Here is a 140165-nt window from a genome sequence, read left to right on the forward strand (position 1 = left end):
CTTATTTCTTTCCTTCTATTCACAGCCAAGTTTCTCCAAAGTGGGGTCTACACCCTCTGTCTCCTCTTTCCTGCCTCTAATTCATTTTTGTGGTTCCTTTTATTTATCAATATATTTCTTTTTTTTTTTTTTTGTCTTTTTCATGACCGGCACTCAGCCAGTGAGTGCACTGGCCAGTCCTATATAGGATCTGAACCCGCGGCAGGAGCGTCGCTGCACTCCCAGCGCCACACTCTCCTGAGTGCGCCATGCGGTTGGCCCCCTAAAATATATTTCTAACAACAAAAAACCCCCCAAAAACCAAAAAAAAAAAAAAAAAAAGAAAGAAAAGAAAGAAAGAAAGAAAAAAGAAAAAGAAAAAAACTGGAAAAAAAATAAAAATAAATTTATTATAAAGTAATCAAAATATGCAGAAAACAAGAAAATATGTATTTGTCACCCATTTTTATCAAATACTGACATGTCATATTTTCCTTAGATCTTCTTTCCACAAGCAATAAAATATCACAGATAGTGATGCTCTTTGTTCTTCCTTCTTTCTCCCTTTCCATTCCTTTCCCTCCTGCTTCTCCAGAAAAAAACAATCATGAGCATAATTCCTGTTGCTTTGTGTTGCTTCATCTCCCTTGGATTTGTCACCCCACTTCCCCTGGGTGACGAAGATGCAAAGGATTACTCAAAGCCCGTCTCTTCTGAGCAGTGAGAAGCCCCAAAGTGGTTAACTTCCCTGGGACCTTCCAGCAAGAGGCAACCCTTCCTCAGGAAATTAACACCAAATTGAGGTTCTCTTCCTGCATTTATTTTCCAGACCAGGAAGTTACAGGAAGAGACATAGGTGGGGTTATAGTTTAACAGTATAGGCTGGTAACTTACAGTGAAACAAGCCAGATGACATTCCAGTAAGGCTATCAACAAAAGCTTTGATCTTGGCAAACATTCCTTCTTACAGCAATTTCTCAGTATCTTTACATAACAATCAGTAACTAGTCTGTCTTTGAGCCAGCAAACTGCTGTGCCACAAATCTTTACCTTACACCAGAGACTTATAGCCTGAGGAAAATTTCCTGTCCTTGCAAGGTCAATATTTGAAACTGCAAGGTTTTGGAAAACCAGGCCCTGTGAAGTACATATGCTTTATAGTTAATTCCACAATTCCCATTCATGTACTCACACTTTTACTACCCATTGAATATTATTTTAAATACATTAAATGTTATTTCAGATGTTTGTAAACTTAGCAAATCATCAAAAATGTTGCTTTTTTAAAAACTCAACTTTACGTTTATGTTTTTCATATCTACCCATATTCAAACACGGAATTCTGGTTATTTTCACCACTGCATACTGTTCCACTGTCTGACAAATTCATATATGATATATCCATTCTTCTTTTGATGAATATTTGGGTCATATTCAGTATTTTTCTATTTCAAACAATGCATCCTATGAACACTCTCATGGACACTTTGCCTCTGTCTTTCCCCCAGGAGTCCTCTCCAATAAGGGTCTTCACTGGCCCATCACATCCTCTGTTGTCAACAAGAAATGTGTCTGTGCCCAGCACTGGATTCTGTCTCCTGTCCACGCAACTTGGTTACACAGGTGATTCACCTTCCATGTTAATTCTGCCTTATGATGAGTCCACTTCTGAAAATTCAGAACCATAGTAAGATGACTTTTTCTGTCTCAAGCGAAGTAATTCTGATTTCTTCTACTCTTAGTTTTATTGCTATTAAGTGATGATATAATAGTTCAAATAGAAGCTTGTTATGATTATAAATTTTAGGATCATATTTTATAATTTTAGATTATTTAATTGCCAATCTTATGATGACTTCCATGTTGTTCAGTTTGTAAGCAGAGTATTTTTATTGTTAACAAGTCTAATAAATTACTCCAGAAATGCTAGTTATTTTTTTATCATTGCCAAGAAATGTGAACATTTTTAGGATGATATGTTATAAAACTATAATATTGTGATATTCTAAAATATATATTTGGTCTTTGTCCCACTTTCCTAACATACATCTCTTAAAACCATTGGAATTTCCAGAACAATGAGTGTTATGCTAATGAGATGACTGAAGGCTGGGGCTCCAAGATATCTTCAGGCTGGGGACTGCCAAGGCACAATTAGAGGGGTGGGGCTGTGTGGAGCTAGAGCTGGGTCTAGAGCTCACAAGCCCCTCAAGCCCATTCACAAACCCTTCACACACAGGTCTGTATGCTAGGTAACTGGCAAAAAGGTCCTTGGAGCCTTGGTTGAAGAAGGAATAGTCTTTATTCAGCACACCCATGTCTAGGAGCTAGGCAGTACAAAGAGAAACTCCGAAACTCAACTGCTACCGGCAAAGTCCAAAGACAAACTGAAACTGAGCAGCTGCCAGCAGAGTAAACATGCTCTACTTTTAGACACGAGCTCTCTGCCAGCCAGCCTGCTTCACAAACTCAAGAACACACAATAGCAACAAAACTAAAAAGAGACATTGGTGCACATGCATGCTAACTCAACCCCCACACAACTTGTTTACAAGGAAATGTGCTGCATGACCCCCAAACAGACCTGAGCTAAGGGAGCCTGACTAAATTATCCTATTTTCCCCATAGGCCAAAATGTGCCAAACTCCAGGGAAAGGAGAAGGCCTGAAGGTTGAGTTAATCACCAATGGCCAATGATTTAATCAATTGTGCTTATGTAATGAAGCCTCGATAAAAAGCCACAAGGACTGGGGATTCAGGAGGTTTCCAGATACCTGAACATGTGGAGATTCCTGGATAGTGATGTGCCTGGAGAGGGAGAAGCTTCTTCTCACATACCTTGCCCTGTCTCTTCACCTGGTGGGTTCATCTATATCCTTTGTAATATCCTTTATAATAAACTGGTAAACATAAGTAAGTGTTTCCCTGGGTTCTGTAAACAACTCACCAAATTAGTCAAACCCAAGGAAGGAGGTGTAGGAACCCTGATTTATAGTTGGCCAGTCAGAAGCACAGGTCACAACCAGGCTTGTGACTGGCATCTGAAGTGCAGGTAGTCTTGTGGAACTGAGCCCTCAGCCTGTGGGTTCTGACGCTATCTCCAGGTATAGATAGTATCAGAATTGAGTCAAATTAGAGGACACCCAGTTGGTGTCTGCTGGAGAATTACTTGGTTGGTGTATGGGGAAAACACCTCACATCTACTCAGAAGTGTTAAGTGAATATGTGAGTAGAGAGTAGGAAAACACACTTTGGTTTTTTCCTGTATGAATCCACACAAATATACAAGTGCAAATCATCTTCCTAGTAAATTGTTTCCATCTTACATGATTTCAAGATATTTCAAAAATGTTGTTATTGCTCTTTAAGAAGTCTCTTACATTATAATCCAGAAAACAGCATTTTTTGGTCTCTCTTCTAAAGCAATTTTGAATTTTCTCTCATTTAGTTTCAAGTGGAAGCTGATAGAACTGAAATTGCAAGGACAAGGTTTTATAATTTAGTCTATTTAGAAGTGAATTTCTTGAGTCAATTGTTTCCTTCCCCTTTTAGGCAGTGCTGAACTTCAGTTGTTGCTGTTAACCCTGTCCCCATAACATGAAAGGTTATGGGAATGTTATGTGAACAATCTTAACACTGGGGACATTGGAAACTCAAGTTCCATTTCTATAGACCAAGGCCTGAATCACATTAGTGATAAGACAAATATGTTTACAAAAATAAATTTTGGTTTAAACAAACAAACCAGAAAAAGCCCTTTGATTGCTCTAATTGTTTAGGTAAAATCCAAACCCATTCCTGTGGCCCCCAAGGTCCCAAGGGGGCCAGGCCGGAAGTGCTTCCCCCACTCTGTGTCTACCTCCCACTCATCACAGGTCTTAAACGACATGGCCCTAGAGAAACCTTCACTAACTTCCCACTCAAAATCATCCCCCCCTTTCTTCTTTCTTGTCCCTCCTTTCACCTTGTCATTAATTGCACTTCTTTCAGCATTTCATCATGTCATTTTTGATGTGGTTATTTGCTGACTGTGCATGTGCACAGCTCCATTTTCTGTATCTGGTGTTTTGTAGGCACAGGGTTGGGGGTGCTTATGGCATTTGGGGGGTCGATTCTTCCTTAGGCAGTGTATTAGGTTTTGCTGTGATAATGATGCTTAACAACCATCCTTCAAATTTCAACTCTCACAACAAACACTGCTGTCCCTTGCACAGGTCTGGGGCTGGGCTGGGCTGGGCTCCCTTCTCTCATGTCTGTTTCTCATTCAGAGGTCCAGGTGACGGGAGCAGTGGCTGCCTGCATATTTTCTGATGGATGGTGCCAGTGTAAGCGTGAGGAAACACAGAACGGTTCTTAACACCTCACCCAGAACTGGCACAATCTCATATCTGCCCACACTTTTGCTCTGGGCAAAGAAATTCTTATGACCCAAAGTCAATGCAGGAAGTTTGATATCTATAACAGCCGGATTTTAAATACTGGTAATACATCTGCTATGGTCTGAATGTTTGTGTCGGCTCCCCCGTGGCCACCCCCAATTCATATGTTGAAATCCTAACCCCTAAGGTGATGGTATTAGGAGGTGGGAGACTTTGGGAGATGATTAGGGCTCTGCCCTTATGAATGGGATTAGTGCCCTTATAAAAGAGGACTTGAGAGAGGTCCCTTACACCTTCCACCATGTGAGGATGTGAGAAGCTGGCCATCTTTGAGGAAGCCAGGCCTCACCAGACACTAAATCTGCCAGTGCCTTGATCTTGCACTTCCCAGCCTCCAGAACTGTGAAAAAATAAATTTCTGTAGTTTATAAGCCACTCGTGTTATTGTGTTTTGTTATAGCAGCCAGAACAGACTAAGACAACCTCCCAGTCACTATGAAAACCCCAAATACCCTTAGGTGCTGAATCGCTGCACCCACCCTCATTGAGAACACTTCTCAGTGCCTGGCACACAGTAGGCACACATGGATGTTGGCTGAAAAATTAACTGCCAAATTGCCCTCCAGAACTGTTGCAAAACTTACTCAATGTCAAGGGGGTGTTATTGGTATTAGTTTAGTGTCCTTAAGACATTATTTCTTGGAAGGCAGCTATGCTCACCACTATACCACCAACGCCGCCCCCAAGACATTATTTCTTCCATGCAAGAAGATACCTCATTTTAATTTTTTAAAAGGAGGCTGAGAATTTTTTTCATATGTGTAGTGACAATTTCTTTTAGAAATTCTCTATTCAAGTCTTGTACTCATTTTTCTACTAAATTTTCCTTTCTCGTTTGTAAGAATGCTTGTCACAGGTAATGATTTTATGACAGGCAGAAATTGTTAATATTTATATAGCCTAATCTCTCATCCTTTTCTTTCATGGCCTGCTGAAATGCACGTTTTTACTGGGAACACGATGTTGCACCAAATGGACATAATATAATATATTTAACCAGTCCCTTATTATGGGCTATTTATATGGTTTCTCGGTTTTTCTCGCATAAGTAACATTGGGATGAAGATTTTTGTACAAAAGCACTAGAAGTGGGAGTATCATATCCAAGTATATTTTTTAAGTTCTTGATAAAGTTTGCAAAATTACTACTGAAACCCTCCTCCCTAGGCCTTACAACTCAGATCCCCAAGCCCAGGACCCACACCCCAGGCCCTGCTGATGAAACCCTTACTGGTCAGCCTTGTTTGGCAGCAAGCAAGGAGAGAGGCGGACAGCCAGTCTAGAAGGGCAAAGGGGAATTTTCCAGAACACCTCAGATGTTCGTTCTGCAGGAATTGCATTTCCCTTAGGTCTTTGTGGGACTTAGTTCTCCCTCAAATGGTTCTCCCTTTGCTGGCCCCTTCATCTAAAAGAGACTTTGACCCCAGCTATTCCCTATCTCATTATACTATATTTTATTTTGGTTTTTTGCCTTAATATCATGTATTTCTATTCAATATTATCTCATTAATTTATGTGTTTAAGTTCTGTCAGAAGTTATCTTGTTTGGTTTGTTGACTGCAGTATTTCCAGCACCAAGAACAGTTTCTGGCACAGAGAAACTTCTCAAATTGGCTGCTCATTAGAATCATTTGTGAAGGTTTAAAATCCACTCCCCTCCTCCCCACCATAAGAAATGTTTAATTATTAAATCACTTTACCAAGAAAATGTTAAATATTTTCTCTGGGAGACAGAGAATGTAGTAGATATTCTCAAGCATGTTTATTCATTGCTGTGTAATTAGGTTCTTGACAAGCCCTTTTTAATGTAGCTAAGACTGTGGTTGTGAAAACTATAAAAATTATTGTAATTATTTAATAAAGCTATCATTTGTTTGGAGAAGCAACTAGAAGAATTCATCCAAGTGTGTGTGCGGGCGTGTATGCTGGGTTGTTTTTACTTTCAGCCCAGAAGTAGAGGAGCTTAAGTTAGCTTGCACTACCTGTGCCTACATTTTTTTACTGTAGAAATGTGATATGCTAAATATAGGATGGTACATTATAAAATTTTACTGCTTGAGGGTAGAACAGAATACAATTAAGAATTTTCAGGAAGAACTCATTTAACCTAAAGACACTTAGTTTCTTTATGGATTTTGAATTTTGTATGTCACTGTGCCTGTAAAGAAATGTACTCATAGTGAAGTCACTATTCACTATCTGTTGTATATAAAACAATATATTCCGGGCCGAGCCTGTGGCGCACTCGGGAGAGTGTGGCGCTGGGAGCGCGGCGACGCTCCCGCCGCGGGTTCGGATCCTATATAGGAATGGCCGGTGCACTCACTGGCTGAGTGCCGGTCACGGAAAAGACAAAAATAAATAAATAAATAAAATTCTAAAATAAATAAATAAATAAATAAATAAATAAAAACAATATATTCCAAGGCAAAATAATCCAATGTTCATGCCTTTCCCCAGATCAATTAAAACAGAATCTCTGAGGGTGGAACCCAGGTGATTCCAATGTTTAGCCAAGTTTGAGAGCCACTGACATAGAAGGAACTCAGTAAGATTTGTTGGATGGATGGGTGGATGGGTAAATAAAAGGACACTGTGAATCTGTGAATCATAAAGGGGCTCTGGCTCCAGCACTGCCACAAATGTGTTGTGTGACCTAAGCTGTGTCACTCTACTTTTCTGAACACCCATTTTTGCACTAGATGCATTTTAATGTCCCTTCCTGCTTTAGGACCTCACAATTTCCCTTCTGGGTGATAGCAAGAGTCCAGAGTAGAAAGACTGGGAGAAGCCTGGGACAGAATGATTGAGGCTTTATAGAAAACTTCATTCAAGATAAAGGTGATAATAACAGGAAGCTCTTTACTATGGCACCCTTTTATGCAGGAATTGGAAAGTATTTGTGAGGCTCCAAAGAATCTTGCAATCAGAAGACCATCACATAGCTCTGTACTGAATGTGCAGAGGAGGGACAGAATGACAGATTCCTAATCCTCAAATATCCCACTAGGGAGACAGAATGTGTATGGGTGTACTTGGGGCAGAGGGCAGGGGAGACAGATGCATTTATCTGAAAGATTCCTCACATACCTCCCTCTCTGTCATTGTCTATTCAAGGTCTGCTCCAAGGCTGTGCAGGGGTTGCCCTCTCAAACATGGGTTGCTCAAACTTTCTTGACTGCTGCCATGGATGCTTTGCTGAGATCTTTAAAAAAAAAAGCGTGCTATCCAACTCTGCTACTGTCATACTACACAGATAGTAAAATAGAAAAGTTTCTTACTAGGAAAGTTATTCCCTCATGTTTTTAAAACATTATAAAAGCATTTACAACAGGGGACACGTGGTGTGGCCTACCTGAGTCATATCATTCCCTGAGCCTTCATCCCAGGGATGCTTTATATACAGCTACTTAGGCAGGTAAGCTGTCCCTAGGCGTCAGTACTTGTCAGGTCACCCTACAGGGGCCACAAATGATTATCACCCTCTATTCCTCCTCAACCTATACCATTTCAGTGAAGGACAGTTTGAAGGCTACAAAAATAACACATTTGAGAAGTTATGGGAGTGGGCACTTTAGACATTGAGTTTTAGGGCCAGGCCCGTGGCGCACTCGGGAGAGTGCGGCGCTGGGAGCGCAGCGACGCTCCCACCACGGGTTCGGATCCCATATAGGAATGGCCGGTGCACTCACTCGCTGAGTGCCGGTCACGAACAAGACTAAAAAATTAAAAAATAAAAAATAAATTAAAAAAAAGAAATTGAGTTTTATTTTGACTTCACACTAGGTGACAGCAAGATGTCATGTAACACAGACAGAAGGGTTCTTATCTCAACACCTTAACTTACATATTCAGATTTTTCAAATTTTTGGGACCAGAGGTGGGGAGGTAGCACACAGCTTTGTGTAATATTTGCTGCTTATATTTAAGAAGGAAACGGCGTTCTTAGGGCCCCTACTTGTGTGCTTTGATTCCTGACAAAACTCTGTTCTGTCAGGATAAACTCCAGGAGTACAAACGGAACAAATAATTTCTTCAACAGTAAGTACTTACTGAATACCTGCTTTTTAAAATGCTAGGCATGCAAAGAGGGGGAAAAAGCAAACATAAAACATCATTGATTTCAAGGAGCTCGTAGTCTCACACTTTCCCCATTCCCTTACACACAGAGGGAAGGGTCTCTTCTCTAACACAAGTTTTCACATAAGTCACCTCGTTCTAAGTGGCTTAAAAAAGAAAAGAAAGGAAAAAAGCTGGGAGGCCATTATGGAGCGAGTGCGGGGCGTATGGCCAGGCAGACCCTTCTATATAGCTGACATCCTCTGGGACAGACAAGGTGTACATCATGTAAGTGATGTGGCAGCTAAAATGACGTAAACACAGGAGTCCGCATTCTCGGAGATGTCCCTCTTCAGGAAGATCCAGAAACCAGGGATGTGGCGGGGTGGGGATCATTATTCCAAGCGAGGTTTCCTGGGATCAGGATGCCACCGGCCAGGGAGCTAGGGAGGACAGCGGGCGTGAAAAATCCTTTCTCGCAGGCTCCGTTCCTGGTCCATACATCGAGAAGTTTGCCTAAGTGTGCGTTAATCAGGGCTAGAATCAGGCCTGGGTCTGGAACCTCAAGCTCATTTGTGCTCGGAGTCTAAGTTGGGAGCGAGTGGGCGCCCGAAGAGCTCGCGGAGAGGACCGGACTCAGTTGGGGCACAGATGCCCCTGAGAAGCAGGAAAGGGAAACGGAATGCAAAATGTCCCTAAGATGCAGGAATAACCCTTCTCATGAAGCACCTCGGAGACAAATCAGTAGCCTTGGCACCAAACTCCCTCACAACGCCGGATCCTATCGCCGGGCCCAGCCTCTCCCGGGCTGCCGTCGCGCAGGCGCAGTTGCGCCGCGCTCCCGCCCCAGCACGCATGCTCCGCCGGGCGGCGGCGCTCGGGGCTGGCGGCGGCGGCGGCGGCGGCGGCGGCGTAGGAAGTTTCCGCTTTGCACTCCACCCCGGTAGCAGCTTGGCGGCAGGAACAGCTTCCGACGCTTTGCAGGCTTCACCGCTGCAGCTCGTCAGCCCGGCTGGATCATGGGGCTGCCCAAAGGGCCGGAGGGCCAGGGTCTCGCGGAGGTAAGGACCCGTTTCTCCCTGACACGTCTAGGTTCCTGAGGAGAGGGCCGAGCTCGCGGGGTGGCGGGCAGAGAGGGGCCCCAGGTGCGCTTGGGGAGCCCCGCCCCCTTCCTCAGGTGTGCCCACCGCGGGGAAGCACCGGCCCTGTCCGCGGAGGGAGGAGAGCAGGTCGTCCCCTTGCTTGGGCGAGGGGGTAGCGGGTAGGTGGAGACGAACTTCAACCGCTCCCGGGTCCCCTGGGGCAGAGGTGGCCTTCTGAGCCCGACGCCTGCCCTTACTCAGCCCCACGCGTCGCGGGACCCCGGGCTCCCACCTCTCCCGCTGTGCCCAGCAGAACCCCCATCCCTTGGCGCCGCAGGGCTAGCCCGGAGGGCCGAGGCTGCTGCGCGCACGAGTCACGAGACGCGCGCTCCTGGACGGTCCGGGCTTGGGTTGTGCACGGGGCGGTGACCTTGGGGCGCCTGTCGTCGCCTCGCGGGGCCCGCGGGGTCCCCACGAACAGCCCCACCCGCCCTGGTGTCCGGAGGGAATGCTGCCCTCCCTGCATTTACCCGGGACCGAGCGGCAGGAGGAAGTTTTGGAGCCAAGCGTGCGCTGGGGTTGTGACCGGCTGGGTCAGCCGCCGCGGTGTTCGGGTGGGGAGGCACTCTCCAGTGGTGCTGTGTGGCTGGGACGGAGCCCTGGGAGGAAACGTTGCTGCTGCTTCAGAAGAATAGTGGGTGCTTTTCCAGAGGTGTTATTAAGTACTCATTGGTGCTAGGGACAGGCTGGTCCGTGGTTTCTGGATTTCCATGTTTGATGGGAATAAGGGGGAAGTGCATTCATTTTCTTTTGGCTGCAAATACCACTTAGCTAGTTTGCATCTGTCTTCCCTTGTAGTTGATTTACTCAAAACCTAGAAAAGTTTACTAGACTAGATTCTGGAAAGGAATGGAGTCTACGCTTAAGGTTCTAAAGCAGGCATTTGGCTAGGGGACTGACTCCTTGACATGGTCAGTGGGCCCTTCATACTTAACCGCCTGTGGCCACTCTTGCCTCTCTGTGCCCCTGCCAAATCCGCAGTCCCTTCACCCCACCACTACCCACTAATTAAGGGATTACTGTGTTTTGTGCCCAGAAGCTGGGGATATAGTGATGGGAAGACACTTCAGTGTGTGCTCCCACAATGTAAGTCTGTTTTGTTGTCTTAAGAAAATGTAACAAGCATGATGGTGTCAGAACCCTTGTGTTAGGTAAAACCTCACATGCATGTTGCTTTTTTGGGACCCAGTATTGTGAAGAGTAGGATCTATATTTTGATATTTGAAGGGTTCTATATGTTTGGTTTTGCCTTTTTGTTGTTGTTGTTGTTGTTGCTGTTTTTTTGGTTACTTCGTTATTCTAGGCTCCCATCAAGTTTTTGCCAGGCCTTTCACTGTAGACTCCTGTCCGGTCTACCTTAAATTCCTCCAACCCAATGTCTCACAGTACTACTGATGGTGGTCTTTCTAAAGTAAAAAGCAACCTGCTCCGGTCCTTTGTTTAACCATTCATGGACAGCTAGGAGGCTGGGTCTGATTTGTCATTGTTTTCCAAGAGCCTCAGGCAGTTCCTGGCAATTAGGAGGCAGTCAGGGTGAATATTATCAAATTATTATCATTTAGTTCAAAGACCAGTACATATGAATATAGATAGTCTGTGTCATCTGGCTGTCACTAGTGCAGTTAATTCCTTAAATTAAAATTTTTTTTTCACCCTTTACATATGTGAGGACCAGAAAGATATCTAGATTTGGCCCTGCCTTTCAGCTTACATGAACTGCAGTGCAAGGCAATTGAAAGTTTATTGTGCCTGGTTTAAGAGCTCACAGTCATTCATCTTTATCAGAATTTTAGTTTTAACAACTGGATGTATTAACCGCCTTGGTGGCTTTTGATGTCTTCAAAGAGGATATTCTTTCATTCCTTGAGTATTAGCCAGTGGCCCTTTTCCATTTTGCTTCAGTGTTAATCTACAAAGTGAATTTGGAGTCACATATTCCCATTCAGTGTCTTGTTCTAAAAAGTTATTTTACAGGTTATATTGCAAAAGTAAACTTCTCCATTCTAGGAGTGAGTGGATGAGAAGCTTGGGCCACGCCTCTGCAAAGGGGTGGCCTGTGGGTGCTCATTAGAGAGGAGTTGAGGCAGGGATTATCCTTCCATATTGTATTGCCCTCTTCTTGGAAGTGTTTTCATGATAAGTGATGTTTTCATGGTAATTGATTATTGAACAAATGAAGGGTTCCTGTTTTATAGCACAAGACTTTTAAGAAAATATCATCCCATTTTCTTTTCTCCTTTATCCTTGTGAACCATAACTGCTCTTCAGCTTCTCTTTTCTTTGAGTCTCTTCACTTGTAGATCTTTTTCATCCCTACTAGATACTTGCAGAAGGAAGAGGTGTGAGTAATTAATATTACTTTATTTTTTATGTCCACTAGGAACTAGTGAATGCTAATCTTCAGAATCTTCGATAGGCTGAACCATAATGATTTGGGAGAGAGAGAAGTAAAATGAGCAGTGGCTCAAGGCTGTCGCCTCTCCCACTCTACTGCTACCCCATCTCAAGAGATTCAGTCACTTTAGTAATTCCACGTTCAACTATATGTTAGTATGTATACTCCCTTTCCTGGCAGTTTGTATTTCAAAATAAACTTGACTTTCCATTATCAACGTCATGACTGTGAAAACATTTTGTTAATGCGTGACTGGTTTAGGTCATATACTTTATGAAATGATTGAATGCCATTCATATTTAATAAGTGTGTCTTTTGAGCCTAATGCTGTTTTGGTACAGAGGAGCAAACTAAGTGTATAATATATAGGCCCTCACCTAATATCAGCCAATAGTCAGTTGGAAAGACAGACATTTACATAACACCAGACATGTCACTCAGAAGTGGTTGATACTCAATTGTAAGAATGGCATGGATTATAAATAAAATAGAAATGCAGAGGAATAGCCATTTTAGACTGGATTTGTAAGGGATGACATCAAATAGGAGCTAGAATTTGAAGGTGATTTCTGGATTGTTGGAGAATATCAAGAGATGGGGGATGGTATAAACAGTGAAGAAATGGGAACAAGCAATACCTGTCTAGGCTGGTCATAGCTGTGTCCAGATTGTTTTGGGGGGAGACAAAGGATGAAGCTGAAAAGATAAATTGCCAAAAGATTAGCCAAAGATCTGAATGCCAAACCAAGAAATTTGGAGTGTATCATATAGACAGCGTATGATGTAATAGACAGTATATGATGCATTGATGATGAGGGCTGGGGGATAAGTTGAAGAGGGATAATGTGAAAGCAGCGATTTAGGAAGGAGTGAGCAAGACAAACTTATCAGTGAAGAAAGATTGAGGGGCAATTGCAATAGTCCTGGCATGAAATGTGGATAAAAGGGAAGGGAGGATAAATGTGAGATGCGTAGTAAAGAAATATTTAGCAGACATTGTTGGGTAATCAGAGATGAGTACAAGAATTTGAACCAGGATACTTTGGTGTTATTTTGTATAGAAAAGTGGTTTTTGATTTTCTGCTATAATAGAAAAGAGGAAAGGCAATTCATAAAAGTAAATGAATGCAAAAGTACTAGAATATTAGACAGATCTAGGTAAAAAGTAAACATCTGGGTGAAGAGAAGATATAAATTAAAAATTTTAAATCAAATCCCAATTCACATATATTAGATGAATTCATTATTTTTAAAGCAATCCTATTTGTGGCAGTAATCACCCTTTAATATACTTGGGTTGAAAGCTTTCCTTATATTTGCTTTAGAGGTCAAAAAGGGAAGTGCAGAGAGGGATACATTTTTGAATTCCCTTCTTCGTTCTTACCCCTCTTGTCAGTAACTTCCAGGACTTGGATGAGTATAAGTTTTAAAAACAAAACAAAACAAAACAAAAACCTTGTTTCTGTCCGTAAGGAGCTTATAATCTAGTCGAGAAGCCTGTCAAGTAAACCATGTGTTAGAGAAAAGGGAGGTAATGTGCTCTAATCTTCCTTTTCCCTGGATTCTTTCAGCATGTGATGAATAGTCTTCTCCCCCAGCTATGACGATTAACAACTCATTGGGGACCTTGTTCTTTGTGCCTCCAGCAGCACTGTCCATGTACATCTGTGTGATGCTTGCTGAATTTTTGCAGAGAATCTAGTGCAGTGATAAAGCCAATGTTACCTGCTCCTTGTCAGTGAGATTGTGGCATCAGCAGATATACCTGGCCTTCCTTCATTCAAGATAGCTTTTAACAGCCATACTTTTACCTTTTGTTTTAGGTGGAAACAAGAGAAGATGAAGAACAAAATGTCAAATTGACTGAAATTCTGGAACTCTTGGTTGCAGCTGGGTATTTCAGGGCAAGAATTAAAGGCTTGTCACCTTTTGACAAGGTAAGAGGAAACCTTTCTAACCATTAGTTAGTTTTTGTCAGGATGGCATGGTTTAACTGTGGTAGAGAAAGGAGGAAGAGATTGTGTTTCTACTTTCTCCATTTCCATGTTTTCATTTTTACCTAATTCAGATTCATTATGTAAGTATTCAAATTTCCTGCTCAAAGCAAGTAATGGTATTTCAGTAGATATGGTTGAATTCTCTTTCTGTGCACAAAGCTTTAGTAAAGGCAAAGAAGCAAAAGAAATAGTTCTTCCTTTCAAGGAACTTACAGTTTGGGTGGGGATTATAAGGTTTATGTAAAGTAAAATAATCAGAGTTAATAATTAGCTGTCCCAAGTCAATGGGCTCACAGACCACTGACAGATATTCTATGTATAGTAAACGCTCTGAGTTTGGAGAAGTGAGGAATCACTATGGAACGGTGTCTTTCAGTTTAGCAGAACCTTGAACAATTATTATGCATAAGACATAGTAAATAGGTGTTGAGGGTACAGAGATAAAGAGAGGGTACAGAGGGTAGCCCTGCACTCAAAGAACATGACTTCTATTGAGTAGGGAAGAGAGACAAGTGAACCAACATGCATAGAATAAATGGTGTGGTGCAGTAAGTACTACACTGGACTATGCACAGAAAAGAAGCATCCAAATCTTGACAGGGCAGGTCAGGAAAACTCTGGGAAGCCAGAGCTGAGTGCTGCAGTCAGTATAGTCCTGGCTGCACATAACAGAATCACCCTGGGTTGTTTTATAATACAGATATCCAGGCCTCCCCCATTGAAGTTCTGGTTTGTTAAATCTGGGCTGGGGCACTGGAATCTGTATTTTATCAGGCATCTCACATGAGTCTAAAACACAGCCAGGGGTAAGATTCACTGTTGTTTTTTCTAGTATCCAGCTGTGTCTGAAAAGGCTTTTGTTTCAAAAGGGGTTTTTAGCCTTAGTCTCTTTTGCATCTCAGAGAAATGCTGTAAGAAAAGTAGAGCAGGGATCCTCAACTCCATTAGGTAGGTGAGAAAAATAAGATGTATGGAAATTAAGTACTGAGCCACAAAATGTCAGCCTTGCTGCCTACATCTGGTCTGTAAGATATGTAATTCCTTTGGAATCTGACACCTTCCTGAAACTGGGTTAAAACTTCTCTCAGCTGAGAATTAACATCTGTTCTCTTCACTGTGAAGAGGCTCTATGTATGATATGTCCATTTAGTAATAAAAGTCAGTTTTTCAGTCGTTGCACTAGCCATACTTCAAGTGCTTCGTAGCCACATGTGGCTAGTAGCTACTGTATTGGACAGTACAGATACAAAACATTTCCACCACTGCAGAAAATTTTAACAGTCTACTTTAGATGAAATATAGGTAAGGAGGACACATTCTCTTTCTCTCTCTCTCTCTCTCCAAAGGTATATAATTTTGTATGTTTACAGAGTTTTTAAGAACTATGTAAGATTTATCTACCTTTTACTTCTTCTCTTCTCCCCAAATTAGAGAAAACAAGTATTTTGTTTGTGTCTTGCAGGTAGTAGGAGGAATGACTTGGTGCATCACCACTTGCAACTTTGATGTTGATGTTGATTTGCTCTTTCAGGAAAACTCTACAATAGGTCAAAAAATGTAAGTTACTAGGGTTTGCCATGTAAGAGCCCAAAGTGAGGGAGAAGGGAACTAACTTTTGAGTGTCTACTTTGTGTGGGACACTTTACGTATTTTTTTTAAAATTTTCATTTCAACAGGTATTACACCTATTTTACGAAACTGAGGCTGAAAGAAGCCAATGTTCCACACACAGCTTGCATATAACAGTTGTTTAATGTTAAGGCTATTTCTAATACTTTTTTTAAAAAATCAGGTTTCTAGTGACTACTTAGTTTCTATCTCTTTTCAAAGACAGCTAATTTGGGTGGAGGTTGATTAGGAGGAGGAAAGGAGAATCTTTCTCTTCCTGTTACCTCTGTGTAAGGCAGAGCCTCACTTTACCTGCCATCCAGAAAAGGTAGCATGGGCTCATTTGCCAGAGATTTCTCCTGAGGGTACCCTGCCTAGTCTTTCATAGCTCACCAGGGGCTTGACTGTTTATTAGGTTATTTGAGCTAACCCAGTTTGCTCCCAGCCTTGCCAGTAGGTAGCTGTGTGTCCTCAGGCAAGCCACTCCTTCTCTGGACCTCAGTTCCCTTATGTGTAAGAAGAGAGATTTGTGAACTCACACCTGTATGATTCTGTTACTTACTCTATTCATTTTTCTGAAGTGTTACCATCTCCCAAGAAAAAAAGGACTAAACATTGCTTAAATTATGCATATGAAGCAGTCATGGTGGAAAAATGAAGCAAAGGAAAAGGAAAAAAGTGGGGACAAAGGGCAGAGTTGGGGATAAGGCTACCACATGAGTGATGGGCCACAAAATGCTTTGTTTTCCTAGGGTGTGCCAAAGATTTGGCTCTAAGCTTTCTGGCAGTTAACAAAAAGAGAAAAAATGATAAATTAACCATTTCACAATTTCTACATAGTCAAAGCAAAATTGGTGTCCCTCAGAATTGCAGGGACAATTTTACTTGCTGGCCAGTATGGGAAATTGTTAATACTAAGACCAAAGGACATTTCTCAAGGCTCCTTATTAAAGAGAACATTGTTTAGCACAGTGATACTGTGCTCATCAGTAACCCACCATGAATAGCAAGGCTTTACATCCCCACCATCTGTCATTCTTGGATTGTGGTGTCTCATCAAGCATCCTGAATGGGAACGTCTTCCCTAGGAGGCAATGCAATGGAGCCCAGGTGTGTGGCTCTCTTCTCCCCTACTGGGCTAAATCTAGAGGTAGATTTTTTATTCTTGTTTATTTTTATTATGTAGGTGTTATATCTATGAAGTTAAAAAAAATTCAAATAGTACCAAAGGGAACAAAACATAAAGTTGATGTATCTTCCCCTTCCCATTCTACACCCCAGTTTTATTCCCTGGAAAGAATCATCTTCAACTGTTTAGGTTGCAGATGCTTCACGGTGGTGACTTCCACATCTCCAACTATGTATGTGTCTCTTTTTTATTAAAGTCTAATGACAATAGGAAATTAGCTTACCTATGCTATTCAGTACATCCCCTTTTTCTTCAATCTTTCAGTCTTTTAATTATTATCCATTTTTTATGGTCACCTGTATAATTTTAACCTACTTAAGCTGCTATTTTTTCATCCATTAATGTCAATATTTCTATTTTTCTTTCTACCTTCAGCCTCCATCTTTCATAGTATCATTTTTATAATGGTAAGGGCTTAATATTTAAATTGTCCATACTTTATCTACAGGTAAATTCTAAAAGTAAATCTATAAGCAGTATTTACAATAAGAACTAATAATTGTGATGGAATCAGAAAAAAGGAAATGTAATTTTCTGAACCATAATACTGATGTTTAAAGGAGAATATTCAAAATATCACAGACAAAGGAGTCCATCAACAGATATTGAGCCTCTACTACAGATCAGGCCTTGTTCTGGGTACTTTGCATACATTAATGAAAAACATGCTGCTCTCCTAGACTTACAGTCTAGTTGGGAGAGATAGACCATAAACAATAATTAATAAATAAGTAAATTATAATAGAAAAGTAATACGCGTAATGAAAAAATGAGAGCTGGAGATGAGTATGGGGAGAGACGTAGGACAGGAGGTAGTTGTAGTTTTCATAAGGACAATCAGTGTAGGCCTCATTGAGAAGGTGATATGAGAGCTAAGACTTGATGGAGGAGGGTCTGGGCAAAGGGATGTGCCAGTGGGAAGGCCTCAAGGCAGGAGTTTGCCTGGAGGTCATGGGGGCCAGTTCATATAGGGCCTTGTAGGTCAGAGTAAGTACTTTGGTTTTACTCTGAATGAGATGGGAAATCATTGGAGGATTTTGATCAAGGAGGAACATAATCTGTTCTTTGTTTTAATAGGATCCCTCTGATTACTGAATTAAGGGGACAAAGTTGGAAGTGGGGAGACTCTCTAGCCTGTTGTAATATCCTTGCAGGAGATGATGGTAGCCTGGACAGTGGGCTGGCAGTTGTGGGATTCTGGATCTGTTTTATAGGTAGAGCTAACAGGATGTCTGACAGATTGGATTTGGGATGAGATTAAGAGGGGACTCAAGGATGATTCCAAAGTATTTGGCTTAAGCAAGTGGAGGTGGTCTCTAAGAGTTACTGTGAATCAGGCAAGGTGTAATTTGCTTTGAATTTATTTATACAGCTTTTTATCCTTGAATTTCTAATTGCCTTTATTTCTTGTCGACAAAAGAAGCATATGCCTTTACCTGTAGCTCAGATCAGCCAGTTTCTTGATCAGAATATTTACTGGCTTGAATTCACTGTTTTCTTGAGGATACTCTTTGAGGCCTCTGACTTTCTGTTCCAATATGAGCTGATTGTTTCCCATACCTGTGGCACCTTTGAGATGCTGGGATTTCTTTCCACTGCATTCTGTCTGGGCTAGTTTTATCATTTCTTGGATTCTGCATGTGCCTCCTTCCTAAATTCCTTTTGAGTTTTACAGTGGTTCTTAGGCCCCTTTTCCACCTTGGTATCCTTGGGGGATATGATACAGTCCCATCAGTGACAGTGTCTCATGAACTTTTAATAGATATTGGAGCATAGTGTTTTCTATATGGATTCTGAATCTCTCATCTATATTTCTGAAAAGTAAAAAACACTGACAACTGTTTTATTTTGTTTTTTTTTAAGTTTGGATACAAAACTTATTTAAAAGCAAAACATGACCTGACCTCATTTAAGGCTATATATAATTTTTATTGATTCCACTTATGTAAATATTCATAAATTTTGCTGAAGAAATATTAATTTCTTTAATTGTAGGGTGCTACTCTAGATTTCCTGGGGTCCTCATATAGTACATGCTCCTTAGATATACTAAAGTATTAACAGCTCAAAAATTCTGAATTCTGAAACACATCTAGCTCCAAAGGTTTTGAATAAGGGATTCAGGATAAGTGCTTGATGTTTGTCTGTTAAGTGCAGAGCCATGCACCATAATTGTGGACAAAGCTGGGAACAGTGGTTTGCAAGTCTAAGGACCCACCAGACTCAGTAGTGCATCAGACAATTATCTGTAGGAGAAATGTTAAAGCCACAGGGCACTGCATTATCCAAAAATCTGTTCTGTTTGGTTTTGTAATGTGTTGTGTGTTTGGGTTTCCTACCCACAGAGATTCCAGTTTGGTGAATTTAGGCTAAACCTGCCTTATGATTGAGTTTCTCAGTATATCCTAGTCTACGTAATAGGTGGGCTGGGCAGTACGTCTGAGGAGTGCACTTGCCTATTGAGGGCATCATTATCTCGTAGGCTGTCTTCTGTATGTGCCCAGTTGTGTCACCTCTCCCCCAGGGTGATGGAGACGCAAAGGATTACTCAAAGCCCATTTCTTCTGAGCAGTGAGAAGCCCTGAAGGGTTTAATTTCCCGGAACCCTCAAGAGAGAGGCATTCTTCCTTGGAAAATAACACTGAACTAGGGTCTTCTCTTAGTATTTATTCTCTGGCCCATAAAGTTACAGAAAATGAACATAGGTGGTTACAAAAGGAACAGTAAGATAATTGTCATGGCAGTAGTCATTAGGTTTAGCTGCACCAAGGACATCTGCCCTTGGAGCCAGCAATTTTGGTGTTACAATTCTTTATCTACAACAGAGACTTTAGCTTGGGGAAAATTTCTCTTTATCTACAACAGAGACTTTAGCTTGGGGAAAATTTCCTGTCTTTCACAAGCTTAACATTTCTATGTGTAATTCTAAAAAGTTAGGCTATACCTGAAATTACAGGGCTTTGGAAGCTAGGCCCTGTAAAATACATTTGCTTTATTAATGTTAGTGTACACCACATTTCCCCCGTTTTTATTTTTTTTAAAAGAAAAAGCAAACGCTATAATCAAGGTTTCACAGTTAAGACAAAGACATTTTGTTAAAGTAAAGTTAATATCATTTTAGCATGGCAAGTCCTTTTAATTTATCCCAGGTGGGGACTGATGATGTCGTTGGTCTCTCAGGGCCGTTGCATTGGCATCATTCCTGGCGGTGTGAATTAGGATGCTATTGCCAGTTGTTGAAACTCCGGAATAGGGTTCTCAAAGAGTTTGTTGGTGTTCACCCATCCAGGACATCACTGCTTCCAAAGCATCTAATCTTTGTAAAATTTTTTGATCAATTATAAATCTTTTGTTTAGGAACAGGATGTCTCATCCAAGTCATGAGTATCCTCTTTAAGGCCGTGAAACTTTAAAGAACTGCTTTTGTAGACAAGATATTATTTCCCCCTTTACGATCAAAGCATTCCTTATAAAAGCATTGATGATCAGTTTTTAGATTGAAAAGGTTTTACTTTTCTTTGTATAGATCCCTTGGTACTGGGAAGGCTCATTCCCAGGTTGTCATGTCCCATGTCAGAGGGAAAGATGAAGCAGCAGTTAGGCCAAATTAGGGCAACATGGAGAGGGGTCAGGAACTTAGAAGAGACATGCTATTTTATAACCAAAGTTTTAAATTATATCCTGTTATAAAGAGAGAGTTAATTTATATTGAACTTATGTAAATAGCCACATTGCCATAATAATCATTAAGGACTCAAAAGTTTTTAAATTTTGGGGGGGATCAAATAGGGAGAAAACAAATGCTTTTATCTCTGTTTTAAATTATATTTTACCAGACTGTTGTTAGTTATAGATAGCTTAAGGGAGAGAGTTTTCTTAAATCTGGAAAACAAGACATTAATGAGCGATGTTTCAAAATAAAAACTGTAAAAACCTATAATTCCTTTTATTCAGTTCATTAGTTTTATGTAATTAACTTTTGTTGTTTTGACCTTGGTGAGTAATTTCACAAACCCATCAGTTTCTTCATTAGAATTTTGGAAATTCAGTTCAAAGGTATGAACTCAAAGTTTGTCAGGAAACTGTACCTGTCAGAGTTTTTTTATGAAATATTGACATAACATTTTAAAATTATACTTGAACCAAAATTATGACCGGTAGCATTTATATTAAGACACAGATTGCCAAGAACCTTACAAGATTTTGGAACACACATTAATAATATCTTAGTAAAACCAAAGAAGGTCAAATATTATTTCTTGTTTTGATAATGTTTTTATATAGTCTAATTTTAAGCCAGCTGGTTTTAATATATCTATTATATCTATCTGTCTGTCTGTCTGTCTGTCAGTCTGTCAGTCTGTCATCTAATCTATCTGTGATTAGCTCCAGGGTCCTTGGAACCTCCCAAAGTTAGTTTAAGTCAAAAGGTTGAGCTTTCAGAATTTAGTTTTGGAAAGTTTGTCAAATAACAAAGACTTAAAACACTTAGTTAAATAAGATCACAAATCACTACAAAAATAAAACCAAAGTGACAAAGGATTTCAAAGGCAGAGAGCACAAGAAATTATAATAAAAGATGAAATATTTCCTAGCCAGATATCTTAAAAGATAAATAGAATTTCTTCCAATTTTCTATTAAGATCAGTTCAGTGCTTTTAGAAAATCTGCTTGTTCCAACATAGGAGAACAAACTCTAAACTTGTATCAGAATACTTTTGATATTGATGTTTAATTTTTAGAAAAACTTATACAAAATTTGTTTTTAATTTTCGCCAATTTTTAAAAAAAAATTTATAAATTAACCTGTACAAACCATTAACACGACTTACACAGACTTTTTGTTTTTGTCCTATACTTCCTACTTCCTAAATAGTCAGTCATGTTACTTTAGGACAAAAATACACTGTACCAGATGCTTTCTTACATAAATAAATATATATATATATGTATATTTTTTTTAGCCTTTCTAACCACAGCCACATTCTCATATCCATAGCTTTCTATCACCTCTTTTTTACATACTTGTTTTTTTTCTATCAATGTTAAATTGGCCTCAATTGTCTAAAAATTATAGAAAGGTTTTTCTGGTTTTGGCTGGGTTCACAACTTAAGAGCCTCTAGCAAAGACAAATGTAATCCTGTTTGATTAGTAAACCCAGGCAAAGATGTGTGCTGATAAGAACATTTTTATACATTCAGGTTAGTAAATGGGAGTCCATTTGTCAGAGCAGATTATACAAAGCCCAGTTTGAGCCTCAGCTATTTTTACCAAATAAATATTTATGATTTCCCAGCCAAAAACTTGGTGCATTAAATCTATACCCTTATCAGATAATGTTAACTAGGGCCTATGAGATATTGGGCATAGGTCTCCTTTCACCAGCCATCCTGGGTCCCAAGTACACAGATGGCATTTAGGGCCATGTGGAATCCAGAGAGGACATGTGGAGCTTAAGGCAGAGGGCAGCATTCACAAAGATAATGTCTAATAGATATTGTTTCTCCCAGCATGGCCAGGAGCCAGAGCTGAGATAAGGAGGAGGCATATTGACCTAAAGACAAATTAGGCAAAAGATTTAAATCAAATTTTGAAAATATTTTTTTTTTTATCAAAACTTTAGAAAATTAAAGTCATGTGAACTTGAAAAGTACACTTATTTATTTAATGAGCACACGTTAAATATAAGCCAATTTGGTACCATGCAGACAATACAAACACACATATAGACATGAACATATGAACATGTAGACATAGCATACATTTATGTACATGAACATGTAGACATAAAGAGAAACAATAAGGATTTTATAGGTTTTGTTTAAAATATAATAAGGAAATAGATAAAATAGAAAACTCACTCATTTAAAAGGACAGTCAGATTTAAATTGTGTTTCTAAAGAATGTTAAAGCTTATCTGTGAGGCTTCACCCTGTTTTAGAGAAAGTAAGGTAACAAAAACAGGTAGATTTTAGTCTAGTTTTCGTTTCTCAAATAGGTTACTGAGCTTAAGGAGTGAGCTGTTAAACAGAGATGAAGCCATTTGACTTTTGGGGTTTCCAGAGAAAGGCAGCAGACCCCAAAGGAGGTCTGGTTGGTGCCAGGGCTGCGTTTCTCATAAGGCCTCAGAGTCTTTGGCGAAGAAGAGAAGCACATGCAGTTAAAAGAAAACATACTCAAACAAAACTGACATTGCAAAGAAATATTAACTTCTTTTACTTAGTTTGTCCAATTAAAAGTTTTTTGAGTTACTGGCAAAGATTAAGTTTTAACCTTTTTCAGTGACATAAACGTTTCTTTTTTTTTTTTTTGTTAAGGTCTTGAATAGATCTCAAAGCGACTTGACACAGATTCCAAGTTGTTAGATGGGACACCTTGACGAGACCCATTGTATAAATTAACCAGTGATCAATTTGTTCCCCAAATTTTTGTGTCAAGGCTCCCTTCCTTGGGGTACCAAGGATATAGTTGTCTAATAACCACTAACAGTTTTACAAGCTGCCGTTCAGTTACTTTACAGCCGGCTGCTTTAAGGAGACATGGGAGTTTTAATTTATGTTGAGTCTCCCCTTTTGTTAAAGAATTTTTCATATTTTAAAAGTAAAAAAAAAAAGGGAAAAAAACTTTGGGTTGAAAGCTAGCTTGACCTGCTGCAGGCGTGTGGTCGCTAATGGAAAGCCACCCGTGATTCCCTTACTGGGATGAGGATTCCCTTACTGGGATGTGCAAATATAAATGTTGGACATTCATTATTTTACAAGGCTTGGCAGGTCAGTCTCTGATCCATGGAATTCCTCACACAGGGCATCATTTGTCACCTCTCCCCCAGGGTGATGGAGACACAAAGGATTATTCAAATCTCATTTCTTCTGAGCAGTGAGAAGCCCCGAAGGGGTTAATTTCCAGGAACCCTCAAGAGAGTAGCATTCCTTGGAAAATAACGCTGAACTAGGGTCTTCTCTCAGTATTTATTCTCTGGCCCAGAAAGTTACCGAAAAGGAACATAGGTGGTTACAAAAAGAACAGTAAGGTAATTGTCATGGCAATAATCATTAGGATTAGCTGCACCAAGGACATCTGCCCTTGGAGCCAGCAATTTTGGTGTTACAATTCTTTATCTACAACAGAGACTTTAGCCTGGGGAAAGTTTTCTGTCTTTCACAAGCTTAACATTTCTATGTGTAATTTTAAAAAGTTAGGCTGTACCTGAAACTACAGGGCTTTGAAAGCTAGGCCCTATGAAATACATTTGCTTTATTAATATTAGTATATTCCACACAGTTGGGGCCTTTTCTCCTTCTTGTTTCTTTCCTGAGGGTTCCATAAGCTTCTATCCTTCTCCCCCACCTTGTCCTAAAGCCTTATTACCAGAGATCCCTATGCTCAGAAGCTCATAAATAAGATCTTAGGCTTTTACCTTGAAATGAATTCATTTTGGTTATAACTGAGTTCATTTCAACAACATTTATTAGGCATCCATGTTCCAAGCACTTGCACATGCATTTTATTATTTTACCTTCACAGCAACTTTTGAAGAGGCAGGACAGGGATTATTTCGTGTCTTATGATGGGAGTATTGGACCAGAGGGACTGGGTGATGGCCAAAAGTCCTAGAGTGAGTGTTGGAGCTGGAATTTAGACCCAGGTTTAATTCACTCTCTTTCACACTGTTTGCAGTGGAGTAGGGAACAGAACACTGTTAAAAGGTGTGTGAACACTCTTAAAAGGCATCAAACTAATCAGCTGTAATGACAAATGAGTGTATTAAAAATCTTAGACTAGGAAACCTGCCTGGTGACCTCTGCAGTTTCCCAGTTTTTAGAAAGTCAGGTGGATCTACCCTGAGCTCCAGGGAGAAGCCAAATTGGGGCTGGTAGATTCTGTAAGAAATCTTCCTGACTTTCCTCCCCTGCCTCCAGCCTGCCTGTGCTTCCTTCCACATCCCCACCTCCTTGCAGTGTTGGTGCCTTCAGCGCTCCTGTGTCTGCTGAGACTGTCCAGACTTGGCAGTAATTTCTTCGAGACGGGTTTAAGAGGGTTGTAAACCCCAAGATGACCCACAATATCCTTTCCTCAGGGCCTTTGTGAACTGAGTGAGTAGGCTGGCTCAGAGGAGTGTCCAGGGAGAACTGTGTCTAACTGCAGGGGGTTGGGCTGGATGGCGTTAGGGGTCTCAGCCTCAAGGGATTGTAGGCAATGGGTGACCCTATGCAAACACATAGATCTGCAGCCTCTAGAGGGGGCTCTCTTGCTGAAATTAAAATCTTCCAAGAGGAAAGGCTATATTGATCTGGGTTCCACATGTATAAATAGTCAAGACCTGCATTGAGCAAGGGTGCAAAACCAGCGTTGATGCTCATCTTTATTGGCTAAGTTTGGAGTCTGGGGAGCAGTGACAGATAAACACTCATCTGTACCCCTTACAAGTTTCAAAGAAATTAAGAAACAAGGCGTAGGAGTCAAAATAAAAAATAAAGCTTTTCAAAGAGAGCACCTTAGATATGTTGCTAAATGAGTTTGTTAGTACTTGTCTTATCACACTGTGCCATTGAAGCCCCAAGCAGACCTGTACACCACAGGCTTCTCCACCAGGAAACACATCTCCACACATTGCATGGCAGAAAAGATGCATATGTCCTAAAGACAGGCTGCTCAGAAAGGAGGGGCCCGAAGAGGGGCTGAGAGCCACATAGTTCCTTCATCCTCTCAGACCTTTTGGATAAATCACTCCTCACTCACCCTTCTGTTAGGGAGCAGGGGAAAGAGGCAGAAAATGTTCTCTTATATACTTCCCTCCTGGGAGGTAGAGGTTCCGTCCTTTCTGTGCATGTGTGCAGTGGGGTATCCATCTTTCTTTCCTTGTATATTTTCCTCTTAAAATACTGGACTTGACATTTGATCTGATGATGAGTGGGAGGTAACTATTGTCCTCAGCAGTTTTAACCTTGGTTCCACCTTGTGAAGCTACTTTCCAGATACCAAACGCTGTTTCTTAGTGTGTTCTCTGAGGACCATTCCCTGGGGAGCTGCTTAGATTTGCCTTTAGGTCACTTAGTTCCTACTAGGACTGAGAGGATGAAACCTACTTATGGGAACATGGGTAAGACAATAATAGCTCTCACCCAGGCTTGACTTAGATGTTGGTCTTAAGGGTGTCTGTCTCCTGGGAATGATTACTGAACCGCAGAAAAATAAAGGTGGACAAGATTTGTTTGAACAGGGAACACTTTTGGTAGACCCAAAACTTGTTGAATTTAAAGCAACTAGTAAGACCTAAAGTGACCCTTTGTTCACCAGGATCTTCATGTATTAGAACATAGTCCTGCATTTTGTAAACAAGGCCACATTAGCTGCTGTGATGATAAGATTTTTTTTTGAAAGGCTCTTAGGTGGGGGTATGACCTAAACTGTCCATGTAGGCTGAGCCAGAAGTTTCCATTTCTCCATATGGCCCCAAGGCCATGCCTGGTGACTTTCTCGAGGTTTCCCGTCTGTGTACCATGATTTTGAGGTTTAGCAGACTCTCTAAATATCCTCTTTTCTCTACTCCAAATCTGATACAATTAAGATATAAGAAACTGGAATCACAGCTAGAGAGCAAATACCAGCTGTTTAGAGAAGGAGACTTAAAGCTGCAATGAAATGGACTTGCACACAAGTCCTTCTGTCACTCCTACCATAAAACTGTACTGTCCAGGCCAGGCTGAGAAACCTCCCCAACAGGGTGCTGATGACTTAGAAGAATACTGAGATGTCAGGAAGACTTCCCTATGGGGAAGGGTACTTCCCTTCCCAATTCCGGCCATTCCATAGGAGGAGGACTTAGGCAAGGTATTAGAGAGAAGTCAGCGTGTCTTTCATGAGAAGCAGAAAATATCTCCTGTCTATAGAAATAACAGTGAGAATACAAAGTTCCCCCAAATCTAGGATTAATTTTAGAGTACTGAAAAAATTAAAGGCTACTATTTATTTTAAAAATATTTTTGTTCCAGAGTAGAGAACTTTGAACTTCTTTTGGAAATGAGGCCCCATGTTTGTGTTAATATTCTGAATACCTGGCATAGGGTCTGATAATTGTTGCCTGAAAGATATTGAGAATTTTTTTTTTTTTTTTTTTTTTTTTTTTTTTTTTACTGTTTAACCTAGTGGTTCCCAGACTTTTGGATAAAATAGGTCAGTAAAATGAAATGTAAAAAAATATGAAGCACTGGTAACTTTTTATCTTACCATAGAAAGATGTTTAAAAATTAATAACTATTTCTAACATCATCATTTCATAAAGAAAATATTTTAACATCAAAAAAAGTAGAAAGGACAAAATCTTACAATAAAGGATGAAGGCAGTTTTGTGACCTTATGTGCATACACATCCATCTAAATTGTGCTTATTTTTCTCATTTTGCAGTCAACCAGGAGAAACTTTGTCCTGTTCTGGCAATGGCCTGGCATTGAGAAGCCCCCAGATTCTTGTGGATGCTGCTCAGACTTTAGAGGTGCCTTAAGGGCCACTTAGTGTGTCTCACTTTTTGCTTGTTTTTTCCAAACAGAGCTCTGTCAGAAAAAATTGTCTCAGTCCTGCCAAGGATGAAATGTCCACACCAGCTGGAGCCCCACCAGATCCAGGGGATGGATTTTATTCACATATTTCCAGTTGTTCAGGTGAGAGCTTGTGTATGGTTTCTTGTCCTCTGAACATCAGAATTCCTGTAACAGATCTGGCTTTAGGGCCATCTGGCTTGGGTCCTGAATAAGTGCTGTGGTACAGATTTGGTGCAGCAGAACATGATGGTGTTTCTTGTCATCATCCTCAAAATGTTGCCAATGTTCTGTATACTCTAGTTTTGCACTGTCACCTGTTAAGCTCTTTGAATGTTCTCATCAGTGGCTTTTCACTGCCTTTTGGTTAAGATAGAAATTCTTAGCCCTGTATTCTCCGGTCCCTTCCAGCTATGTGGCTTGATTTCATTCCTTGGTTTTCTTTGTTTTTTCTGTTCTAGCCCCGCTGACTTTCTTTCAGATTTCACCATACCTGTTATAATTTCTCCTGTGACAGGGCCTTTGCACTGCTGGTTTCTTGGGGTGGAATGCTCTTCCCTTTTCTCCTTACCTGCTTAACTTGTTCATCCTTCAGATTTCAGTTCCACCAAACCTCTTTAAGAAAGTTTTTCTTCACCCCCTAATCCAGAACAGGTTCCTTTGTTGTATGTACTCATACTGTCACATTCCCTTCCTTCATAGGAATTATCCTTATTGCAGTTTGTAACCACGTACATTCGTGTGTTTGATTATTTATCTGTCTCCCACCAGACTGTAAGCTTCATGAAGGCAGGCACCACAGCTGTCTTGCTCACTGTTTTGTCTTCAGCACCTACCAGAGTGTCTAGCAATTTGTAGGTTCATTCCTTATTTGATGGCTAAATGCGTATTGGGAGACTTCTCTCCCTCTGGTTGCTTCTTGAGGCTCTGTGATTCAGTGACTTATGCTGTACAGCTCCCTGTATTCTGTTTGGTTCTTGTGTCTGAGCTTCCTCTCCAGGGACCTTGAAATGAGGAGGAGCACATACTCAGGTTTGTTGCCTGCTTTGTGAACTATACTTTTCATCAGACCCTAATTGAGTTCTTTGAAGCATGTATTATAATCCCTTATGTTGAGGAAGTGAGACTCCGAGAGGCTAATTGATCTGTTTAAGGGCAGGGAACTAGTGTGTGGATCAGCGTAGATTCCAGTCTGAACTCTCTCCCCAAGCCTTGTGATTTTTCCACTTCACCATGCAGCCACCGAGAAGGAAGCTGCACAGCCCTTGCTAGAGAAATATTCTAGCTCTGTGTTAAGATTATGTAGTGTAGGGGATAAGAGTATGGATTCTGGAGACTTCCTGGGTTCAGATGTCTGCTCTGCCACTTTCTAGCCATGTTCCTTGGGCAAATGACTTAACTCTGATTTATGAAGTAAGTGCTTTATAAGTGTTATATAGTTGTTTCTGTTGTTATATGTTAAATCTTTCCTGTACTAGAATTAAAATTGAATGCCTTGAAATTCATAAATGTATAAATGAAATTTGTAAATCTAAGGCCAAGACTTTAACTTAGAATTTGATTTGTATGTTTGTTAGACTTTTTTTCTCTCTGATGCATAGGGATGGTACCTGATCCTTTTTGTGAAAATGGGAAGTTGGGATCTCTGTGTTTATTATAACTGAAACCTCTGACCCATCATACTGTGAGGTTGTTACTTTTTCCCCCAAAGCTGTGATCTCTAGGGATTAGACCTTATTTAACCCTATGCTAGAACTTTGGGGGCAAAAAATGTAGTCTAGATATGAGAAGATGATGAATGGGAAGTGATTTTCTATGGTCAGTTTGGGCATTTTGAGGGCCTGCAAATGTTCCACGTTGTAAGTGGAATGCTGGAGAGAGGTGCCTGTCTAGGAGAGCCTCTGCTAATGACTATCAGATTTCTTAATTTCATAGACTTGTAAAATTTTAAAGCAAAAGTGTGGGTGGACCTAGGGCTACCATCTGTAGTTTGCAAGGCGAGGACATTTTTAAAAGTAACTACTATGTTGCTTTCACTGTCATTGCCTAAAAGAAATAATTCCCATTCTTAGAAAAAAAGGACAGTCCTTCAAATCGAATACATTTAGCATTATGAAAATCTCACCATGTGCCTGTAGTTTTTTCCTGTTTTTCTGGGGACCAGTGAAAGAACAGTCATGGACCAGCAGTTGGGAACCATTGTCCTAATTATCTGTGCAACTCTGGAGACTCACGATCCATGTCCACACCATTTAAGCAAAGCTATAATAATGCTTTCTGAATCCCAGCCAGGAAAAAAAAAAACAGATGTAACTTCCAGCCACTGGTATTTCTAGGTCTTATCTTTTTCTCCCATTCTGGACATGCGAATCCCACAAAGAGGTATTTTTCTTGAGTACTAGGGGACCTTTGGCAGAGTTTGACTGTCCAAGAGGTTCCTTCTGCAACCATTCACTCTGGGAACTCCAAAACAGAGCTTTCAGTTCTCTAAGGGAATGCTAAGACTCAGCAGGCTTTCCCTTCCTTATCTGACCACACGTTCCAGGATCCAGCCAAGTAGTAACTCAGAGTAGACCTGGGATTAATGGAGGCAGATCTGAAGAGGAAACAGATATGAACGATCACAAACTGCGTCTCCTGATTCAAAGGAAAGCAGAGCTAAATTGAGTTGAGTAATGAGTCAATCTCCCTAGTTGTCCTGGGCTGGTATACTGTGGTAGGAGTGTGAGTGAGGGTCTACAAAAGTTCTGAATGCTATCTGATCTTCTGCCTCTGCTTCTAGATTTTGGTCAGTGCTTGAAGGTCATCGTTTGGAGGTGGGATGTGATGGGGTGGAGTGGTGACAATAAATGAAAGATACTTACAACAAAGGAATTTTCCCTTTTTTAGTTATTTGCAGCCACCCCTATCATGGTCAGCTACTTCCTGAACATGTACTTTACTTGAGCTGACTGCCCTCTGTGAACAAGCATCTCTTCCCACCCCTGTGGGAGCACCATGAAGCTCCATGCCATGTGCCATATGTCTACTTTCTTAGGTAGCTAAACCTCGCCAAGGGTGCTGTGCTCTTGGGCAAACACAACTACTATCCAAAAACTGCTTTTGAGATGTAGTAGCCCTTGCTGGAGAGGGTGTGGCAACCCTAGCAGATGGCATCCCCTATGTAATGTTCTTCAGTAATAAAGGGAGTGAATGAAGAGCCAGGGAGGAGAAGCAAAGGCTGGTTTTGCATTTTACACTCTTACCCTCAGAGCGCCTGATCTTTAGGTTTTGGGGTGGGGTGTGTGTGTGTTTTAATTAACTGGGAGTTTTAAATTGAGAGAAATGCAGAACAGCTGCTACCAGGTATCAGTGCAATAGAGCTGGGAGACATTTAATAAAACCCATTTGTCTAGTCTTCTGGTGTGGAAGAGCCTCCAACTTGTGACTCCCAGCTTGGCAGCTTGCTAGCTATGGATCAATGAGCAAATTATGTAGTCTTTCTGCACTTCAAGTTCTGTAAAACTCAGCCAGTACCATCTACCTTATAGTGTGAGGATTAAGAGAGAGAGTGTCGTGAATATCAATACCGACGTGTCAGGCTTTGTATTTAGTATGCACTGTTATCAAATCTGAATGTTTTGGACTTTCTTTGATCTGTCAAATGAGGAGTTAATACTAGTGTTCTCTGTGGTTCTCTTCCCTTTCCCTGGTTTGTGGTGCAAGCAGCACAGGAAAGAGATTTATATTAGGATCTGCTACTGGGACCAGGTGGTTGGGGGGAACAGCTGTATTTGTCTTGTGCCTCAGGTATTTACAAAGCATTCTAGTACTTGCGATTTCATTTGCTCCCACAGTAGTTTTGTGAGGTGAAAGGAACTGATATTCTTACCTTTACAGAGAGGCAAATCAAGGCCTGAGGTATGAAGTAAGGCCTTAAAGCTCCTGCACTCGGCTCCACTGCATCTCAGCATCTCGGATGCCCAACCATCTGCTTTTCCTGTAGGACAGTGTGTGTTGATAGTTTCTTATCGCCTAATCAGTTCAACCATGCTGACTTGGGTTCACACTCTGTGCTATCTCTGAGGTGGCCTTCACTGCAGTGAGGTTTCATCCCTATCAACTCATGTTTCCTCACTTCTTCCCCAGTGGCTGGTGAAACGAGCCATAGAAACAAAAGAAGAGATGGGTGACTACATCCGCTCCTACTCTATATCTCAGTTCCAGAAAACCTACAGTCTCCCTGAGGTCAGTATTGTCCTTTTCTTTTCTTGTCCAACTAAGACCATGAGTGCACACTTAGAGACTACCCAGGAAGGAACAGAGTAAGCTTAGGCTTCCCATGCCCCACCCCCCTGCTTGGCATCTTTGCCCCTACTTGGTTTTATCCCAGCGTTGTAACGGGACCTCCTATCTCTTCAAATGACCACACTTTTTGTTAATGGCTGTAGGGATCTGTGTTGGAGCCACTGCAGAAGTCCTAGCTAGTCTTTTCCCATGGAGAATGCATTCCAATTTGTTAGAAAATTGAGACTTCTTTTCAGGCAAAGTATGATAAAAAGTCAATTTATAAAGGCAGATTTTTTGAGAGGTACAGTTGAATTGTAATCATCACACGAGATTTGTTTAATCTCTGTGTTTTGTCTTGCAGGACGAGGACTTCATGAAGAGAAAAGAAAAGGCCGTCAAGACAGTTATTGACCTCTCTGTAAGTTCCCTTTCCCGTGTTCCTCTGTCAGAGTACTGCACAGCCTTCCAGTAGCCCTTTGATTTAAATCACAGAAATGCTGCTTTCTAAGGTTTTTATTTGTTGGGATTGCCCAGAAGCTGGCCTCAGGTGGGTGTGTGAGGGAAGCCATGACTGCTTTCCTGCTCAGTGCCAGGACGCTGGCACTCACAGGTAGAGCCTGCCACAACCACTGCCTGGTGTCCTCAGTTCCAGTTTTAAGAGAGAAGTATCCAAACGCAAAGCCCTTCCTCATTTATCCCAATGGCAGTTGTAAACTTTGTGTAGTTCCAAAGAGCAGATGATGAACTGGACATGATAAATTGAGATTACCACCCCCATGCCCATGACGGCTTTGAAGAGGCAGAGTGGTTTGGGACGGCCTCTGTCACCATATACAGTGCATCTTAATGAATGGGAGTCTGCACATGTGCACCCACTTCTCCAGCACAAGGGGTAGTGGAGAGCTTTGGTCCTTTTCAAGACACTCTGGGCCAGCACCAGTGGAACCTTGTAAGCGGCCCTCTGCTCCCCATCCTTCCTACCTGAGCTGAGAGGAATGAAGCCTCAGTGCCTGGGTATGATTCTCTCTCTTCTGAAAATAATGTACAGTGTCATTTTGCATCTTTTTTACTTTATCTAAATCGTATCATACTAAACATTTTACTCAGCCTTATTTGTGAGATTCAGCCATACTTACATATGTAGCTTTAGTTGATTTTTACAGCTATGTAGTCTATTCTATTAATATGCCACCCAGCTGAAATATCAAATGCATTTTTTATGCAGGTGACTTGGGTTACATTGTATAAATATAAAGATTGAGGTTCTCTGGCTTGTATGGCTTTGTAAACTGGCTATGGAGTGTTTCCAGAAAAAGAATTCTAAACTGGCTTGCCTTAAGAATAAGTGTGTGGTTTCCTGAGGTGATTACCCTGAAAAGAGCAATTGTTTGATGATGAAAGACATGAAGTGCTTATGTAAGACAAAAAAGTCTTTGTCACCTTTTAATTGTAATTTGTATCTTTTCTTCAATTCCATTTTGGAAATGGGAGGGTGGGAAATTTTTAAGATAGTGATACTCCAAAGCCAAATATTAGGTTCAGATTTGGTGGCAGTATTAAACAATAATAATGAGAAGAAATTATATGACATCAGAGTGATTTTCTTTCCTGGCTATGAAATAGGTGTTCAGTTTAGAACATCCTTAAATAAGTTCTTTTTAAAACGGATGATAGATGCAGGGAAAGAGACCCTTAATCTCACAACACAGAAGCAGCCACTTTTAGTGCTTGGGCATATTTCTTCCATGTTTTTAATGAGCATTTTTAAACTGAATTGGAATCATACTTTAAATATAACGTTGTATTTTTTTCACTTACTGGTGTAGGGTCTTCAGTATGCTATTAAAGATTTCTTCTAACAATATTTCTCATAGCAAATAATAACCAATTGTCTAGACATGCTATTGTTTTCTCCTGTTTTAAATGATACTTCATTTTTTGAAATGAAAACTAAGTAATAGCATTACCTCTGAGGTAGAGAATTGGGAAGCCGGTATAGGAGAGGTAGGGAAATTTTCCTTTCCCTATAAACTTTGTTCTCTTTGAATTTTATACTAAGTCTGTGTATCACCTATTAAAAACAATAAGTACAAGTTTAAAAAAAATTTAATGGTTAATTGAATATCTTCACATGTAAATCTCACTCTTAGCCCTGGATAGAGAGTGAGAAAATAACAGTTTTTGCCTGTACAACCCAAAATAAAAGGCCAGCATAGCTGTCAATCATCCTATCAATGAAATTGGGCCTGGACTATTTCAGGAATAGACCCATGGAATAATAGTTCACGCTTTCAGAGACAATTATGTTTTCTTCATTTTTAAGAGTTTTTTTTTTTTTTTTAAATCAACTTCTCTGTTCCCAGTGAAGGTATAAAGAGAGAGAGAAAAAAAAAATCCACTTCTGCTTTATAATGTAACTGCATTAGAATTTAATGAGATAGTGATAATGACAAATATTTACATAATGCCTAGACATTGTTCTGAGTGTTTATCTATAACTCATCTAGTCCTCACAACAACCCTATGAAGTAGTAGTATTTTTTGCACGTGAGGAAACTGAAGCCAGATAGATTATGTAAATTGCCCAAGGTCATATTGTTGGTGATTCAGTCAGGACTCAAACCCAGTCTTATAGAGCCTCTAGATAATTAGAAAGTAATTTCAAAATAAAGTGAAGTAGAAAAGAATTTGTGAGTCTCTTTCATTATAATTTGTATTGCTTAGTTTATTTCCTTTTTTATGTGTGAACTTAATCCTCAATTGACTAGCAATGCATTTTCAGCAGGAATTATAAAGAATTTTTATAGATGGCTAGAGGTTGCTTTTGGGTTTTGTTTGATTGTTTTCTCCTTTCCTTATCTTCTGAAAATGCTTCTAACTTCCAGAAACTGTCTTCTTAGATTTCATAGCTGAGCTCCAATACCATTAACTCATCTCTCCCTCCTACCACTTCTTCAAGCACTTCCTTAGCTGGCTTGAAATGAGTGTCCCAAAAGCTCTCAAGAGACTCCAGGGCTGTAGTGCATATCCCTGGCTTATTCTTGTGAATCAGAATAAAAAACTGAAAAGCTTGCAGTTTTTTATTTGTTGTCATGCTCCCCAAGGAAAATCCCTCCCTTACTAAAAGGACGGAAATCTTTCTTAGACCAGGTGTTGTGGCTCTTTGCAAGTCTCAGGTTCTGGAGGGTATTTTGTTCTCCTCCCAGCCTTTTCCTAGCTCTGCCTTTCAGATGGCTTATCAGTGTTTCTTGCCTGCTCCTTATTGATGAATATAGAATCCCAAATTTAAATTATGAATGGAAAATTAAGGAATAAAATAAGGTCAGATATAAACATACAGGTGCCTAGTTTCTAGACCCAGACTTTTATAAAATATGTATGTATCTGCCATGTATTTATCAAGTGCCTTTTATGTGTCTGGCACCTAATTAGGCATTTTACAAGCATTGTTTTATTTATCCCCATCAATACTCAGGGAGTTATATGTTTGTATTTCTCTTTTATGAATCAGGAAATTGAAGCTCAGAAAGGTTAATAAATTTTCTGTGTATCTGCAGAGCTAGGAAGAGGCAGCCAGATTTTGATTTTACATCTGATTCCAACACAACAGATATTGGTGCTTCTCCAGTTTGCTTTCTCTCTACCTCGTCTCTGATTTCCCACATATTCCTAACACTAATTTTGTAGGAATGTTACTGACTTATTTTTACACTTTGAGCTGTTATTAATCTGGATCTCAGAGACTCCAGTGCATCCAGAGTGGCTGAGTGCTTTCTCACCACCTCTTCGGAGCCTTATGGAGATATTTATTGTGACTTTATCCATTCGAAGACTCTGTCCAGCTGGAGAATGGATGCCAAGTGGAGGTTGTCCTGTTGTCTTCTTTTTTCATCTGTTAATGTGATACTATTGTGACTCAACCAACAAGCTTTTACTTATTTTTGCTTAGACATAATGTAAAAGTATTAAACATTTAAATATTTAGATTATTTTTGTCTTTAGCCATCCTTAGAAGACTGTTCCAATCTTTTACATTCATCTTTGGTTAAGTAGCTCATCCATTTTTTTGGTGCACGATTTTTGTTTTAAAAAGTATTTTTCTTTTATACAAGTACTATAGTAATAATAATGAGAAATTAGGAAAGGGAGAAAAAGTGCAAAGACTAAATCAGCCAGGGATAACTTTTGATATTCCAAGTAGGAAATATAGAGTTATGAATATCAATGTAAAGAATTAGAGATCACAGAAAAATGACGTAAAACTGTATATTCTGTTTTGTTGTTTGCTTGTTTTGTCCAACAATGTATTAAGGCTATCTTTCTATGCCAATAAATACTTGTATATATCCAGTAGCGTTTTTAGTGGTTGTCAATTTTTCATTATGTACAGTTAATTTAGCTTAGCTTGTATCTTTTTTTTTTTTTTTTTCCTCTTGGCCATTAAGTAGGACATCTTCATAGCTGATTTTTCTTTTTTTCTTTTTGTCTCTATTTACTTAGGATACATTCCTTGAAGTGGTATTGGGTCAAAGGTTATACCTAAGGCTTCTATACTCTCTCCAGATCACCAGGTAGAAAGGCTGTTGTGAACTTTAACATCTGAGCTCATCACTTTTGGAGTGTTCTCTCTTTTTCTTGGCCTTCCTTACTTTTTTTTCTCCTGGGCATTATTCCAGTACCTCTGCTTTCTTATTTGAAATGTGTTACTTTCTTACTTCTCCCTACCTCCTCTTCACAGAATAGCTAGCTGCTTTGTAGAAGGCCTGCCTGATAGGAGGTAGCATTTTCAGAGGACATCAGAAATGGAATCTTTTGCCACTCTAGGACAAGACTTTCCTTACCGCTTTTGCATCATAATCATAATGGGCTCATCTGTCTGACTTTGTGTGCTGTTCTCAGCTTATTTCCTCCTTTCCTGAATCATACACCCTTCATGTTCATGAAGTAGCTGTCCTTTGCACTGAGGTCTTCTATTCCCTCTTAACCTTGAATAAAGGGTGCCCACAGAATTTTACCCAAAACCCCAAAATATATATTCGTTCAGTATTAATGAGCGTTTTTTTTGCTATGTTTAGAATTGTGTATGAGAATAGAGGGAACTGGGGAAAAAAGGCTTCTTAGAGCTTCCACTCTACTTGGAAAGAAATGCTTTGTTGAACTGATTGGATTACCTAAGAGACCATGTCATTTAAAATTACTACTCCAGAGTATTCGTCCATAGGGATTGCTGTGGGGAAGGCCTTTTGAACCAGCATGTAAAATGCAAATGTGGTTACACAAGTAAAACAATATAGTATGTTTTATTAATAATAATATACATCCATATGTATGTAGAATGTATGTATCTTAACCCTCTTTGTGTGTTAGGCACTGTTAAATATATTGACTGATTAATCCTTACATCAGCTCTGCTTATACCTATTTTATAAATAGAAAACCACAAAGGTTAAATAACTTGCCCCACATCAGAGAGGTGGTAAGTAAGGGAGCGAAGACTAAAACCTTGGTCTGTCTGACTCCTTGTATTCATTCAGTAATATTAATTGAGTACTTACTGTGTGCCAGACCATGTTGTATGAGCTGGGGCAACAGCAGTGACATTCCGGGTATGAGGGATTTCGGGGCTTATCAAGAAGAAGGCTCTGATCACGAGGTGGCTATAACGTACACAAACTTTATTTGGGCGACGCTTTGTCAGGTTTGCTTGCAGGATGGGGTGGTTCCTCACACCATAAAATCATCCGGAGGCTTAGGTGTGGGAGCCATCATCCAGATGGGGAGGAGAGCAAGGGAACTCCCCCAGGATCAGAGCGGAGGCTCACACGTCCAAGAGATGTTGCTCAGCAGCACACAGGGAGTCTCTGGGTCAGAGATCTCTTGAGGGGCAGCAGTGAGTGGCTTGGGCCCATATAGCCCCGGGGCTTATCTTGTGTATAGTTTGCAAATGCTAACAGGTTTGAAGGGTGTAGTTTGAAGTGTATGCAAACGGAGCAGGCTCTAAAGGGCTAAAAGTCTGCTTATTGGGGCTATGTTTAAAACAATTTGGTGTGTAAAAATTTGAGTTTGGTGCTGGCCAGCATTTGAGCTAATGGGGCTGTGAAGTAAACCACCTAGGGGCCAAGACACAGAGGCTGTCTTTAGCTCATTGGTATAACACAGTGACCATATTCTTACCTACCAAGTTATACTGTTTAGTACAGACTCAAGAAGACTTGAGGTACAACTTGTGCTGGACCTCAAAGAGCAGAAGGTACTTTTGCATAGCAGAGCTTATGTAAAAGAATAGAAAAGGAACAAGGTTTGGGGGTGTCTCTACAGAAAACTCTACAGATATGATTGCCATCTGTCCATCTCTTGTTATTTCCTTTACTCACTATCCAGGGGCTTTGTTTTGTTTGTTTGTTGTTTTATTAATGAGAAAATTAAAAAAAAACAAAAAACTATCTCAGTTACAGTAACTTTTTAAAATGGGATCTTTCAGGACTTGCTCTTGGTGGTGAAAACATCTTTGGAGCCCCTATAGGTGGAAGGTAGAGTTTATTTATGGGGCTCATAGGCTGAGATGTGTTTATTAGAGTTGGGTTTGGGCTGTGAGAATGAGCTGTTAAGGTCAGTGGATGCAACTCAGCTGGCTGGTATTTTGTATACCTTTTTAAGAGCACAGTCATATGTAAAGCATGGTATATTTTTTATTACTCTTAGACTTTAAATTATTGACAGAATTATGTTACCAAGTCAGTATCTTTGCAGGATTAAAAGAATACAAAGAATGAGAGACTGGGGATATCTTTCAAGATCTGTAGTCCAACATCATTTTATAAGGAAAGTAAAGTGAATTGAGGAGAACTGCCTTTCCCAAAGTCATTCTATGACTTTGACATAGAATTAGACACCAGTGTTCCTGAGTTCTATTGCTTTAAAGGACTACTTAGTAATAGTTCTTTATAGGTGGCCTGGAAACATCTGACGTTTAGGTCCTATTTCTTAAGCAAACCATTGTAATGATCCATGCGGCAGCTTGAGATTGTACAATGAGTCTTGTGAGAGGGCTAGCTGAAATGGGTGGTGGATGGCTAGAGTGCCCATTAGGGACAAATTAGAATATGGAAAAGCCTTGGGAAGAATATAGAAGAATATAGAATATAGAAGCCAGGGTGGGCAGAGCCCGTGGCGCACTCGGGAGAGTGCAGCGCTGGGAGCGCAGCAACACTCCCGCCGCGGGTTGGGATCCTATATAGGAATGGCTGGTGCACTCACTGGCTGAGTGCTGGTCACGAAAAAGACAAAAAAAAAAAAATGAAGCCAGGGTACCTAGGGCCAGGCCTAATACTATCCTAAGGATCTTGGACAAATTAATGTCTGCTTCCTCAGTAGAAAACCGAAGATAATATGTGCCCTTCCTCTGCCTTATAGCCTGGTTATAAAATGTCAAAAGCAAAATGTATATGAAGGTGTATACTTTAAAGCGTAAGGAATAATTCACAAAAACCAACATTGTCATTGTTTGGTAGGATAAAAGATTCTTTTAGCTGTTGGTTTCAGTGTGCTATTGTTTTGGAGTCAGTTCTTTTTTTAGAAGGATCCAGTTTTCTGTGTTGGGTCATTGACTTTTCAGTGGTAACTAAGGAAGATAGCAGTTAAGCTCAATTATATAATACTGCTATAATAATAGTAGAGCTCAGTAGAAATTAAATCATATGCAGTAACTGATGTCATGTAGGTTCATTATATTTTTCATTTCCATTTAAATCTGTTTTATGTTATTTAAGCTTCCTATTCATGTAGATACCAACAGCAAACTAGGGATTATTTGTAGCAGCAATTTGTAATAACAACCCTCCAGCACCATCCCAGACCCTGTTCCATTCCCTTTTCCACAGAATTGTTGAGATTATATAATTTGTGTTATAGTTTGTTTAAAACTTTTCATAATAAAAAGTAAAATGATAATAAATCTAACCAGAATTATCAAGGGGGAACAATTGTAATTAGAATGAAATGTCACTATCTGTAGCAACCTGATAGTAATGCTTGTTATGGTGATGTCCAGGTAGAGATTAGATGCAGTGAACTCTGGTAGTGGAGGAAAAAAGACCCAGGGACAAACAACTAGAATATGATGCTGGTACGACAGCTTCCTACTTGCACTGAGAGCCCTGAGCAAATATCACTAAGGTATTATTTGATGGCCAGCTGAGCAGTCAAGGACATTTATTTGAGGTAGAGTGATAAACCAGGTTGTCTGAAGGTAAAGACCTACGTTTATTGAGCACCTGCTACATGTCATATATTTTGCACACACACTCACATATATATAAAATTTTAGAATGTGTTCTACACAAAATAGGTCTATATTTGCTTTTACATTTATAACTAAATCACACTCTAATAATTTAAAAACTTAGTGAAAGTTTATAGTGCATTTTATGTTTTCATAAAATTTTTTGAGGATAAACTTCAAAACACTATAGTTGAAAAGATATGTATGTCTGAGGGTTTATGTCCACTCTCCTTTTCTAGTACTATAGCCTAAAATAATTGGAGTCTCTTCTGCCATTTAAGTTTTTTTTTTTTTTAAGTATTCTGGGTTAACATATGTATCTTTGCTTCGTGAATTGATTTGTGGTTCTAGGTGGTGGAACAGTGTGGATACAAGTAACTATAGAAAACTTGAACTTTTTCTGGGAAAGTTTAGTAAAGAATAAAAAGACAAATATGCTTCTCAAGGCAAGATTCAATATTATAAAGAAGCCAGTTCTTCCTAAAATAATCTATAAATTTGCAGTGATTCTAATCAAACCCAAGAGTTCTTCATAATGAAAAACTTGACGCTGATAGGAGAATTCATTTGGGAAAGAAAATGTGTTAAGAATAACCAGGAAATTTGAAAAAAGAACAGTGGACACAATATGGAGACTCATAAGCAAAAGGAATTGGAGAGGGTTATATTGGCGAATGTTATATGGAGATTTATAACATGTATAGATGACATTTCAAATCAAGAGAAGGGTGGCCTATCGAACTGATAATGTTGAGATTTTTAATTTTCCGTTCAGAAAAAAATTGGTAGATTCCTACATTTCACTATACAACAAAATCTGAATGGATTAAAGGCTAAATATGAACTGTATGCTAAATATAACTACAAAAGTAACATACGAGAATTTTTTTTTTTTTACAATCTCTGGGATAAGAAGTAAGACATAAAATCTGGGAAGTATGAGGAAAATGATTGATAAATTTGACTACCTAAAAAATTAAAATGTTGTAGGACCTAAAAAACACCAAGTTGAAACAAAATTGGCAAACAGTAGATTGAGTGAAAATATTTGCTAAGTAAATAAAAGTCAAGGGATTAATACTCGAATTATATATCATGCTTACAAATCAGTAAGAAAATAACAAATTAATCAGCAGGAAAACAGTCAAAGGATTTAAAAAAGAAAAATGGCAAATAAACAAGAAGATTCCCAGCCTCACTCATAATTTGGGGACAGCAATCAGAACAATGAAATATTTTCACCCATAAGATATATAAAAAATTAAAACTTGTATTTGCTGTTGCCAAAGGTGTTGTTAACAAGTTGGTGAGCACATAAATTAGTACAGTTTTTTTTTTTTTGCCTCTGCTTGGCTGTGTAAACACCCTTCAAACAGTAATTTCACTTCTAAGTTTCTTTCCTACCAACCTACTTACATAAGTGTAAGCACTGTTTATAAAATGAACTTGAAAATAACCTAAATGTGCCATAGTAGAAGGTTAAATGAACCTGGAAACATCTGTGTTAAGGAATATTATGTGTTGTTAAAAAGGTAGATTTGTGGGTAAGTTTATTTAATGGAAATAGCTTCAATATATACTGTTAAGCAAAAAAAAGTTGTAGAGCAATGTGTACAATATACTCTAATTTATGTAGAAAATCTCTTTAAACCATCTATTTAGAAATGTGTGTATATTATATACATGTAATATATGTAAATACACAGACAAAGGTTTGGAAGAATGCACACCTGTCAAACTGATAGTGGTAGCTCTGGGGAGAGGTTAGATTTAGGAAAAGAGTGGGTGAGGCAAGACTTTTTTTTTTTTTTTTTTTAATTCTGCATCCTTTGTAATGTTTGAAACTTTTTATAGGAATATATCCCTGCATTATTTGTAACATTCTATAATTTAAAGCAAATAAATAGATTCATAGATTGTGGAGAGGTTTCAAGATGGCGGCGGCTGCGGCGGCTGGCGCGGAGTAGCTGAGGTGGAAAAGGTGGCCACTGGGCCTCAGGCAGCTGGGAAACTTGTGGACCTTCCTCTGGCCATCTCTTAAGGGAGGACTGCTGCTGCTGGCCGGTCGTGGGGGCTCAACGCCACTTTGCCCCCGGCAGGAGAGGCTGCCTCATTTACAGGCAACAGCTTTGAAGTGTGGAGCAGGAAAAGAACGGATTCTTAGCTGCAAAAGCGAGTCTTGAAACAGGGAACACGGCGCCAGGGCTGCTGTGGATGCAGCCAGGATCCCGGAGACCGGGGCCGCGCTGAAGAAGGCGGCCAGCTGCCCTATTCAGGATTCGAGGTTTCAGGCCGGCATTAAAGAAGATTCCTGGGAGCGCCCGAGCGGCGCCGCGACTGAACAGCCCGAGGCGGCAGCGCCGAGAACACGGAAGGCAACAAACCAGAGACAGAGCGAGCGCCCGACCTGGCACAGCACTGTGAGTGATCCCTGGCACAGCTCTGTTCGGGGGGGTGGATGCCCACGCGGCTTCCGCCTGCACCACCAGGCCACTCATTGCCCCGGTGCTGCCTCCATTTTCCCAGGTGCGGGCAGCTCCGCCCTGCTCGGCCATCACTGAGCCCATTTGCTTGGCCTGGCGCGGGGCTTTCCGGACCCTGCGGGCCGGCCTCCTCTCCCACTCCCTCCGCGGTTCTCTGGCAGGGCTGTGGGTGTGGGGCGTCCCGACCAGTTTTGGGAGGGCTAGGAAGTACGGGCGGGCCGACTGTCACTCCACCACACCCTGGACTCAAGCCCCGGTAAACTTCCTGTTACTGGGAGGCAGATACCATCTCTGCGACCACCAGTTTGGAAAAAAGCCTAACGAATTTCTGGTTGGGAATAGTGTGGTAGGAGAGTTCCCAGGTCCGCTTGAACCTGCCGGAGAGCAGGCTGCAGGCGGGCACTAGACTCGGTTTATACCGGGGGGATACAAAGGTGAACAAGACCCGAAAAAGATCTACACAGTGCTACAAAGGCACCCAGAGAGACTGGTCGTCTGTGCCTAGCAGAAACCTGGTAGACTTCCTGGGCGAGGCGGTGCTGAGCAGGGTCTTGAAGGCCCAGCTGATAGAGGAGGGGTGCAGAAGACACGCCCCAGCCCAGCACAGTGTGCACAGAGGGGGGAGACGTGCGGCCAGGGAGGCGGAGACTCGACAGGAACCACACACCCGGTGGGGTCGCCACTGCACGATCTAACAGCCTGGGCCAGAGCACACGGAACGGGGAGAAGTCCTGTACAGAAAGTGAAAGCTCAACAGAGATCACACACCCTGTGGTACGTGATCCACCAGCCCAGCAGAGTCCAAGCTGACCAGAAAGGTGGATCCCCGGAGAAGCCCAAGACCCGAGGCAACCACACACACAAGACACTAGAGGCCAACTGAGCAGTCACGGCGGGAGCCATACCAAATTGGCAACCACAGCAACATCCTAGTTAGTCATTAGTCTTAAACTGGTGGACTGTGAAACCCCCTGCCACAATGAATAAACACCAAAAAAAAGACACCAGAAATACAAAAAATCAAGAAAGTACACCACCAAAAGTTAATAAATCTCATACTCTAGATCCTATAGAACAAGAAGCCCTTGAAATAACTGACAAGGAATTTCGAGTGATAATTCTAAGGAAACTGAATGAGATACAAGAAAACTCAGCTAGACATCATGATGAAATGAGGAAAAGTATACAGGATCTGAAAGAGGAAATATACAAGGAAATCAATTTCCTGAAAAAAAATGTAGCAGAACTTGCTGAACTGAAGAAATTATTCAGCGAAATAAAAAACACAACGGAGAGTTTAACCAGCAGGCTTGTCGAAGTTGAAGAGAGAACCTCTGAACTTGAAGATGGGCTGTTTGAAATAACACAAGCAGACAAAAAGAAAGAGAAAAGAATCAAGGACATGGAAGAAAATCTGAGAGAGATATCAGACAACCTCAAGCGCTCAAATATCCGAGTCATGGGTATTCCAGAAGGGGAGGAAAATGGAGATTCCATTGAAAACATATTCAACAAAATAGTGGCAGAAAACTTCCCAGGTATAGGAAAAATCACCGATCTTCAGATCCAGGAAGCTCAACGATCTCCAAACGTATTCAACCCAAAAAGGCCTTCTCCAAGACATGTCATAGTCAAATTGGCAAAACTCAGAGACAAAGAGAGAATCTTAAAAGCTGCAAGAGAGAAGCGTCAAATCACCTATAAGGGAGCCCCAATCAGGTTAACATCAGACTTTTCATCACAAACCCTAAAAGCTAGAAAGGAATGGGATGATATTTTCAAAATACTAAAAGACAAAGATTGCCAGCCAAGAATACTCTACCCTGCAAGGCTATCCTTCCGAAATGAGGGGCAAATAGTATATTTCTCAGACAAACAAAAACTGCGGGAGTTCACTACCACAAGACCACCCTTACAAGAAATCCTCAAGGGAGTACTGGGTTTGGTTCCTGAAAAATAACTACCACTGCCATAAAAACCCAAGAAAAATCAAAACCCGCTAGTACAATAAAAATGGCATTCATGAAGAGAAAACAAGCTAACAAAAACACTATCTACAACCTAAGGAACCAACAAACAAAGAAACCAAACAGTAAATCAGAAAGCAAGGAACAAAAGACACCTAAGACAACCAAACAACCAATAAAATGCTAGGAATAAATCAACACCTTTCAATAACAACTCTTAATGTTAAAGGCTTAAATTCCCCAATTAAAAGACACAGACTGGCTGACTGGATCAAAAAGCAGGACCCAACTATATGCTGCCTACAAGAGACCCACCTCACCCATAAAGATTCACACAGACTAAGAGTGAAAGGATGGAAAAAGATTTACCATGCAAACAGAAAAGAAAAACGAGCTGGAGTGGCTATTCTTATATCTGACAAAATAGACTTTAAACTAAAAACCATAAAAAGAGACAATGAGGGACACTACTTAATGCTAAAAGGACTGATCCATCAAGAAGACATAACAATCATAAATATGTACGCACCCAATGTTGGAGCAGCCAGATTTATAAAACAAACTCTATTAGACCTAAAGAAGGAAATAGACACTAATACCATAATAGCAGGGGACCTGAACACTCCACTGTCAATATTAGACAGATCATCTAGGCAAAGAATCAGTAGAGAAACACAAGATCTAAACAAGACTCTAGACCAATTGGAATTGGCAGATATCTACAGAACATTCCACCCAACAACCTCAGAATATTCATTCTTCTCATCAGCACATGGATCATTCTCCAGGATAGATCACATATTAGGTCACAAATCAAGTCTCAATAAATTCAAAAAAATTGGAATTATCCCATGTATCTTCTCAGACCACAATGGATTAAAACTAGAAATTAATAACAAACAAAACTCTGGAAACTATACAAACACATGGAAATTAAACAGCATTCTACTTAATGACATATGGGTCCAAGAAGAAATCAAGCAGGAAATCAAAAAGTTTATTGAAACTAATGAAAACAATGATACATCATACCAAAACCTGTGGGATACTGCAAAAGCAGTATTGAGGGGAAAATTTATTGCATTAAATGCTCACTTCAGAAGAATGGAAAGATGGCAAGTGAACAACCTAACACTTCACCTTAAAGAACTAGAAAAACAAGAACAATCCAATCCTAAAGTTAGCAGACGGAAAGAAATCATTAAGATCAGAGCAGAACTGAATGAAATTGAAAACCAAAAAACAATTCAAAAGATCAACGAATCAAAAAGTTGGTTTTTTGAAAAGATAAATAAAATTGACAAACCATTAGCTTGGCTAACAAAAAAAAGAAGAGAGAAGACTCAAATAACAAAAATTAGAAATGAAAAAGGCGATATTACAACTGATTCATCTGAAATACAAGGAATCATTCGAGACTACTATAAACAACTATACGCCAACAAATTTGAAAATCTGGAGGAAATGGATAAATTTCTGGACACACACAAGCTCCCAAAACTGAACCGTGAAGACGTAGAAAATTTGAACAGACCAATAACAATAAAGGAGATTGAAGCTGTTATCAGAAGGCTCCCAACAAAGAAAAGCCCAGGACCAGATGGATTCACAGCAGAATTTTACCAAACATTCAAAGAGGAATTGACACCGATTCTTTACAAACTATTCCAAAAGATTGAAACGGACGCAAATCTCCCAAACTCATTCTATGAAGCAAACATCATCCTGATACCAAAACCAGGTAAAGATATAACCAAAAAAGAAAACTACAGGCCGATATCCTTGATGAATATAGATGCAAAAATCCTCACTAAAATACTAGCAAACAGAATACAGCAACACATACGAAAAATTATTCATCACGATCAAGTGGGATTCATCCCAGGGATGCAAGGTTGGTTCAACATACGCAAATCAATAAATGTGATACACCATATTAATAAACTCAAACACAAGGACCATATGATCATCTCTATAGACGCTGAAAAAGCATTTGATAAAGTTCAGCACTCATTCATGACAAAGACCCTCTATAAGTTAGGTATAGAGGGAAAGTATCTCAACATAATTAAAGCCATATATGCCAAACCCACTGCCAATATCATCCTGAATGGGGAAAAGCTGAAAGCTTTTCCTTTAAGAACAGGCACTAGACAAGGATGCCCACTCTCACCACTCCTATTCAACATAGTGTTGGAAGTACTAGCCAGAGCAATCAGAGAAGAGAAGGAAATAAAGGGCATCCAGATTGGAAAAGATGAAGTCAAACTGTCCCTGTTTGCAGATGACATGATCCTATATATCGAACAGCCTAAAACCTCTACAAAAAAACTGTTGGAATTGATAAATGATTTCAGCACAGTAGCAGGATACAAAATCAACACACAAAAATCAGTAGCATTTATTTTCTCCAATAGTGAACATGCAGAAGGAGAAATCAAGAAAGCCTGCCCATTTACAATAGCCACCAAAAAAATAAAATACTTAGGAATTGAGTTAACCAAGGAGGTGAAAAATCTCTATAATGAGAACTACAAACCACTGCTGAGAGAAATTAGAGAGGATACAAGAAGATGGAAAGATATTCCATGCTCTTGGATTGGAAGAATCAACATAGTGAAAATGTCCATACTACCCAAAGTGATATACAAATTCAATGCAATCCCCATCAAAATTCCAAAGACATTTTTCTCAGAAATGGAAAAAACTATTCAGACATTTATATGGAACAATAAAAGACCACGAATAGCCAAAGCAATGCTCAGCAAAAAAAATAAAGCTGGAGGCATAACACTACCTGACTTTAAGCTATACTACAAAGCTATAATAACCAAAACAGTATGGTACTGGCATAAAAACAGACACACTGACCAATGGAATAGAATAGAGAATCCAGAAATCAACCCACACACTTACTGCCATCTGATCTTTGACAAAGGCACCAAGCCTATTCACTGGGGAAGGGACTGCCTCTTCAGCAAGTGGTGCTGGGAAAACTGGATATCGATATGCAGGAGAATGAAACTAGATCCATACCTCTCACCATATACTAAAATCAACTCAAAATGGATTAAGGATTTAAATATACACCCTGAGACAATAAAACTTCTTAAAGAAAACATAGGGGAAACACTTCAGGAAATAGGACTGGGCACAGACTTCATGAATACGACCCCAAAAGCACGGGCAACCAAAGGAAAAATAAACAAATGGGATTATATCAAACTAAAAAGCTTCTGCACAGCAAAAGAAACAATTAAAAGAGTTAAAAGACAACCAACAGAGTGGGAGAAAATATTTGCAAAATATACATCTGACAAAGGATTAATATCCAGAATATATAAGGAACTCAAACAACTTTACAAGAAGAAAACAAGCAACCCAATTAAAAAATGGGCAAAAGAGCTAAGTAGGCATTTCTCTAAGGAAGATATCCAAATGGCCAACAGACATATGAAAAGATGCTCAACATCACTCAGCATCCGGGAAATGCAAATCAAAACCACATTGAGATACCATCTAACCCCAGTTAGGATGGCTAAAATCCAAAAGACTATGAACGATAAATGCTGGCGAGGCTGCGGAGAAAAAGGAACTCTCATACATTGTTGGTGGGACTGCAAAATGGTGCAGCCTCTATGGAAAATGGTATGGAGGTTCCTTAAACAATTGCAAATAGATCTACCATACGACCCAGCCATCCCACTGCTGGGAATATACCCAGAGGAATGGAAATCATCAAGTCGAAGGTATACCTGTTCCCCAATGTTCATCGCAGCACTCTTTACAATAGCCAAGAGTTGGAACCAGCCCAAATGCCCATCATCAGATGAGTGGATACGGAAAATGTGGTACATCTACACAATGGAATACTACTCAGCTATAAAAACGAATGAAATACTGCCATTTGCAACAACATGGATGGACCTTGAGAGAATTATATTAAGTGAAACAAGTCAGGCACAGAAAGAGAAATACCACATGTTCTCACTTATTGGAGGGAGCTAAAAATTAATATATAAATTCACACACACACACATACACACACACACACACAAACCGGGGGGGGGGGGGGAAGAAGATATAACAACAACAATTATTTGAAGTTGATACAACAAGCAAACAGAAAGGACATTGTTGGGGGGGAGGGGGGAGGGAGAAGGGAGGGAGGTTTTGGTGATGGGGAGCATTAATCAGCTACAATGTATATCGACAAAATAAAATTTAAAAAAAAAAAAAAAAAAAAAAATTATTAAAAAAAAAAAAAAAAAAAAAAAATAAAGCAAATAAATACAAAACAAAATAAGCCGAGGGTACCAAATTACTTTCTGAAGTTTTTGTTTAAAGTGTCCATTGTGTTTTCTCATGCACTATAGAAAGACAGTGGCTGTGTTTACAAATAATAGAGAAGGGTACACAGCAGACACTTGACAGTGTTACTTTGTTGGGTGGGGTGGGTACTCCGTACATTGATGTATTATTTGAACTTTTTTCAGTGAGCACATATCATTTTCATAACTTAAAAAATTAAGAGCAAAGACCCTGTTTTATTATTGACCTTTCCCCTCTTATGGTAGGACCTTTTCTATTTCTCAGCAAAGGAGAGTGTATAAGCATAAATAGATTATCTAAGGTAACCAGAGGTTCATTTTATCGTCTCTCACCCCAAGCTTTCATAAATCTTGTCTCTCTGTCTTTAGTAGAGGCAGAATCCCTGAAGGCAGCCCCTCTAAGTGCCTCTGTCCTCCTACAGCAGAGCTGTGGACACTTAGGCTGTGATGGGGAAAGACCATTTTCCCTGACTGGCCAGACACCCAGCAGCCAGTTCAAGAGGAGAGCCATTTCACACTCAGTAATTTGGCTGTCTTGTCCACTTAGGATGTTTACAAGCCCCGTCGGAAATACAAACGCCACCAGGGAGCAGGGGAGCCGCTCGATGAAGAATCACGAGTCCGTGCTACACTTTTGGAATATGGCAGGTAATGAGTGGGTCCCAGCCTAGGTGTCTGTTTTATAAAACCATTCAAAAGAAAAGCCTATTTAAATTGCTTCATTTAGATTAACTTGATTGGCTTCCAGCTGATTGAGTTTCCTGTTTTCAGCCATGACATTTCCAACATCAGGGACTTTTTTCTCTCTGGCATTGAATTACCTAAATTTCTGTGGGTAACCTGTGCAATTCCTCTCTGGAAATGTGTGTGTAACTGTGTACCTGGCTCTGCCCTCTTTGGGGAGTTGGAGTGTTTGGTGCATTTGCAGAGGCTGGGAGTGGTTTGCTTTTCATGCCCCTGTTATTTTTTAAAATCTTCAGGTAAATGAGTGAAATGCAAGCAGGTTCAGCAGTTTTACTTTAAGTGTTAGAGTAATAATTTTGGTATCCTGTGATGATTGTCCTGACTAGGAAAATTAAGAATTTAAAAGTAGTAGTTTTTTTAACTTCTTAAAAACATCTCTAGTTTTTAAAAAAAAAAAAAAAAATTCTTATTTTATATTCTTAGTTTTTACTTAAAAAAAACACAAGGACATGCTTCTCTTTGTTGAGTTTTTTGGTTGACACTAGCATTAACCTTTATTTATGTCCTGCATTCTTTACTTAAGGTAACTGATCCCTTGATGTGAGTATGTTTCCTTATACTTCCTTCCCTTGTTCTGGGAGAGGTTCCTATGTGCTGCTGTGTCTTACAGTCCAGGCCTTGATGGGTGTGTGGAACTAACAGCACTACCACTAGCTTCTTCCTGAGTGAGCATCTGATGGCTTCACCCTCTAGGGTACTGGAAAGAACCAGAAGGAAATTAGGCTTAGTTATTCTAGCTTTCAAAGGAAAGGCAATCGTATGGGGCCTGGTCTTTCTAAGAATAAAAACTAGTCTGTCTCAAAGTAAGTTGAGTTAGTTCTGGCCCTAAGCCAGGTAGGATAACTGTCCCTACAGCTCACCAGTTGCTGCTGTTAATTGAATGCCTCCTCTGAGTCAGGTACCACCAGCACTAGCTACATAATTTGTGGGGCCCAATACAAATGACAATGCAAGCCCCTTTGTTAAGGATTATTAATGATGATTATTTTTAAGACAACAGCAGCCACCAAGTGTAGGACCCTTCTAAGCATGGGACCCTGTGTAATTGGACAGGTTGTATGCTCATGAAGCTGGCACCAGGCACCATGATGAAGTCTCTCCAGCCAAACGCAAGCTGCGGCAAGTTGGCAGGTGAGGCTGCACAGCCCTGGGAGAGCCAGACTGTAGAGATAATCTTGTGGGTGCCACATGCCCCATAACTGAGGAGTACTTAGGAGAATGTAGTGGGTTTGGTTAAGTTTGCATTGTTCATGCCTCAAGTTTTTTCATTATGTTGGAAAATCAGATGTGCCTAGTGAAAATGAGTCAGAGATTTAGTACATTTCCCACCTCACTGAGACCACGTTGACAGTATATCAATATTTTGTTCTGAAATTCTTAGTTTCAAATGGGATCTTTTGCACCAGTGACATGGATGGAAGTTATTATCACCATGTGAAGGCTAAGTAAATTCAGAACATTTCTGCCCATCCTAAGGAGTGGTTGGTGCATTTTGAGGCTGGAATATGGCTTGCCTCTCTTTAAGGAAGGGAGCAAGGCACAGGTTTTGTTTGTTGCTTCTCTCAGATTCTGAATGTGAAAAAGAGCAAAGTGTCTTCATACCAAACTTAGCTCTTGTTAGTGGGGCCGTGCTGACTTCTAAGCCTAGGGTAGGTATTTGATGAAGGTTTTAAGTTTTTGTTTTTAAGGAGAGGTCTTAATTTGTTTTCTCTTTAGCTTTTTAGCAGGGAGAGAGTGGGTTTGTAGGAGGTGGGGTAGTGGATAATTAGGACATTCTGATAGTTTATTATCTCATTTTCCCCTTTGAGAATAATAATGACAACATTCAGACATGTTAAAAAAAATAACTTGCCCAATGTCGCAAACTATTTAGAGGCTTAAACTGGGACTTGAACTTAGGTCTCTTGAACTCCAAAAGCATGTCACTATCATTATCTGCAAATATTGTTTGAGCTTTCAGTGAAAGTATATTTTTACTCTCTGGTTTTAGAAAGACAGGCCTAGTTTTGGTTATCTGGTCTGAGACTGAACAAGAAGAGAGTGGTTATTAAAAATGACAAAAGAAATTGGATAATACTTAAAGCCCCAACAAGTGCATGTTTTATTCCCCCACCCTGTGGTGGCCCCTCCCCTCCTTTTTGGCCATCTGACTCTTTCCCATAAGTTTTATTCGGTGCTCTGCACTGCGTGGAGCTCTTCCCATTAAATGAGTATTATATAACAATATATGTGTAAAGAATTTGAATAGGTTTTTCTATGGAGAAAACACTCTGTAAATGTTAACTATGCACTACTCTCATTGTTGTCCTTGTCATCATCATTATTAGCAGCAGCCTCTTTCAGTTCTCAAATACCCTTACATATAATCTTTAGGGTCAAATTAGGGTTCTATCCTGAGCCTCCCCTTCCAGTTCTCCTTGTCCCTTTATACTCATTGCCCCAGCACTAGCCCTCACTTTAGCACATGTATGGGAAGTCTCATCCCTCTTCCCTTCCTCCCCCAATCAAGCATGTCTGGCCCTCTGCTGGCCCTGGCACTCACTTTGTTCTATCTTCCCTCACCTTTGTGGCACTCCTGAATTCCTCATCCCCACCTACCTAGTACCATAACTTTAGGAATTCAAATCATCCATCTTCTGTCAGTGTTTCTGTTTTCCACCTCATTTCTTGAACTCTTGACAAAGGAGAAAGTATTTTGACTCCTAGAGCAAGAGGTCTGAAAACTGTTTCTTCTGTGGGGTCAAAAGTCACTCATCAGCTTGAAGCCCATGGTGTCCTCTGACTTTGAGGTCAGCAGTCTAGCCTTTTCCCTCTTTTTTGACTCTCGGTTGCTCAAGTAAAGCTGAGCTTTGAGCCTGGTCAGCCATGCTGGAGGACTTAAGGACTGTATATTAGTTAAAAACGTGTTTAAGCATATTTTTCTAAATGGTATGGTGTTGGAAAAACAAGACTCATAGTTTTGATTTTAGACTTAAACAAAATTACAACTCTATAATATTTCAATTTTATTATGGAACCAATCAACTTTTGGAAGCTATCTTAAACACCTAACCATGCTATTAAACTACTACTATTGGGAAATGCATTTTATATGCTGTATATTTGATTTGCAAGTGGAATTTTGAGCACAACCACTGGAAAACTGGAGTTAGCCTATTCTAAAGTATTAGAGGCTTAATTTTGAGTTGACTTGAAGTCATTCTGTAGTTGGTAAATGAAATATGACATGTCTCCCAACTTGTCTGTGTCCCCTATGATGGAAGTCCTATGACATGCTCATAGGATGTATTTAGTAAATTCCTGTTGAATGAACAAAGAACAGTTTACAGTTATTACTATTTAACACTTTTTTATGCCCCTGTTTTGTTCTGGATTCCAGATAGTTAGACAGCTTTCTGAATTTGACCTGAGGCAATTCTTCTTGAAGGTTAGTGTGTTTCCTGGAATTGTGATGTCCAGTAATGGTCGCCACTGGCCATATGAGGCCATTGGGCAATTAAAATGTGACTCGTGTGGCTCAGAAACAGAATTTTAGCTTTAACTAAGTTAAATTGAAATTCAAAAACTCTTGCTTGATTAAGTTATTGGAAAATGTTTAAGTATGTTTGGGATAACTTGGAGATGTGAATCTACAAATTTAAAATTTATATGTGTGGCTGTCACTATATTTCTTTTGGACTATGCTGTTCTAGAAGATATACATCCTTGATTTAAAGACCACGTGCTAGGATATGAAGAAGTGAACTAGTTGATAAGAGGGCCAGAGCTCTGTTGGTGTTGACAACATAGGACAGCAACAGAGTTGATGAGTCACAGTGAAGAAGGGGAAGCAGGAGCACAGCATGTCAGAGCTGGCACTTGGGAGGAAAGGGCAGGGCTGACAGGACAAGAAGAAAGGGAGGTTGTAGGAAGGATCAAGGGAAAGTAAATGCTTTTGTAGTAGGAAAAGTTGAATCATCCACTTGCTCTTTTTGAGAGTTGATAGGTGTAAAGGGATATCATGGTCCTTGTGAAGATCCAGCAACATGGAGGAGTCTCAGAGACACCAGGACCAGGGAATACAATGAGGCAGGCATTAATGGGCACTGGAAGACAGCTCTTCTTTGTCATACAAGCATTGCTACCATGATAAATGGAGAAGGAATCCTTTAGAAAAGTCAGCTGGATTCTATCTGTTCAGCAAACATTTATCGAGTACCTATTATGTGCCAGTCACTGAAATAGGCAGTGGAGATACAAAAGTGAATGAAGCTGTCTGTGAGTGTTTATAGCAACTCTATTCATAATTGCCAAAAAGTGGAAGCAGCTCTAATGTCTATCAATTGATGAAACAAAATGTGGTTTACCCAGATACTGGGATGTTATTTAGCCATAAAAAGGAGTGAAGTACTGATTCATGCTAAAACATGGATGAACTATGGATAAAATATGATGCTAAGTGAAAGAAGCCAGACGCTAAAGGAGGCATATTGAATGGTTTTATTTATGTGAAGTGTCCAGAGTAGGCAAATCCATAAAAATAGGAAGTAGGTTAGTTGTAGCTTGGAGTTAGGGAGAGGGAAGAATTGGGACTAATTACTGATAGGTATGGAGTTTCTTTTTTGGGGTGATGTAACTGTTCTAGATTTAGGTAGTGGTTGCACAATAGTAAATACACTAAAAACTACTGAAGTATACACTTTAAAATGGTGAATTTTATATTATATGAATTGTACCTCAATTTTTAAAACGTAGGGGAAAAAAAAAGTGAATGAAGCAAAATTCCCTCCACTGCAGAAGCGCAACACACAGGCTTAAAGGATTACACATGACATAATTATTGTACATAGTGCAGTGAGTGCACTGGAGGTATAAACACAGAACAACATATCTGGGGGTAACAGTCTGGGGTCATCAGAAAAGTTTTTCCATAGCCTCTGTCTTTAAGGAGGAGTAGATGGGACCTGGGAGTCAGTCACTCAAATTTAGTTGTTTACTGCTTTATTTGGAAAACCCATAAAGTTCCTGGGCCTTAGATAAGGGCTATCTGCCTGAAGGTATGTCTTCTCTCCTAAGGGTCTCCACAGACTAAAAGAAAACAAGGAATACTCAAAACACTTTTAGGAATAGGAAACTTTGGTGAGACCCTGTATTGGTCAGAATAACTCAGTACCCTTCCACTAGTCTCTGCAAATGGGATTGATTACAGGGATTGATGGGAACTAGGCAGGGTCATCTCCCCAGCTTCACATTAGAACTGGAGCTCTAAGGATGTTGCCTCTTCCTCCACAATCCAGAAGCAGCCTGTAGAATTGGGAAGCTGGTGCTGTGGCTGCTGAGGAGGGAAACACACTGCTTCTGTCAAAATCAGGAAGCTCTTGCTTCAAAACCAGGAACCCACTGTGACAGCTGCTGGCCCCAGAGCCAGGTTGTTTCTACTCCAGTCCGTACCACTACAATGGATCCTTTATGCCCCTTACCCGCCCCTACCCCCCATTTAACTGTTCCACATTCAAAACTCCAGCAAGTATATGTGATTAGTGGAACCTAAATAGCACTCAGAACCCTTGGTGCAAGGGAGTATGGAAAATAGAGTCTTTTGTTTTCCATCCTCTGTAGAATAGGAAGATGCGGTAGATACTCATCAAGCCAGCTCACAGAATCTGTCATAAGGCTATTTGTGTGGATACCCAGAATTTAACTTTGATCTGCTGCTGTGCTTTGGGCCTGTAGATTTATGCCTAGATGCCCAGTAGTGACTTTTTGGTCTTTCCAATTATATGACAGTCTATGACAATCTATTGTAGGGTTAGGTGATACTTGTGGTTTCTTGATTTCTGCACTTTTTTCCCTACTTAGGTTTAGTTTATTCATTCAACAAACATTAGAAATTCAAAATGTAAAAGCAGAATCATTACCCTCAAGGAGAAGGATATAGACACGCCATCAGGCAGCTGGACATAATTGCCATCCAAGGAGCATGTGCAGACTCAGAGCTGGATAGGCCAGGGCCAAGCATGTGCACATGGGGGGTGCTTCAGAGGGGAAGATGCTTTAGAGCTGAGGGGTAAGGGGCCAACAGGGAAGTAGGGGGAAAGAGGAGAAAAGCTCAGGGTATACACAGCTCTCTGTTCAGGCAGTAGATGGAAAGAGAGAGTGTAAGGTGAGCTGCTGGAGGTGAGGATCAATAGTTGTTAGGCAGAGTCATAGAAGAGAAGCCTTGATGAGATTGCTGCAGAGAACCTGTTTTCCCCTGAGGGAAGAAGTCTGCCTTTGATTAATGCAGATCAGGTCAATGCAAAGTTGGATAAGGAATGGGCAGGAAGAGTGGGAGGGGAGTGAGGCTGGAGGCCCCAGACCAGGTAAGAGGCCAACACACTGACCCAGCAAGTGAGACGAGGCGCAAGCAAAGGCAGAGAAAAGCCCTTAGTTTTTCTTAAATGGTTGCATGTAACTTTATTTCCTTACAAATTACGTAGAGGTGTATGAAGCTGGGTGTTTTGCATTATGCTTTTTGTTGTAGGTTGAATGGTTTTTGTGTTGTTATACTTGCTTTTTTTTTAAGCATAGATTAACTAGAACCAGAAAATAAACTAATTTAAACTGAAGTGTGTTTGTGTGTTTCTTTGAATTTCAGGTTGCGTGAAGTGAATATGCAACATTATCAGCATCGTGCTTGGGTTATGTTTGAGAATAAAAAATATACTGGACTTGAAGTTATTGAAGTAGCATTAGAGAACATGTTCAGCTTGAGCAAACACATTCACATTTGTTTATACAGATATTTTTAAGGCTTTTAGGTTTAACTGTGGCTCTGAAATGCAGTTCCTTGTTCAAAGAGTGAGGATTGCACTTGAGAAAAATGTTACACTCTGTATTTTCCAAGAGTTCCCAAAACATTTTCTCCAGTCACCAAATAACCTAAATTCTCTTTGGTGCTTCTTATATAAAAATCCAGCCAAAATGCGTTTGACCAAATTTATTGTGATTTTGCAGTAATAATTGAATTCCCCTTTTTTGTGGCCTGCAGGAGATATGGATTTAGCCGCCAGAGCAATACAGAGAAGGTAAGAAAGGCATAGATAATGGTTGAGAATACTTAAGAGATGAAAGTGACACTGTTGGGCCGGGCAGCTGCTCTCTGAGAAGCCTGGGAGGGGTGGGATGGTAGGGCTGCTGCTGACCAGGCTGTGGTCCCTGGGCAAGCCGGGGTGGCAGGGATGTGCAGCTGCCATTGGTCTCTGCATCTCCATCCTGGCATTTTCCAGCCTGCAGCCCCTGCAGACTGGCAAAACAAAGCAGCAATCTAATCCTGGCACTGGCAGTGAAGGGTTATTAAAAGTCGTGGCCTCAGGGTCAGTCAAATGGGATCTAATAGCTGTAAAAGTGTGACGATGAAGTCCACACCCAAGACTCCCAGGGTACTCCTAATCTGATGAGAGAGACTCTAGACAGGTGGTGTGAACATGATGCTACAGTGAGATAGAACGCAACCATAAATTACAGATCTGCCCTCTCCTAAGACAGCTAAGTATGGTGGAACCAGGTAAGTCAGGATGGGTTTTTCTGAATTCACAAAGGAGTCCCAAAGATTTCTGTTAGTTTATGTATTTATTAATGATCCTTAATGGTCACCAGCAGCATAAATCTTACAGCACCAAATTCTTACTGTGTTCCAGGCTCTTTATTAAGGGCTCTGAATGTCCACCCACCCTCACCCCCCACTTATTCCTGTGAACAACTCTTTGAGGAGGGTACTTACTCCATCTTTTAAGGTCAGAAAGCTGATGCTCACAGAGGCTTAGTGGTTTGTCCAAGGCCACACAGCCCTAAAGTTTCATAATAAGAATCTGAACCCAGGTCTGTTTGACATTAAAGCCTATGCTCATAACCACTGCCTTCTAAATAATAAAGTGTCAGCTAAAATGGTCAATGGCTTCTTAAAAAGTGGAGTTCTGCAGCTTGAGATCTGTTAATAACCTCTTTTCTCATTCTGCACCCAATTCCTAGATTTTCTTGAATAGGACACACTCTTCCTGCTGTTCTCCCACCACCCTCCACTCGTCCAGCTCCTCCAGCCTCCCTCTGCTCCCACCTCTCCTGTGGTGATTGTTATCTCAGTCTTTGGAGGGCACCAACAGTGACTAGGAGCATATGTTCTAAAGTCAGACTGTCTGGCTTCAAGTGCTAGCTCCTCCCTTTCACTGTGTGACTTTGGATTATTTACTTAATTGTTCCTTAATTCACAGCATTTGTAAAGTGGGGGTAGTCATTGTACCTACCTTACAGCATTGTTGTGAAGATTAACACGTAAAGGACTTAGAATGGTCCAGTGCATAGTAAATATTCTGTAAATGCTATTCTCCTTATTAGTATTGTTATTGTCAATTAGTCATGCACTGATTATATTCTCTTTATTTTGGTTTTCTCATTATTCCATTTTGTGTTTTTATTCAACTAATACTAAATAAACATTCTCTCCAGAACAGGATGTTTTTTGGATTTGAGTATGTCATATGTCATGTGTTATGTAATAAAGGTTTGAGGTGTATATTTAATTTGATATATAATTTAAGTCTGAAAAGAATGTCTGTGTATTTGACTGTATTCTGAAATAAAGCAATTTGGTTATGACTGGAAAAATCATGAGATACCCATGAAATAGTGTTCAAATTGGGCTTGTCTTGTCATTCTTACGTCAGATGGCACATTTGGATTAGAAGTCTTGTCCCCTATAGATATGTAGGAGGATAAGCAGTTAGGGTGTTCCTCTGAGCAATGGTAGACTTGTTATAGATAGGTGTCCTAGAGTTGGGATGGTCCAAGAAGGGCATCTGAGACCAATCCTAGTCCTCTCTTTCAGCCCTAGAAGATGCTAATATGCAGAGATTGGAGGCAAGCCTGCAGTCATCCAGCTGGTGGAAGGCAGAGATAGAATTAATACTATAGACTTCTAGCCCATGTTTGAGGAAGAGCAGTTAATCCAGGGCATCTTGAGTGTGATGTGATACATTTCAAGCCTGAGGCTTGATCCAAGGTGTGCAGCGTGATATTCAGATGAAGCAGTTTAGACTTTTATTCTTCAGACCAGTGGTTTTCAAACTTTTTCCGTCACTCTCAGCAGTAAAAATTGTATTTATTTTTTAATCATAATTCAGTAAACACACACACACACCCCAAAAACAGAAGTTTCACTGCTATCTACAAAGCACTCTGATATATTCTATTCTATTATTTTTATTTAATTTATATAGATGCTAGTCATACCTGCTAATCATGTCCCATTAAAGGATCTCAACTGGTAGTTTGAAAAAACTCTCCTTTAGCTGTGATCTGCTCTTGGAGGTGTTTAAATAGAGAGAAGACCCAATAAAAGGGTAAGAATAAGTCTGGCAGATGTTTGTGACCTGATGTTAATTTAATGAGCAAGCAGTTTGGAAATGGAGATAGGTATTTTCCAGACCCTGAAGTTCAACCTGCCTGCTCTGTAGCTTGAACAGAGGCTCAGGTCTCTGGATTGTCCATTCTCTCTCAAGGGCTTGTTCCGCTCTTCTTTCACAGACTCATGCCTCTTTGCAATATTGTCCTTTCTCTACTGAGTCTCCACCTTCAACACTCAGCTCTTTTCACATCTTTCCTTCCAGGCTGAGGACAAGAAAACAGCAGTTCCTGCAGGGCTGTCAGCTACAGAAAAAGCTGATGCTCATGAGGAAGATGATCTTCAAGCAGCTGAAGAGGTGTGTGGTCCACGTAAGCCCCCTGAGGTTTCTGTTCAAGTCATTTGGGAAGAAATTTTACTCTCATCCCCAGCTTTCCCAAATGGCCAGCGCCTCCCACAGCCAGCTGCTATGAGCGGGCCTTTTGCACCTTCCGGTTTCCTTTTATCACCTATCACGATGCATACCATAAAGCAAGATTAAGGAAAACAATCCTTGATTTCACTACAGAGACCCATGTGGGTACATTGCTTCCATCTTACATGGTTAGAACTGCTCACTACTGCTTCTCCGCATTCCTCTCTCAGCAGCGTATCCAGTCACTGATGACCAAGATGACCGCCATGGCCAATGGGGAGGTGAGATGGAAGTGGTTGAAGGGTAGGTGTGGATGGGGACTTGGCACAACCCTGCCCTGCTTTGGGCTGGGGAGCCTCCTTCCAGGGGGACCACCTTCTACAGAGCCCTCCCTCTTCAGCACTCAGTTTCTCCTGTTCCACAGTGCATTACTTTTGAGTAGCTTTTGGTAAATGCCTAGTGTTGCTGTCAGGGGAACCTCTAGAGAGAGACTTGAAGGACCGTTGTGTGAGCAGGAGACCCCTGCTGGGACAGCCCACAAGGGCCTCTGCAGAAGAGCTGGGGTCAGCTCTACCTCTCCTTAACAACAAGTTAAGTTCCCATGCCGAAGGAGCCCTTGTCTTCTGTTTCCTTCTTCACCATCTTGATAGGAAATGGAACACTGAGTTTATAGTTGGTCCTCCAAGAGCTCAAAGTCTGTACAAAAGATTTAGCCAAGTGCTTTGAAATGATCATTTCTTTTGATGCTGGAAAAGGCCTATGGAAGTAAATGGATATTTTAGAGATTCTGAGATTACTTGTCCACTCCCATTTGCTCCTCTTTGTTCCCTGAGTCCTAAGCCCATCAAGTCCCCTGCAGGCTCTGTTTAGTAACCCTCAGGGAGGAACCTGGGGATGGGGCATAGAAGTAAAGAATCATTGTCCAGGGGTAGCCAGAGTCTGAGGAGGATCTAGCAGTCAGCCAAGTGACTCAGGAGGTACAAATGTTTGGCTTAACATTTGTCCTCAGGCTTGTTTTCTCCTTTCCTTGTTAATACATGTGTGGGCAAAGCCAAATTATTTTTTCCCCTGGTAATATTATCTATTTTACAGTAGTACTTGGAGTGTTCAGGTTTTCCAGTTCTGTGGCCTTGAGAATGTACCCTCTGTGTGATTGCAGAGCCATCTCACCGCGAGCTCCGTGGGCCAGATCGTGGGACTCTGCTCTGCCGAGATCAAGCAGATTGTGTCTGAGTACACAGAGAAGGTAGGTGGGGGCCCATCTGGAGTCTCTGCCTCAGATACTGCCCCAAAGCTTTGTTCTCCCACTTCCCTACCCCACTCCCCCAGCAGTGATGGGGTCTGGTTTTGATTCTTTAGCCACGTTTGCAAAAACATATTCACAAGGCCTTACCATGCACAGCCATCAGCATTTGCCCATCAGCTAAATTAATTTTCTTCTGCAGTGCCCCCATTTTTCTAAAAAGATAAAGAGAAAACCTGTTTCACAGAGCAATTATCACATTTGATAAATTGATGCCTGAGGTACAGCACAAATATTTTTCCTTCTCTATCAGGCTTCTTATAGCTTGGGCTCAGTTTGGTGATTGGGCTGAGGAATGAAGCTTTGCCACTTAGGAGATAAGCTCCATAACTCAGCCAAACCCAAGGCAAAATTTTTTGTTTTACTTTATTAAAAGGGTATAGAATGAAAAAAAGACTGAAAGTCATATTTCAGCATCGGATTTTTTTTTTTTTCCATCGGAAGAGTAGGCAGGAGGACCTTGAATATTTCAAGGAGACGGTGATTAATCATTTTGCACATAACTGATTCTAGTCTGGTTGAGATGTAGTATCAGTAAAATCAGATTTACAGGGCATTGTTTCACATTTCTCCTCCCCCAGCCATACTCAGTCTGCACTCTTAAAATGTTGATGTCTGTTGAAGCATCCAGCCTTTCTTCCCTTGTCTCAAAAGCCTTGACCACAAATTAGCGTTGCCCTGACCCTCTGTGCAGTATTCTTCTGAAGTGATTGCACAGGTGGTGTAGTAAGAGAAAGAGTATCACCTATAATCTGGGGGTATTATCTGCTGCAAATACAGCAGGCAGTCATCTCCCACCAAGTGAGGCGCTTTCTGAGCAAAACGATAAAACAGCTTGCAGTGTCTGGGAGTGGGATTCTCTTGTTTTCCCCACACCCCAAGTAAGTGCTTCTTAACACGGGCTTGGCTTTCTAATTCAACTCTCATAGAATCTAAAGTGCTCTGTCTTTCTGTTTAACACCCAGGAAAGATGACACTGGTCAAAACGTCATCCAGGATTTGACTAGAAAAGGATTTTGGTTATCCTAAAAGTACAAATAAACTCAAAAGACTTGAAAATGTAGATGTGGAAAAATGATTAAGTCACTGCCCTAAGGAAAGTATCTTGGTTTACTGCCAGCACACACACCTGAATGGCAAGAGTATGAGTCTACACCCGCCCTTATGTGGCCACATAGCATTGCCGAATTCAGTTTTTTAGAAAAAAGACTACTGGTTAGGTCTCCACTGCTATTTTTATAGGGAATCTAGTTTTTATTTTTATCTTCAGTCTTGTCCACTGTGAGTAGATAGAAATTCCGATTATTACAAGAGGGAAAGCAAGCAGGCAGACCCTCCTTTGGTTGGGAGTACATTAGTCCCTTGCAGTTTCCCTTTCTGTGGTTTCAGTTACCTGAGGTCAACTGCAGTCTGAAAATATTAAATGGAAAATTCCAGAAGTAAATAATTCCTAAGTTGTAAATTACTCTCTTACTGTGCCTAATTTATAAATTAAACTTTATCATAAGTATAGAAAGTATCATATGTATAGAAAAAAACATAGTATATAAAACATAGTATATAAAGGGTTTGGTACTCTGAGGTTTCAGGCATCCACTGGGGTACTGCTATACATTTCTCCTCCTAAGCCCTCTCTCTGCCTAGGAGTCCTGAAGCTGCCCCAGTCAGGCTTGCATTTTGCATGTCTCCTTCAGGGTCTCTTTATCTCCTGAGTTTTCTCCTCCTCACCCCTGACCAGTGATCTCTACCCAACTCCAGTGGCTGCATTCTGGTATTTATCATGGTCTATTCTCTACCTCCATTTCATTCTTCTAGAAAAGAGTGAAATTGGAAGTAATTTTGGACAGGAATCAACAGGTCTTTTTGCAAGGGCATATATAATTAAACTCATAAAGAATTGGAGAAGATTAAGGGCTCATTGCCAGTTGTTTAATCTTTCTTTGCTATGGTATCTACAAAATGGGAATACTATTACTTTCCTAGCAGGATGTTGTGAAGATTAAATGAGATGTGACCAAAATGCCTCAAACGGTGCCTGGCACATTATAGCTCTTCAGCTAATGGTAACCTTTGTTTGCATTTTTATATAGTTTGCATTTTGTTGTTGTTGTTGTATCACATTCTAAACATTTTCCATGTTTCTAGCCTTCATGTTTATTTTAATAATTATATAATCTATGTATTAATGCAGCACAATTCATTAAACAGTTCCCTATTTTAAGAATTTTAAATTGCTTCTGTTTGTCATTGTAGATAATATTGTTGTGAAATCTGAGCAGATAGTTTATGCTGAAATGTTTCCTAGGAGTTGGATGATTGAGTTATTACTCCTCTTCTGTGTTGCAAAGTTGTAACAATGTAAAATACTGTCAGTGATGAAGGGGCTTTCTGCCATACCCCCAGCATTTCCAGCCTTGATTGTTCATTTGTCTAACTTGCTACTGTAGTAGCTGTGAAATGGCACCTCCTTGGACCACTGAGAGGATTGGAGATGGTTCCATGTTTTTTTTTACTCTGTTTTCTCCTTTGAATTGTCTGTTACAGATTTTATTTATTTATCTTTTGGACATGTGATATTTTCCTTGTAAATCTGAATAAAGTCTGAGTTCTAGATTTAAATATTTTGAAACTGTGTTGCAAGCATTTTTGGAGCACTATTTTATTTTTGTATTGTTTTTCATTACATGCAAGGAATTTGTATGTAAATTGGTCAATCTTTTTTCTCTATTACTGTCTCCAAATGAGAGGTTCATTGTTTTCACATGAATCTGATAAAGTAGTCCATTACATTTAAGCTAATCTTTTATTAATTATGTTTAATTCTTTAACCTACATAGAGATCATTTTTATTTAGCCTGAAGTGTGCATCTGTCCTAGTTTTCTTATACTTATCCACTTATCCTAATATCTTTTATTAAATAATTTCTTTATACTCATTTTGAGACACTTCATTCTATTTTTGTGTTTTATATCTAATTTAAACTGTATATATACACTTTCTTGTTTTATTGGTTTGTCAGTGCTTTCCAGCTGGAGACCTAGTTGTGTTCAACAAGGAACACACATATAGTTCAACAAGGTGGGCTTATTGCTGGTTGTAGAGAGGGAGAACACATACCAATGGGAATTGTGGGGCATCTCCATGAGAGGGTGTTAGAAAAGATTTAGGATAGGATTTGGGCTTGTGTTAGGTGATTTTGTGGAGCATTAACGGAAGTGGGGCTTTGCTCTGAGTTGAATGCTATAAGGAGGAGTGAGTCTATGAGTGAGCATGTTAATAAAACTTATCTATAAAACACCAGGAGTGAATCAAAGTCAAAGCTGTATATGTATAACAGCCATTTCAGGAGATGTTTGGTCAGTCTGTGATCTGGATAATGTTTGTGATTTTTGTCTGTGTTCAGACATAATTACAGAGTGGTAATGTTTTTGCCTTGATCCTTGCTCACCATCACGAGGTGGCCATGTCTGGTGTTGGTGTTCTTGGAAATTGTTTATGTTTGACACCGGGGCCAGGTCCCAGCAACATCAAAGCCTGGCTGATAGTACCAGGCTAGCTCTCAGATGTCAGGGGCTGCTTTTCTCAACCTCAGGTTGTGTAGTTATCTATTGGTGCGTAGCAATATTACCACAAATGTGCTGACTTAAACCAACACACATTTATTATCTTACAATTTCTGTGGGTCAGCAGTTGGGCACAGCTTGGCAGTGTCCTCTACTTCAGACTCTCAGAAGGCTGCAGTCTCATCTAAGGCTCTAAGGGGAAAGGGTTGCTTCCAAGCTTACGTGGTTGTTGGCAGCATTCAGTTCCTTGCAACCTGTTGACTTAGGTCACCAGTTCTTGCTGGATATTAGCTGGAGGCTACCCTTAGTTCCTTGCACATGAGCCTCCCCAACATTGCCACACTTATTTCATCAAAGCCACCAGGGTAGGGCATTTCCTTGCAGGATGGATATTACAGTCTTATATACCATAATTATGTACATATAATCACATATATCCCATCACCTTTGCTGTATTCTGTGGGTTAGAAGCATCACAGCTCCCACCCACATTCAAGGAGAAAGGATTACACAAAAGCAGGTGTGAACATGAGGAGGTGGGATCATGAGGCCACTGTAGGGTTGTCCATCACAGTTTGCTTATTTATTTTTTATCTTACTGCCTAGATTAGGCTGAAACTGGGCACTGGCAATTCATCTAAAATCGGTATTGCTGCTGCCATCAGGGTCTTAGTAATAAAACCCTTGGAAGTAGAGATGGGTTTGAGGAACACCTAAGAAGAAAACTATCAGTAGTACTTGAGAAAAATCCAAGTTAGGCTGAGATCAGGATGTATTTTTGCTTAGTGAAGAAAAGGGACAAAATAATTTTAGAGTATAAAGTATGAAAATGATTTTGTGACCAAGGAATAAATTCAGTAGTCTGCCTGGTGCAAGTGTTCGGAAAGTTGACAGGCACCGAGATACAAAAATGAGGTCAAAAACATGTGCAGAATTCTCTTTCATTTGTAAAGTTCACAAGTTCTTCTAACAGTGTAACATGATAAATAATCCGTGTGTTTCAAAGCAAGTCTCTGAAATATATAACTCAATTTAATGTGGTTCCTATAAAGCAGCAGGGAAGAGGAATGTGAAGAGGCTTCCAGATGTAAAATTCATGAGTATCTGTAGGCTCTGGGCCAGGTAGCTCCATCTCCTTTTGTTTCCAAAGGGTAGTACCCTTCCCAGAATGTGTTAATGAGGCATCAACACTCTGCATTTTGGTGTTGATGTTTAATGTTCTTACTGCATCATAACATTCATTTTTACAGGGAGGAACAGTCTATTACTGTGATATGCAGAAAACCAAAAAGTCTGACTGTCCAAAAAATACTTCCGTCCCACTAAAAAATACTTTTATACTCCCTGAGCCTTTTTGGAAACCAGAAGAATGGAAAGGAAGCTGGACCAGGGTGAATGCAAGGTTTTTAGAAGGGCAGGAGTGGACTGTCCCTAATGGCACATATTAACTAACCATATACCATTTTGACCACTTTAGTCCTTAGTATGCCACCTACATCATTCCTTGGCCAACATCTCCCTAAGGTGGGATATTAGAACAGTTTGTAAATAGAGGCACAGATCTGTGTTGGAGAATCAGAATCTAACTTGAGTGTCTTCTCTGTGCAGGTACTTTCTATAATCTCATTTAATTCTTTTAAGCTTCCTCCTTGGTCATAATCCTCTGCCCCCCTCCATCATTATACTTATTCATACGCAGGGGAAATTGTGTGTATGTGGACCACGTTTTACTCATCTCTGTAACCTCAGAGCCTCATCGAGTGCCCACCAATGTTGGAGCTTAGTAAATGACTGTGTGATACCACATCCATTTTGCAGATGAAGAAACTAAAGGTTAAAGAGGTTAAGTAACTTTTCCAATACCATATAGTTAATAAGTTCCAGGCTTAACTGTAGGACTGTCTGACTTTGAAACCTGCCTCCTTGGCTAGGTGGAGCTTCCTTAGGGAGAAGCAGAAATTACTTTCTTGGCCGTCCCCAGTGTTTGCCTTCTAGGCTTTTCAGTGCCTGTGCCTCCTTAGACTCTTCCACCATCCGACTGCTTACCTTGGGCCAGCTGGAGTGAGGAGGCTGGAGCATAATGGGAACTAACCACAAAAACAAGTGACAATGAAAATGGTACAGCCCAGGCACTCACACAGTCACACCTATGAAGTTTCTATTTGGGGTGTCCAGTGACTTCACATCACAGGAGAATACCACATTATAATATCCATATCCAGCTCTTTAAAGTGTAGCATCCTATCCAGAAGACTGTCAACATCTTGATCTTATTTTCATAGTGAGATGTATTTTAGATCATCGAGGGACTTATTTGTGAAAGAAATTTTTTCTCTTAATAGGTTTTGGAAATTTTCCTGTCCAGCAATTAAGAAATTCTGGCACCATTGCTTCTGACCTTTTGATTCTGAGGACCATTCTCTGGCAGTAAGCCAGAAGCCTTTGCTCTGTCTTGAAGTTAAATCTTTCAAGAGCACCTGGGGAATCTCATCAGGTAATTAGAGCCTGGGTATTGGTCAAGGATGCATGCATAAAAACACAAAGGAAAGGAATTCTCCAGAGAATGCAGACAATTACATTTGATCAGAACAGGTTTTGTCCCCTTCTACTACGATCATTTTTATTCTGTTTTATGATGCAACCAGCAAAGTGCCTCTTCAGTTCCGTCACTCACTAACTGGACAGTGTGCCTTAACACCTTTTGGTTGCAAGTGAGAGGAGCTCTGCCCAGCATGGTGGTATAAGCAGAAGGGGACCTTTATCAGCTCCCAGAACTGGGAGCCATAGGGACTCAAACAGCCTTGTTGTATCCCTTCTCCCTTGCTTCACTGTGTGTCTCTCTCTTTCTCTTATCACCTTGGAAGCCTGGCCACAGACCGTTTCAGTCTTTCTGTACCCTCCCCATATCTGTATACAAAATCCTAAGAAGGGACTCTCCTTTGTTTGGTATGGTTTGCTCACATATTCCTCTCCGAGCCAGTTGTTGTAGTCAAGAATTGGGGTCTGTGATAGGCAGCCCCTCTGAACAAGAGTAAGTAGGAGATGGTGATTCCCCAAAGGAAGGGATTGTTGTTACTAAACCAAAGGATACTGGGTACACATGTAGGTAGCACCTCCATAAGACCTTTGTTCTTACTAGGCTCTCAGGAAATTTATTTGGCTAAATCAAATGGAATTGACCCAAAAGAATCAATTGTTAATATATCATCTGTCTTCTTGAAGTGGCTGCCTTCATGATGTTATTTCTCTACATGATGTTATTTCTCTACCCTGGTTTTGTAACCCTTTTAGTCTTTCCAGTTAGTGTATAAAGGCTTCTTAAAACATTTAAAAAGAAAATCGATATAATTTTTGAGATATTTTAAATCTGTTTGGTTTCTTTTCTGCCAGAGAACTGACTGAATTGACTGCCTACATGAGAATGAGTCCTTTTTTCAGCAGACACCTATTGAGCATGTACTGTGTCCAGGCAGTGTCAGGTGTAGGGGTCAGTGGTAGAGTTACACGAAAGTCAGGGATGCTGCCCTGAGGAGCTCCAATGAGGAGGCAGTCAACCTGTAAATTACAGAATAACAAAATTTGTGTGTTTTCAAAGTGGATGCCAGTTGCTCCTTGGTTTGAAATGTTAGTATCTGCTCAAAGAAAAGTGGTTGACATAAATGATACTGAAATTTTTTTCCTGTTAAAAATTAGGCAGAATGGATGACTTTTTAAATTGTGCTTAGTTGAAGTGAAATGAAAAAGCAGAGGGTTTGGGATACAACACCCCAGGGGCCCTTGCCTGCGTCAGGTGGTCCCAGGAAACTTAGCAACCAGGAGACCCTGATGGTTTTGTTAGAGAATTAGTCCTGAGCGGGACCCTATCTGATTTCTAATAAGCTTAGATCTGAATGTTTCCAATGCCATCATCTTGCCTCACTTTTTTTTTTTTAACCACTTGCTAGCAGCATTGGCATGTGGAGTTGGGGAAGTGTAGTAGAGGGAGGGGTTGCCCTCTTGGCAACCTCCTGCTTGTGGCCACAGATAGGAAAATCTAGGTTTGGATCAGGAGAGGTGGGGGATCAGGGCCTGGGGTGGATTTTTAAACCCTTTCATTCTAGTCTCCCATTTCTTCACAAAATGTCATAGGTGTTACACAAGTCACATCCTAAAATTAAAATTAAATTTAAATTTCTGGAGGGTCAAGATTTCATCTTGGTACTCCTGTTGCCTAATGCATAATAAATACTCAGTAGAGGCTAATGTATAACTTGAAGACTCTGTGGAGACTCTTCTTTTTTATTGCCATTAAGTGTGACTCCCCTTAAAATAGGCTGTTCTGTGATGTGTGGGGATCAACTCCTTGTCATCTCCTTCCTAGCACTACTAACAATGTGCTGTTTCATATGTCTCTTTGCCTGTTTCCCAGGACTAGAATGTTTGCTCTACATGAGGGCTGGGATCATTGTATATGCACAGTACCTAACATAATGGGGTTTTCACAGACATCTGTAGAAGGAAGGAAGAAGGAACAAGAAGAGCTTTCAAAATGCTCTTTTCCTCTGTGACACAAGTTAGGCATAGGGGAGAGTGTGGAGGATACAGCACTTATGCTTGAGTTGGTTTTTCCCGTCTAAACTGTGGGGGTCCAGAGGTAAGGTTTTTGTCTTTTTCCACTTCTGCAGTGCCTACTACTGTGCCCCACACGTAAGTAGGGTCTGAGCAAAGGTTAGTTGAACTAAGCCAAGGAAGGCAGGGAGAGAGATTTAAAACTGTAATCAGAATTAAGAGAGTAAGAAACCCTGTAAATATGGAGAGAATAATGCTAAATGTGTTGACATTTTCAGACTGCTCCAAGATTTCCTGAATTCTGAGTGACTAAGTTGTGCAGTGTGCAATAACTAACAGCAAAGAGAATGGTATCAGCTAATGAATTGTCAGCCTAGTGGGATTGTCTCAAGCGATACGGCACAACCGATATATTTCGGGGTCTTTATCAGTTCACATAAAGACATAGGCATTAGGCTTGTCAGATTTGAACATCACATAAAGCATCAGTTAAGAAGATAAATATGGACTGTTTTATTTAATTTCAGAAAAATCAGTTGTACCAATTCACATTTTGGTGAGGCTGCCCTCTGACCTAACAGTAGTTTGTGGGGATAAAAGTGGGAGGTTTTGGATTGTTTATGCCTCCTAAATGGAAAGTTCATTCAGAGCAGGGATACCGTATTGCTCAAAATGGGACCCAGAGCAAAGCCTTAAACTCAGCAAGGTTACATAAACATGGGTCTTTGAAACTTATGGAATTTCATTAGTGGGCATCAATAATACTGAAATGAACATTTAGTATTTGGTTTCATTAATGGGAGCAGAGGGTAGGTAAGGGAAAATGGATGATCCCATCCTGTCTGCAGTGGTCAGACTCCATCAGGAATGCTTTAAAAGGTCACTTATAAACTAGGGTATGTCCAGAGGATGGCAATCAAGACGACGAAAGGTACTGGCATCTTGTTATAGAAAGGATAGGTGGAAGATCTGTGGGTACTTCTAGAAAAGTTGGACTGTCATGTTGAAGAGTGATTAGATTTAATCCATTCTGCTCCAGGGAGGAATGGGCATGTATGTGTGATTCTGTCTTTTGTTTTTGCTAGCTTTTGTTCATGATACTTTGACTCCTGATGTGCTTTTGATTTTTGACTGTGAGTCCATCTTTCTTGGAAATTTATCGGTAGAAATTATTTGAGGCCAAGAGTTGAAGTTCTTTTTTTCCAGGGAGGATCTGCTTTTGCTTCTGCCAAGCATCAGGGACATCTCAGCCCAGGTCCATTTTACAAATAGTCCTGATTTGCAGGGTTTTTTGACCATCTAGGTAGTGTGTGAATTTAGATTGTAGAACTACACAAGGGCAAATCTGTTGTTACAGAATCTCATTGCAGATTTTTTTCTACATACACACACCAGTACATCTGTGTCAAGGTGTATGCGGGGGAAGTTGTTACTGATTTGTGAAAATCAAAGTTTGAGATCTCCTGGTTTTGGCAAATACCCTCAGGAAAAAAAGTCAACTTCAGTGGGTACACGTACCTTCCTACATTCCCACCTTCACTTTCTTTTTGGCCCTCCAGAGTTTTTTAACATTCTTGCTAGCTCATAGATTTTAAAAAAATAAATAAATAAAAAATAAATATCTTGTTGTCTGTTTATTTGTTTTCAATTGAAGGGTCAGGCAAGGTGCCAGAAACTGAAGTCTCTTTTCAGTATAGAGAACTTCTGGCACCCTCGTGAAATAGGGATCCTTTATTATTGTCAGTTTCGTGACCATTTTTGGTGGGGGAGGGTGACAATGTAGGAGATCCCTGCATTAGAAAGAAGGTTGATATGTAGATAACCTTTTAGGTCTCTTTCAATTATAAAATTATATAGTTTTAGCTAAAGTAATCATTTTTTTTTTCTCTTGGTAATTTACCATTTTGAACTGGACTAATATTATTTGATGATATTTAAATCTGTTTTCTCTAAGAATAGAAGTTGTGAATATCTGTCAATTATTAGAAAACATAGAATCTGCATTAGAAGTTGTATTAATCCACTCTTTGGTTTTGAAAGCACGTTCTTAATCTGAAATTGTTGAACAAAATTAGATTGGCACTTCAACCCTCACTCCAATGTAAACATAAATGGAATATTTGTAGGTGGTTGGTATTCTTGGACAGATGTTGCATCTTGCAAGTAGAAGTCAGTTAAGATGCCCCAGGATTTAAATTTTTTCTGTCAGGGATTTAGTATAAAGCCCCCACTCCTCTTTTCCATCTGTCCAGCTTTGAATCATCATTGAATATCTAACTTGGTCATCTTCAGCTTTTTTTCCCATTGTAACTCTCAGTGAATGATTTGTTGTATGAGCCCTATTGCTTTAAGGACCCGTTTCTGTCTTCATCAGTCTGAGTTCTCTTGGCTTTGAGAAGGGTATTTGCAAGAAACGAAAATTTAGATTGCTTAATAAGAAGTATGTTTGGAATATAGGCGCAATCTGCTTTCCATTGACTAGGTTAAGAATTCTCTTTAGTTCATCTCTGTAATAAACTATTTTATCTGTCCTGAAATAACTTCCTATTAAACAAAACAGATTTCCATAGCACCATCTCTAGACTCAAAGGCAAATGGAGGAGCTCACAAATTTATATGTACTATGGATCTGTACATGTGCTATTATTTATTTTAATAGGATTAGAGAAATGTCAAATATGGAAATGATACTTAAATATTCTGATATTAATGTGCATTGATGCTTTGTAAATGCAAATTTAAGAGACTCCACAGAGTAATGAGAATTGTTACCTAGCAATAAGAGAAAGTATTTTGAAAGTCCATGTTTGCTTGTAACATATACTATCATAACACTGGTATGATAGAGGTTTGTAGAGAGACTTCAAGATTCTTTCCATGCACTGCAGTCATTTTTTCTCTGTTTGTATAGTTCTCTGAATCAGCTGTTCAGTAAAAGAGTGAAATCAGAAAGAACTTTCCCATCTCAGCATTATATGCACGATGGCTGGCCTCTTGGTGGGCACATTTCATTGTCTTTTCCAGTCAACACACAGATTTCTCAAGTTCCAGTCAATGAGTTGTTTCCCAGTCAATGGGTGGATTTGCAAGTGAGTAAGTCCCCTTAGATTAAAGTAGTGGATCTCAACATTTTTAGTTTTATGATTCCTTTAAGGACTTTGAAAAATTACTGAGGACCCAGTGGCTTATGTATTAATTCATTTACAAGTAACAGTAATAAACACATTACATGTTAAATCAAAGCAATGATATCACATGTCATGTAATATCTAGAAAATTTCACTGTACAATTATGAGAGAATGAGAGTGAAAAAGGCAAATAACATCTTAGTAATATTATAAAAAAGTGTTTGACCTCACAGACCCCCTGAAAGGGTCTTGAAAAACCATGTAGTTCAGGATTTAGGTCTAGATAGATAGATAATAGATAGTCAACCAGCCTGGAAATCTTTCCAGGTATAAGATAGCTACTGGTTTTTACTTTAAGAAGAGTTCTTGTAAGTAAGGTTTGAAGGTCATAGTTTTATGTGTGTTACATACCCTAATAAGAGAGACTGGAAGCTAGGTGGGGAAGGCAGTTTTTATTCTTTTGGGACTTTGGTCATAAAAGCAGTTGATGAGCAGGAAAACCTGCTAAGAATTGGAGACATTGTCCAACCTATGCCTAAGCTGCAGAACAGAATTGAATGAGTATGTACTTAGCCCCCACAGACTGGAGGAGGTCTGGGAGTGAGTGATACCTGGATCCATGGGAGGCTGCCTGCCCACATCTCGGTCTGGAGGCCAGACAGGCAGCTGGAGGAGGTCAGGATACTCAAGAACAATCCTGAATTCAAACAGAGACATATCACGTGGGGCAGTTCCAGTGAATGGGGTATTAATTCTGTTTCAGATGTTAATAAATCATGAACTAGAAGGCTTATGTAATTCTGCTAGTGAAGTAAAATGCCCTGAAGATATGCCAGTGACACTTTGGAAATCAGTGTCAAGGAATCTGATTTGGATGTTAAGACTCAAATCTGAAATTAACTGTAAGAGAAAAGCTGTTAAATATATAGCATTCGAAAGTGGCCACATTAACTTGAACATAGTTCAGGGTGATCTAGAGTAGAAGAGATGTGATTAGTTCATTGTAATTCAGTTTCTAACAAGTGATTTGGAAATAGGAAGTGGGTAATCTTTCCTCTTCCCCCTTTTTTAATACTCTCAAATAGTTTTCAGAAACAGTTTCTCCTTCCCTGGACTGTACAGGTTGTGAATATCTTGATGTGTCCAAAATTAATTTTAAAAAGGCAACTCCAATTCCCAGAAATCCAGACAAGGTGAAATAATGTTGGCATTTTCCAAAGTCCCATGTTTCAAAGCTAGATATTTTGTAATACCGGATTCTTAGTTTTTCAACTTCCTTTATGGCCTAACAGCCCAGGAGATAGAAAATGATGTTCCTATCTGTTTTATGCATTCATACCTGCTGGTTTTTTCCCATCTCCAGAGTTGTTAAACTGCAAAAAACTCATCATCCATTAATAATGCTGCTGAATTATTTAGAAAAATCCCTAACCAAATAAATGATGGTTATGACCATCCAATTTCTTCTCCTCCTCTCTTTCCCATCTCACTTCTCTGCATTTAAAAGACTTCCAGACATTCAAGCCCATGATCACCATTAAAACATGCAGGGAAAGTCAAATCCCCAAATAGTTTTGTTGAAGTTGGGCTTAAAAATCAATGATTAGCTTGGAATTGGGATACTTCCTGTACAAAAGGAAATGTTATTTAATATAACTGTCTGTAATCATCCAAGAAGTATTTTAAGAACACCTTTTGCAACAGGGTTGACATTCTTGTTTCTTTTTCTTGGGGCTTCTCATAGGGGTCTTGGGGCAAGTGCTTGCATTCAGCATCTACACCAAGCTACTTCTTTCTTTGCATGGTTTCTCAGTAATGGCCATTCCTTTTCTGGAAAATGTTGCCACCTTCACCTCATCATCCTGTCCAGAAATCTTTCTTACCCACTTCTAGTCCTGACAATCACTGTGTCCTGACTAGCCCTTCTTCATCCCTTCCTCACTTATACAGTTTCAGAAGTTTCCTCTCTCAGCAACATTTATCCCTGTCAAATCTGTCCTCTGTTAACACCAGAAGATCAGAAATAAGAAATGATCGAATGAGAGCGGGCCCAACCATGGGGGGAAATTAGTTAAGAGACTCACTTTTCATCATAAGTGCTTCTAAATGGTAGGACTTTTTAACTGTATGCTTGTAATGCTTTGGTGAAATTGAGTCAATTCAACATTCTTGATAACTCCCTCTTGAAGACATCACTATGACTGCGTTGTTACCCTATTTAAGACCCTTTGTGGTAGGTGCCTATTTCCTATATAATATTAACATAACCACAGTCATATATCTCTGTGCTTTTGCTTCTACTGTTCCCTCTGCCAGGAATGCAGATTCTATTGATAGGGATTTGATCATTTTGTCAGAATCTCCTTCTGTGGACCAGGGTTTTGAACAGGGCCCTGTAGATGTCCTGGCTTGGTGTGATTGACTGCCCAGTAGTGTAGGGATGACTCAGACTGAGCAGGGATGGATCACATGAACTGAGGTGGACTAATTAAGACCTTTGGGTCTGCCCTCCTGTTTTCCACAGCAGTCTGAGCTATCAGCTGAAGAAAGCCCAGAAAAATTAGGAACCTCCCAGCTACATCATCGGAAAGTGATTTCCTTGAACAAGCAGATTCTGCAGAAGACCAAACATCTGGAAGAGGTTGGTGTTTTCTTTTTATAATTTCATTCAGGTAAAATGAAATCATTCTTCATAGAAGGGAGAAATTGGGGAAGGAGTTAAGATCTTTGTGATAGGTTGGTCAAAAGAGATTCCAGAATGGGAGGTGGCATATTATACCCTTCAGGCCAATCCAGCTGCCACCTGGATTTGTGAATAATGTTTTATGGGACCATGCAAAACCATTGTTTATGTATTTTCTGTGGCTGCTGTTAAGCCACATTAACAGAGTAGTTGCAGCAGAGACAATATGACCTACAAAGCCTAAAATATTTACTACTTAGCCCTTTACAGAAAAAGTTTGCCAACCTCTGTTTTACAGCAACACAAAGCAAGAATAGCATTAGTTCACAAGTATTTACTGAGCACTGCTGTGTGTTAGGCACTGATCTAAGCTGTGGGGATGAGTGTAGAACAAGTTATCTAAGGTCTAATGGGAGACATACACCAAAAAAATACATCTGACTCATCATTGTTTAATTACAGCTGTGATAAATGCTTGAGGGAGAAGTGTGAAGAGGTGAGAGAGTGACTAAAGGGAGACCTGACCTAGCCTCAGGCCATAGAGGACTGAGACTGGAAAGATGAGTGGACACTGCTGGGCAGGAAGTCTTCATGGGAGGTGTGGAGGGCTTTGGTAGGGACTTATGGAGCAACATGAACAAAGACCAGGGGGAGGAAGAGTCTTGGTCAATTTCTGTTTTGTGGCTGGAGAGTCATTATAAGTGAGGCAGTTGGTCAGTGATTAAACAGGACCTTCCAGGTCATATTAAGGACGGTGTAAGCCACTGAAGGGTTAAAGTAGGGGAGCGGCATGAACAGAGTTGCATGTTGCAAAGACCATTCTCTTTGCTGTGGGAGCATGAATTAATTAGACTTGGATGAGAAGAGATTCAGGGAGAACTGTTAGGAGGCTGATGCAGTAGTGTAGACATGGACTACTACTATTGATGGCAGGGGAGATGGAGAAAACCAGATCATTTTTAAGACAGTTGTAGGAGGGCCGACCCTGTGGCACACTCGGGAGAGTGTGGCGCTGGGAGCAGAGCGGTGCTCCCGCTGCGGGTTCGGATCCTATGTAGGGATGGCCGGTGTGCTCACTGGCTGAGCGCATTGCAGACGACACCAAGCCAAGGGTTGCGATCCCCTTACCGGTCACAAAAAAAAAAAAAAAAAACACCACAGTTGTAGGAGATGGCATTCTATGGTACTTGGTGACTGATGAGACCGTTTTGGAAAAACCTTAATATATTTTTCTTGGAAAGTAGACATAAGAGAAAGCTGGGGAATTTGGAACAGTCACTGGGTGATAAAAAGTTACATATTTCAGTTGGATTGGCAATAAGATTTAATTAGAAAAATACATGTAGCAGAAGATTATGGGAATGAATATGGCTTTCTGAAGAACCAGTAGTGTCTATGACAATTGATTTTCCAAAAATCGGTACCAGTTGGCATTTTGAGCTTGTGCATTTTTCATTCTTTCAAGTCCCACATATTCAAAAGATATTACCAGATCAAATGGTCCTGCTCAATCATTTCTTTGTTTGAATATGTTCTATTAGAATTTTGTTCTCCCATAGCTAAACAAACAAAAGTTGATTTTACCAAAATGCTCTGGATCATAAGCAAAGAAGGATGCAAAATTGACTGTGATTTGCTTTCTTTTCAGTTATTTATTTAGACATTTTAATGAACTCTTAGCTCAAAGAGTATCACCTCTGCTCCTAACCGTTGTGATATGGACGTGAAACTGATTCAAAAGAACTCATCTCAGAATCAGGATGAGCAGGAATTAGGGATGAGGCTTCTTTATCATAATGTTTTTATCCTCTGAGAGAAGATAGTTTTGAAGTTATTGCAGAACCCAGGACCAGAGTATCTCAGCATGGGTGTACATTTGCTTCTACCTCTTGCCTAAATTTGGGGGAAGGAATGCTATGCCTCGTTCCAAAAGGCCCCCTTTAGACCTGCTTTTGCTTCAGTTCTTTTTATACTTTAATTTCTCATTTACTGGTCCATCTCCTTGAGGGTGTTGGTTTTTCCCATACACTTCATTCAATCAGAACATTGGGTAAATGTCAGACGAATGATTGTAGGGGTGAGGAGGGTCAGACAGATGGTGAAGCAGGTGGCAAAAGCTCAGAACCCTTGCCTGGAGCCTTCTCTTAGTCTGTTTGGGATGCTATAACAAAATACCTTAGACTGGGTAATTTATAAACAACAGAAATTTATTGTTCACAGTCTAGAGGCTGGGAAGTTCAAGATCAAAGTGTTGGCAGATTTGGTGTCTGGTAAGGGCTTGCTGTCTACTCTGTGCATAGATGATGCCTTGTTGCTACTTCCTCACGTGACAGAATGGGGCAAGGAAGCTTGCTTGAGTCTCTTTTATAAGGGCACTAATCTCATTCATGAGGTTGGAGCTCTCGTGACTTAATCACTTCCCAGAGATCCCACCTATTGCATTGAGCGTTAGGTTCCAACATATAAATTTTGGGGAGACACCAGCATTCAGACCATAGTAATAAATCTCAAGAGTTAAATAACTAGGATTTCAAGAGAAAACCCAACTTTCTCCACAAGTACCTGCATCTGTCATTTTCACAAACAGGTAAATAAAACTTCTCATTGCACAGATGGCCCCTTTTGGAAAGGGAGATGCCAGAGCCCACCTGCTTGCCTCCTTTATCACTTTTGCTGTCTGCTTGAGTTGGCTTCTTGATAGGCCTTGTTGGAAGTATAACCATTCGTCAGCCATGAAGACTGATATCTAGAACACAACTTGGGAATAATGATTTCTGAAGGTGATGTAACTTTTAATAGGTTGCTTACAGGCTCAAGGATGGGGAAAGTTGTCTTGAAATAATCATTGAGATATATAGATTAAAATTTTTCATTGTTAACTTGCACCTAGGTAATAACTAGAATCTGACAGTGCTTTTCTGCCACTTCCTCTTTTCAGAAGTAGAGATGCACAGACCCTTTGAAATTAAAAGGAATGTTTTCAGATTTCTAAAAGTTTATAGACAATGCAAGGATATACCTTTTTAGTAAGGAAAAGGGAATGGACATTTTCGAGATGTGAGTTTAAAGTTATGTAATGTTGAACAGTAAAGGTAATTTGTTTTCTTTCTCTTAGTGTTGAAGTCCTGAATCCATTCTTCTATCTGGCATCATTTGCCAGCCACATATATTTAGTGCTAGAATCCTGAGTGCTGAAATGCAGTTTGTATTCTGTGCATAGGGAGGTTGGTTAACTGAATTGATTGTAGCCACTAAAAAGTCATAGACCTTCATTTGATTCCTGACTTCATCAGTTATCAGCTAGGAGACTTCAGTCAAGTAAATTAACCCCTCTGAGTCTTTATTCCTTATCTGTAAAATAATAATAATGTATTTTTCCATTGAATATAAGGATTCAGTGATATGATTTGTGTAGAATACCTAGTACATTGCCTGACATGCACTTGGTGCTAATCAAATACGAGAGTTTTTTAAAATATAGTTATTGTTGGCAACCCTTTTAAAATTCCCACATGTGCTCAGTTTAAATCTTTCTTAGCTTCCATTTTCTCATCTGTGAGATGGAAATACTATCCACATCTGTGTTGTTATAAAGATCAGATGAGAGCAAGTGTCTTTTATCTTTCGTTTACAGCTGCAAGCAAGTCATACAAACCTACAAGCCAGATATAATGAATTGAAGAAAACGTTGACAGAGGTAAGCAGATTTTCCTTCATCAGCCTTTGCTGAAACTCATTTTTGCCCTGTACCACTAATGGAATGCCATGTTTCATCAGTCTGTAGGAGAAGACACGATCCTGTTCTCTGAGGCCCTGGCCCACTTGAGGACATAGGGTAGCTACATGGGAGTGTGTGACCCATGTCATCAGTTCTCTGACACTGACATGTTCTAAACCCTCAGCAGTCTTGGTGGGAGAGGTCACTGTGGGACTGCATGGGTCAGGAAAGGCCGTCTGAGGAGGGCAGGCCTGGTATGCAGGTGGGGTGCATTTGAACCATGTGATTCAGTTTCTGATCAAGGTTAGGATGTGCCATCTCACATCAGTATCATAGCATTGCTCACCTCCCACTTCTGATTGCCTAGAGACCAGACGAGGAAAACAGTTGCCTCTCATGCCACCTCTGTTATGAGGAGTGTTTAGATATTTTTTGCCCCTTGCATTTCCACAGAAAGCTAACCTCCTCCAGATCCGAAAAGCTCTCTTCATTGTGATTTTGGTGCTTGAGCTGTAGCTCTACTTTGGAAGGGCCTCACTGTGAGACTCCTACCATTTCTGGACCATGTGGAAGCTGCAGTCTTCAAAAACTTCTCTGAAACCAGCCAGTCTCTACTTTTCTAAAATTTCACATGAAATTTGCCAATTTAAAATTCTTATTTCTGTAGCAATATGCAGCACTTAATTTGCCACCTTGCTATAAACCTGACAAAGCTTTTCAATTCTGACCTGGACTAGTCTTTTCAGTTATTGTCAGAATGTTTGAAAAGGGCAGGCACAAGAATGGCAATTCGAATAAAATTTTTTTCATTTTTTCTAAAGATGCCTGCATTGCATGTGGACAGATCAGCTCCCTTTACATTGTTCTGTGACCACATTCCTTATGGATTAGGTGGCAAGCTTCTGGGGGTGGAATCCCTGCTGCTGTAATACTTTTAATGCTGCAGAATCCCTAGCAGGAAGTTTGCCAAGTCATGGATCAGTCTTTGTATAACAATCTGGAAAGGATTAAAGACAAAACATCTTGATATCAATTTTCTAAGACATGTATATGCCTTAGGATGTAAATTTTAAGTGGCTATGAAGAGGTTTTTTTGTACTAAACACTAAATCAAGTATTTATAGAGCCCTTTTTATGTGCTAGAAATGTGGGGAGTGTGATTTAAGTCAATAATAAGGGTTAGTCTTCTCATCCTCAAATAACGGCAGCCAACGTTACTATGTGCTGGTGTGCTCTGGGCACATCACTGGTATTATTTCATTAAATCTTCACAGCAATCCTAGCACCATGCCGTTATCATCCCTGTTCTGTAGATGGGGGAACAAAGGTGGAGAGGTTAAATAACTTGCCAAAGGCCTTGCACAGGGTTGTCAGGATCCAAATGCAGGCTGCCAGGCACCGAAGCCCTCTCAGAGAGCTTCCTATCTAGTAGGACAGCGAAACTAATTCCTGTGTAGAAAAAGGGGAAGCTATATAAAACCTAACTGCTGAAGAACTTATGGAGAAGCTTGATTTGGTCACCTGTGAATAAGTAATGACCTTCATCTCTGGGCCTGGGTCTCCTTATCTACTTATGGCAAGGATTGTGCAACATGAGCACTCCAAACCGTTTCATGCCAGAGTTTCTGGCTTTGATCTTTCCAGCAAAACCTGCCCTTCTAGGATAACCTAGTGAACACTTATTTACAATAGCCAAGAGTTGGAACCAGCCCAAATGTCCATCATCAGATGAGTAGATATGGAAAACGTGATACCTTTAATATCTATTTAGACAATGGAATTCTACTCTACTATAAAAAAGAATGAAATACTGTCATTCACAGCAACATGGATGGACTTAGAAAAAACTATACTAAGTGAAATAAGTCAGGCACAGAAAGAGAAATACCACGTTCTCACTTATTTGTGGGAGCTAAAAATAAATAAATATACAAATAAATGGGGGTGGGCAGGGAAGAAGACACAACAGTCACAATTCCTTGAACTTAAGAAATGAACAGATACAATGTTGATGGGTGGCGGGGATAAAGGGAGGGAGAAAAGAGGGATCAGTAAAGGGACAAGAAAATCAACTGCATTGTATATTGATAAAATTTTAAAAAAAAAGAGAAATCACAAAACTTTGCTGTGAAGGCATAAATAAATGGAGAGACATACACTATTTATGTACTAGGAAAAAAAAAAAAAGGAAAGAAACAGGGAAGACTTGTCTGTCCAGTAAATTTAGGAAAAGTAAAGCAGATGTGGAAGGTGCTGGGCAGCGGCTCGTGGTACCTGTGGAGGAGGCTGGCTGGCCCCTGTGTCAGTAGCCTGGGCTGCCAGGTTCTGGCCTGTCTACTTTGTAACTTCAGCAGTCACAACTTTCATTTCTTATATGTGAGGCTGATTCCTTTTAATATATGCAGTATTGTCTTGTGTCTCCTAAAGGAGATTAAATGTGTCTCAAGTTTTTCTTTCTTTGTAACTCTTCAGGTCACTTGTTGAGTTGATAATATCTTTTTATGGTTTTGTCTTTCTTCACTTGTTGATACTTCTTGGTTATGTGCACATCTTTGATTTTGAAATTTCCTGTTACCATCTCTGTGGATGCTGTATCTGTTTTATGCAGTCTGCTTCATGTGTTTATTCTAAAAATGTGCTGCCTACTGTTTGGTGGGGTCAGCCGGTGGTAACTGATATTCTGGGTCATGTTACCCTGCCCTGCCTCTGAAGCTTAAGCACTGGCTCTTGTGTTTAAGGGAGTCAGGCTCCATTGCATGGCTCACCTGGCTGTTCCTAATGTAGCTCTCCAACCCGGCAAGCCAGTGCTTCCTACAGCTGCTGACACCACACAGCAGTCCTCCTCAGTCCGTTCCTACCTGCTGGGCATCTTCCTTGTCCCATCTTTCTCCTCTCCTGAGGTTACTCACTCTTGTGTTCCAACATAAAAGTCTGGACGTTTTGAGACTTGGGGCAAGAAGGGGTTGCTGCAACTTGTGCTGTGTCTGCCATTTTCAACTAGAACTCTTGGAATTTTTTTTTTTTTTTTTTTTTTGTACTTGCTTTTTTTGAGTAGGTAACATTCACATGGTTTAGAATTCAAAAAGTACAAAGGTTATGTATGCCTGTAACCCAGATATCCAGACATCCTCTCCAGGAGCAACCAGTGTAGCCAGTTTCTTTGGAATCTTTTAAGAAATATTTTATGAATATAAAAGCAATTACATGTATATGCTCTTACACATGTTTACATTCAATGTATGCATTCCTTTAGACATATTAGAAGCATGATATGGTGCTCATGGCTTTGCCCTCTGTTTTCTTCACCTCACAGCAGATATTAAAGATCATTGTAAAAAAGCTGCTTTGCTCTTTTTTTTTTAAAATAGCAGCTTAGTATTTAGTTGTATGATATAACTGCACACTGTATACATTAAAATCTGAGTTTCTTCACAGTTTCTTTTTTTTAAAAAAAAAAAAAAAAACCTCTTTATCTACTTCAGAAAAAGCTGAAATTACTCGAGTCTCGAATGTTTTAACCCTGCCTCTGGTAACAGCCATGATAGTGGTATTCTGAGATTTAAATCCAGGTCTCTCTCATAACCATTCTTTTTATTTTCCCCTTGCTACCAAAAGGCACCTGCTCTCAGCATTACTTTTGGCTTTCCATCCATTTGCTACTGTGATTTAAAACCATTGCCAAGGTTTCTTTAACCAGTAGAATATGTCTAGATGAGTCTGGTTTTGACCTTATTGTGTTGCCTCTCCACCCCATCCCACTTCTGGTCCATCTGTTTTCTCAGTGTACAGCCACATCCAGTGGGCTTGGCCACTTTTTGGAAGCAGGGTACAGGTGTAAGCCAGGGGGAAGGAAAATGGAAGTGCTCACTCTTCTATACTACCAAGTCCCTGGCATCCATGCCTCCATTCTGTCTTGCAGCTGAAGAGTCATAGTGAGAAACTGGACAAAGAGCAAGCAGCCCTCGAGAAGATAGAATCCAAAGCCGATCCAAGGTGAGAGGTTTCAGCATGTGCTTATTTTCCCTTGAAGAAAGTAACTTTTCCAATACCTGGTTGCTTAATTGGTTTGAGCACAGATAAAGCATCCAAAGGTCATCAGTTTTGCCCACATACAGGTCAGTTAATTTCACATGCTCATCCAGAAAGGGGGAGTCTGATGCTCAGGCATGTGCTGAGATGTGCTTGGGCTGTACTGAGTTAGCCACCTTCTTCCCAATTCCCCTTGCACTCGGAAGCAGCATGGTTTTTATTTGTTTTTCTGGTTTTGAAAACCGCCACACCTTCATGGTACAAAAAGTCATATGGTAAGAAGTCTCCCTCACTCGCAGTCCCCAACCACCCAGTTCTCTCTAGATTCAACCACTGTTACCAGTTTTTTAATAGCACACATTATAGCCAGGTCTCCTTGGGAGAAAAGATGCATTCATTTTTTTGTCAAAACACAACTACTATAGTTTGTTTTTGTGTTTTGTTTTTTTTTTTTCTATGTAAAATTAGTTGTCATTAGAGGAGAGGAAGCACTTAATATTTGACCTTTTTATCTCTACGCTGGGTGGGTGGTAAAGTCTCATTATCACTTATGTGAATGAGATGGTAAAATCGTGAAAAGTTCAGACACAAAATGAGCAGTTCTGGTTTGATGTACATTTTTAGCAATAAGTACCCACAGATTTCTTGGCTGTATAATTAGAAACCTTTCTTTTGTGATAGAGCAAAGTGCTGTCAGATATTTGACTGTTTTCAAATTAGTGCTTTTAATGGCCTTAAGCAACTTGTTTTCTTTTCAGAATGGATGTTAAAAATGGTTTTTGATGCTGTATATACTTTGAGTACAGTTGAATAATGGGTATCATTAAATATATTCAGTACTATTGGAACTCATTGATGTTTCTACAGTTAACATTTTAATACCGGAATCTGTGATGTTTGTTTGGATCCGGCCTGATGGTCTTGAGTTTGTAAATGAATAATAATGTCAGTTAAATGGAAGTCGTTATCATTTGTGGAGAACACATTTGACACTCTTGGGGGAGACAGGAAATTAAAAAGGGAGTCCTTCTGTAGCTGGGGACCTGGTTTTAGCTGTGATTCATAAAAGCATAATGGCCTGCCGTATGTGATTTTTTATTATTTTCTCTTCAGTATTCTGCAGAACTTGAGAGCACTTGTAGCCATGAATGAAAATCTGAAAAGTCAAGAACAGGAGTTTAAAGCACATTGTCGAGTAAGTGTTGTTTGGTGTCAGTAGACAAACCAGGGGTCTTATAAAATCTCTTGGTTTACCTCGTGTTTTCCTGTTCATCCTTATGCAAGTGGCAGTTTAAAAAGTAGACTCATCAAGCGGTTATGTATCATTGTGTAAGATGAACAGAGCACTATGGTAGGCACCCTCCAAGGAAACCAGAAGTGAGTTAGGTTAGTAACTGTGTGCCAAACCTCAAAATTGAGAGCGCAGTCTAACAATGTTATCTAATTTACAAATATATTTGAAAGAAAAGTTTTATAACGTTTTTTATAATACATCATATTTTATTGACAGAAGGCCTTTGTGAAAAGAATAGCATCATACAAAACCAGGCCTGTCCCGAAACCTGGGATGTCTGTATGTCATGTGTAAACCCTGATTCCTGCCATCTGGGAACTTGTGGTCTAGTCTAGAGGGGGTGATGCGTGCACAGGTAACTGCAGTGGGAGGCAGGAAATGAGGCCCAGCGAGTTTTGTGTGAGCTCAGGGGTAGAAAGGCTACTCCAGCACAGGAGCCGTCAGAAAGCTGTATCTTAGGGCCGGCCCCGTGGCGCACTCGGGAGAGTGCGGCGCTGGCAGCACAGCAGTGCTCCTGCCGCGGGTTCGGATCCTATATAAGGATGGCCGGTGCGCTCACTGGCTGAGCGCCGTGCGGCCGGTCACAAAAAGACAAAAAAAAAAAAGAAAAAAGAAAGCTGTATCTTACTTAAAGGCCAGGGAGGATGGCAATTGGAAGAGAGACTTAAGGCAAGGCTCCTGGCTGGAAGGGCCCCAGGTAGGGTAGGCAGGAGGATAGGGCTGAGGCCAGCTAGGGAGAGGAAGCAGACAAGGCTGATTGGAACTAGGCTTTAAAACACTCATTCATTGCATTTTCCAGTGATTCCTTCATATCTCCCCGGCCCTTTAGAAAGAAAGGCTCCTTTGACGAAGGTACAGCTACCTGTATCCTGAAAAGAGCTTTCCCAGGCTAAAAATTGGGGATTAGGGCAGCTAGTTTCTAATTGGCTTTTTGTCCTAGCATAAACTTATGAAATGTGGAAATAAGACTTTTGTATCAAATAGTTAAATAATTGCATTCAATTACTAGCTTGTCCAAGTTTTGTAAATGTTCATATTGCTTTTAAAGGAGGAGATGTCGCGGCTACAGCAGGAAATTGAAAACCTAAAAGCTGAGAGAACACCAGGTGGAGACGAAAAGGTAAAGGCTCTGAGTTAGTCCTCAGGACTGCTAGGTGTTGTTATGATGTAGACTGTGAAAGGATTTCTAGAGGACCAACGAGCACTCTGGTGCAAAAAAAGACTGGCCAGTTTACTTAACTTAGTCCTGTAAATACACATTTCTCAAGTGTTTTCCTCCCATGATTTTCTTAGATTTCCATCTGTCTCCTTTCTCTTCCTTTTGGGGGTAAAAGGCAGTGGTGGGTGTGGTAGGCACAAATTACCACATTATACAACTCTGCCCTCTCCCTGTGTTTAGAGAAGAGATGTTTCCAACAAACAGCCAAGCTATGTTTCCTGCTCAGCTTTTCTTTAAATTTCCTCCAGTTTACTCATTTCACCCTCCTGCACTCCTGCCTTAGGGATATGCCCCACTCCCAAAAGGCACCAAGGAATATGAAAAAGGAGAGCAATGTTGGGTTTGATGTGAGAACCCCAGCATTGCGGGAACATTCCGGGATTAAGGAACATATCTGATCAGCTGGTGCTCTGAACAAAGGACTTCATCTTCCATGGAGCTAGTTCCATTAAACATTAAATTGAAAAATGACAGGAACATAAAGTCTGCTTCTCTCATCAAATAAGATTCTAGGGATACCTTTGTGTTTGTTTTCCCTTCTCACATTTCATTTAAAGCTTATTTCCTGAGCATCCCTGTGCTTAGGATGTGAGTGCTGGATGTGGCCTTAGAACCTACCGATAGCTCCTGCTCCCTTGTAAAAACCTGGGAACTTGGAGCTCGGGGATTGGTAGAGACTTGTCCAAGCCAACCAGCACCAGAGTCCACACACCCCTCCGCTTGGCCCAACACTCTGCACTGGACTGTGCTGTTGGCTATACAGGACACCACCACACCCAGTGGAGAGACAAAGGCCTTGGAAGTGCCCTGCTCACTTATGACTGGTTGTGTCATTTCAGCCAGGCCACACAGCGATTCAGAGCAGTGAGGGGACTGGCGTGGGTGAAGAACAGAGCCCAGGAATGCAGAGTAGCTTGGGACCATCATACAGCCTGCTTTTCCAGTTGTTTCTAAACTTGGAACTTTTGAGACTTAAATCACAGTTCATACAGCCCCTGAGTGTGCACAAATCACAGAATTTCAAGATCACGTTTCTCTTCTCAGAACATCTTATTAGAGGGATTCTTATTCACGTTCAAAGAGTTACAGTTTGTTTTGGCTTGTTAGTGTGTAACTGACAGACATCTAAGAACAACTTAAAATCTAGGGCTCATTTACAAGCTGTTCCCTGTTCTGTCTCCAGACAAGCTCAATGAGTATCAAAGCATTTCTCAGGTCCACTCTCATGCTCTTGCCCCTGCCCCTTCCTACATCTAGACCTCAGTTCCTATTCTGTTCCCCTTTGTAGGAAAGGTACTGATTATTTTTTCATCTTTTCAGACCCTCTCCAGCGGACAGACACATGATGCCCTGACCTATATGATAGCTCATAATGTAAGTACCTATCCATTCTCAGGACTGGCATTATTCTCTGCAGGTGGGGCAGCCAGCTTTGTTCCCTCCCATGGTAGTTTCTCATGCTTGCTGTAGTGTTCTGTATGGCGAGCTCCTCATCTGCTGGATGTTCAGGGGCATCATCCCACTTTACAGGTGGGGGTGGGGTCAAACCAGAGATGGCCCTGAAGGCCACCACTCTGGTGGACTTTCTCCTAGTCCAGTGTGCAAGCATTTCATCTTCACACCAGCATCTCAGCTGAGAGGGGAGAGGCCTGCACTGGCTGCACATGCTAGTCATAACCCATAGGCTCTGAGAGGTGGGGTGGTGCAGAGGGAGCTCTCTCTGTTGTACTATATACCAAGTTAGCAAACCGTTTGTGTAAAAGGCCAGAGAGTAAATATTTTCAGCTTTGTGGGCCAACTCTGCTATAGTAGCCATAGTCAATATGTAAATAAATGGACATAGCTGTGTTCTAACTAAGCTTTATTTACAGAAATAGGCAAAGTGGCAAATTTGGCCCTAAGGCCATAGGATTTAGTTTACAGGCTGTAGTTTGCTAATCCCTGTTCTGAGTTAAACCAGTGCTCTCAAGCTCTCCAACAAACCTCCAGGAGAAATAAATAGGAAAGGAAGAGGATGAGGAAAAGAAAAGCAAGAAAGCTCTGAGCTTTTTCCTTCTTTAGAGGTCCGTCTTCCCTTTGTGCCCTCATAATCTCCTAGGAGAATGAGCTTTGGGACTCCTGCAATGAAGTCTGCTGGCATTTGCCTGCAGCTGAGCCCTACGGAGGAAACTGTGTGTGCGTGTGTATGTGCATGCACTTGCACATGAGCTGGAGAAGAGGGGCACCTCGGATCCCTTTTGTAACTTTGTCTGCGGCAACAAACCATCCAGCCATGTCTCTTACTTCAATGAGGGGCTAGTTTCTCTCTATTCTCTGTATCAGCACTGTCCAGAAGGACTTTGTGCAGTGGTAGAAATGTTCTGTATCTGCACTGTCTAATACAGTAGCTACGAGCCACATGTGGCTACTGAGCACTTGAAGTGTGGCTAATGCGACTGAGAAACTGAATTTTTTTTTTAGCTTTTAGTTAATGTAAATTTGAAATACCATATGTGACTAGTGGCTATCATATTGGACAGCACAGCTCTAAGTAGAAACAGAAAACCAGCATCATCTCCAAATACAGAGGCACAGAACAATTGATTCTCTTCTTTTTGGTAGCTGGCTTGTACAGGGATCCGAACCCTTGACCCTGGTGTTATAACACTGCACTCTAAACAGCTGAGCTAACCAGACAGTCCAATAGATTCTTTAAGTATTGATTTGTTTCCTCTTCATCATAGTTTTTGCAGGGGGTTGAGGGGGGATGGAGTAAAGGGCACATAGATTTGGAGGTTACTTCACTTAAGAACACTGGATTCAGCCTGGATCCAGAAGAAGAAAATGTTATTATAATGTGATGTGAAAGGGCGTCAAGGGTCTCTCATGAGACAGGAACCAGACCCTAAAGAAATTTGAAGGCTCAAGATGGGGGAAGTGATAAAAACATATGCAACTTCCAAAGACTCCATCAAAGAATGACAGTTTTCTATTCCCAGATAATTGTGGCTTCTTCCAATTTTTAGGAAGAGCTAGACAGACGGTATAATATGGAGAAAGAGAAACTTTATAAGATCCGTTTACTACAGGTGAGTAAAAACAAGAACAAAAAATATGTGACTCTAACTAGGTACGAATGTCCTATGACTCCATAAAAATAGAAAGTCTCATTATCTAAGAACTAGAGAAAGCAGGTAATAAGGCTGCTTCCTACCAGTTTCCTTTCTATCTGGAGTGTAACTCCATGATTTAAGATCTTGGTAATGTCATCTCACATTGGTATGTTGCTTTCATGGTCACTCATTTGCGTTGATCCTCACCGCAGGTGGAGAGTAGGTGTTATTAGCCTCATTTTCTTTATGAAGAAATTGACTCAAGTAGGTTAAATACTTGCCTAAAGTCAAGCAGCTGGTAAGTGCGAGAGCCAGGATTCAGATTCCAGTGTTCTTGTCTGGGGCTTTTCCTCTGAAATCGAGTGCTCATTTTGGCTGTCTTATTTGATAACCTTGAGCATTTATGTGACCAGCATCAGATATGGGGGAGGTAGGTTTTAAAGTCAGCTCTAAACTAAATTCATATAGAGTCAAAATTACATGTCTACAAGGACATGAACTGGCAAGGGGGAGATTGAGGAGCCATATCTGATGGAACTTGGTACCGACTGGGTGAGAGAAAAAGAGGAGTCAAAGATGATGCTTGGATTGGTGACACAAGGGTGGGTATTTGTGTTACTGAGGAAAAGCATAAAAGAGAAGGAGTAGGGTTAAGCCGGAGGGAGGGAGGGAATATGAATAGGAGTTTTAATGGGATCTGCTTGGAGCTTTGAAAAGTTGAGATGCTCAGTCAAGTAGAAATGTGCAAAGAGTGGTTGTCAGATCTGACTCAGTAGTTTGGGCTGGAGATTTGGGTGTCTGCACTGTGTTGATAATGGCTGAGGCTGTGAAAATGTAGAAGAGGCCCTGGGACTAAACTCCGGTGAGCACAGCGTGAAAGGACAAGCAGAGCAAAAGAAGGAATCTACCAGTGAGGATGATTTTGAGCAGCTAGAAGGGTAGAGAAGACAGGAGCACGAGGCCTCATGGAACCTAAGCAGAGAGCTCAGTAGAGAGGATGGTAAATGCTGCTGGACATCAAGAAAGCTAGAAGCTGACAATTGTCCATTAGATGTGTCTCTGAGAAGATCTACAGTGACTTTGGCAGGAGCAGTTCAGTAGAGCATGGGGGAAGCCCAGCTGCAGTGGGTTGAAGGATGACTGGAGGGGAGGAGATAGAGGCACTGAGGGTGCATGGCTCTCAGTTTGGCTATAAAAGGGGAGAGAAAGAGGCTGGTAGCTGAAAGGTGATGGGTTTAAGGAAGGGCTTTTTTAAGGAGTGAGGACTTGAGCATATTGAAATGCTGATGAGGAGCCAGTAGATAGAATAAGGTTAAAGATACAGTAAAAAGAGTGAATAATTATATCTTAAGATTCCTGAAAAAAAAAATAGGAGTCAGAGCCTGAGGACCCATGGGGAGCAAGGCCTTGGCCTAAAGGGGAAATATGTCCTTCCCTTTGCTCAGAGTTGCAGAGACCCTATTTTGGGTTTGGTGACAAGAGCTGATGGTGGATTTCCCACCTGGAGGCTTGTATTTCCCCAGTGAATCAGAGACCCACATCCCCTGCTGCAAGTGAAGCAGGCCGGGAAGAATGAAGGCATAGAAGAAAGGCAGAGCTGAGAGCCCCTTTGGTCCTGAGGCCGTTAATGTGCAGTGGGAGCAGTGTGTGTGCTGAGCAACTCACACCCACAGCAGCTGCCGCATGTCACCCCACATCGCCTCACACATGTAGTCAGAAGGGCAATTTCTCAAGTCCACGGAAGGGAGAAAATGCTGGAAAGGTATTTGAGGAGTAAATTGTAGGGGCTTTTCCACCAGGCTGAGGAGTTTGGAATGTCTGTGGAAGCAACAGGGTGCCTGTCCCCACCTGGTGATGGGGGAGTTGGCTGCTCTAAAGTCCTTTGGGGCCTGCTGGGCTAGCTGCGGCCTCTGTCCACGGAAGCCCTTCTCATGCAGACTCTTACTTCCTGGTCCATGAATGTGATGTCTTCTGTGGTTTGGTTCATAGCTACACCTCCTCCCATGTGTGGGAAAGTGGGAAAGTCAATCAAAATCTGAGATAGGGACCTCAAGCCAATGGCAAATTTATGCCTGCATTCCAGAGCATGTGGTTGGGCTCAGATGGGGGTGGGGACAATATTTTGGCTCCCCAGAGAACATGTAAAGCCTTTTACCAATTAGCACTGTCTCCCCCTCCCTTTTGCATTTAGGCTCGAAGAAATCGAGAAATAGCAATATTGCACCGCAAGATTGATGAAGTGCCCAGCCGAGCTGAACTAATACAATATCAGAAGAGATTTATTGAACTCTACCGCCAGAGTAGGTGCATCGGTCACAGACAAGCTCTTGAGGCTGGGGAGGGACACATTAGCATGGTGGAGTATGCACTAGAGCACAGCTCACAGATACCACCACCAGAAAGGGTTCCGTTCAACATCAGGCCTGCTCAGCAATCTGGGAGCAGCGTTGTGATGCCCTCACTGCCTTCTCCATGGACAGGTTGTTTATTCCCTCATCCTGTTTGGCCACATGGCCTTCCTCTGAGCTCCCACTGCACTTTCTGTCTGTAGATCAGTGCTTACTCATCGTTTTTCTCTACAAACTTTCTTGCTGATGTGGTCTTTACCTTGAACAGCATAGTTTTCACCCAGTAATCAAGGACTGGGTCTGCCTCAGCCTGAATCAGTGACCAAGTTTCATCAGGCTCAGGTGGACCCCAAAGCTGTTGTTGCCTTTCTGTTCCTACTGCTCCTGCCATATCTGTTCTTATCACATATTTCAGCTGAAGGACCATAGCTGGCCTGCAACCCCTTCTCCAAGTCCCATACCTCCTCATCTGATTGTGCCACTTCTCTCTCTGCTGACAGATCTGCAGGAGCTCCCCAGGACCTACTGAATAAAGCCTCTCTTCTTATTATGCCTGGGATCCTCCCCAGTTTGAGTAGCCTTCCTGGAGGCCGCTCTCCTGATCTGAACTCTCACTCTGGCCTCATCGGTTTATGCACTGCCTCTGAGCACACCATGAGCTTCGACATCTTAGCCTTGACTCCTGTTACTTGTGCCTGGAATCCCATCTCTTCTGTCAGGCAAAATCTTTCAGGACCTGCCTCAGATTCTGTAAACCCATCCCAGGCTCCCCACCCCAGGCAAGAACTAATCACTCCTCCTCTAAGCATTCCCTTTTGCATGTCCCCAGTGTATCTCAAACTCAACAGGTACAAAACTGAATTCAGCCTTTCTATGCCATGTTCCTCTAGCCAAGCCGGACCCCTGCTAGTCCTCTGTGACTCATGCTGCTTGCCACTTCTGTTTCTTGGTAATTTTCAAGTCTGTTTCTTCTGGACTGCTGCTGTAGCCTCTTCATCACTGCCCAGAGTCTAAATCCTTCTCCACACTCTTGTCTGAGAGATCTTTCTCAAACATAAGTTTGATTGTTTTATACTCTTGCTCTAAAAGCTTTCGTAATGAATAACTCCCCATAACATGTTGGATAATCTTCAGAATCCTAAGTACACCTACCTTGCAGAGTCCCTGCATCATCTGGGCCCACTTCACCATCCAGCTTCCCCTGCAGTCACTCAGTGCCCCACCCTCTCATGCATCTGCATCTTAGCCTATGAGCTGGTCCTGAAGTCCCGAATGCCACTGCCCTGCCATTCCCACTGAGGTGGCATTTCAAGATCCACCTCAGATTTTGCTTTGAGGTTTTGGCCTCTCATACATCCTTACTGGTTTAAGCTAGATCACTGTCCTTTCTTGAAGGAGTACAGATCATGCCTCCTTTCACAAATCCTGCCCCGCTATGCTGAGGTCCATCAAGTCCTCGCATTGGACTCCCATGATCAGAATAACGTATCAACACTAACAGTTTTCATAGAAAATAGTTTCTGCCTTAAGTTAAATCTTTCCCTTTAATTTTCTTCTCCTGCTTGCTCAAGAGCTTTTAGCAATACTAATACCTTGTATCTAGATACTTCACGGAGTGAATTTCACACATGTTAAAGCCATTTGATAAGGACATTGTTACACCAAAGAAATTTTCAAGCAGTTGCACCAAAATACCCATATGATTTTTTCATTATTATTAAATATCTGCAACCCCCACCCAATTCTTGAGCCAGATGGGGAAAGGGTGACTTGTTCATATATGGGGGCGATCTTCAACTTTGACTCTACGTTGTCATTATCTGGGTTCCACTGGCAGACATTCTTCTTTGATCATTAGCCATTTAAAAGCTTCCTAGGTGACTCTCTTTGTACACTGTGGGGCTTCTGCAGAGAGTTCCCAGCCCTGACAGCCCTGAGTCCTGGCAGTGTCCCTCATGGGGGAGAGGGTGCTTAGGTCATTTTGATACCTGTTCTTATTCATGTGCTGATTTCTTTGCATTTACAGTTTCAGCAGTGCATAAAGAAACCAAACAGTTCTTCACTTTATATAATACCCTAGACGATAAAAAGGTTTATTTGGAAAAAGAGGTAAGAACCTTCATAAAAACAAAATAGCTTAATCAGATGAGCAGCTAACAATGCAGTTGATTCCAGGAAGATCAAATGAGCTTGATGTCTGGGATGGATGCATTCAGTTTAAGTGGAAGGAGTGACTTGTATATCAAGTGCTGGGATACAAAGTTGGAAAGTGCAAGATTTTTTGTGAGCTCACGTTGTCTGGGGTGACATGAAACAAGTGGAGAGTCACTCTGTAGTGTTGTGTGAGAAATGCCATCATAAAAAAGAAACATAGTGGAACCTCTGAAGCGGGTGAAGCTTTAGTTTGAGTTTGAAAGGAAGGGAGGAACCAGCTTAATGAAATGGGGATGATGGGCTTGCTGTAGTTTATGTGGAGAAAATAGCTATTTAATCATTAGTGGCAGACATATGGGATTGAACTAAAAGGATTGTAAAATTCAAAGCATGGGTGAAAAAGGGTTAACATGGGCACTGGCACCCCCTCTGCCTTACTGACTGTGAACCTGAATTCTAAATATGGTAATTTCTTAGTCCTGAGCCCACAGGTTGAGAGTCCCACAGCCAGAAAAAGGTTCTGAGCCCACAGCCAGAAAGAGGACCCAGGTTTCTAGACTCTGGATTCAGAGCCCTTCCTAGGACTGTATCATTGGGTCAGTTAGAGAGTGCTACTTTAGAAGCTGAGGTAGTTTCCATGGGAATGGTGCCTTGAAAGGATGCTTTCCCTCAGAGGCTCTCAGAGTCGCACAGCAGCTGGCCACAACAGCAAGAAGATTCTGTGGGAAGGAATAGGATGGGCACAGTGTTCTCACTCCACCCCGACCAACTCCCCTCAGCTGATAGCCCTGAAGGTAAAGTTCAGTGTTTGGCAAGATAGAAAGGGGCTGTGTGGTGGCAGCTCACCTGAAGAGCCCTAGTGCTAGCTTAGCGTCTTTTCAGCTGGGATGGAGGGCCCTTCACAGAGCCCTCTTCCTGTACTCCTGTGGTATTGCATTAGAGGAAGAGTTTTCTGTGAGTAGAAGGAGGTGCGTTCCCTGAGGAAAACTAAGGGGCTAAGAACATGTTGCGCGCTTTTTTTTTTTTTTTTTAATGTTATTTTAATCTACATAAACAAGGTATGTGTTCCTTTGAGAGGCAGTATCCAGAGACAAGGCAGTCTTTCAGTGATCGAGGTAGTGCCAGGGGTCTTTCAGCCCTTTACTGACAGTTTGGTTTTCGTTTGTTTTTCTTTCTTTTTTTTTTTTTTTTACTTTCCCAGATTAGCCTGCTGAACTCTATTCATGAGAACTTCTCACAGTAAGTACTGTCAGTCCTCCTTTCTGTAAATTCCCTGTCACCCTGTACTTTGTGTTTGGCCCCTCTCGTATTGCCATAGTGTGATGGAGAAAGGTACATGCAAGACTTCACACTGTGTATGTGATTCTTACACTTTCACCCCTTCTGCTGACTGCATGTGTATCTTGGTTTATACTGTCCTTGAGTTCCTGCAAAAATACAATATCAGAGTGAATTTTAGAATCACAAAGGATGAGCTTAAGAAAAAAGTTACCTTTCAAATAATTTGACTGCGCTTAGCTGCTATATATAATCTCTTTGTATATTAGTTTTTTATCTTGGTAAAATCAGGTTAATACCATCTATTCTTGAGTATATAGAGATGCTTTATTATTTAGATAATGAAATAATATCTATTTTTTTTAAAGATTTTAACAATATTTTGGTAGATTTTATTTTTAAGTTAATGTGCATCTTTTAAATTATTTGTTCAGATATGAATTTTTTCCTCCAAAAATTGGATGACAAGGCCCAGCAATACTCAAATAATACCAGCCTTTAGCATGTCCATTTGCACCCCCCCCCCATCCCCCACCATCCAGGCAGCTCAGGGCTTTCTCCCTGGATAGCAGGCTTTCTTCTCTAGCAAAATCTCTGGCAGGTGACAGGGGACACATTAGTGACTTATGACCTTGTGACATTTCTAAGAATGGTGCTTTCATCTTTCTTTTCTGATAATTGAGAGAACCTGAAGTTTGAGTGTTTTTGCGAAGAGTTCTGCTCTGTCAGCCCATCGTTTGGAAATATTCTCAATTCTGTGTGTGTGTGTGTGTGTGTGTGTGTGTGTGTGCGCGTGCGCGCGCGCACGTGTGTGCACGCACTCTGGTCCTCCTGGCATCCTTCCCTCTGCAGAGCTGAAGATGAAGAGGCATGTTTTAGGGCATCAGGGAATCCACTCGTTTAGCTGCTGCTTCTAGAAACAGGACCTCATTTCCCAGACCTGGTTTTAGGAAATTTCAGAAAGTCCACCAATCTTGAATAGTGTCTGAATCCTCAGATTTTTAAAAACAAAATGAAATTCATTTCTTAAACAGTACATGTCGTAACTCAAAGTAAATAATGTTTTTGTTAATTTTAGTCACATTTTATTTTAAGAAATACGTTTTTTTTTTTTTTTCTTTCTTTAAAAAAGTTGTAGGGAAAGTAGGAAAAAAAGTAAAAGTTAATATTCACTTACAAGACCAGGCTAATTTCCATGCCTTCCTCAGAGATTTAGTATCCTGGGATTCTAGGGGCTCCCATGGGTCCACTGTGCCTTGCAAAGTCCCTGTTGCCTCTTGGGACATAATCTGTGTACAGAGCTGATTCCTTAGTGTCTCTGCCTTTCTCAGAATCCTGTGTACTAGTCACACCTCTGCTGTTTTTTCTTTCAGAGCCATGGCCTCCCCAGCTTCCCGGGACCAGTTTTTACGCCAGATGGAACAGATTGTAGAAGGAATTAAGCAAAGCAGAATGAAGGTCAGACAGATTCTTTTCTGTAATGCATCCCAGGTTTCATAGTGGTGATGGGGAGGGTCCTGGGAAGAATGGGCCTCTTCTGGTTGTTCTCGAAGTGTGCTCTCAATCCTGTAGACACTCGTTCCTGCAGAGGTCCCCCATGCATCTGCCTCCGCAGTGGGCAGGGCCCATGGGGTGATTCAGAGGCTGCTATTAGCAATAGCTCCCAGTCATTGAACACCTACTGTGTTAGTCCTCCTAAAAGCCTTCTTAAGTGAGTAGTACCCCCCTTTTACAGATGAGGAAACTGCCTTTTACCAGCAGATTTCCTCTTTTGCCCAGAATCACTTCCTTACTGGATCTTTGGTTCCTGACATGATGCCATTAGAGTCATTCCTTAGGAATCTCAGAATCTTGAGAGCATTTTAATTTTCAGGAATCTCCAATAAAAAAGTCAAATAATCGCTGAACTGAGTTCTGCTAAAGTGAAAGGCAATTGAGTCTTGAAAGTCAGAAGAAAAAAGAGAAGATCTGAAAAGAGGCATGGGATCACTAGAGGGAGCTTTGCAAAGAACTACTCAGTCTGGGAACAGCATGGGGTTTTCTTCCCTTTGTACTCTTTCAGGTGGACCCTGTTTTGTCCATAGTAAGATGGATTCTCTCACTACTATAGATGAAGACAGACACGTAGCCACAGTTTATCACCATTCTCAGATGAATCCTAACTAGTACTTCCAGATATCTCTTGCTTTCAGTCCTGCTTAAATAAATGTATCACAGCAGAGTGGTCCTCAGACATGGCAGTTAAATTTTCCGAGGACCTAGGGTATCACCTCTCGTGATCTTGGAGCCAAGTGCTCTAGTGAGTGATGCCAGAATGTAAACACGTGAAAGAAAGAATTGCCTGTAGGTCCTGTCATCATAAAAAACCTACTTACAAAAGACAAACATTCACACTGCCTGTAATTTCACCTCACAAGAGATGAGCTAAGGGCAGGTGCCATCCACATCCCTTTCTCTGTAGAAAAATATTAATGTCTGCATTAATGACTTCAATAAAATGGTTTCAAAGGAGGGGGGGAAAAGTACAACTAGTGACAAGCATGATTTCTTGGAAATGAGAGCAAACCTAAGTCAGCACTTGTCTGGTGCATGTACACTCACCCAAGGCAGGATAGACTTTCCTGCAGAGAGCAAACGGCATCTCTTCTGGATGATCCTGGCATGTGAGGTAGACAGAGAACCCGGCTGACCAAAAGCCTGTGACAGCCCAGATCTCAGTGTGGTGGACAGTTTCTACCCTGCTGTTGCTTTTTCTGAGGAAGCTGCCCTTGCTTGTAGTAAAGAGAAAGAGAAATTTGTGTGTGTGTGTGTGTGGGGGGGGTCCCTTTGTCTTCCCCTTCCTGTTTACAGGAAGCTGCATTTCTGGGGGAAGAAATGGGCCTGACCCCTTCATTACCTCCACTCTCTCTGGGCTTCATGCTTGGCACCTCAGTGCTGGCCAGTGAAGGAAGCTGCCGCTGTGTCTGCCTTCCCACTACATGATGGGCACCAGGCAGGTGACTGAGACCCAAGGCAGAGTGGGCTTTCTCTCTTAGGTCTGCATACCTAGTGGTTAATGTAGCGCCTGCCCCGTGGTGGGCGCTCAACAACTTTGTTGAATGAGTGGATTCATTCAGTGTACTCTAAAAGCATTTCTCAAAGAGGGCTCCAGATAGGGTTTGAATATTGACTGGCACCCTGAATGGAATCAGTCAGTCTGCTTTGCAGTACAGCGCTCATTTGGATGGATGTGTTTTGTTGTGTTTGTTTTAAAAAAAATGAATGTGGCCCTCCCTGTGACATTGCCCTAATGGGTTCCTGCTACTGTAGATGCAGCAGGGGAGTCTTTCCCCCTAAGCACAGATTCCCCAGAACTAGCAGGTTCTGGGTGACACGTGATAGACCAGTATTGGGTACAAGTGATGGAACAGGTGTTTATGTTCCACTTAAGGGTTTCTGAGTAAAAAGGAGGTCACATATTAGTAGGCATTTTGACCTTACCCACAGGAGGTAAGGTCTGTGGATCACTGGAATACTGTGGGCAGGTGCTTGGCAATAGTAGTCTGGAGTTCCTGACGTAAGGTGTGAAGAGGTAATAAGTAAGGAGTAGGAATGGTATGAGTGGGTACCAGGATGCTGAGAAGAGTGTGAAAATGAGACTTTGACCAAAGAGTCAGCTCCTGATTCTGCGAGTGGGACTCTTACCACTTACCTCATACATTCTAGGATGTTAAATGTTAAGAAAAGCTGTCTTTATTGAGCAGCTACTCTGAACTAAATGTTCTTTCATTCACTTAACATTCATTATCACATATTCCTTGAAACAAAACCTATGATCTATGTGATATCCTTATTTTACAGCCAAGGGACCTGTCATTCAAAAAAGTAAAATAGCCTGTCCAAGGATACATTGGGAGTGGCAGAGAGATTTGAACCCAGGCCCTCCTGGCATCAAGATCATACCCTTACTAAGTTAACATCCTACCTCCCATAGTGGATACTGGATAAATTCATAATTGAATTCAAGTGTGTTGTCTACACCACTAGGACATAATCTGTCATGGCCAATTTTTTACTAAAATATAAAGCAGACAGGAGAGATCTAGGAGAGAAATGCCTGCTGTGCTAAATAAGAGGAGAGACCTAGCTGTGAGGTCCTAACCAGCCCAGCAGAAAATGTGTCTAGCAGGTTTGGGAAGTGGGGTACAAGAGGAACAGCAGTGGGAGTACTGGTGGGCTGGTGGTTCACTGTGGCAGGAACCATGAGCTAGTGCTAAAGTGTTGCTTTGCCCCCCACGGATTTGTCACCCCACTTCCCCTGGGTGACAGAGCCACAAAGGATTACTCAAAGCCCATCTCTTCTGAGCAGTGAGAAGCCCCGAAGTGGTTAACTTCCCCAGAACCCTCAAGTGAGAGACATCCATCCCTTCCTTGGGAAATTAACCCTGAATTGGGGTTCTCTTCCTGCATTTATTTTCCAGACCAGGAAGTTACAGGAAGAGAACATAGTGGGGTTATAGTTTAACAATATAGGCTGGTAACTTTCAGTGAAACAAGTCAGATGACATTCCATTAGACAATTAAGTGATCCACTAACAAAAGCTTGATCTTAGCAGACATTCCTTCTTAAAGCAATTTTCCAGTATCTTCACATATCAATCAGTAACCTGTCTGTCATTGAGCCAGCAACCTTGCTGTACCACAAATCTTTATCTTACACCAGAGACTTTACAGTCTGAGGAAAATTTCCTGTCCTTTGCAGGGTCAACACTTGAAACTGCAAGGCTTTGGAAAACCAGGCCCTGTGAAGTACATTTGCTTTAAGAATCCTCTACACTAAAGATCCAGGCAGATAGTTTCAGGAAGTTTCTCGGCAGGGAGCAGGACTGGCTGCTAGACCAGGGATCTAAATGTATGAGGGCACTGGCCAGCGTGTTCACTTCTGGAAGACCTGGGCGCAAGGCAGATTACCACACTTGATTCTAAGCACAGGTATGCACCAGGTATCCATATACAGACTTGTGGGAAGAGGAAGACACAGAGTCCTGGGGCTCAGGAGGTAGATGCAAGGTCAAGGTTGGACCAGGCAAATAAAACCCCATGTGGGGTAGACTGTCCTCTAAACAATGTTGGGATAGGCCTTGGAGACACCAGGTTGTATTTCAACCATGTGGTCAACCATGTGCATGGTGTGAAGAGTGGAGAGAACTACTGAAGAAAGTACATCCAGTTCACCTGTAACTTGTGTTTATTAACCATAAAATCCCTTCCAAAGTGTAACTCAGAAATCATATTCAGGCATCAGTGAAGCCAGGGCAAAGCATCGCTCATGATTTCATTCAGCAAGCACTTGAACACTTGCCATGAGCCACATTGACTTGGTACCATAATTCTTTCTGCCCTCATTTCCTGGCTGGCCAATTCCCTGAGTTTGTCTTCTGTAAATACAGCACATTCCACTCCCAGCTTTGCTAGATGTTACCTCCTCAGAAAGCCCTCCCTGACCTTCAGTCTGAAGAGGCCCCTATCACCTCGCCCTGTTTCATTTTCTCTATAGTACTGATCACTGCTGGGAATTTTAGTATGTATCTGTTTGTTAGGGTGTTTGTTAGTGTCAGTGCCTCTAGAATGTGCACTCTGTGGGAGCAGTGGCTTTGCCTTGTTCACCACTTACCTTTAGGTACTCAGTGGGTGTTCAGTGTTTGTTGACTGAACAAACTTTCTGGTACCTTAGAAAAGTCTCTTTAAATCAAAGTCTAGCCTCTATTTATGAGATCAGAATCCTGGGAACAATCTAAATTGTCTACCAGTAGAAAGATAGGTAAGTAAGCAATGATCAGGAATATTGTGTAATTTTTTAAATTATAGAAAGTTTATAATAACATGGAGATACGTTAAATAAAAAGTAGATACACAGTTTTATTGTATGATCTCAGTTATTTAAATCAGGATTTCACAACCTCAACATAGTTAACAATTTGGGCTAGACATCTCTTTGCTGTGGGGGCTGTTCTGTGCACTGTAGTATGTTTAGCAGCATCCCTGGCTCCTACCCAGTGATAGCAGGAGACCTCCTCCTCACAGTTGTAACTGTCAAAACTGTGTCCAGACATTGCTACATCTCTGAAGAGTCAAATAGCCCCCAATGGAGAATCACCAGACTGTTTGTTGCAAAATTGATTGTAGTGACAAAGAAAATGGGAACAGTTAATGCCCAATGATAGGAGAATTGCTGAATAAATTATAGCATCTCCATGCAATCTCATGCAAATAAATCAACCTCAGAAATTATGTATGTAAGGAAAATACTGGAAGGAAGTCCATGAAAATGTTAATAATAGTTGTCTCTTGGATGTTGCTAGCAGCCCTTGGTCAGAACATGCCTTTTCATTACCATTTCCCAAAATGTCTCAACAGATGGAAAAGAAAAAGCAAGAGAACAAAATGCGAAGAGACCAGTTGAATGACCAGTATTTGGAACTGTTAGAAAAACAGAGGCTATACTTTAAGACTGTGAAGGAGTTCAAGGAGGTAAGAGGAAGGTTGGGCAGGACATGTTAAGGCTAAGGTGAAATTTATGTTCACCTCAAGATGAGCCTTTAAAAACCAGGTCACTTTTTTGGTTTTCCTCTGATCTGTGATGAGAAATATCAAGTTGACGGTATGATCTGACAGTGAGGTGTCGCATCTAGGTAGTTGAAGAGTGCATTATTCTGTGGCTCATCTTAAATATTCTAAAAGACATCACATCCTTATTTTCATCTTCCTAACACTTAGTAAACACATTAAATTCACATATAAAATGGCGCCATCAACCCACATCAAGGGTTACCTGGAAACAGCATTTGTTACGGATTCAGATATAGAATCTTCCCTCCTGCCAGTCTTAGGATTTGGAGGGACCTTGAGAAGCCAGGTATGAAGAGAGAGAACTATGAAGCATGACAGGCTTGAGTTTGAATCCTACTTTTTACCACTTAGCAGCTGTGCTCTTTGGGCAGTGACCTAATCCCTCCAAGCCTCAGATTCCTCACTGGTGGGCTCTGTTGGGTCAGATGAGAGTTATAACACATAGCACAGTGTCTAGCACCTACTAACACTCAACACTCAACTGAATTTTGTTTATCCCTGTTTTTTTATTTTTAAGACTTCTTTGTCCCTTTCCTCTGCGTCTTTTTTGTCTTTTCTACTTCCCCTTCTCATTTTTGTGATTTAACTTTTGGGAGCCACAGCCCATGGGCATTTCAAAATTTCTTATCCTTTCAAATGTTCTTCCAGCTCCTACTCTGCCCCTGGGTATGTACCAGGTTGTTAAACAGACCTGGTCCCTCCCCTCAAGGAGCTTATGTTTTGGTGGGGAAGACATAAAAAGCTAAAAAACAGAAATGAACAGAAACCCTAGCAAATAATAGTTTCAAACTTTGCCATGTGAGGGGACTAATTAGATGCGGTGGTCAGGGAAGGTCTCTGTAGGGTGAGTGGGGCTTGGCCATGGGGAGAGCAGGAGTGCTTCAGCCAGGGAGCAGCTTGTGTGAAGGCCCTGAGGCCGGGCTGCACAGGGAGAGTGACCTGGGCGAGCTGCTCCAGTCTAGGAGCCCTTTGTGGCTAGCAGAGGTTGGAGCTGAAGTTTGGGAAGGACCAGTGAGTGAGGTGGCCAGGAACAGACAGGAACCTGCTGCTCACCCTCTGGAGCTCTTTCTTCCCTGTAATCCAAATAACTCACAAAGAAAAAAGGCCCAGAGGAGAAGAATTATATTTCAAATGCAGCTTGGAAATACTAGCACTGCCCTTCTGACAGTATAGAAACAAAAAGCAAATAAGGTGAGGAGGATAAGTATAAGCTGTCAAAATCAAAGCAAATAAAAATGAAATGGAAAAGCTCATTCTTGCACTGCAGGCTGTCAGGGCTAAAGGCTTAAGATGACCTCTGAAGGAAAGTTTCTTCAGATGTGTTAAGCGTCAAGAGTCTCGTATTCCCACCATGCATGCGCACAATTGCTCTCACATCACAGACAGCGTGGTTCCTTCAGGGCCAGCAAAGACCCCCTAGGCTAGGTGCTTGCCCATGCTTAAGTTTTCTTCACCCCAAAGCAAGTCAAAAAAAAAAAAACAAGAATGTTTTATTTTCTTACATATTTAATTTAAATATATTTCACCTTTTTAAAAATAGCATTTTCTCTTTTCTCTTGTTTTGCTTTGTTTTGGGGTGGGTGGTTAAAATTGCCTTTCTCTTATAAAATAATGGTGATGATAGTCTTTTTTTTTTTTTTTTTTTTTTTAAACATTTTACTTGGCAAAAATTTAAAACTGTCAACCATGTGTGTTAGTGTTCCGAGACCTTAAACTTTTTCTCCCAAGCTCCTCTGAGGTAATTTGGAGCCATCACAGGTGCTGAGGAGGAGATAGTGATGGAGGCTTACTTGTTAATCTCCAGTCTCTACCCTATATCTTCAGCCAGGGTAATTCTGCTGTTTTTCTGTTTTTCATATTGCAGTTCCTAGTAAGATCTTGTTTGTAGTAGAAAAGCAGATTGAAAAGTTGGGCATTCATCCCAGAGTGGAATCTTCTTCCAGAATCCTCTCCGTTCTGCTGTTTTTATCTTCCTCTCCCCTACCTCCTTGGTCTCGTACTCCTGTATTCTGAATTTTCACTGTATCATGGTTCCTAGCCCTTGTGCTGAGCAATAATTATTCTTTATACGAAGCACAGTATTGTTGTCCAGAATATGGTCTTTGGCCATCTTAGCAGTTGTCTTTCTTGAGTCTGGCTTACCCCACATTAGTGGAGCACCAGTGATGCCCCATGGATATCGCTGAGGCGCCAGGTTGTGCTCTCATCCAATTCCTAGCCGCCTCTGGTGTCAGAACCTTTTTGATTGGAGACATTGGGTTTTTTCGAAAGTCCCATTGACTGCATCACCCTAGGAGAGTTTGTTAATTATAAGTCTGCCAGGAAACAACACATACTCTGAAATCACCTTAATTGCAGCATCATATTAATTAATTATATCTAAACCACAATTTTTCACAAGGCTGTGAAACTAAGATTTAAATTCTAACTTAGCACTGGTGAATGCAATGCCTACATTTTTATGAAGCTGGCTTTGGGTACAAAATCTTGTGTGAACTGCGCTCACTGGTATGTACTGTATCTGGCTCACAGTGTGCTGGATATAGTCTTCAGCAGGAAAGAGACAGAGGCAATGAGACATTTTCCCTTTTCTTCTAGAAAGAAATACCGAGAGGACCTTTTTTATATTTGCTTTGAAGAGACAGACAGTATCATTCTATAGTCTCCCAAAAGGCTTCTAGTAGAATGCATGAAGTTTAATCAATGCTCACACACACCAGGTGACAGTGTAGGATATCTTTACTGAAAAATTCAAACATCATCTCAGTGTGGTGTGTGATACACAGAATTACCTGTGATTGGGGACTTTTTACAGCAGGAGGGTTTTGATGCTTCCAGGTTGTTTTTGCCTCATTTAAAAGGTGAGGTAGAGTGATAATTCAAACTAACTTATTTATAGTTTTATATTTTTATTACGGAAATTTCCAAAAATATGCAAGAAGAGAGTAGTATAACAATGTAATAGTATATCTGCCTGTTCTTGTTTCATCTCTTCCTCTCTACACTTTTTTTTTTTTAAACTGGAGGTATTTTTCCCTAAAAAAATCTCAATTTATTTTAAAAAGGAAAACTTTCTTCTTAATGTTTCTAGTAGAGCAAATGTAACCCAACATCACCTTATTTCTCTTCCCACCCCCAGGAAAAATTAACTGCTCCCCCACCCCAAATGTGCTCAGGAAGTGTCAGAGCACCTTGTTTCTGACAGTCTAACTGAAGACTCCATCCTTACTCTTGACCCAAGAGCCTAGCTATTCTCCAGCTCTCCAAGTGGAAGACAAGTCTAAATTCTGTAGATGAACCAGAATTCATCTTAATAAAACCAAGGTCTTTGCAGCCATGCTGCCGCAGCACTGCCAGAGAGAGCAGAGGGCCTCCAGAGATGGAAAAATTGACTTTGGGGGTCTTGGATACAGAGAGTTTAGAGGTGAAGGAAAGTTTTACTTGCACACTAAATGGATCTCCAACAAAGCACGGCTGCTGGAGCCGTGACCTCTGCCAAGCCTGAGCCCTGTAAGCTCTTCTTCTCTAGGCCCTTCCCATTACCACTTTTACCTCTCAGTTTAGAAGCAGAGCTCCTTGTGACCTGGCCCAGGGAAGGGGTGGGAATTGCTGGAGATTTGCTAGCAGACGGAGGTGTCCTGAGTTATCAAGGCCAGTGAGAGTGGGGGAAGGAGGGTGCAGCAAGAAGCTTTTGAAGAAGCGCAAAGGGAATATAATATGATGCAGAGGTGACTCATGCCATTGGACATCAGATTCCACGGGCAGGGTGTGGGGCTGTTGACCTCCCTCAAATATTCCTTGGCACATGCCTTATTTAGCTCACTCCTCATCCTATTTGACTATATGACTCTCTTAAGGCTAAGGATATTCTTGGCATTCACTGTTGTGAGAGTAAGAACTTCTCTAGTGTTTTGCCTGCTATGTAAACTAGGGCTGCCTTTTATCACTCCTTAGGCTGCTGTCTCTAAGGCCCTTCTCCTTTCCTCACTGTGGTCAGCCAAGACTGGCAGAGTGTCTGCTTTCTGCTTCTCTCTCCTTGAAGAGTTTAGAAACTTCATGAAGTCTTTTGGAATTGCAATACCTAATCCTGTTGTCCTGTTCTCAGTCTGAAAGCCCAGAAACTGAGCATCGTTATAGCTATATTGGCAATGAAGTCAATAGGCCACCAGGAAGTATCACCATGATGGTGGCAGCATGCAGAGAGACCAGTTTAGTTGGTCAGAAGGTGTCTCCCATGGCACTGGAGGAAGGATGGTGAGACCTCTGGGCTTCGCGTGATGCTAATGTAGTCACCACATCTCTCTACACTCACTCTTTCTGCTTTCCTCCAGGAGGGCCGCAAGAACGAAGTGCTGCTGTCCAAGGTGAAAGCCAAGGCCTCCTGAGTGTTCCCAATGATCATCGTATGTCCTTGATTTTTTTTTTTTTTTTAATGCCATATATCAACTACAAGATCATGAAATGGTTTTGAAAGCACCAGTAGAGAGATTCAGGTGTAATGATTTCAACACCCTGGATGTTTTCTTTCTCCTCTTTGCTTTCATTTCATCTCTGTGTTGGCTGTTGATGGAATCAGACAGTGTAAACACTGTGGCTTGGATAACACTCATCACCCTATGAAGAAATGTGGGCAGTACTTGTTCTCTGTGTCCATCCAACTTTTATTTCTCCAGTAACATTGCACTCATGAAAGTACCTGTATTTGTAAGGACTCTCTGAATAAAGAAGAATTCTTTTGTTCAGCAAGTATCAATTGAACAACCACTGACAAGTAAGCATGGAGGGAGATCCAAAGAAGTGTAAAGCACAGTCCCTACTCCTCAGGATCCAGCAAGTAGTTCAGGGAGCAGGTATAGCCCACTTGACCCCAGAGCTTGGCTATCTGAGATTTTTTTCATTAACAAGGCTTTTAGCTGAATGATCAGTCCATGTGGGTGTTGGCCACTTGGGCCTTTAACCTGCCCATGGTGCCTTTTGTTCCTGTCTCCTTGAGGTGCCGACCAGCAGGCTTGGATGGCATACATAACAATTAGGATAAAACCTCAGTGTCATTGGCTTAATCTTTATACACCACTTAAGTTTATGTCATCAAAAAAGAAAAAAAAAATTGAAAATGGGCCTCATATTGAGGACGATTCAATAAGAATTATATCTTTCCATGCCCCAGTTGTCATTTGAGTCACAGCAAACATGTGGATGGGTTTGTGTATCCCCTTCATTGAGGGCACATTTCATGAGCAGAGCAGATTACGGTCTCAACAAGAGAGACACACACACCACTTGCTGCAGTCAGGGCAGGCAGAAAGACAATGAGTAGGTACCACAGGGCATCAGGAGGAAGCACAGTGGGGTGTGCAGAGATCCAGGGAGACTTCATGGAGGAGGCAGCATTTGGCCTAGAAAGGGGAATAGGATGTTAATAGGTAGAGATAGGTGGGAAAGCTGTTTTAGAAGATACACATGATTAAAAACTCAAGAAGGTGCAGGAAACTACAAGGCACACATGGGAGAGGAGGGACAAGCTGGTCTCTGCAGGAGGCTGTACAGACAAATCTGCAAAAATGGACTGGACCAGCCTATGGAGGGCCTCAAAGGGCAGCAGAGGAGTCATCTTTAGCCTCTGGAAAGAGCCATTCAAACCAAACATGGATATCCTTCTGCTCTGGCCCTCAGGAGTCTAGCAATTCAGTCATGTTCAGTAAACCCTGGTGTGAGGTTTGTGCTGCATTCTGCATGCGCCTTGCACAAATACCAGTCAGCAGCTTTGGACCATAACATATAAAAGCTTAAACATGTCAGGCAAATTGGGCACTCAGCACAGTCACAGAAACATCATGTTCATTTTTAGCTCTCAAATGTATGTGATTAAGCAGGGCTGACATATACAGACTTAAAAAAAAAAATCCTATTGTTAAGTTAATGACAGCTATTGGTTTCTATGCCAAGACCAGCGAGGCCTGTGTGATGAACTGGGCAGAGGCATCAGTGTCTGAACGGCACTCCCAGGTGCTGGGTGTACTTCCTGGGCCATGTGCAGCTCCCCCTTGCTGGTCCCAGGACTGTGGTAGTATGGGGATTTTGATAGAGCTCAGTAAAGTTGAAACAAGTAATTGCAAAAGAGCAAGTGGTGTTTAGAGGACAGAGGGAAGATGTTTAGGGAAACATCTTCGTTACCTTGTTAAGAACCTCATAGTCCCACCCCTGGCTAACTGAACTTTGTGAGCAGTTTGGAGATTATTTGAATATTTGTTCAAAGGTGGTAGGGAGGCAGGAGCTGGTGACGTTCTGGGGTTACCTCTCTGTGTTGATGGGGAAAGTAAGGCATGACTAATTGAAATCAACCAATAATAATTTTTGAAAATGGAGGCATTTATTTTGGTCTGTGTTTCTCAAGAGTTTGGTTTTGGTGTAGAAGAAGTGTCAGTAGACATCTTTTTCCTTTTTTTAATACACAAAGTCTAATACAAATGATAAATTAGTTTCCGTTGCTTAACACACTTTGAGTTATACTGCAAAAGTCTTGAGGGTTCCATGTTTGACACAAACAACTTGCATGTGGTTAGTGCCTTTGTGAGTGATTAGAACATTATGTGGGCTTGACAGTCAAGACTTATAAGCCAAGAAGATGCCCCAAGGCCCCTGATCATTTTGGAAGCCCCCAGGGATTGAGGAGGGAGTCCTCCCAGGCCACATCTTTTATGTGCCTAGACATAGTAAAGCATTGTGTTCTAAGCCCACAGGCTTTTCCAGAGTTAAAAGGAAGGGGAAACATCCATAAGTTACTTTTTTCAATGTGCACCTCAGGAGGAATCCACTTTTCCTAGGAAGCCGAAAGTTCTTCCTCCCAGTCAGAGCAGTGAGCTTGCTGACAGCACAGACTATGCCAGGCTGGTTGCTGGGTGCCCTGGATTCTCAGAGCCTTGGGTTGGGGCTCCCCTTCTTCCCTTCCATGGGGTGACTCTGGTTCAAACCAAAATCAGAGCTGCTGTGAGCAGGACAAGACTATGTTATCATGAGGTATCAGGGGAGACACCTGGGACATTTGTTGTCATTATCCTTGGCCTGCGTTCAGTCTCTCCTGGAAGACTGGAGTGAATTGGTACCACCTGGAGATATGGAGTGTCAGAGGACAGTTGCCAAAGTCACACATGAGGGGTGTGTTTTAACAGAGATGGCAAATTCCAAGTCTGTCAAGCATGAGTTCATGGGGAAGTGTCCCCAACAACACTGTAGCCCATGGGACCTCCTGAAACCTTGAGCAGAGGATGGGGAAAGCCTTCAGCAGCCCTCTTCCTACCTCACAAAGTGCCATTCCCATGACCTCAGGGTTATAGCATTGACAGACCCCAGTCATGTCTGTAGTGACCAAAGCAGACCTGCCTGAAAGGGTATTTTGGACAGTGAGCAGTGGCCTGTAACCTATGCTGCCTGGATTTCTACTGCCTTGGGACAGTCTTGTCTTACCCACTCTGTAGGTGACTGATGATCAGTTTAAGAGGGAACTAAGCAATCTAGCAGTAACTTTGGACAGATACTTTGGCTGAGCCTTAGTCCCTTTTTCTGAAATGCAGAGAGTTGGAATGAAACATGCTATGTGGAAGAACACTTTAAGGAAGCGCTCTATGATTTATTCACGGCCAGTGTAGGCCTCAAGGTAAAAGAACATCTTAACACAGAACAGTACAGTGAAGAGCCAGTTGTCTGTCCCTGTGGTTGGGCATTACCAGGGGAAGTGCCTTGTTTGATGCATCTTGAGAATCCTCCATGCCTTCTCTGGTCCTTTTCACCCAGTCCAGGGCATTCCTTCTTACAGCACATGGTGATAGGCTGAAAGTGCTACGTAAAAGTAATGTAATAAGAGTGTCCCCTCTTCTCACAATAAATACTTGTATGTTGTGTAAAAATATTAGGGATATAATACCTGGTCTGCAGCATATCTGACAACATGGGAATAGTGCGGTTTCTCCACATCAGCCTTATGTCAGTTCCTCAGATGTGCCATAGCCATTGCCCTGCTGTCCCCTCCAAAATCTTGGGCAGTGGCTCTCCCTGACCACTTAATACACTTGCAACCTCATTTAATGTCGTCTGCCAGCTCCAAACATGTTCTGTCCTTCCCCTGCTGTCTGTATGGATGGCACATGTCATTGTGAATCTCTCTTAGTTCCTTGAGAGGTTTGTTGCCTGCCCTCCCTTCTGAAATGTAACAGCAACAGAAGTGGGGGCCTTACCTGTCTTATTACAGTCTCCCCAGCATCTGGCTCAAGTTAGATGATCAGGAAATGCTAGCTGGATAAAATGGCTTTGCCATTTTGCAACTTGGCATCCCGGTATTATCAAAATTTAGATTTAACCTTTCCTCTAATTTATACTTAGTTTGAGAACAGGTTAACAGTTCTATTCAGCAACATTAGAGGATCTGTCTTAGTTATAAGACATATAAATGCATTTGTTATACTCTCACCTTGAAGGTTGGGATAAAAAAAGGTGTCAGAGGTTTCAAACCTTTTACAGATGTTTTTTCTCCCTATATAAGGAAAAAAAGAGTGAGAGAAAGGGAGCACACTAATGTCAAAGATAAGATCATGAGTGTGTTTTGGCTCAAAATGTGTCATGAATCTAAAGGTAATTTAACAGGTAGAAATGTCTCAGCCATGTGAAACCAAGAAGTAGGGCAACATTGCAAGGCTGTGGGAAGAAGCACTCAGTTACGGTGTTGGCAGAGGTGTGAATTGTACAACATTCATGGAAGGCAGTGGGACAGTATCTGTCAAAAGTGCGAATGCACAAACCTTCTGAACCAACAGTGCTACTTCTGAGAATTTTGCCTGTGTACAAGGATTTTTATTGACACATTGTTTGTAATAGCAAAAAGTTGGAAAGTACCACCAATATCAGGCTAAATTATGCCAGTCCATACAATGAAATGTTTTGCAGGCATTTAAAAGAATGGAGCTGCTCTGTGTGTACAGCCGTGGAATGATCCCCAAGATGTATGGTTACATGGGGGGAAAAAAAAAAAGCTCATAGTATACTAGTGTTTGTTTTAAAAAAGAGACAAGGGATGAAGAAAAATGTGTCTGTAGATGTGTGCGTGTGTGTGTGCATATGTGTGTGTGTGTATACATATGTATATAATATGTATACACACAGATAAATGTCTGTCACACATGTCTGCTTGCATATGCCTAGAAAATCTCTGGGAGGACGCACATCATCCTGGCGGTCTTGGTTGCCTCTGGGAACAGTGGTGGGAATTACTTTTCACTGTATACCTTTTGTACCTTTGAATTTTGTACCATGTACATGTATTATCTATTCAAAAATAAATAGTTTTTAAATTTTAATTTGGTTTACTTTTCTAAAGAAAAAAAAGAAAAAGACCCAAGGTGGAAGAAGATTCTGGTTCAGTAAATCTGCTTTCTTAAGGAAGATAAAACCCTTGAGTCAAAAGTAGTTAAACTCTCGGGCCGACCCCGTGGCTCACTCGGGAGAGTGTGGCACTGGGAGCACAGCAGTGCTCCCGCCGCAGGTTCGGATCCTATATAGGGATGGCCAGTGTGCTCACAGGCTGAGCGCGGTGCAGGCGACACCAAGCCAAGGGTTGCGATCCCCTTGCCGGTCACAAAAAAGAAAAAAAAAAAAAGGTAGTTAAACTCTCCTTTTTTCAGTTCTCATGGACAATAGGCAGTGTGACAGGGGCTGTTCTCTTCTGGTGGAACAGCTTTGAGGTGACAAAGCACTGAGAGGCTGGTTCTGCTCTCACTGTATGAGTGTGTTGGGCTGCAGGGAGGGGGACAGAGGGGAATGGAATGGCTCAGCCCTGGCAGCAGACTGGGGCAGCTGCAGGGTTGCCTGCATCTCTTGAGAATCACAGTGCAAGCCTGGTTTCTCTGATTTTTGGGGTGCAAGATATGGAGATGGTACTTCTGAGCCGCGGTCCAAGGGGAGCTGTTAACATCGTTTAGAAGCCATGCCCATCTTGTGTGGAAACCTGCTATGGGTGATCCTACCCCACTCCTCTTTCCTTATCAGGAGAACTCTGATTTTGTCCAGCTCTGGGCTGGCAATGTGTCCAGCCCCAGGAGAGGAATCATGACAGCTGTTCTAAAATAGTCATGAGAATCTCACTTCTGTTTGCCAAAAGTTGGTTTACAGATGGATGTCTGACCCATTTACAGATAGTAGGGTGAAGACTGCTAAGGATTCCTGGAAATTTTCCTACTGATAATCAATGAAAGAAACACTAGAAGAGCTTCTGCCTTCCCTTCCTATTTTTTCAAGTTGTCAAGGAAGGACAAGGTTTAAGCAACTTCAGCCATCTTGAGACCATGACGAAAGAATCCCAACACATGGAAGTTGGCAGAGTGAAAAGATAGAAAGAGCCTGGCTCCCTGAAGTCACGAAGATCTTCTGAACTAACCTGTGGAGCACTTGCCTCCATATGCTTGTTCCATGAGAAAAAACAAATCCCTGTTAACTTGTGCATGCAACCAACAAATATTTGAGTTTCTATTATGTGTCAGTCAGGCCCTGGGAATACAGCAGTGAACAAAGCAGACAGAAGAACTTGCCTTGCTAGAGCTACTTTCCAGTGGAGAAAACATACAAACAAGATAAATATGTAAATTATATCACATGTTGCCTCAACATGCTGATTAAAGCAAAGAAGTATCAGGAGTGTCTGGTTTGGTGGTGGTTGCAATTTTATATTGAGAAGTTAGGGCAGGCCTCACTCACTGACTAGAGGGAGTGCATCGTATAGATACCTGTGTGAAGAAAATTCCAGGCAGAGGGAATAGCAAGTTATAAAGTCCCTGAGGTAGGAGCACACCCAACAGGTGAGTTTGAGGAATATTAAGGGACTTGTGTGGGAAGCCATTGGAGGGTTTCGAAAAGAAAAGCGATGTGATCTGACTTTGTTTTAACATGCTGTCTGTCCCCTGGAGACTTTGTTGACTACAGACTGCAAGAAGGCCAGGGCAGAAGCAGGAAAACCACTGTAATAATCTAGATGAAATACAAGTGAAACAAAAGTTTTACAAGACAAAACTTAAACTTTCAATACTACACTCTGATTTTTTTTCTGTTCTACTTTTTAAAAATGCTGAGTATTGAATTATTGGTTTTCATTCTTCATTCCACCATCACAGACACTTTTGTCATGGTGGGAGGAATGTCTTTCCCCACCCTTTGACTTTGGGATTTTGCTTGTCCTATGGGTTGTTGGCAGACTTGACATGAGTCTTGAAATTGTGTTTGTATGGTTGAGTTTACTCTCTTGTCCTTCTCCCTTGAGAACAGCTTATTCTCCTAGCCCAAGAGGGGATGAGGGACACATGGAGTAGACCTAGACCTGATCTACAGCTTGAAGTCAAGCCCAGAAGAGCCAAGCCTAGCTCAGCGAAATCCCAGCTAACTTACAGGCATATGAGCAAGAAATAAAGGCTTATTTCTATATACCACCAAGATTTTGTAGTAATTGCATATAATTATTGAGAACATAGCTAACTGAAACAACCACCAAATTGATTTCATGATAGGTTGTGACCTGGAATTTAAAAGATACCTCTCTACACCACCCAGAAGATCAGGCTTCTGCAGATCTATTCTGTACTCACATACAGAATAGATGCTCACGGAGGACAACAATTATGATAAGAATCCAAATTCCCTCCCGACACCCCTGAAGAAACATGGAGGCCATGTTAAAGGGGAGAAAAGTAGCATACTTTGTTATACATGACCAAATTTATAAAATAAAGCTTATTAGCTTAGCCATATCCATCCTGTGGGCCTGGAATTTTGTGGAATTGGGTTCTGACACTAAGACATTTTAGTGACATCTTATTAAATAAATCCAGACAAGGAAGAGAAGAATTTTTCTTACAGCCTCCCAACTCCATCTTAGTAATGTTCTGTAGGCAAAGTGATTTGAAACAGAACAGAGACATTAACACTTTTCAAGGTTCTTCCTGGGATGTTAATTGCAATTCAGATTTTTTTTTTTTTAGTCAGCTTATATATCTTATACCCTGAGTTAAAAGGAATCACAAGTCCATTCTTACGTAAAGCAATCATTGACCAATCTTTCAGAAATTCAGCATTTCATGATTATAGTGAGTGGTTGGGGAAGGCCTTAGTAGCTGGAAGGTTCAAGTCTGAAAGGTGCAGAAGTTGCCACCAAATTAGCAAGCAAACAGCTTTCTTTTAAGAAAAGACTCTAAACAAATGCAATTCCTTCTACCTGGGATGCTCCCATAATTATACTAGATTAAGTCAAATCCCAGGCCAAATAAACAATGATAAGACCATCCTATCTAATAACAAGAGTAAACCAAAAAATTCTGTAGGTGCCCACACGATAATACCTAGACTCTCTTTGTCTAAGCCTTCTTCCTGGAATCCAACTAGAATAATACAAGAAGATCTGCTACATCAGGTGCAGTCTGCAAGGGTACATGCAGGTCTCATGCTGTAAAACACAAGCCAAAGTTGAAACAAGGAGTTTAGTCAGATTTCTATTGAGTTCTCTTTACCTTTCTCATGTTTAGATACAAGCAGACTTGAGTCCAAATACCTGTTCTGCCATGTACTCACTGTGTAACCATTGACAAGCTACTTACCCTCTTGGAGTGAAGTTAAATGAGGACAATTCCTACCTTGTAGATACAGGATTAAATGAGCATTTGTATATAAAACCTAGTACAACAGCTGCACATGGTGGATGCTCAATAAACAGTGCACTTAAAATTTGTCCCTGAATGTGCATTTCATGAAGGTAAGGGGAGAATATTATTAACATCACTTGTTTTTTAGCCAAGAAGGGAAAATTCCCAGTAGATCCGAGCTTGAGCTCTAGCCCTTAAAAGACAATGATGGATGACTGAGAACTCCACTTGATTGGTAGCTACATGCGTACCTGCTCCACTTCCTCCAGTTATCTGTTTCTTTCTTTCTTCCCTGCCTTAGTTCACAGAGGACTTGAGGTGGCTGTAGGAAATAAGCTGAACAAGATAGTCAGATATGAGTAGAACATAAAATACTAGGGAAAACGTAAATAAGATCTCAAATTATAGACTAGCTAGAAACATTTATACACATATAAGTAGATGACCAAGTCCTACATAGATTCCAAAGTTAAGCCAGAAATTTGGTTCTGTGCTTTCCTCCTGATCAAAACGGAAATAGAAGCATAGTCAATTAATAGTCCAAATTATGATGAGAAGAAAATATGCCTTCACAGAGAGTATAATGGAATGACTTTGCATCCTTGTATGAAATGCATTGATTGGCTTATAAGTATGTTTCCTGTAGTATCTTCCAGTGAAAAAGAACATAATTCCAAAATGCACCTCCAAGAAGGCTGTCCACAGGACCATACCTGTTACCTTCATGATGTTCCAACCTCCAGCAATGGTGGAATGGTTGGACCATGTAATCTTACCAGACTTCCTTCAGATCCTTCTTCCTAACAGGGCTGGGACCTTTCTAACCTGGCACAGTATGTGGTTTGGTCCATAATCCTCATCTACAATTTCAAAAATACAAAAAGTTCAGGCAGCAAAGGTTATAACTCATTTAACAAAATTGATCTGACCCAAATGACCTGCACTGATGTGAGGCTATTTTTAGACCTTTTCTCACAATGTAGATGTTCATACATTTTACTGCAGAAATATTCAGGTGTTGAATACAGGCAGACCCAGCCATGGTGTTACCTAATTTATAGACTGTATACCATATTGCCTTTCTAAACCCTAAAAAAAAAATTCTGGATTCTAAAGCCTATGTGTTCCCAAAGGCTTTGGAAAAGGCACTGTAGACTATATTCTCTGATAAATCCCAATGGTTAGGTACTCTGTAGTGTAAGTGTAAAGAATGTCTGTATACTTCAGACATCAAATAAGCCAGTGGTGTAGACTCTTTTGTGCAAATTTAAAAACCTAATCAACAGACAACCAGCTCACCTCCAAAATGAGGTAGATTGTGGCCAAGATGACTTATCCCAGGTTCTTGTAGTCCATACTCTTAGATTCTTATATACATGGGCCACATTTAATATTTTCTGGAAGGCCAAGAATCACTGACAGTTGGGGTGGGGGGTGGGGGTTCAGTGTTATTTTGAGTCCTATTCCTCAATGTCTTCCCCATTTCATTGTCACATGCATATGTGTGTGCGCACTATAAATAAGGATTCTGAGCCTAGAAATGAATACCTCAAAAGTATTTTTATTACATATACAAATCAGTATGGTGAAGTAATGGGAAAATTTCTCACAGCTGCTGCCCTTTGTGGCAAAGAAGCAAAGACAAGACCTCATCAGGTGCTATGGTTTGAATGTCTCTACCACAATTCATGTTGAAATTTAATTGCTCTTGTAACAATGTTAAGAATTGGGATGTTTAAAAGGTGATTAGGTCATGAGGGCAGGGCTCTCATGAATGGACTAATTGCAGGAATGGGTTTCTGATAAAAAGGATGAGTTTGGCCCAATTTTTCAGTCTCACTTGCTTTTCTGCTATGCGATGACCATCACCAGACAACAGTGCCATCTCTTGGACTGCCCAACCTCCATAACTGTGAAAAACAAATTTATTTTCTTTATAAATTACTTAGTCTGTGAGATTCTGTTATAGCAGAAGACAGACTGAGACACCAGGGGTTCTCAACTCTCACTACACTTTGGAATCACCTGATGAGCTTTAAAAAGCACTGCTACCTGGGTCTTATCCCCCAGCAATGCCAATTTAATTGGCCTAAAGAGCAACCTAAGCATTCAGAAGCATATCTCACTGATTAAAAAGAAAATCATCCTGAGAACATAATACATAGATTACCACACCTCTTTGAGAGTCTGATTCAGCAGGTGTGGATTGCTCTGAACACATTTTTTTTTTTTTATTTGACCAGTAAGGGGATTATAACCCTTGGCTTGGTGTTGTCTGCACCACACTCAGCCAGTGAGCGCACCAGCCATCCCTGTATAGGATCCGAACCCACGGCCTTGGTGCTATCAGTGCCGCACTCTCTGGAGTGAGCCACGAGGCCGGCCCTGAACACTTTTTTTTTTTAAACAAACCTTCAGATAATCCTCATCTTCTCACAAACTGGGATACACTGCCCTGTTAGGGAAGTGTAAGAAGCTGGGGAAGATAAGCCTGGTCATGTGGATAAAGGGCGTGAGGAGGGCTCTTACACAAAGGAGACAGTTTTCTGAGCGGGCCACAAAACAAGCCACTGGAGCCCTGTGCTGAGACCCTCTCTGAGGAATATAGTATTAGACAAAGGAAAGCCAAATCAGCTTCAACTCTTGTGTCAATTCTAACAAATTAGATATAACTGCCTAAAGTGCTGTCCTGAAAAGGATTATCAGGTGGAGTTCCTGCTCAGTAGGTGATATTGTTTGGATATGTTTGTCCCCCCCAATGCTCATGTTATGTTGAAACTCAATTCCCACTGTGACAGTACTAAGAGGGTTGGAAATCCTATTATGATAATTGAAAGGTGAGGCCTTTAAGAGGTGATTAGATTGTGAGGATGGTGCCCTAGAGACTGGATTAATCCATTAAAGGTGGTCATGGGTGTGGTTCTGATGGCATTAAAAGGAAAGCCAGTGAGGAGGTTAATCTCTCTCAATCAAGCTATCCCTGCATTGCTGTGTAGAGTCACCACCAAGAACAAAGCCCTCACCAGATGTGTCCCCTGTACTTTGGACTTCTCAGCCTCCAAAACTAAGCAATAAATTATTTACACATTACCTAGTTTCAGATATTTCATGATAAGCAACAGAAATGGACTAATACAGTGGAAAAAAATGCCATGATTGATTAGCAGTCTCTGCCATGTATATGGGAAGAAGGCATAGTTGCCTTTGGCACTGTTGTTTCCACTCTCCAAGCCCAATGGTATGGCTCTCAAAACATCATTAGTACCAGCTGTGGAGGGACAAATTCCAGACCACTGGTGAAGGAGAGAAATACAAGTTCATTCCCTCTTCACAACTCTACCCATATGTCTCTCTAACCTATGTTTATCTCTGCTTGGCAAAGAGGCTCTTGAAGTCATTGTTGTAGTTCTTGTTAAAAGCTATGTAAATCAGGGGATTGAAAACAGAATTGGAGTAGCCAAGCCACAGAAATACGCTTTTCCAGATCGGGGCAGGCTGCAGGCACAAAGGGGGCTGATGAGCTCTGTCATGAAGAAGGGTATCCAGCACAGCACAAACACACCAATCAGAATCCCCACCATCACGGCTGCTCGCTTCTCCTTCTGCTCCCTCCACGAGTCTCTGCTCTCCTGAAAGGCCACCACTGCTCAGCAACATGCTGTGAACACCATTTCAGCCTCATGAGGTTCCTCCTTCACCTTGGAACGAAGAAAATGTACAGTTAAAAAATAAAACAACAAAAAGTTGAACAAACTGAAAAATCAACAACTATTCACAGATCTATCAGAGAAGTAAGGTCACAGGGTTAAATGCTGCTCCAAAGATGGGGGAAACAGGCAAATACAGAGTCACAGCTTACTGAAGCAGAAATCTACAAGGAGAAGCCTCTGCAGGAACCAGTGCTGAGGTAAGAAAAAAACTTAAACTGTAGTTGACAAATTGCTGGAGGTTCAGTTTGGACAAGTCTGAGTTAAAAGCTCCAGGAGGACCCAGTCATGGAAGGAGGAGGAAGGGGAAGTTCGCACTTCTGTAAGTAAGTTTTATTATGTCCAGGAGCTTTATCAGGTCTTCATAGTGAATATTAGAGAAAAACCACCTTGTGCTTCCAGCATGGGGAAGAGAAAAAGAGTCCATTTGGAATTACATCAGAGCATTCTGTTCTTCTTAACAAGGCCTGCCCTTATGAGAAATTAATTTATTAGAGCCTAACTTGATGGGGTTTTATCAAAGCCTAATCTACCTAGAGAGAGGAAAATACTCAACTCTAGCCCCCTCTAGCTGTCCTGTCCCACCTCAGGCAGAGGTGAGATGGAGAAGCACTAGTAAGGTCCACAGTCTAGGGGCACAGTCCAGAGCACTGAGAACTATTCATAAGACTATAGAACACTTCCCTTTTTCCACAACTTACCACTATATTACTAAAGGCCTATTTACTATGCTTCCTTTTACCCAATACATCTTGTCTTCTTTTCAACAAAAATTCCAGGAATACTAAAAGGCTAAAAGTACATCTTGAAGAGACCTAACAAGCATTAGAACCAGAGTCATATATGGCCATAATATGGAAACTATCAGACCAGGAGTTTTTAAAAACTTTGATTAATATACTAAGGGTTTTAATAGAAAAAGTGAACAATATGTAAGAACAAATAGGTAATGTAAGCAGAGAAATGGAAATTCTAAGAAAGAATCAAAAAGAAATCCTAGAGATCTAAAACACTAATAGAAATGAAGCTTGCCTTTGATGGGCTCATTAGTGGCTGAGGAAAGAATCTCTGAACTTGAGGATATGACAATGGAAACTTCCAAAACTGAAAAGCAAAGAGGAAAAGGCTGAGGGGAAGAGGGTGGGGGAACAGAACAGAATATCCAAGAACTGTGGGACAACTACAAAATGTGTAACACACACATGTAATGGGAATACCAGAGAAAGAAAAAAGAGAAGGGAATAGAAGCAGCATTTGAAGCAGTAATGAATGAGAATTTCTCCTAATTAACCTTAGAAACCAAACAATGGATCCAGGAAGGCCAAAGAATACCAAACAGGATAAATGTCAAAAAACACACAACAGTAATAAAAAAAATCTACATCTAGGCATATTATATTTAAACTTCAGGAAAACAAAGATAAAAAAGTCATGAAAAAAGCCAGGGGGTGGGGGAGAATTTATCCATAGAGGAGTATAAGAGGAATAAGAGTTACATCTAACTTCTCTTCAGAAGCCATACAAGCAAGAAGAGAATGAAGTAAAATATGTAAAGTGGAGAGACAGAGAGAAAAAAGCCCCACCAATGTAGAATTCTGTGCTCTGCAAAATTATCCTTTAAAAGTGAAGGAGAAATAAAGACTTCCTCAGACAAAAATTGAGAGAATTTTTTGCCAGTAGACCAGCCTTGCAAGAAGTGATAAAAGAAGTTCTTCAGAGAGAAGGAAAATTATCCAAGTCAGAAACTTGGATTTACATAAAGAAAGAAAGAACATCAGAGAATGAATAAGTGAATGTAGAATGAAAACTTTTACTTATCTTATTCTTATTTAATCTAACATGTTTGATTTAAAAATAACAGCAACAATGTATTTGAATATCTGTACACTCATTTATGCTTACGAATAAGTGAAATGAATGACAGAATGATACACAGAATGGGAGAGGGAAATTAGGATTATTTTATTATTATAATGTACTTGTACTACCCATGAAGTAGTATCATCTTATTTGAAAGTGGACTTGAATTACTTGTAAATGTATATGACAAACTCAAGGGCAACCACTAAAAAAAGTAAGCAAAGAAGTATAATTGTTGTGCTAAGGGGAAAAATTGAAGTCTTATATAATTATTGGATGAAACTACAAAGGCAGAAAAAGAGTGCAAGGTGGAAAATAGGAACAAAGAACAAAGGCAACAAATAGAAAACAATAACAAAAATCACAGAGATTAATCTAACTGTGTCAGTAATTGCTCTGAACGTCAGTGGTCTAAATGCACCAATTAAAAGACAGATTTTCAGAATGGATCAGAAAACAAGACTAAACTATATGTTGTCTACAAGAAACCCACTTTAAATATAATGACACATATAAATTAAAAATAAAGGATGGAGAAAGATATACCATATTAACACTAATCTAAAGAAAACTGGAGTAGCTATTTTAGTTCAGACAGTGCAGACTTCAAAGGAAGAAAAAATATTAGAGATAAAAGTGTTGCACAACAATAAAGGAGTCAATACTTCAGACATAAAAATCTTTAATGTGTATGTGCTTAACAACAGAACATCAACATACGTTAGACAGAAACTGATAGAACTACAGGGAGAAATAGATGAATTCACTATTATAGTTGGAGACTTCAACACCTCTCTGTCAGAAATGGACAGATCCAGCAGGCAGAAAGTCAGTAAGGATACAGTTGAACTCAGTAGCACCATCACTGAGGTGAAAATAATTGACATCTATAGATGACCTCATCCTACAAGGGGAGATTTCACATTATTCTCAAGCTCACCAGAAACATTCACCAAGATAATCCACAGTTTAGTCCATAAAACACACCTTAACAAATTTAAAAGAACAGAAATCATACAGTGTCTATTCTGGATCACAATGGAATTAAACTAGAAATGAATAACAGAAAGGTGGCTAGAAAGTCCCCAAATATTTAGAGATAAAACAATAAACTTTTAAATAACACATAGGACAAAGAAAAATCTCAAGAAAAACTTAAAAATAGTCTGAACTAAATTAAAATGAAAACAATGTATCAAAATTTGTGTGATGCAGGAAAAGCAGTGCTTAGAGGGAAATTTGTAGCATGGAATGCATATATTAGAAAAGAAAAATGATACAAAATCATTAAGCTTCCACCTTAGGAAACTAGATGGAAAGAAGAGCAAATTAAACCCAAAGTAAGCAGGAAAAGAAGTAAAAATTAGAGCAGAAATTAATAATTGAAAATAGGAAATCAGTAGAGAAATTCAATGAAACCAAAAGCTGGTTCTTTGGAAAGATAAATAAAATCAGTAAGACTCTGGCCAAGCTAACAAAAACAAACAAAAGTAGCCAAATAATATCAGAAGTGAAAAAGGGGACATCACTGTAGTTCTCATGGATATTAAAAGGATAATAAAGGAATACTATGAGCAACTCTTTGCCCACAGATTTGATAACGTAGATGTAATGAACCAATCCCTTGAAAGATAAAAGTTGCCAAAACTCACACAAGGAAAATAGACAATCTGAATAGGTCTATACCTACTAAAGAAATTGAATCAATAATTAATAACCTTCCCAAAACAGAAAGCACCAGGCACAGATGTGTTCACTGGAAATTTCTATCAAATGTTTTAGGAAGAAGTTATACCAACTCTCTATAATTTCTTTCAGAAGATAGAAACAGAGGAAATACTTCCCAACATTCTGTGATCCAACATTACTCTAATATCAAAATCAGACAAGACATTACAAGAAAACTACAGACCAATATCTCTCATAAACATTGATGCAAAATTCCTCAATGATTAGTAGCAAATTGAATCCAACAATGTACACACACAAAAAAATTATACACCACAGCGAAGTAAGATTTTTCCCAGGTATACAAGGCTGGTTCAATATTCAAAAATCAATTAATGTAAAACCATTACATCAACAGACTAAAGAAGAAAACTGCATGATCATATCAGGAGATCCAGAAAAAGTATTTGGCAAAATCCAACACCCATTCACAACAAAAACTCTACATTAGGAATAGAGGGGGAACTTCCTCAACTTGATAAAGAATATCTACAAAAAATCTACAACTAACATCATGCAACAATGAGAAACTCAAAGATTTCCTATTAAGATTAGATACAAAGCAAGGATGTCCCCTCTCACCATTGCTTTTCAACATCATACTCAAAATTCTAAATGATGCAATAAGACCAAAAAAATAAAAAGAAAAAGAATAAAGATTTGGAAGAAAGAAATAAAACTGTCTTCACAGATGACATGATTATATACATAGACAATCTGAAAGAACTGACATAAAAACAACTCTTGGAACTAGTAAGTGATTATAGCAAGGTGGAAGGATATATGGCAAAAGCAAAAAAGTAAAACATTGCCTATACACTAACAGTGAAAAGTGGAATTTGAACTTAAAGACAGTATGGTTTACATTAGCACCTGAAAAAATAAAATATTTAGGTATAAGTCTAATAAAAGACATACAAGATCTATATGAAAAAAACAGCAATGTTCTAACAAAAGAAATCAAAGAACTAAATAAATGGAGAGATATTCCATATTCATGGATAGGATGACTCAATATTGTCAAGATGTCAGTTTTTTCCAACTTAATTTATAGATTCAATCTCAATCAAAATTACAGCAAGTTATTTAGTGCATATTGACAAACTGATTTTAGAGTTTATAAAGAGAAGCAAAAGACCCAGAATAGCCAACACAATATTGAAGGAGAAGAACAAAGTTGGAGGATTGACACTATTCAACTTTAAGAGATACTATAAAGCTATAGTAATTAAGACAGTGTGGTATTGGTGAAAGCCTATACAAAAAGGTCAATGGAACAGAATAGAGAGCCCAGAATATTCAACTGATCTTTGAGAAAGGACCAAAGGCAATCAATGGATAAAAGATAGTCTTTTCAACAAATGGTGTTGGAACAAATAGACATCCACAGGAAAGGAAAACGAATCTAGACACAGACCTTACACTCTTTGCAAAAATTAACTGAAAATGGATCATAGGCTAAATGTAAACACAAAACTATAAAACTCCTGGAACATAACATAAGAAAACATCTAGAGGACCTTTGGTTTGATGATGACTTTGTAGATGCAACAGTAAAGGCACAATCCATTAAAGAAAGGAGTTCTTCATTAAAGAACTTATGTACACACAGAAACCTGCATATAGATGTTTATGGTAGCTCTATTCAGAGTTGCCAAAACCTGAAAGCAACCAAGATGTCCTTCAGTAGGTAAATGGATAAATAAACTGTGCTACATCCAGACAGTGGAATAGTATTTAGCACTAAACTGAAATGAGCTAGCAAGCCATGAAAAGACATGTAGGAAACTTAAATGCTTATTACTAAGTAAAAGAAGCCAGTCTGAAAAGACAACATACTGTATGGTTCCAACTCTATGACATTCTGGAAAAGGCAAAACTATGGAGACAGTAAAAAATCAGTGGTGCCAGAGATTGACACAAACAGGCAGAGCACAGGATTTTCAAAACAATGAAACTACTCTATGATGGTGAATACATGTCATTATACTTCTGTCCAAACCCACAGAATGTACTGTACAAAGAATGAACCCTGATGTGAACTACGAACTTTGATAATGATTGTCAGTATAGGTTCATCGATTTTAACAAATGTATTGTTATCTTGTGGGGGATGTTGACAGTGCGAGAGGCTGTGCGTGTGTGGGGGCAGGGCGTATGTGGCAATTTTCAATACTTTCCATTCAATTTTGCTGTGAGCCTAAAACTTTTAAAAAATGAAGTTTATGAATTTAAATAAAAAATAAAATATAATAACTGATCAAAGCAACATGAGGATATTCCAGTCTTGCCCAACATCTCTCCTCCAACCTCATTCAAGAAGCATTTATGGGACTGGCTGGTTAGCTCAGTTGGTCAGAGTGTGGTGCTGATAACACCAAGGTCCAAGGTTCTATCCTTGTACCGGCCAGCCACCAAAAAAAAAGAAGCATTTGTACCATAATCCATCAAAAAATTTTGTGTGAAACAGTTACAGAAACTGTAGGTTAAAAATAAGGCCTGAAGATTCTTTAGGGAGAGAGAATTATGGTCCCCACAATGTCAAGTAATATGATATAAATAGGAAAGGAGGCAGTTAAGATCGGAAGCCTTGGTGTCAGACCCAGGCTAAAGTCCAGCTACACTGGGCCAGCTCCTCTGCCTCTCCAAGCCTGATTCCCCACCTATGATGCTGGGTGATGAAAGTCCCCTCCCCCTCCAAGGCTGTCATGGAGATCAATTGGGAGTACGTTTAGTGCCCAGCCCAGCCCCCCAGTATATGCACTCACCTATTCCATACACGTTCAGTGGGCTTGGGGCTGGAACTAGGACCACAAATAGAACAGAGCCAGTCCTGCCCCTCACAAAGTTTGCAGCTGGAGAGACAGCCTATAAACATTAATATTGTATGAATTTGTGTAATTACTGTGATAAATGGATTCAGTTTAAATTATGTGATAATTCTGCATTGCCTAGCTTTTAAAAAACAGAAAACAAACTGTAAGTACCTTTATGATACTTAACTACCTTTTAAGGAGCCTCCAGCATACTCTCCCCACTTCTCACCCCATTCTTTGGTTAATTCCTGTTTAACCTGTCAGATCTCAGCTTAAACACCACCAAGGCTCTGAAGAGTGGCCTTTCCTGATCCTCTAACCTCAGTCACAGCTTCCTGTTTTGGTACCATGTTTTCCTCTCTCGTAACAATTTGTGTGATTATGTGTGTGATGTCTGGCTCCCCCCAGGCCAAGCTGAATGAAGGCAGGACTGTGTCTTCTCAGTATACTAACTACCTGGCAACAGCACCTGGTGTCTGGTAGGTGCCCAGGAAATGTCCGCTTAATTAATTCCTTGTCATTACAAGAGTGGTCTGCATCTGCATTTCTCTTTCTTCTCGGAATTTTGCCAGCCATGGCCACAGATACCACCAAATGTACAGAGGCAAAAGCCTCCCAGGCAACAATTGTGTCTAGCTTTTCTCCTAGACACAAGTGGAAGCAACTGAAAGGATGACCATGCACCTGTGGGGCATTTGACACTGTTCACAGTCACATGTGCTTGTCTTCTCTCATCTGGATCAAGACTACCAGAGCTAAGCAAGTGTGGGAGTCTCCAGGTGGCCTGACATATGCAAACTCAGAACTCCTCATGGCACTATCTTTAGATTCTTCTTCTGCTACTTCCCCTGAGTACTCTTTAGATCTATTTTATCTGGAAAATTACTACATCGGTCTGAAAACAGATCATGGAGATATGGGCAAAATGAGCCTTTCCTTTGCCAGTACATACCAGGCATCCTCCTCTTCTGCCACTTGGAGAGAGAGAATATGAAAAGGCCAGTGATTCCAACAGTAAAACAGTATCTCCCTCTCCTGCGATGACAAACATGTTTGCTCTGAGGAGGCAGCTGAGAACTGGTCCACCAGCCCAAACCCCCTCTTTAATGAGCTGTTTCAGGATTTCCCAGTCTACAGGGAGTGGGAGCTGCATGTCACCTTTTCCCTTTAGAAGAGATGATACTGACCCATTCCATATCATAGCAGACCATCGTCAAATCACCAGAGGATGTCTGAGTGATGAAAAGTGGCATCCTGAAATCACTCCATGAATATTTAGCAGTCTCTTATTGGAAGGAAAAATATTATCAGAGCTTAAGAGGAAGTGGAAGGTGATTTTTTTGTTGTTTTCATTTTTCTCCCACTAAAGCCATTAAAGGGCACTTTTCCAGGGATTTCTCTACTGACCTAAATGACATCCCAGGTACTTGAGCTCCTCTACTGTGCAATGCAAATTCCAAATCCTTGTTAAACTGTTGAAGTAAAGAAATGGATCAAAGAGATCCTGGGGGAAGAGAAACAGAAAAAGCAAGTCTACAGATTAAATAGGTTCACCCAAACACACCACCTCCACCACTGCAGCAATGAGCAGAGTCCGCCTGTGCTCCATCAAGATGCCTATTTGCTGGAAGCCCTGTGTTCCCAGCTTTTCAGCCTGAGCCTGGTACAGCCTGTACAGAGTGATGCTGGAAGCCAATGGAATTCTTCCAGAAACAGCCTCAAAGAAAATGAGCTAATAGTGGATTATCCTGCTTCTAACGGAGACTGATTAGTTTGGCTATATCAGTTTGCAATTAATATCCATTAGGAAACCAAAAGATACAAAGAAAAAGAATTACAGCTCCTAAGAAGCTGCTATAAAAGTGACCCTGTGCTAAATACTTGCAATGGATTACTTTAATTCGTCCTCACACCAAACCTTTGAGGTATTATTATTATCATTATCCCCATTTCGCAGTTAAGAAAACACTCTGAGATGTTAAACATCTTTGTCCAAGGTCATACAGTGCTATTCCTAGAGCCAGAAATCAAACTTGGGTAATTGAACCAGAGTCCACACTCTACCCTATGTGTTGTACACCCTTACGTAAAAGTGATGGATCTGAATGGGTTCCCACAGAATTTAAGGATCACGTTTATGCTTGGGGTGCTTTCAGGATGGGCCTCAAACCACTGGCTGTAAGGCCATTCCATAGTCTCCCTCTTTCCATGTTAATCTTGTCTCTCCTCAGCCTCTTTGCCTTCAAAGCCCCTCTGCACACCTGTCTGACAACCACTCAGGCTCAAGAGACCTTTCTTTACCCCTAGGTTTAGAACCCCACTAATCTGGAAGACAAGAATGCGAATTGTGGAATCCACCTAACTAGTAGTACCAGGCAGTTCCGGGCCTGCTGTACAAGGAGAAGGGCTTTGCATACAGAGGTTGGAGAGATGGAACACCATGGCCAAGGCCACACAAGCAGAGAAAGGGAGAAACACAGTGCCTGTCCAGTCTCTGGTTCCAGCCTATAGGGTTTTTCTCTGCTGTGCTGAGACATGACCTAAAAGATGAGTTTAACTAAATGTCTCCATAGAGTCTGGGGATTTTTCATCCAAAATTAATTCAGGACCAAGTCTTCCAGACAATAAATGCTCAGACATTTAATGACCATCTACTGTGTGTATAGGGACTACATACTAGAATTTCTCATCAAATCCCAATTTCAAATATTCTGTCCCACTATTTCTGTAAGTACTCTGATGTCAGGGCATGGATTCTGAGTTGTCATTCAGAATATTGTGTCATTTTCCAGGAGGGCAGGGACCTTGAGTGTCCTGTCCACTGAAGAATCCCCAGCACCTGGTGTAATGTATGGCATATAGTAACCACTCAATAAATATTTATTGAATAAATAAATGTTTAGGGGAGATGATTCTCTTACAAGTCTCTTGTGTTTCACATTTTGCTAGCGAAGACACTGATAGCCTTTGTTTTACTTAAGAGTAAGGAAGGAATTTAGATATTGGACAAGATGAATGGAGGGTTGGATCTCAAAGGAGGCTGGAGTGTGCGTGGCTGGGGTCAAAGCTAGCAGGGCGTCAACGCAAAGGAGCAGGGCTTGGACCGGATAAAGCTGGATTTTGAGAAAATTGACCGGATGAAGCAAATCCTTTGGAAGGAAATGGAGACTAGCCTTTGAAATATTTTCATAATAATATTCTTCACATTTTATTGAACAAACATTATAACAAAAGTACAGAGTATTAAAAATGTAAAAGCCTTCATTCTGCACCAGATATATGAGGTGCTTTTATTCTGTCTTTGCTCTTATCCTCATACATTTTTCATTCCTAAAATCAATTTTTTATTTTGCAGATTTCCCTTAAAATTTTTCATGTTACTCTATATTCTCTTCATAGTTACACTTTTCATACTGTACAATTTATTATTTGTGAGCCCTAGTAACTTAGGCATTCTGACACTCAGTTTCCTCATCTTAAAAATGAAGATAATTCTACTTTCCGTGAAATTGTAAAACTAAAGTTAGGAAAAGTCAGTAGCACAGGGTTGAGTAAGCATCCAATAAATGATGACTGTGCCTACTCATTTTAAGTTCTAGTCTAAACCTTAGATTCAGTTCTTTTCTGATCTTTGACATGTTTTTATATAGTTTTAATCTCTCAAATATCTATAATAACAAAACACTTTTACATACTTTATTTCAGTTGATCTTACTTGTAACCTTTTTAGACATCATTCCCATTTGCAGATGAAGGAATGGAGAGAGATTGGTTGACTTGCTGCTGTGAACTGAATTGTGTCCCGCCCTGCCCCAAATTCATATGATGAAGTCTTAACACCCAGTGCGATTGTATTTAGAGACAGGGCCTATGAGGAGGTAGAAAGTTAAATGAGGTCATAAGGGTGGGCCCTGATCCGGTAGGATTAGTGTCCTTATAAGTAGAGACACCAGAGACTTCATACCATGTGAAGACCAAAGAAAAGTCTTCTGTCAACAAGTCAGGAACAGGTCTGTCACCAGGAAATGAATCAGGGGTCAGGATCTTAGACTTCCAGCTTCCAGAGCTGTGAGAAATAAATTTCTGTTGTTTAAGTCATCCAGACTATGCTTTTTTTAAAACAGCCTGAGCAGACTAATATATTTGTCTTGTGACTGTTAGCTGGGACTTGGCTCTCTGGTTCCCAGTTCTGCATTTGTCCATGACAGCAAGCTGCCCTCCTTACACTGGTCTGATTTTTTTTTCTTTTAGCTCTTTCATGTTAATAGTTTAATACAAAAAGTTCTCATACTTATCTTTTTTGAAAACTATATTGTGTCTCAATTACCAATCTTCTTGGGCTTCTTGACCTTCATCTCTGACCTCCCTCCCCTGTTGACTGTGCTCCAACTGCACGGGACTCCTTGACTTACATGACAAACACATTCCATTCTCAGAACTTGCATTTGTGCCCTTCCTCTGCGTAGGAAGCTCTTCCCTCTGACAGGTGTGGCTCGTTTGCTGACTTCATTTGAGTCTCTGTTCCACTGTCACCATCTCAGACAGGCCTTCCCTGACTATTGGATCTACGGTGGATCACTCTATCTAAATGTGTTTTCTATCCCACTACAGTTTCTTTTCACAGCATGTCACAGAAGTGACATCACATTATTTATTTAATTCCCTTTCTATAATCTGTTTCCTCTCCTAAAATGTAAGCTCTTCTTGGGCAGGAAATTTGGTCCCTGCAATAGTAACCTTAGCGTCTAGTTCTGTTCCAGACGCATAGTAGGTGACTCAATACATTAGACTGAATAAAAAAAGAAAGATACAACAGTCACAATAATACACTGAACTTTCAAAAGGAGAGAACAGAACTGAGGTTACCAGAGGTGGTGGGCAGGGGAAGGGGGGGTCAGGAAGGAATTGATAAAAGACCACAAAAAATGATTACATTATATAATGTTGAATATACTACTTATCCTGATTTGAGCATCACATATTGCACACAGGTACTGATATTCAGCTCTGTACCCCACAGATATGTACAATCAACTGTGTTTCAATGATAATAATAAAAACTATTAGACTCAGTTTGTTGAGTGGATGAATGAGGCCTTGTTGGGAGAGGTGCTCCATTGGCCCGAGCATCTTCTGCACTGTCTTGCTGGGTGTGCCAACAATGCAGGGCCCCACCTGCTCGTTAACCTGGCCAGTTCTCAGAGCTGTGTTTGAAGCAAGCAACTTAAAGGTCAAAGTAACCTCTCCCCCTAGGCAAAGGGCAGGATTGCTTCCACTTACTGTCCAAGTGGTGAATCCCATGCCCACTGGTCTCTCCTGTCACACAGCCACTTGCTTGTGGGCTCCAGCACCCCCATGGGACTTGGAACACATGGGGGACCATCGCAAACAAACATGAAGCACTCTCTCAAGCTTTTGCCCAGAGTAGTAAAATTCTTTTTCTCTGACTCAGGAGTCTCATGTCTTTTGCCAGCATCTAAGAAACCGGGTGGCTTATTAGCTTACAAGTAGGATAAAATCATAGACCCTGCGCAGTACTCAATAGGCATATAATTTACTGATTTTTAAAATTACTAATTAGCAGAATTTTTTTCCCTTTGGGGATTATTTCCTTAATACATTTTCTCCCAAGTTTAATAACTGAGTTGAAATATAAGAACAGTGTGATTGTTCTTTTTACATATTTCCAAATTGTACCTCAGGGAGGTTTAATGGACTCACTGTTCTTTTAGCCTTGGCTGTGGAGAAAGAAGCGTGAGAGATTGACAGCATTGCCCAAGTCAATTTTTTATCATTAGAAAAAAATGTTTAATTGATATATAATGATGCATTTTAATTGTTTTAATTTGTATTTCTTTAATTGTTAAAAAGGCTGCATTTTTTTCCATATGGTGAGTTGTAGAAGCTGTTCATCTGCTTTTAACTACTTTATAGAGGAATTTGGGTAGTGACTTTACGGATATTTATCAATTTTAATGTATTTAGAGATCATACTTTCATCAGTTCATTGTCACATAATTTTTCTGTTACTCCTTCTTTTGTATTCATTCTATTACGTTATTTTGAATAAATTTTTCTTTCATATAACAGAACACATTGTTTTTGTCTACATCAATGTCTTCAATTTACTCAGTAATCATAAATTGCTTTCCTGTCCCCTATTTCCATTATTAAAGTTTATGATTATATTAAAAATGATCCCCGTACCGACCAGCAGCAAAAAAAAAAAAAAAAAAATACAATGATTTGATCCCCCTAGAGTCATTGTTGTACGTCATTGGAGATGCTGGTCCAGCCTTCTCACCCACATGCTATGTAACCCTGTCCAAGGAAACTCGGCCCTGATTACTAATGCAAGACATTGCAGTGACACAAACATTTGTACGATGCTGTCCTGATCCTGGAGGACCCTTCATCTACCAGAGACCACAATCCATTTATCTAATAACCACAATGCAGCAAAATGTGCTAACATCTGATTAGGAGTACCAGCAAGGGTTTCTGGTTTTGGTGGGGGAGAGAATTCACCTCCAGTGAGGAGGAGCAGAGAAGGCTTGTGGGGGAGGCGGCTTTCAATCTGGACTGTAAATATGGGGAGGAATGTCACTGACAAGTCCGGGGGAGAGGAGGAAGGAGGCATACTGGCAGGAGGAAGAAGATAAGCAAGGGCTTGGAGGCAAAAGAGCAACAACAAAACAAAACAAAAACACAAGCAAAGAATGACCAGAATATGCCAACACTGGCCAAATGCTAGTGCATTCACGTCAGGCTTGTCAATTTTTGGTTTTAAAGAAAGCAGAAGTAGAACGTTTTTATCATCTTTATTCAGCTGATCCTTTCATTTCTCTCTAGTACTTCCATAGATCTCTCATGATTATCTTTTTTTGCTGTTATTAAAAAGCATTCGCTCTTTGATATTGTTGCCCTTGTGTGTTCTTCCAGATGATTTTTAATATCATTTTATCAGGTCATTTTCCTATTGTTCATCAAGTCTCAGATGAAGTGCTACCTCCTTTGAGAAGCTGGTCCTGATGCCCACCTCCGCTCCAGCCCCAGCCCCAAATGGTGACCCTGCTCTGGCCCCCAAAGCTGGTGCTGGGACAGGGACCTGTTTCTGCCTCTCCACTAGATGACAAGCTCCCCGAGGATGTGGGGCCTCTCTCAACTTTCCCAGCCACAACCACCTCCACCCCTGGGGCCTGGTGTGGGCTTGGTAAATCTGCATCAATGAATGAATGAGAAAAGATGTAAAGAGAACCAAGCAGCAGCTCACTGGAGATGAAGAAGAGTTGAGTGTGTTTGAGGATGTCACGGAAGACATCTGGTCACAGAAGGTGAGAAGAAAGTGTCTAATCATAAAGCCAAGTAGTGGTAAAGAAGCAACAAAAGAGAAGGGAGGAAGTACAGTTTCATTTTTAAAAAATATTTGTAGTGGTGCCGGCCCGTGGCTCACTCGGGAGAGTGCAGTGCTGATAACACCAAGGCCCCGGGTTCGGATCCCATATACGGATGGCCGGTTCGCTCACTGGCTGAGCGTGGTGCTGACAACACCAAGTCAAGGGTTAAGATCCCCTTACCGGTCATCTTTTAAAAAAAATAAATAAATAAAAAATTTAAAAAATAAAAAATATTTGTAGTCAAGGAAAATGTCAGGAACTGTGTCACAGTTCAAACATTACCTCCTCAGACTGGTCAAATTCATTGGTTCTCAAACATCAGTATACATTAGAATTACCTGGGGAGCTTGGTGAAACACAGATTGCTGGGTCCATCCCCAGAGTTCTATCTGGGCTGGGGACCAAGGGTCTGTGTTTCTTTTTTTTTTTTTTGGCAGCTGGCCAGCATGGGGACCTTGGTGTTACAACACCTTGCTTTAACCAACTGAGCTAACCAGCCAGCCCAAGAGTCTGCATTTCTAACAAGTACCCAGGGGATGCTGACACTTCTGATCCAGGGACCACGCTTAGAGAACCACTAGTCTAAAGTAAGATTCTCAGTCATTCTCTATCTACTTTCCATTTTCCTTATATAACTTATTAACCCTCAATGTATACCAAACACTGCTTTAAGTACTTTATATAAATTAACACAATTTTCACAACCACCTTATGAGATACAGTACTTTTATTACCTCCATTCTACACATGAAGAAAGAAGCAGGAGAAACTAAATTGTACTACCCAAATCATGTAGTGAGTTAAGCTCTGACGTCTGCTTGACCATAAGAGGAACTTTAAATGCTGTAAAGAAGCCAGCCCCGGTCTATCAGCTGTGGCACTTTGGATAAGCTGCTTACCCCACCTGCCTCAATGTCTTATAAAATGGGGATTAAAATAGCACATACCTTATAGGTTGTTGGGAGGATGAAATGAATAAATTCACAAGGGCTATTATCATAATTACAATCTGAAATGTATATAATTCTTAGAAATCTACCTTCCCAACTAGAACATAAATTCCATGGTAAGAAATTTGTCCCGTTGGTTGCTGAGACCCCAGAAACTAGAACAAAACCTGACCTACACTAGACCCCCCAACAGATACATCTTGTTGTATTGTCCTTGTCAGGTAACCTTTCTTTTCAGATCAACATTATTAATACTTTTGAGATTCAGCTTTTATTAGATTTGCATGTGAACATCTAAACACATTTACTACCTCTACCTAGGTCCACCTAAGCACTATTGACATCTTGAGCTGGGCACCTCCTTCTTGTGAAGGATGTCCTGTGCACTGCAGAATGTTGAGCAGCTTCTTTGGCCTCTACCCACAAGATGCCAGTAGCAATCCCCAGTTGTGACAACTAAAAATGTCTCCATTCATGCCAGATAGTCCCCTGGGGGGCAGAATTGCCACTGTTGAGAACCATTGATCTAGGTAACTCAGATGTCTCCAGCTGACAAGTCTCATCTCGAATGTCCTGCTCAACCACAGGCAGTCAGGTCTCCCTCCTGTGGTTTCCCAGAGAAAGATTTGCAGCATTGGCACGGTCCTTTGCCTTAGTTCCCCATGTGATAGCTTGTACTCTTTACAAGGAATCACACAGAGAAAAACACTTAGTATTAATATGGCTGTTTCAAATGACCACATCGCAAGAGTGAACCATCTCCCTCCATGCAAAGGCTGTTGAGGATTTCTCCTCACCTTGGAGTTAGGGCCTCAATCCCTAAGCCCTCACATTCCAGCCCATTTCTGGGGTGTCTGATATCCAGAATGTCTACTCTCATCAGAAACAAGGACTCCTCCTAAGACTTTGCCTTAGCCCCTTCCCTCACCTAGACAATACCAAAACCCCTAAATAGATACATTTTTTGGAGTCAGAGTTGTTCAATGGGCCATGACACCAGGTGTGAAGTTTTGAGAAGAAAGCATGAGATGAAAATGTACCACTGCACCCTTCCTGCTTGCACCGTAGCTCTGCTGTGCTCCTCACCACAAAGTGTTAAATTCTTGAATGAGAATGCTTGTTCATGCACACCTACACACACACACACACACACACACACACACACACACACACACACACACACACACACACACACACACACACATACCCCTAAAGAACAACCAAAAACATTTTTAAGGATAGAATAGTCTAGAACCACATTTACAGGAATTTTCTCCCTAAAGGGAACATGATCAGCAGAGAAGCATGCCACACACAGTGAAATGCTCTTTTATGGAGCAAGCAGATCAGTTTCCCTCCTTGCTCCCGAACCTCTCTGTTCCAGAAAGGATTGCAGCATTACTGTGGCATAACAAAAAGGCTCAAAGGAACTGCTTGACATGGAGGTGAAATTCAGACCTCCACCTCTAGAGAAACCAAAAAGCTGCCTGCAACTTTAAAATGGCCATTTCCCTTCCCCACTGTTTGTCTCTATCAAGGTTTTAAAACATCATGTGGAAAAAATTAAAGAAAATTTACATCCACATAAAAGTCTGCTCGCAGTTGTTTATAGCAGCTTTAGTCATAATTGCATAATTGCCAAAACTTGGAAGCAGCCTAGAAAAAATCGTGTGGTCTAGTCTCAGTGAGGTACCCCGTTGTGTCATAGCTGGAGATAAATCTGGATTCATATCCTCTGCACATTAACATAAGCCACAGTGTCATCTGCCTTTATAAAATTATTTTAATCACATTCCTTCAATTATGTTTTGTATTGAAATTTAACAATTAAAAACATACTCATCTCCTCTGCTATAAACTACAATTATTGTACTTAACAACAACAATAAATAGTAATAATTCCTGGATGGTCCGTCTAGGGACTTCTGCTCTGACGAACCTGACCTGGGCTTGCTGTTAGTCCTGCCTCCTCACTGCTTCACCTGACCTGGGCTTGCTGTTAGTCCTGCCTCCTCACTGCTTCACCGCTGTGGATTTGCTTTAGCATAAAAGTGGGTGGAAATAATTTCCCAGATAAGCAATGGGCTTATCTCCAACCCACTATTAAGGTAATATTAATAATCAGAAGAAGGTAGAGAAGAAAAAACATGTTGAAGAAAACATCTAGGTGTAATTGGAGTTTGTTTTTCCTACTGTGTGGGTGGTGAAGCTAATTTGTTTGCAGAAATGTGGGGAGAGAGAGTGCATTAGAGTGACTGTCACTCCTACTACTCTTGGAGTTTTAATTAGCAGAAGTGCTCCTTACCCCCACCTCCTAGCTTCTGCTTTTTACATGACCAAAGGTAGTTTTAAAAACATTTCTATGTGCTCAAACCTCAGCTCTTGAAAATTCATTCTTTCTTATTAAAAGACGTCTAACAAAGACCTTTGGTCAAGAACAGAAAGTTTTTGAGGTCAGTCAGTAATGCTAGTAAAGACCATCCAATAGCTGCCAGGATCTGGCACAACAGGTCACATCCCAGGGTGATCCAGGGTGGCTGAGGGATCTTCCTGGTGTGATGTCCAATGTTCTTCTCTCTGACTGATGTTGCTACCTGTTGTGCTGCCCCCCTCATCAATAGGGGGTTGGATAGAAGCAGAATAAGGAGGAAAGGGAGAAGGGGTGCATCTCAGCTGACCTTTTCTGCATTTTAAGCAGCTCACAAAAGGCAAAATTGGGGAAGAAGGGCATGAGGTCTGGAAATTACTCACATTCCCTCTGTAGGCTAATTTACATTCTGCAACCTGCTCTGAGCTGCATGGAGTTCAGAGTAGTAAGGACCAGGGGATTTAACTTCAGATCCTGTAACTGAACCATCAGCCCTAGAATGACCAATAGTTGTAATTTCTAACTCCAGAGAAGCAAAAGAGAAAAGTGCTTTGAAAAAAAAAATCAAAGAACTCTAAGGCTTGTAATTTGGAAATGTCTATTCAGAATCACATCATTGAGAGAAGTATAGCTTAGAAAAATAGATAAGTCAAGACAATACTTGGTAAGATTAATGTATGTGCTATGGTCTAAATGTTTGTCCCCTCTAAAACTCATGTTGAAACTTAATCCCCAATGTACCAATATTAAGCGTGTGGGAAACCGAGCTATGGTATTTGAAAAGTGAGGACTTTAAGAGCCCTCATGACCCAAAGGATTCATGGATTAATTGGTTAATGAACTAATGGGTTATCACTGGAATGGGACTGGTGGCTTTACAAGGAGACAAAGAGAGACCTGAGCAAACACACTGGCACACTCTAGCCCTCTTGCCATGTGACACCCTGTGCTGGCTTGGGACCCTGCTAACAAGAAGACCCTCACCAGATGCAGTCCCTTGACCTTGGACTTTCAGCCTCCCGAACTGTAAGAAATAAATTTATTTCTTTCTAAATGACCCAGCTTCAGGTATTCTGTCATAAGCAACAAAAAACAGACTAAGACAGTATAGATTTATAGTATAGATATAGAGAGCTGTAAAGAAATATCCTACCAATTTGTTGCTTGTTGAATTTTAGCTGTAAGGTTTTAGAGAAAAGCATAAAATATTTTGAAAAAGGCATGGATTTAAGTATAGACTAAGAAAAATCTCTCACTCGCTATCCTGCTTCACACTCTTGAGATGAAAATCCCAATTCTGCCCAAGATCCCTGGGGCAGACGGTATACTAATATCTGGAAACCCTAGACTTTTCATTCGTCCCAGGAGGTTTCTGAACCAAATTCAAATTCTGAGCTGCAGAGAAAGGCCCTGGTGTTTCTTGTTCCCTGGAGTGCTGACTGGCAGCTCTCAGCGAACTTCAGAAGTTGCAAGGAAGGAATGATACTTTCTCTGTCTCTGCCCCCTGCTTTCTCCCCCTACCTCTCCGCTATGGTTTTGATCGTTCTCTTCACTGGAATCTGATTTCTGTGGGTGGCAGGAGAGAGCCATTACCAGGCCTTCTCCTTGAAGTTTCTTTGATGTTTATCATTTATGATGCCAACACATTCCAGAAAGGCTCCTTTTATCTTGCAAGTCTGAACTTTTTTCTGGGTTTGACAGAAAGTCTGGTCTCTGGATATTCTTTCTTTAGGCAAATTTAACTTTTAACTTTAAAGATAGGGTTTTGTGCTGGACTATTTTCCTACTAGGAAATTTTTCTTTTGGTCTCTGAGGGTTACAGAGAAAACAGAAAAGATGTTCAAGGTTCTCTTTGTTTCGCTCCCGCTTTTCTTTCAGCATCTCCCCAGACTCATCCAGCAATGACATGACCCGAGGCTCGTTTGACAACTCTGAGTGGCGACAGAGGGGCTGTGGAGCCCCACGGGCTTGGGAGCCAAGGCCAGCTCAGCCATGGGCCAGCACAGTGCCCACGGTTGGGACGCGTGAGCTCTGCTCATGCTCCTCTGGCCTCCTTGGAACTTCCCTCATAGAGGGAGTGACGAGCTTGTCACACTCTGATCCACATGAGACCCCACAAGTGAATGTGATGTACTCTTTCCCTTCTTTCTTCTTCTTCCTCCATTTTCCGCCTTCATTTCCTCTCAACTTTAGGCTATCAGAGTTGACACCAAGATCCCCCTCTCAGACCGAAGGACTTGGTCTCCACCAGCTGGGGAAGCTGCGACTGACAGCCCTCAGCTCTCAACCCCTTCCAGGAGCAGCCATCAGCCCTGATCAACACAGGGCATAAAGGGCCAGGTTTTTCCTCCAACTCGAGACTCAGGAAGGTCATCCCAGCTCCAGAACCCCATGGTGGGGTTAGCTGCAACTTTTGTTGAAACTGTGTCGTGGCTCAGTTTCTCTCTTGGCCCAAATCTTTCTTCACTCCCTTTAGGTGATTTTCACTCCTAAGAACACAGCCCAACAAACTTCCTGCACACTAATCTCCATCTCAGCGTCTGTGTTCTAGTGAACCTCGCCTGCAACAGCCATGATGAGGTGGGATGCAGAAGGCACAGTTTGATGGACAAAAGAAATGCACGTAAAACAGGTCAGTAGCAATGTAAGGTGACTAATGAAGAGTCATAGTTTACCATTCGAACAACACATTCACAGGAAATAGTCAATGGGGTGAGAGCAGTCAAGAGAGACTTCCTGAAGGAGACAGAGTGGGAGCTGGGACTTGTCTATGGGTAGGATTTGAAAAGGAGGAGGAAGACCAGGGGGTGCTTCAGGTAAAGGGAATTACTTAAGTGATCTGAGAGTGAACATACCTAGTTTGTGAAATGGTAAGTTTTATGTGGGCAAAGCAGAGCTAGCTACGTGGTCTGGATAAGCTTGACTGTGGTTAGTAAATTTGGAAGAACTCTGGTAGCCAGGCTGAGATGTTTGAACTCCCACAAGCCCACAAGCGCTGAGGAACAATGAGGCAGGTGTGCTGGAGCAGAAGGGGGACACGGTGAATCCTACTTAGGTATAGGTGACACTGAAAAATAGTTGGGGCTGGGTGGGCAGAGATCTCATAATCTTGATACCAGTCATTTTAAAAATTACTCCTAATTTTACATATTTTAATAAAAATCTACTATTTTTACTTCATTGTAGAGTAGAGCGGTGACTCAAGTTTCATGGCCTGCACATCTGTTTTATGAGCTTTTGACAGTTCCGCTGCAGCTACACTCTCCCTCCTGGGAGGCTGGCACATTATGATGGGAGTTCGAGAGAGAGTACCCGGGCTGTGCCACCATCCTTCCCCTCTTCTGGGCTTGTGTGCTTAGGAGGATTATTGTATCAGCAGTTTATATGACAGATCAGCTCTGGGGCTGTTGGGTGGTCATTCCACTGATCCAAGTGAGGAGTAAAGAGAGCTTGGACTCAGGCAGGGCAACAAGGAAGGAGAAGACACATACGAGAGACTTAGCCAGATTCACTGCAATTGCCAAAGAGATTTCAATTCTGCTTGACTTGGAATTTGTTAAGGGAGGAGTGGGAGAGTTGAAACTTGAGGCTATATGGGGTTTCTGGACCCCTTCCCCTGAGTGCATCCAGAGTGATGTCGCCTGGGAAGTCCAGGAGCATATCTGTTCCTTTCTCTGTTACTTTCCAAATGATCTCACTTCCCAGACACCCTATTTGGGGGAAAACGAACTGTCCTTCATAAAGAGGCCACACTCCCTCACTGAGTTTCTTCCTTACTAAGGCAAATGGTTTGCACTGAACACTGCACAGTCTCTATAACTTGTTGTGACCCAAGAGTGTGAATGGGGTTGGGATCTGGTGTGTGACCAGGACTCGAGTGGTATCAGAACTGATCTCAGTTTGAGGAAATCTAGTCCTTTCGGGACAAGAACCAGCAGCCTTGAACTTGTTAGCATGTTAGCCTTTCTCCCTTTGCCATGGGCATCAGGATGCTTAGAGTCATATTTAATTTTTGTTTGTTTAATTTTTCATTGTGGTTATATATATAAAACATAAAATTTGCCATTTTAAACATTTTTAAGTGTACAATTCAGTGGCATTCATTACATTCACAATGTGTGAAACCAATCACCTCTGCGTTCGAATTTTTTCATCATCCCCAACAGAAACTCTGTAACCATTAAGTAGTAACTCCCCATTTTCTCCTCCCCAGCCCCTGGTAACATCTGATCTACCTTATTTCTGTATGAGTTTGCTTTTTCTAGACATTTGTCCTTTTGTGTCTGGCTGTTTTTACTTAGCATAATGTTTTAAAGGTTCAGCCATGCTGTAGGATGTATCAGAATTTTATTCCTTTTTACAGCTTAATAATCTTCAGTTGAAATGTTTAAACATATTTTGTTCATCCATTTCTCTGTTGATGGGCACTTGGGTCGTTTACACCTTTTGGCTGTTGTTAATAATGCTGCAGTGAACATAGGCTTATGAGTCTCTGTTTTCATTTCCTTTGGAGTGGAATTGCTGGGTCACATGGTAATTTTATGTTTAGCTTATTGAGGTCCTGCCAAGCTGTTTTCCACGGTGGCTGCACCATTTTACAATCCACCAGCAATGCACAAGGATTACAACTTCTTCATATACTCACCAACTCTTGTTATTTTTATTTATTTTTTAAATTTATGGCCATTTTAGTAGGTGTGAGGTGGTATCTTATGTGGCTTATACTTCTTTTTTTTTTTTTTTTTTTTTTAAAGATGACCGGTAAGGGGATCTTAATCCTTGACTTGGTGTTGTCAGCACCAAGCTCAGCCAGTGAGCGAACCGGCCATCCCTACATAGGATCCGAACCTGTGGCCTTGGTGTTATCAGCACCGCACTCTCCCAAGTGAGCCACGGGCCAGCCCCTGGCTTATACTTCTTAATTGCAGAAATTATTTTTTGAATATATATTTTCCCTTCCTTTGCTACAATTTTATAACCTATCTCTATTTCTATTGTTTATGGTCTTCTTTTTTTCATTATAAATCTTTTTGGAAATAGATGAATTTTAAATTATGCATGAAGGAATGAAGGAAAAAATAACAAAAAGACTTAACTGAATTTAAGCTGCTTTACGAGAGCTCACATTTTGTGTTATGAAGCTCTATATCCAAATTGCCTTTGACCTCCCAGATGATCTTGTCATGGAGGATTTTCTTCCTTTCTCTTTGTTTCATTTTCAGGTTTCTTATGTTTGCCTGTATGGTCCAGTGGAGATTTCTCTGTTTCCTGAGTCATTTGACAGTTGAGCTCATTTAATCAAAAGAGATGCTAGTCTTTGTTGTCTTTTTTTGAGCAACATTTATATTGAATTGGCAAGACATGAAACTCCCAGTAACCTAGTGTTCTTTATTGAGGGTGAAATTATACAGGCAGTAGAAGACACCCAACCCCCATCCGGCCATGATTTGCCCCATGACATATTCTGAAAATTTTCTATCTTTCTTTAAAAACTTCTCCAGCCAAATATTAACCATTACTTTCATTCATGACTGCAGGAGGGGCTGATGACAGTCAATCACAGTGGAAAATAAAGCTTGATTCTCTTTCTTACATGATTTGAGCATGAAATAGGATAAGGGACAAGATGACCTCTGGGTGTTGCTTTCAAATCTTTAAAACATAACTTTTGCATGTAGAATGAGCATTTGACAAATTCAACACCCTTTCAAGATAAAATATTCAATAAACTAGGATTAGTAGGGAACTTGCTCAACATGATAAAGGTCATATATAAAAAAACCCACAGCCAGAGGTGAAAGACTGAAAGATTTCCCCCTAAGACTAGGAACAGACAAGGATGCCCACTTTTGCTACTTTTGTTCAACCATAACAATTAAGCAAGTGGAAGAAATAAAGGGCATTCAAATTAGAAAGGACAAAGTAAAACTATCTCTATTCACAGATGACATAATCTTATATATAGAAAACACTAAATAATTGACAAAAAAATTGTTAGAGCTAATTAATAAATTCAGTAGAGTTGCAGGATACAAGAGCAACATGCAAAAATAAGTTGCATTTCTACATACGATAGGCAATCCAAAAGGGAAATTAAGAAACAACTCCATTTACCACACCATCAAAAAGAATAAAACACTTAAAAATAAATTTAACCAAAGATATGCAAGACATACATGTAAGTAAAAACTACAAATCATTGCTGAAAGAAATTTAAAATAAATAAATGGAAAGACATCCCATATTCATGCACTGAAAGTGAATATTATTAATATCCAGTACTCCCCAAAGCAATTCACAGATTCAAGGCACTTTCGGTCAAAATCACAACAGCCTTTTTGCAGAAATGGAAAACCCAACCCTAAAATTCATATGGAATCTTTGGGACCAGGAATATCTAAAACAATTTTGAACAAGAAGAATAAAGTTGAAGAATTCATAATTCCCAGGTTCAAAACTTACTACATAGCTATCAAGGCAGGGTGGTACTGACATCAGGATAGATAC

At 40.8% G+C, this 140165-nt stretch overlaps 1 protein-coding gene across 3 annotated transcripts; it reads left to right on the top strand.

Moving 5' to 3' along the window:
- The first annotated feature begins 9368 nt into the window (after positions 1 to 9368).
- Positions 9369 to 109508, top strand: CCDC93 (coiled-coil domain containing 93). 3 transcript variants are annotated; one of them, XM_063100484.1, is made up of 24 exons: positions 9369 to 9538; positions 13838 to 13951; positions 15474 to 15568; positions 27357 to 27468; positions 31474 to 31572; positions 31976 to 32032; positions 49224 to 49324; positions 56430 to 56466; positions 59044 to 59136; positions 59424 to 59474; positions 60353 to 60439; positions 74262 to 74378; positions 78055 to 78117; positions 82058 to 82131; positions 83281 to 83362; positions 84510 to 84581; positions 86001 to 86054; positions 87686 to 87748; positions 89964 to 90072; positions 92147 to 92229; positions 93476 to 93513; positions 94926 to 95010; positions 99949 to 100062; positions 104493 to 109508. In XM_063100484.1, exons 1-24 carry the CDS (start codon positions 9497 to 9499, stop codon positions 104544 to 104546), a joined length of 1896 nt encoding a protein of 631 aa, XP_062956554.1. In that variant the 5' UTR covers positions 9369 to 9496; the 3' UTR covers positions 104547 to 109508. The 3 variants fall into 3 exon arrangements, with proteins under 3 accessions (XP_062956554.1, XP_062956564.1, XP_062956571.1); XM_063100494.1 differs by having other exon boundaries at positions 59427 to 59474; XM_063100501.1 differs by lacking the exons at positions 87686 to 87748; positions 89964 to 90072; positions 92147 to 92229.
- Positions 109509 to 140165: the final 30657 nt, after the last annotated feature.

This window comes from Cynocephalus volans, chromosome 1, assembly GCF_027409185.1.
Source record: "Cynocephalus volans isolate mCynVol1 chromosome 1, mCynVol1.pri, whole genome shotgun sequence".
Lineage (NCBI taxonomy): Eukaryota > Metazoa > Chordata > Mammalia > Dermoptera > Cynocephalidae > Cynocephalus > Cynocephalus volans.

Coding starts and splice junctions, on each gene's coding strand:
- CCDC93 (XM_063100484.1), top strand. CDS start 9,497: ATGGGGCTGCCCAAAGGGCCGGAGGGCCAGGGTCTCGCGGAG. Junction 9,539..13,837: donor AGGGCCAGGGTCTCGCGGAG/GTAAGGACCCGT, acceptor CTTTTGTTTTAG/GTGGAAACAAGAGAAGATGA. Junction 83,363..84,509: donor AGTTTAAAGCACATTGTCGA/GTAAGTGTTGTT, acceptor TTGCTTTTAAAG/GAGGAGATGTCGCGGCTACA.